Source organism: Heptranchias perlo, chromosome 16 (assembly GCF_035084215.1).
Source record: "Heptranchias perlo isolate sHepPer1 chromosome 16, sHepPer1.hap1, whole genome shotgun sequence".
Lineage (NCBI taxonomy): Eukaryota > Metazoa > Chordata > Chondrichthyes > Hexanchiformes > Hexanchidae > Heptranchias > Heptranchias perlo.
The window spans coordinates 62,167,161-62,311,339 of record NC_090340.1 but is presented as its reverse complement, the minus strand read 5'-3'; the positions used below and the strand labels follow the sequence as shown (position 1 = coordinate 62,311,339).

At 43.2% G+C, this 144,179-nt stretch overlaps 3 protein-coding genes across 3 annotated transcripts in view; 2 read left to right on the top strand and 1 right to left on the bottom strand.

The window, feature by feature from the left end:
* Positions 1–20,896, top strand: part of nae1 (nedd8 activating enzyme E1 subunit 1) — a 29,817-nt gene extending 8,921 nt beyond the window's left edge. Inside the window, exons 7-20 of the mRNA XM_067998180.1 lie at positions 72–181; positions 1,731–1,840; positions 4,266–4,328; positions 5,214–5,277; positions 5,835–5,926; positions 8,330–8,389; positions 9,084–9,217; positions 11,173–11,248; positions 14,205–14,244; positions 15,985–16,071; positions 17,204–17,296; positions 18,322–18,436; positions 19,102–19,151; positions 20,649–20,896. Coding sequence (XP_067854281.1) covers positions 72–181; positions 1,731–1,840; positions 4,266–4,328; positions 5,214–5,277; positions 5,835–5,926; positions 8,330–8,389; positions 9,084–9,217; positions 11,173–11,248; positions 14,205–14,244; positions 15,985–16,071; positions 17,204–17,296; positions 18,322–18,436; positions 19,102–19,151; positions 20,649–20,758 — 1,204 coding nt within the window. The 3' untranslated portion in view covers positions 20,759–20,896. The remainder of the gene's footprint in view (positions 1–71; positions 182–1,730; positions 1,841–4,265; positions 4,329–5,213; positions 5,278–5,834; positions 5,927–8,329; positions 8,390–9,083; positions 9,218–11,172; positions 11,249–14,204; positions 14,245–15,984; positions 16,072–17,203; positions 17,297–18,321; positions 18,437–19,101; positions 19,152–20,648) is intronic.
* Positions 20,897–29,388: 8,492 nt separating this feature from the next.
* On the top strand, positions 29,389–129,317 carry terb1 (telomere repeat binding bouquet formation protein 1). The gene is made up of 20 exons (XM_067997589.1): positions 29,389–29,453; positions 30,742–30,852; positions 33,967–34,095; positions 34,771–34,902; positions 48,209–48,331; positions 53,943–54,095; positions 57,016–57,147; positions 62,388–62,513; positions 65,066–65,226; positions 65,576–65,578; positions 70,369–70,668; positions 71,616–71,979; positions 79,762–79,790; positions 80,591–80,645; positions 82,131–82,232; positions 92,707–92,820; positions 97,120–97,226; positions 117,986–118,081; positions 121,217–121,479; positions 129,191–129,317. Exons 1-20 carry the CDS (start codon positions 29,414–29,416, stop codon positions 129,315–129,317), a joined length of 2,667 nt encoding a protein of 888 aa, XP_067853690.1. The 5' UTR covers positions 29,389–29,413.
* A 3,630-nt stretch (positions 129,318–132,947) lies between these two features.
* Positions 132,948–142,400, bottom strand: si:dkey-56m19.5 (uncharacterized). The gene is made up of 2 exons (XM_067997526.1): positions 142,304–142,400; positions 132,948–135,516 (listed from the first exon to the last, which is right to left on the bottom strand). The coding sequence occupies exons 1-2, from the start codon at positions 142,392–142,394 to the stop codon at positions 133,466–133,468; spliced, it is 2,142 nt and encodes a 713-aa protein (XP_067853627.1). The 5' UTR covers positions 142,395–142,400; the 3' UTR covers positions 132,948–133,465.
* Positions 142,401–144,179: the final 1,779 nt, after the last annotated feature.

The following is a 144,179-nucleotide window of genomic DNA, read 5'->3' as shown; positions in this document are numbered from 1 at the left end:
TTGCTATTTGTTCATTTTTAGATATGACCATATCCTTGTCCATAAAATGACCGACTTTTGTTTGCTGATAGTTCGCTGTTACGTTTGTCCGCTGTCCTTTGGAATGCTGATGTGCCGCTGCTGGTGTGTAGGACGTACGGGCTCGTTGGGTACATGAGGTTGGCCGTAAAGGAGCACCCAGGTACACCGCTCCTATATAATTCTACTTAACTATCACTAGTGAATCTCCTGTGGTGGTGGTGCTGCTGAAGGTGAATCAGACGATGGCACGGTTCTATTACCACAGGAGCGTTGCCATGTATTGTTAAAGGGCATGGCTACATCATGGAGAGGCTAGAGAAGGTAGGAGAGGTGATTAAAATTATGAGGGGTTTATTATGAGAAGTCCCGTTCACCCACCACCCCCTGTGCTCGCTGACCTACATTGGCTCCTGGTTCGGCAACGCCTCGATTTTAGAATTCTCATCCTCATGTTCAGATCCCTCCATGGCCTCGCCTCCTCCCTATCTCTGTAACCTGCTACAACCCTCCGAGATCTCTGCCTCCAATTCTTGCTTCTTGCGCATCCCCGATTTTAATCGCTCCACCATCGGCGGCCCCACCTTCAGCTGCCTAGAGTCTGAGCTCTAGAATTCCCTCCCTAAATCTTTCCACCTCTCCCTCCTCCTTTAAGACGCTCCTTAAAATCTACCTCTTTGACCAGGCGTTTGGTCTCCTGTCCTAATATCTCCTTATGTGGCTCAGTGTCAAATTTTGTCTGATAATCGCTCCTGTGAAGCACCTTGCGACCTTTTGCTACGTTAAAGGTTTAAATAAATGCAAGTTGTTGTTGTTTTGATAGAGTAAATAAGGTGAAACTGTTTCCACTAGCAGGTGGGTCGTTAACCAGAGGACACAGATTTTGGGTTGCTTGATAATGGCGCAAAATGACAGTATAACTGTCGAGTCAGGTCCCTCTCTGACTTCAGAACACAACTGATGCAAAACCCCCCGCTTGGGTTCGACATGTTGAATATAACCCCAGTGTGGTGTCACGCCAGGTTTGAAGAATGGTCAGTCAGTCCATTGAGGGACTTCAGTTATGTGGAGAGACTGGAGAAGCTGGGATTGTTCTCCTTAGAGCAGAGAAGGTTAAGGGGAGATTTAATAGAGGTGTTCAAAATTATCAGGAATTTTGATAGTTATTGAGGAGAAACTGTCTCTGCTGGCAGGAGGGTCAGTAACCAAAGGACACCATTAAGATAAGTGGCAAAACAACCAGAGGGGAGATGAGTTGTTATGATCTGGAATGCGTTGCCTGAAAGGGCAGTGGAAGCAGATTCAATAGTACCTTTTAAAAGGGAATTAGATAAATACTTGAAAAGGAAAAATTTGCCGGGCTATGGGGAAAGAGCGGGAGAGTGGGATTAATTGGATAGCTCTTTCAAAGAGCCAACACAGGCATGAATTCACACACACAGACACACACACACAATCTTGTCCTGTATTTACCCACTAGACCGGTGGGGGAGTTTGCTTAATATCCAGTGTTCAAAATCCTGAATTTGTACCTTAAATTTTTCTTAAACGCTTCCTTTTCCCTTGTGAGCATCATGGATTGGTGAGGATTACTGAGATTGAAATGAACCATTGAGACCAGTAGGGTGCGACATAAATTTAACAATAAAACCACTGATGTGTATTGTGAATTTAAGACTCTGGGCTGGCTGATGCAGGTGCTTTCTTTCCAGTTGTGGAATCCCATCCTGACAATGCGCTGGAAGATCTGAGACTTGACTTGCCTTTCCCACACCTGAGGGATCACATTCAGGCGTACGACTTGGACAATATGGACAAAAAGGTACAGCAGCAAATGCCGGTGGGAACTCCTGCCACAAATGACCAGTGTGAATCGATGTGTTAAAAATGAGCCACTGGGTTTAGAAATTGCTTTCGCAATGAAAGGGGAAATGTGCGGAGTTGGGGAGGGAGGGTGGTGGGATTGGGTGTGGAGTGGAGAGACGAAGAGTCTGGACTGGATTTGATCCCAGCTCCGACCGACGAAAGTGCTGAAACTGCACCACTGAGTGCCCAGACCTCAATTGGATTTTGAAGAAAGGAATATGCTGCTAGATGAGCCCTGAAGTGATCATTAAGATATCGTTGAGCCTGTTGGGTGACTTCAGTAGTTGGTATTTGTACGATGATGTATTTGTGTGTTTGAGGCAGTCGTTTGGTCGACATGGCATTCTTGTTGTGGAGGTTTGTGATCTGTTGCTGAAATGAAGATTCAATCATGGCCTTCAAAAGGGAACTGGATAAGTACTTGAAAGGAAAAAAATTTGCAGGGCAACGGGGATAGGGCGGGGGAGTGGGACCAGCTAGATTGCTCATGCGTAGAGCCAGCGCGGACTTGATGGGCCGAATGGCCTCCTTCCGTGCTGTAGCCTTTCTATGATTCTGTGAAGCCAAGCCATTCTTTTTGAGAGGTGACGATAGATATGGGAGACGGAAGTGGTTCACTTTGAGCATGTTATGTTTCTTTTTGTCTTTATGACAATAGTTATTAATTAATTCTCATCTCTTACTCCCTGAGGGGTCACAGCCTCGCTTCCACTGGGAGCCTTTCCCCGGTGGCAGGACTGAGAATGGGACCATGAAGTATGGGAAGTCCAAATCCCACCACCCTGGCGGAATGCATTGAGACCTTACACTGCGCTGAAGCAGTAGTTTCTCTCTAATATGTTGCACAGGAAGAGAGCACGGAGAGGGAAACCATAGAATAGTTCACTGATTGCAATGATTGATCAACAACTCCATTATTGTTGTATTCTAGAAAGTGAAATCGATGGACCGTGGTCTTTTATCATCTAGAAGTTTCTATGTTCATTCATAAAGCGAAGCACTGGGCATATTTGGTTAGACACTTGCCTTATTCCTCTGGGACTTGCATTTCAATGTAGCCTAGTCTGATTGGCGAAAATCTCCTGTGGCTATAAGGGAGCTACGAGAAATGAGCTTAGATAGCTTAGTGAGTGCGGTAGCAGAGCACAGAACTGCCTGTAATTCAGCATTAGTGAGTGCGGTAGCAGAGCACAGAACTGCCTGTAATTCAGCATTAGTGAGTGCGGTACCACAGCACAGAACTGCCTGTAATTCAGCACTAGTGAGTGGGGTACCAGAGCACAGGACTGCCTGTAATTCAGCATTAGTGAGTGCAGTACCACAGCACAGAACTGCCTGTAATTCAGCATTAGTGAGTGGGATACCAGAGCACAGAACTGCTTGTAATTCAGCACTAGTGAGTGGGGTACCACAGCACAGAACTGCCTGTAATTCAGCATTAGTGAGTGGGGTACCAGAGCACAGAACTGCCTGTAATTCAGCATTAGTGAGCACGGTACCACAGCACAGAACTGCCTGTAATTCAGCATTAGTGAGTGCGGTACCAGAGCACAGGACTGCCTGTAATTCAGCATTAGTGAGTGGGATACCAGAGCACAGAACTGCTTGTAATTCAGCACTAGTGAGTGGGATACCAGAGCACAGAACTGCTTGTAATTCAGCACTAGTGAGTGGGGTACCAGAGCACAGAACTGCCTGTAATTCAGCATTAGTGAGTGGGATACCAGAGCACAGAACTGCTTGTAATTCAGCACTAGTGAGTGGGATACCAGAGCACAGAACTGCTTGTAATTCAGCACTAGTGAGTGGGGTACCAGAGCACAGAACTGCCTGTAATTCAGCATTAGTGAGTGGGATACCAGAGCACAGAACTGCCTGTAATTCAGCACTAGTGAGTGGGGTACCAGAGCACAGAACTGCCTGTAATTCAGCATTAGTGAGTGGGATACCAGAGCACAGAACTGCCTGTAATTCAGCACTAGTGAGTGGGATACCAGAGCACAGAACTGCTTGTAATTCAGCACTAGTGAGTGGGGTACCAGAGCACAGAACTGCCTCTGAATCAGTTAGTTGGCACTAAATTGGCAATTTTAGTGGGGGGAGGGGGGTAGGTGAGTGGAGTGGGAAAATGCTACACAGGTGTGTAGTTGGGTTGAGTAGAGAGAGCTTTAGTTTGTGTGTAACCCAGGCTGTGCCTGGGAGCGCTCGATGCTGGCACTGGGTGCCTCTCTCTCTTTCATTCACTCACTCTCGCTCTCACACAACCCCCCCCCCCCCTCCTTTAAAAAAATAATGTAAAGTGAGATATTGTGGTGTATGTTCACTGGGACAGTTGTATCTGCTGCAGTAACTAATGCAGTTTATTCCCTTAAATGCCGCAGGACCATAGTCACACTCCTTGGATAATTGTGGTGGCTAAATACCTGGAGAAGTGGTGCAAGGAGGTATGTTGTGGCTTTTCTGTTTATATTATCATTATGTAATCCTTACCCTGCTGAGCAACCAGAAACTCCACATGGTGACAAAACAAACAGTTGTATACAAATTAGAAATTATATTACTTCAATCTGAGCAGGATTCACTGTGCTTTCTATACTTATAATGCAACCATTAAATCGGAAGATTAAAATGTTCAAAATCTATGAATAACGTTCCTCTCATTTACAGGTAGAGTTTTTCACCTCCTCCTCTGCCAGTCTTCACCCCTCCCCTTTTCTCCTTAAGATATTGCTGGGATGTAGTTCTGCTGCTTAACTGGTCTTTATTCACATGTGAGCCTTGACAACGACTCTCTCAGGAGGCATCCGTGACAAACGGGTCCCGTCCTGGCCCAGCACCTACAGCAGCATTCACTGGATAGAGATCAGGAGTGGAATTCCCTGGTCCCCTCTCCCCTTCCCAACCCAGAAGCGCTGAGACCAATTCGAGTGCCCTTAATATCTATAACTGCGATCACTTGGGCAAGGCAGCAGAGTGTTGCCTGTGCCCATGGAGCTGTACTTGTATCTGTACCTGAACACCAATCAGTACCTTCAAGAAAAAGGAGGGAGGGAGAAACTGAGAGGAGGGAGGGAAATAATTTTGATGTAATGTACATTATAATTTGTACTTTTTAGAAAAAAATCTTATTTTAGGTTCAGTCAATTACAGTATTGTTGCATTATTGGAAATGTTACTTTTACGGCTACTCCAGGATAAAGTCTCAACGCTGCCCTGTGATCCTTAATACCTGTCATGGCTTATAATCCTATACCTGTGTGGTGTTTGTGAACGGAATCGCCTGTGTGAGCAGGGAGTCTCACATTGCCTCTTTTTTTAAAACCCTGCAGCATGATAGTCGGTTACCGAAGACTTATAAAGAAAAGGAAGCGTTTCGAGAGTTAATACGACAAGGTATGGATTCTTCATTTAATTTTTACAGGTGGTTTTGTCAGTTAGGATTTTGTGCACATAAACATCCAATTTTCTTGTTTTTTGTTTTAGATCTTCCTAACTTATTTGTCCAAGCAATAGGTACAGTAGTGTAATGCTGAAGGACTTGGACCAGCCACCAGAGGTTATGAGTTTAAATCCTCTGCCATGGCAAGTTGTGAAATTGAATTCAAAAAGCCTGGTAAATTTGTGGGTTAGTAGTAGAAAAATGACTGTGCAAGAGGCTGTTTTGTCATTAAAAACTCAACTAGTTCACTGATGCCCTTCAGGGAAGGGAACCTGCCACCTTTACCCATCCTGATGGTAACATTTACTGCCAAATGTGACCCAATGACAACTGCAGATTTTAAAAGTCAGTTCTGTATAAGAAATATGTTTGAACTGTTTTTGTTGGTTAGACTGAATTGTTGATTTTTTTTTAACCAAGAATGAGGTTATTTGGTTGGGCCTGTACTCGGTAAGTTTAATGGCCACCATGCCACTAATTACTTCTCTTTTTGCCTTACGACTTAACTCAGGATTGTTGAAGAATGAGGATGGAGTGCCAGAAGACGAAGAGAACTTTGATGAAGCGATCAAGAACGTCAACACTGCCCTGAATCCTACTAAGGTACAACTGCCGATGTGGGGCCGACTGTTGCTTTCTGACACTTGAGCACGGGCATGGCACGTCAAGTGAGGAGAAGTCTGAAGAAGAGTATCTGAAATTCTAAGGAAGTCTTGAGCTGGAGAAGATGAATAATTGTCTGCTTTAGGTAGAAGTTGGAAATTGCCAACTTCTCCAAGTGAATAATTTTTGATGTTTTGTGAAGTCCAGTGTAGGTTTCTCCACATCTTCCCCCCACCCCCCGCACCTTACATTTATCTGGTCAGCACTTAAGAGCGTGGTGCTAAGTCCCAGTGCTGATAGTTAATGACCGTGCTCCTCATTGCATGATCAATATGGATGAGGAAGGCATTTGAACCATCTTAATTTATCCATCCTTGGGACCTTGGAGTGCATGTCCACAGATCCCAGAAGGTAGCAGGACAGGTAGATAAGGTGGGTAAAAAGGCATAGGGGATACTTTCCTTTTATTAGCCGAGGCATAGAATATAAGAGCAGGGAGGTTATGCTGGAACTGTATAAAACGTTGGTTAGGCCACAGCTTGAGTACTGCGTACAGTTCTGGTCACCACATTACAGGAAAGATGTGATTGCACGAGAGAGGGTACAGAGGAGATTTGCAAGGATGTTACTAGGGCTGGAGAATTTTAGCTACAAGATAAGATTGGATAGGCTGGGGTTGTTTTCTTTGGAAAAAAAAAGAGGCTGAGGGGAGATTTAATTGAGGTGTATAAAATTATGAGGGGACTAGATAGAGTGGATAGGGAGGACCTATTTCCCTTAGTAGAGGAGTCAGTGACCAGGGGGCATAGATTTAAAATAATTGGTAGAAGGATTAGAGGGGAGCTGAGGAGAAATGTTTTCACCCAGAGGGTGGTGGGGGTCTGGAACTCACTGCCTGAAAGGGTGGTAGAGGCCGAAACCCTCAACTCATTTAACAAGTACATGGATGAGCACTTGAAGTGCTGTAACCTACAGGGCTACGGACCAACTGCTGGAAAGTGGAATTAAGCTGGATAGCTCTTTTTCGGCTGGTGCGGACACGATAGTGTGAATGGCCTCCTTCTGTGCCGTAACTTTCTATGATTCTATGATCTACCAGTCTTTTAGAGAAGGTTATGGGGAGATTTTATGAAATTGAGGGGTTTTGATGGTGTAAATAAGAACATAAGAACATAAGAAATTGGAGCAGGAGTAGGCCAATCGGCCCCTCGAGCCTGCTCCGCCATTCAATAAGATCATGGCTGATCTGATCCCAACCACAAATCTAAAGAACACAAGAAGTCGGAGCAGGACCCGGCCACATAGCCCCTGGGCCCTCTCCGCCACCCACAGGGCATTGACCGATCCGAACTCAGCTTCATGTCCAATTTCCTGCCCGCTCCCCATAACCCCTAATTCCCTTTACTTCTAGGAAACTGTCTATTTCTGTTTTAAATTTATCTAATGATGTAGCTTCCACAGCTTCCTGGGGCAGCAAATTCCACAGACCTACCACCCTCTGAGTGAAGAAGTTTCTCCTCATCTCAGTTTTGAAAGAGCAGCCGCTTATTCTAAGATTATGCCCCCTAGTTCTAGTTTCACCCATCTTTGGGAACATCCTTACTGCATCCACCCGATCAAGACCCTTCACAATCTTATATGTTTCAATAAGATCGCCTCTCATTCTTCTGAACTCCAATGAGTAGAGTCCCAATCTACTCAACCTCTCCTCATATGTCCGCCCCCTCATCCCCGGGATTAACCGAGTGAACCTTCTTTGTACTGCCTCGAGAGCAAGTATGTCTTTTCTTAAGTATGGAGACCAAAACTGTATGCAGTATTCCAGGTGCGGTCTCACCAATACCTTATATAACTGCAGCAATACCTCCTTGTTTTTATATTCTATCCCCCTAGCAATAAAAGCCAACATTCCGTTGGCTTTCTTGATCACCTGCTGCACCTGCATACCAACTTTTTGATTTTCTTGCACTAGGACCCCCAGATCCCTTTGTACCCCCAGATCCCTTTCCGCTGGCAGGAGAGTCGGTCACCATAAGGCCAAGTATTTAAGGTAATTGGCAAAAGGACGGTGGGGGGGGGGTGGGGAGATGAGGAGAAATTGTTTTACGCAGCGAGTTGTAATGATCTGGAATGCGCTGCCTGAAAAGGTGGTGGAAACAGATTCAAAAATAACTTTCAAAAGGGAATTGGATAAATACTTGAAAAGGAAAAATTTGCAGGGCTATGGGGAAAGAGCAGGGAAATGGAATTAATTGGCTAGCTCTTTCAAAGAGCTGGCACAGGCATAATGGGCCGAATGGCCGCCTTGTATGCTGTAAGATTTTACGATTTATACTGTAGTTCAAAGTGCACCTCTTATTTCCATGACATTTACAGTCCTTCTTTCTAAATGTACTTTTGCAGATTCCAAGTAACATACAAGAGCTGTTCCAGGATGAGAGATGCACCAACATCAACGTACAGGTTGGAACAACACATAAAAGAGTAAATAAAACTTTCCAACAGGGAGGCTTAAACTGGAGGAAGAGTATTTTCAATGTTACGTACTCATCCCTGTGTCTCCCCCACAGGGTCAGTTGCGATTAAAGATGTTGCGTTGAGCTGCTGGGCAGGCCCCCCACTTCCGTTTATCGATGCACAACATTGAGATCGGGAAGTGTGTCCATGGAGTGGGGTAGATAACACACTGGAATTTGGTATTTTTATTTGATTTACCCCCTTCAATTTTATCCCTTCCCCCACCGAAGTCAGTCTCTCGTTTGGGAGTCCAGTAACTTGCCCTACTGGCCTTTCTCAATGAGTAAGCCTGGATGACCAGTGTTGGTAGACTATCTACTGTGAGAGGACATCACAACCGGGGTTACTTCTACCCTTACTTCAAAAAAGAAAAGAAAGAACTTACATTTATTCCCTGATACAGAATACAAAAAGCAAGCAAAGTTATGCTTATGGTGTTTTACACTTCACATGATTGCACTGTAATGGAAAAGCTTTATTCGTGATTATCACTGAGTTACCAAATGGAATCTGCTTTGCTGGACAGGGCAGGTGAAAAAGACTGAATTGTTCAAATCTTTAAGTTTTATTGGGTGGGCTTTCTTTTTTGAATCTGCGTGTTTGTCTGTACCTGCGCTGATGGCTACATTTTTGTTTTCAGAGCCCTCCATTTTGGATCCTAACCCGAGCAGTAAAGCAGTTTGTGGAAAAAGAAGGCCGGGGGAGCCTTCCTGTACGTGGCACCATCCCGGACATGATAGCAGACTCAACCCGGTTTATTAGACTGCAGAATGTGTATGTAACCCAAGTGATTTAAACAAAGCATTTGCCATTTCCCACAGTGTTAACAGTTTGGTGTATTTTAGTGCCACCATTTCTTCTCGATGGTCCAACAACTGTACCTATAAGTGGCCTTTGTGCTCTACTATCTTTTTGCTTTTCTATACTGTGCCTTTGCAGAGATCTGTCCTGATGGCTAAAGGTTACCCCACTGTTTGCTGGGTTTGATGTGTCAGCTGTGACTCAGTGGGCAGCACTCTCGCCTCTGAGTCAGAAGGTCGTGGGTTCAAGTCCCACTCCAGAGACTTGAGCACAAGATCGAGGCTGACACTCCCAGTGCAGTACTGAGGGAGTGTTGCACTGTTGGAGGTGCTGTCTTTCGGATGAGACGTTAAACCGAGGTTCTGTCTGCCCTCTCAAGTGGATGTAAAAGATCCCATGGCACTGCTTCGAAAAAGAGCTGGGGAGTTCTCCCCGGTGTCCTGGCCAATATTTATCCCTCAACCAACATCACGAAAACTGGTCATTTATCTCATTACTGTTTGTGGGATCTTGGTGTGCGCAAATTGGCTGCCGCGTTTCCTACATTACAACAGAGACTACTCCAAAAATACATCATTGGCTGCAAAGCGCTTTAGGACGTCCTGAGGTCATGAAAGGCGCTATAGAAATGCAAGTGCTTTCTTTCTTTGATGTAATGTCTCACTGTGCTGCCTATCTCTGTTCCACAAGGCGAGTATTGGCACAAAGGCCTACAGATTAAAACCACTAAAACCTATTTACAAACAAATAGCAATATGAAACATAATGGGGCCCTCGAGCTTGCTTCACCATTCGATTAGATCATGGCTGATCTCTACCTCAACTCTGTTTACCCGCCCCTTGACACCCTTACCTAACTAAATTCTATCAACTTCAGTCTTGAAAACTCCAATTGTCTGAGCATCCACAACCTTTTGGGGGAGAGAATTCCAGATTTCTACTACCCTTTGTGTGAAAAAGTGTTTCCTGATTTCCCTCTTGAATGGCTTATCTCTAATTTTAAGATTATGTCTCCTCGTTCTTGATTCCCGCACCAAAGGAAATAGTTTCCCTCTATCTACCCTATCCAATCCTTTCAACATTTCAAACTCCTGAATCTTCTTTACTCAAGGGAATATAAGCCAAGTTTATGCAACCTGTCTTCACAATTTAATCCTCTAAGCCGCGATATTATTCTGGTGAATCTGTGCTGCACCCCCTTCCAAGGCCGATTGATCCTTCCTGAGCTGCGATGCCCAGAACACTGAACGCAACACTCCAGATGGGGTCTGACCAAGGCTCTGTACAACTGAAGCATCACTTCCTCCCCTTTGTATTCCAGCCCCCTTGAGATAAAGGCCAATCACTAAAGGGGGAAAAATCAATTGGGATTAGGTTGTGGTTTTGCTGGTCGGACGTAGCTTTAAATAGGAGGATGAAAGATCTTGTTGCAGCGGCCTTGTTACATGACGAATAAGAATCAATACTAGATTTTGATATAAGCAGAAAATGCCTGAAATACACTGCAGGTCAGTCAGCATCTGAAAGAGAAAAGACAGGCTCGCGTTTCGGTTGGGACCCATCCGCCAGACACCAGCTGGTATTTCACCCGTCCATTGTTTGGAATCCACTCACAATCACAAGATCAGATTAAAGAAGGCCCCTCAACTCTTTAGATTTCATCCTTCCAGAATTCCAACCCTATCGTTATAGATTTTAATATCCACTTGAGCGTTCAGGCAGGATCTCGGTTTAACAGCTTGTTTGAAGGATGGTACCTCTGACAGTGTTGCTCCCTCCTGCACTGCATCCTCAGCCTAGATCTAGGGACCACTGCTGTGGTCCAAACCACCTCCATCGTTCATGCTTTTTTTTTTCTATGTCTAGTTTTATATAACTGACGGTTCTTGTTACGGTGTTCTATTTATGTATTTGCTCCGCTCCCTCAGGTACCGTGAGAAGGCAAAACAGGATGCATCTGTGATAAGTGACTATGTCACTGAAATATTGGAATCGATTGGTAGGGTAAGTCGCATGCCAAATTGTACTCCTTGCTTATCCTTTTTTGCGCTTTGATAAGTCCCTCCATCATAAGGTCAGAAATGGGGATGTTCGCTGATGATTGCACAGTGTTCAGTTCCATTCACAACCCCTCAGATAATGAAGCAGTCCGAGCCCGCATGCAGCAAGACCTGGATAACATCCAGGCTTGGGCTGATAAGTGGCAAGTAACATTCGTGACTGGCAAGTGCCAGGCAATGACCATCTCCAACGAGAGAGAGTTTAACCACCTCCCCTTGATATTCAACGGCATTACCATCGCCGAATCCCCTACCATCAATATCCTGGGGGTCACCATTGACCAGAAACTCAACTGGATCAGCCATATAAATACTGTGGCTACAAGAGCAGGTCAGAGGCTGGGTATTCTGCGGCGAGTGACTCACCTCCTGACTCCCCAAAGCCTTTCCACCATCTACAAGGCACAAGTCAGGAGTGTGATTGAATACTCTCCACTTGCCTGGATGAGTGCAGCTCCAACAACACTCAAGAAGCTCGACACCATCCAGAACAAAGCAGCTGGTTTGATTGGCACCCAATCCACCACCCTAAACATTCACTCCCTTCACCACCGGCACACAGTGGCTGCAGTGTGGACCATCCACAGGATGCACTGCAGCAACTCGCTAAGGCTTTTTTTGACAGCACCTCCCAAACCCACGACCTCTACCACCTAGAAGGACAAGGGCAGCAGGTACATGGAAACAACACCACCTGCACGTTCCCCTCCAAGTCACACACCATCCCGACTTGTAAATATATCGCCGTTCCTTCATTGTCGCTGGGTCAAAATCCTGGAACTCCCTTCCTAACAGCACTGTGGGAGAACCTTCACCACACGGACTGCAGCGGTTCAAGAAGGCGGCTCATCACCACCTTCTCAAGGGCAATTAGGGTCGGCCCACACCCCATGAACATAAGAACATAAGAAATAGGAGCAGGAGTAGGCCAATCGGCCCCTCGAGCCTGCTCCGCCATTCAATAAGATCATGGCTGATCTGATCCTAACCTCAAATCTAAATTCATGTCCAATTTCCTGCCCGCTCCCCGTAACCCCTAATTCCCTTTACTTCTAGGAAACTGTCTATTTCTGTTTTAAATTTATTTAATGATGTAGCTTCCACAGCTTCCTGGGGCAGCAAATTCCACAGACCTACTACCCTCTGAGTGAGTGAATGAACGAATTAAAAAAAAAGTCAGCTGTGCCAGTTTATATTCCATCCGGTTTTCCTTCCGTTGTTCTCTTCTTACCCCTCCTCTTCTGTAAGCAGTGGCTCTTAATTAACAGCTCAGGATGTTGCGAACTGTGTCACAACCAGTGAATTACTTCATGGAATTTACTCTCACGATCCCGTGAACAGTAAATGTGATTAATGAATAATCTGTTTTTGGCGGTGTTGGCTGAGGAAGGAATGTTGGCCAGGACACTAGGAGAACTCTCCCCTGCTCTCCTTCCAATAGAACCGCGGCACCATTTACATCCACCCGAACAAGAAGACGGGGCCTCGGTTTAACGTCTCATCCTAAAGACGGCACCTCCGACGATGTAGCGGTAGATTGTATATCAAGTTCCTGGAGCAGGGCTTTAATCTACAACCTTCTGACTCAGGTGGGAGTGCTACCGCTGAGCCAAGCTGACTCGCTGACTTTACAGGGCTGAAGTTCGATGGGTGGCCATGGCCCTCGTACTTTAACCAAATGGCCATTCTTCCTGTGTGAGCCGGGCAGTGATTTTTGGCAGTCAATCCAACCACAAGGGGAGGTCACATCCGAGTTCGACATTCTATAGCAGTTTCCAGCAGGGGTTGCTGGATGGCGAACAGGAGCAGAAACCTTGGCCGTTGTTTCTTAAAACCCTCCCTGAACCTCGGGTCACTGACGCTACCGATCAGAATCCTTCCCTCTGTTCTATTTACTCCCCTCACCCGCTGCACCTGCCGACTGACGACAGCTAATTAAGCACAGGCCGAGGATTAAACAAAGGCCTTGGTTGTCTGTGTGGCTGAGTATCACACTTCATAGTGCACATTCCCACTGTGCCATGTTTGTTCAGGGTCTCTGCAGCTTTGAAAACATCCCTGGTGGGAATTTAACAGCCAGAAAATAAGAAAAACCAAGGGAAAGAAAAGGCCAGTCAAAGCTGATCCTTCTACTGCCCTCGGCTCCAATCGGAGCCTATCCCCCGTACCCTCAGTCTCCCACCTTATCATCCAACTGAATTTGGAAAGCCCCTAGAAGGAGTAGTAGAAAATGATTCACTTGCTACCGTGTACGTGAGGAATCTGGTGATCATCTGATAACCCGTCACGTGTTAGAGTCTTGTCAGCGCATCCCTGGCCGACCAACTGGGAACGAAATTTAAATGGCTGGCTGAATTGAAAACAAAGATAGTTAGTCGGTTTGAGATAATGGGCACCAGCGGAACTAAATAACTGTTACGTGTCTGTATCAGCAATGAAAGAGACATTCTATTACTATAAAAAGTACGAAGGGGATAATCTCCGAAAGCACCTGACGAAGGGGATAATCACCTGACGAAGGGGATAATCTCCGAAAGCTTGTGATTTTAAAATAAATTTGTTGGACTATAACCTGGTGTTGTAAGATTCCTTACATTTATAAAAAGCACAGTAACACCGGATTAATGTGTACGGTGCCTCTTCAGATTGAAATCCACAGCATTGTCGTTTTCCTACACAAACTGTTTGAGTTCCCTCCTGATTCCACTGGACTCTTCTATTGTTAGATGGCTGTAATTAGAGAAGACCCTCAGAGAGGGCCTAGATCTTCTCAGTTCATGATTCTGAAGCACAGGGCCTGGGTTAGCTTCTGCAATGGCTACAGTTTATTTGCAGCTTCCTTTTTCTATTGTTGCGTGTTGTGATGCCCAAATTAAATTTTGCTTATGTTCCCTCTGCAGCCTCCGGAGACCATCTCTGAAAAAGACATTTGGCATTTCTGTAAGTGTTGCTGTTATAAACCTCTTGTTGCGACTGTTGGTATCTGTTGTTTCTATGGTACTTTAAATCTATAGGCCAATGAGAGAGTCTATTGTTAACAATGGTATGGTGCACATGAAGATGCAAAGTGGGTCCGGTAGTGTGGTGGTTATCTTACTGGACGAGTAATCCAGAGTTCAAATCTCAACATGGTATTTTGTGAATTTAAATTCAGTTTAGAAAATCTGGAAATAAAAAGCTGGTGTCAGTAAAAGTGATCATGAAGCTCCTTAAAATGTCACCTGTCCTAATATCTCCGTTTCTGGCTCGGTGTCAAATTTTGTTAGATAACTCTCCTGTGAAGCACCTTGGGACATTTTACTATGTTAAAGGCACTATATAAATGCAAGTTAATGTTGCTATTAACATAGTAAAACGTACCAAAATGCTTCACAGGGGCATTAATCAGACAGAAAATTTACACCGAGCCACGTAAGGAGACATTAGAACAGGTGACCAAACGCTTGGTCAAAGAGGGACGTTATACGGTGTTATAAGGCAGAAAAATGTGAAGTGATACATTTCAGTAGGAAGAGCGAGGGGAGGCAATATAAACTAGAGGGCACAACTCTAAAAGAACAGAGAGATTGGGGGTATATGTGCACACATCGTTGAAAGTGGCAGGGCAGGTTGAGAAAGCATACGGGATCCTGGGCTTTATAAATAGAGGCATAGAGTACAAAAGCAAGGAAGTCATGATGAACCTTTATAAAACACTGGTTCCACCACAACTGGAGCATTGTGTCCAGTTCTGGGCACCGCACTTTAGGAAAGATGTGAAGGTCTTAGAGAGAGTGCAGAAAAGATTTACTAGAATGATTCCAGGGCTGAGGGACTTTAGTTACGTGGCTAGACTGGAGAAGCTGGGGTTGTTCTCCTTGGAACAGAGAAGGTTGTGAGGAGATTTGATAGAGGTGTTCAAAATCATGAAGGGTCTAGACAGAGTAAATAGAGAGAAACTGTTCCCATTGGTGGAAGGGTCAAGAACCAGAGCACATAGATTTAAGGTGATTGGCAAAAGAACCAAAGATGACATGAGGAAAATCTTTTTTACGCAGTGAGTGGCTAGGATCTGGAATGCACTGCCCGAGGGGGTGGTGGAGGCAGATTCAATCATTGCTTTCACAGGGGAGCTGGATAAGTACTTGAAAGGAAAAAAATTGCAGGGCTACAGGGATAGGGCGGGGGAGTGGGACTAGCTGGATTGCTCTTGCATAGAGCAGGCACAGACTCGATGGGCCGAATGGCCACCTTCCGTGCTGTAACCTTTCTATGATTCCATAAGCAGCTTCTTTAAAGGAAGGGAATTCCAGAGCTTAGGGCCTAGGCAGCTGAAAATTGAAGACGCACAAGAGGCCAGAATTGGAGAAGCGCAGAGATCTCGGAGAGAATTCCAGACTAGGAGCTGCATGAGAGAGCCCCGGTTGACGTCCTTGAGCTGGATCTCCCTCTTGGACCTGTTGAGATCAGAAGCTTATGTGGAGAATTGTAGATGTGAACCCATAGCGCAGTAAATTTGATGCAACAAAGTGCTTGGTTTTCCAACTGTTACTCCATGAGTAGAATGTGTCTCTGGTTTGATGTGATTGGGGAAGAGAAGGAAATGCTTGTATCATTTTGTTAATTGTTTTCCATAATTGTGTTTAGTTCATTTTCATTTTAAATTACATTGCTCCTAATCTCGGCTGTCTCTATCTCTAGGCAGGAATGCTGCTTTTCTACGGCTTGTGCGATGCCGTTCGCTGGCGGAGGAGTTCAACGCAGAGACGACCAATAAGGATCAAATCGGTAAATCTTTTCAATTTGTGGGACCCGCAGACAGTCTTAAAGGGGGCGTCTTTAAAAAGAAAACTTTTCCTAATTCGCACCAAGTCCCGTTCTCCCATCATCCCTGACCTACATTGGCTCCCAGTCCGACAACGCCTCAAATTTAAAAAATTCCCGTCCTCGTGTTCAAATCCCTCCATGGTCTCGCCCCTCCCTTTCTCTGTAACCTCCATCCTTACAACACTCCAAGAACTCTGCACTCCTCCAAATCTGGCCTCTTGTGTATCTCCAGTTTCCTTAGTCCCACCATTGGTGGCAGGGCCTTCAGCTGTCTGGGCCCCAAGCTCTGGAATTAACTCCATACACCTCTGCTCCTCGCTACCTCTCCTCCTTTAAGAGGCTCCTTAAAACCTACTTCTTTGACCAAGTCACCTCTCCTAATATCTCCTCATGTGGCTCGGTGACAAATTTTGTCTGACAATGCTGCTGTGAAGTACTTTGGAACGTTTTACTATGTTAAAGGCGCTATATCCGCGTTTCCTATATTACGACAGTGACTACACGTCAAAAAAGTACTTAATTGGTTGTAAAGCGTATTGGTACGTCCTGAGGTCGTGCAAGGCGCTATATAAATACAAGTCCTGGTGCCTGCAATTCTGGAGATGTCCAGCGTGTGGCAGTCGTCGATTTATTTCCTGATGTCTATTTCCTGTAAAACTCATTATTCCCAAATCAGTTTTAAACTGTATGATAATATATTAAAAAAGAAAGACTGCAGCCTCACAAGTTCACTGATTCCCAGACACCTCGTTGTACGTGTCTCACTGCTCAGGAGCCTGATGCATGATCAATGAGATATGCAGTCTGTCTGTCTTGTCCTTTGCTCAATTTATGTTAAAAAACCATTTGTATGAAGTCTGTGGAAAAAGTCAGGTGTCAGACCCTGACCTTTTGTAGATGACATGAGCTTCTTTATCCCAGCAAGCGCTGACGTTTCTCAACATCTTCACATTGCGGCTGATGGCTGTGAGCCCCATCTTTTACGTTTCACGTCTGCCTGATCGTTCCAGAACCCTTCAGCTGTGTTCAACCTCTCGTTCACCTGGGCTGTAAACTTCTCGCTAACGAGCAGGACTTCTTGTTTGTTTTCCAGCATCTTGTATGGAGAATCTCGACAGTGAAATGGTTTTGTACATAATGCTGCGAGCTGTCGATTGCTTTCACAGGCAGCATGGGCGCTACCCAGGTATGCACCCCCCACGTCAGGTATGCGACTATCTCCTGATATCTCTTTCCTATCTAGTTAGAACATGCCAGGTACAGAATTGACTCCCTGTATTTCTTAGATTGAGATTTACTATACATAAATAGGTGTTAAATCTCTCCATGGCTTCACCCCTCCCTGTCTCTGTAACCTCCTCCAGCCCTATAACCCTCCGAGATCTCTGTGCTTCTCCAGTTCTGGCCTCTTGCGCATCCCTGATTTCCATTGCTGCACCATTGGCGGCCGTGCCTTCAGCTGTCTAGGCCCAAAGCTCTGGAATTCCCTCCCTAAACCTCTCCACCTCCTTTGACCAAGCATTTGGTCACCTGTGCTAATATCTCCTTATGTGGCTCGGTGTCAAATTTTGTTTGATAATCGCTCCTGTGAAACATCTTGGGACGTTTTACTACATTAAAGGCAGCCAATTTGCGCACAGCAAGGTCTCACAAACTGCAATGTGATAATGACCAGATCATCTGTTTTAGTGATGTTGGTTGAGGGATAAATAAATATTGGCCAGGACACTGGGGAAAACCCCCCCTGTTGTACTTCGAAATATTGCCATGGGATCTTTTAGGTCCTCCTGTAAGTGCAGACGGGGTCTTGGTTTAATGTCTCCTCCAAAAGATGGCACCTCCGACAGTGCAAGAGGGAATAGTGCTTTCCTCTGACATGATTTTTGGTCATGCTGTTGTCTGCATTTCCCATTGTAAATTGTTATGTCAACATTTCCCATTCAATTTATTCTGTCACCTGTCACGATGTAGCAATTTACAATGTGACAATTTGCATCAGCAGCCCTTGGTGTGGTGAGGGAAGGGAAGAAACTAGAGTTCCTGCTCCTGATCGGTGGTGGAATCTCTGCCTGCCATGTGTGAATATCAGAAGAGGACAGGAGCACTGTGGAACTGTACCCCAACACAAGTTGAAGCTTTCAGGAGAGGAGAGGGCTCACATTTTTAAAAAGTACTGTGTTTTGGGGAGATAATGAATTCTTCTTTTGACAGGTGTTTATAATAACCAAGTTGAAGAAGACATTGGAAAGCTGAAATCGTGTGTGATCGGCCTCCTGCAGGAGTGGAGCGTGTCTGTATCTGTGAAGGACGACTACATCCACGAATTGTACGTTTGTGTTTAAACTTTCCTGTGTGCATCACTCGCTTCTAGAAACAGTTCAGAAGAAGACAATGTCTAAAAGGGCATACTTGCTGGGAGAGGTTCACATTTAGTACTGTTCAATTCCCCTCCCCCAGCTCCTTCGGAGCCCTGAAATTATATCAGTGAGGGGCTCACAATCCTCTGCACCAACTCTTTCAGAACCCTGGAACTATAATCAGGGGGGTAATCACTAACTCCGGTAGTGCATTCCACAGCCTCTGTGTGAAAGAGTTTCTCCTGCTCCCTGTCCTAAATCCCTTACATTTTAGAAACATAAGAAATAGGAGCAGGAGTAGGCCATCCGGCCCCTCGAGCCTGCTCCGCCATTCAGCAAGATCATTGCTGATCTTCTATCTCAACGCCATTTTCCTGCATTTAATCTTATATCTATGGCATAATGGCCAGTCAATCAACGGTGCCCAATGGTGGAATAACGTAAAATCGGAAACACGGAGCCTATTAAACTTTGATATTTGAAAGCTGTCAGACACAGATTGAGGGTCACAGAAAGGAACCCTGAGATTGCTCCTTGCACTCTACCTTTACAGGGAAATGGTGGCTGTGTTTTATAGAGCGGTTTAAACCTGTATGGATTCAGTTTTCTGAAGATAATGCTTGTTCTCTTTCAGTTGTCGCTATGGTGCTTCTGAACCACATGCTGTTGCCTCGTTTTTGGGAGGTATGTTGCATTTTTCCCCATTTTATAATTGGATTTATTCCTGATTGTAGCTATTTGTCGCTTTAGTTATATTGAAATGTGAGTTGGTCTGTTTTGTTTTCTTTCTCTCCCTTCATCACACCTTCCCAAATTTTCTTTTAAACTATAAATTGTCTCTTTAAGGCACTGACTTTAATGTTCCCCCATTCAATTAGATCATGATTGATCTGTGCCTCAACCCTATTTTCCTGCCTTTGCTCCAAATCCCTTGATATCCTTACCCAACAAAAATCTATCGATCAGTCTTGAAAATTTAAATTGACCCTTGGTACCAACAGCCTTTTGGAGGAAGAGTTTTCCAGATTTTCACTACCCGTTGTGTGAAAAAGTACTCCCTGATTTCACCCCTGAACAGCCTAGCTCTAATTTTAAGATTCTGCCCCTTTTGTTCTGATTCCCCCATCAGAGGAAATAGTTTCTCTCTATCTACCCTATCGAATCCCTTTATCATTTTAAAGACCTCAATTAGATCATCTCTCATCCTTCTAAACTCGAGGAAATACAAGCCAAGTTTATGCAATCTGTCCTCATAATTTAATCCTGATATCATTCTGGTAAATCTACACTGTATCCCCATCAAAGTCAATATATCCTTCCCTGAGGTGAGGTGCCCAGAACTGAACGCAGTCTCCAGGCGGGGGTCTGACCAAGTGTCTGTAAAAGTGAAGCACAGTTTCCTCCCCCTTGAGATAAAGGCCAACATTCCATTAACCTTTTGATTACTTTTTATATCTGTGCACTAGCTTTTAGTAATTTGTGTACCTGGGCAGCTAAATCCCTTTGCTCCTCCATAATTTCTAGTCTCTCACCATTAAGAAAATATTCCGATTTTGCCTTTCTTGGATCCAAAGTGGATGACCTCACATTGAACTCCATCTCTTCTCCTTAATGAGAGTCTTAGAAATTTCAGCACAGAAGGAGGCCATTTGGCTCGTCGTAGCCACGTCAGCGCTGCACTCCAATCCCATTTCCCTGCTCTTTCACCACCCTGTTTACACAAAAAGTCATTTAAAACGGTGTTCAGAGTGAATATTGACACCACTGTGTCAGCCAGTGAGTTGGAGGTGGGGCGGGGCTTATGGCAAACTGAGTCTGTTTAATCAGAATTTCTACCAACTACAGCAAACAGAACTCGTGACCGAAACTCTCCCGATAAAAGCAGGATTATTTCTCCAGCAAAGTGCAGTGAGTGGAGGATGGTTACATGATACAAATTATGTGCATAAAATCACTGCCAGTCATTCACAGCAGCGCGGTCTCCAGGTGCGATTGATGCGGGAATTACCCTATCGTCTCCATTCTGGCCGGGAATAGTGGTGTCACTTATATGCAGCCTTCTTTGTTAGCAAAACCAGTGCCTTCAGAGACTTTGTACATTATTATGGGTTTGGTGGGTTAACAGTAATCTCCATTATCAACTGTTGTGTGATTTGTTTCCCCCCCGCCCCCTACCCCCAGGAGCTGCTGCCCAGGAAGCTATCAAAATCATCACCAGGCAGTTCGTACCTTTCAATAACACCTTTATTTACAATGCAATGCTGCAGACGTCAATGACCGTGCTACTGTAGGGTCCAAGTTCCCCGCAGCCAGAGATCTGTGCGTACGTATAGACAAGGACTGTACTTCTGGACTATTTTGTCATTAACCAATTTATGTAACATAGAATTCGATCAAATGAATAAAATTCTCTAAGTTTGTTTGTTAAAGTGCTCGGTTTCAAAAACCTTCACTCCAAAGGAATGCGGTGGAATTCAGTTGTGAAAACGTGACTGAACTAATAACCTTTTTGAGAGAGCTAGGTGCTGAACCCTGTTGCTGTGATATGTCATGTAAAAATGCCAGCCGTGGCTCAGTGGTTAGCATTCCCTCGCCTCTGAGTCAGTAGGTCATGGGTTCAAGCCCCACTCCAGAGACTTGAGCACAAAAATCTAGGCTGACACCTCTGTGCAGTACTGAGGGAATGCTGCACTGTCAGAGGTGCCATCTTTCGAATGAGACGTTAAACCGAGATCCTGTCTGCCCTCAGGTGGATGTAAAAGATCCCATGGCACCATTTTGAAGAATATCAGGGCGTTTCTTCCTGGTGTCCTGGCCAATATTTATCCTTCAACCAACGTCACTAAAATGGATTATCTGCTCGTTGTCTTCGCTGTTTGTGGGATCTTGCTGTGCGCAACTTGGCTGCCGCGTTTCCACACATTACAACGGTGACTACGTTTAATAAAGTTCTTCATTGCCTGTAAAGTGCTTTGGGGCGTCCTGAGGTCATGAAAGGCGCTATATAAATGCAAGTGCTTTCTTGAATGATTTAACAGAAGCTATTGCCCACCCTATACCTTGCGTGGAGGAGATCGCGGAGAAGCCGGGAGATGCGAAATATCTTACAGTTCTTGATCAAAGTCTCTTGACAGGTACTGCCAAGTGCCAGACCCCGAGCGTGCTCCACATTTTGCCCCTCCCTTGTACCAATTCACGGTTATGTCCTTTGCGGTGAAGAATATGTGCGACACAGTCCAGCAGCTGATGGATTCCACCCTGCTGTTAACTTTCGGGCGTGCGCAGATGACTGCTATTTTCAGTTGGATGTGGGTCGAACACCTTGCCGCGTCACAGATGGACTTGCCCAGATGAGCAAGACGATGTTAACAGTCAAAGCTGAGAAGTGTAACTTTAGGGTTGCTGAACTGGTGTAACTGGGTCACTGAGTGGATGGGGAAGGAGGTAAAATATCTGATCAGGTGGCAGTAGATGCCGTCGAAAAATTTGCATCCCTCGCAACAAAGCAACGGTTACAAGCATTCCTAGGGTTGGCAGGTTATTATTGACGGTCATCCTGAACTATAGTAGCACAGCCACTCGTTAATGGATCTGATCCGGAAGATAAAATCAAACCAGGTAGTCTGATCCACTACTTGCAAGGAACCACTTGAGGTTTAAAGATGTTCTTTGTGTGTAGAGCTGTTTTAGCTAGACCAGGTTACCTAAGAATTCATTGTTCACACAAGCACATCTAGCAAGGATATTGGGACTGTGCTGAATCAGATGAACAAACTAGAGGAGGAACCCCCACTTGTCCATTTGAGCAATAAGCTACTAGGAACATGGGAACAGGAGGAGGCCATTCAGCTCCTCGGACCTGTTTCGCCATTCAATTACATCATGGCTGATCTGTATCTTAACTCCGTATACCCGCCTTGGTTCCGTAACCGTTAATACCCTTGCCTAATAAAAATCTATCAATCTCAGTTTTGAAATTTTTAATTGACTCCCAGTCTCAACAGCCTTTTGTGGGGGTTAGAGGTCCAGATTTCCACTCCCCTTTGTGTGAAGAAGTGCTTCCTGACATCACCCCTGAATGGCCTAGCTCTAATTTTAAGATTATTCCCCCTTGTTCTGGACTCTCCCCACCAGAGGAAATAGTTTCTCTCTATCTACCCTATCAAATCCTTTAATCATCTTAAACACCTCAATTAGATCACCCCTTAATCATCTTTACTCAGGGGAATACAAACCTAGCCTATGCAACCTGTCCTCGTAATTTAACCCTTTTAGCCCCACTACAACAGGCAATAGGATACCCAGCAATCAAAAAGGAATGTGCTAGCGTCGTTTGGGCTTTGCTGAAGCTGCAGCTTTATTGCACTCGGTTTACCGTGTTCTTGGTTCCTCGCTTTAGTTAAACTCCACACGTGACAAAAACTCAGTCTTGTTAAGAGCCAGCAATGCCCTGAGGTGTCACCGATGCCGCAGGTCACGACAAAAACCAGGGTCAGTAGAGGTGCTTGTGGCTAATGCACTCCACACGCCATATCTCTTCTGCCATATCTCTTCTCGACAGACTATGAAAGAGAAAACCCCAACTATTTCATCCAAAGGAGCTGTGAGGAGTAACTTTCTGGGGTGCATCTGAAAGGGGAGAGGTTGACAGAATTTCCCCGTCGTGTCTAGATTTGGAATCGCAATGCTTTGGTGGCAATTGTGAGGGGGTGACAGTAATTTGGCAAAAAACGAGTTTTTTTTTCTCTAGTTAAGAATTGGTGAGGTCAAAATAGAAGCTTAATATTTCTTTTCAAATGCTCAAAAATCAGAGAACTGAGCTAGTCTGTCAGTAATGAGCCATTGTCTTATGCTCAGAAACCAGATGAAATAACATTACTTTGATGGCTTGAACAGATTGTTTGAAATGTTAATGTTTGCTCTTTGACAGCAAAGTTGTGAATTTTAGTTATCATCAGGTGTGAAGCCCAGTGTATGGGGGCGGGGAATATGCAAAGGAAATTATTCTCTTGCTTATTCAGACTGTTGACATCGCTACCTCAAAATAAATGGCTTTTCACAGAAAAAGAGCCATTGTATTAAACGAGAGGTCCTGGTCTTCAATTCTGGGTCAGTAGAGGCGCTTGTGACTCATCTACTCCACGTGCAATATCTCTTCTTGACAGACAATGAAAGAGAAAACCCCAACTATTTCATCCAAAGGACCTACGAGGAGTAACTTTCTGGGGTGTGTCTGAAAAGAGAGAGGCTGTGCATAATGGGTTTTTGCAGTGGTTTGATTTGGGCACTTTTTTTTAAGGAATCATCCATTATAATGGGATTTATTTTTTCTTGCTCTACTCCTCAGCTTGCTATACCTTTCCCTATCTTCAAAAGCCTGTGCAAAATCTAACTCTCCCATCAGTCCCTAACTCTTTTAATTCCTGTTTCGTGTCCCTTCCTCCCCTTTCTGAAGCAGTGTTTTTGCTACACTAAACGAGCTAGAGAAGTGCAAGGTGTTGTTAAACACTTGTAAACAATTTTACAACACCAAGTTATAGTCCAGCAATTTTATTTTAAATTCACAAGCTTTCGGAGGCTTCCTCCTTCCTCAGGTGACGAAGGAGGAAGCCTCCGAAAGCTTGTGAATTTAAAATAAAATTGCTGGACTATAACTTGGTGTTGTAAAATTGTTTACAAGTGATGAAGTTCACTTTTTTTTAAAAAAAGACAAAGTTCTATGTTGGAGATTAAGATTGAGAAATAGTTAAGAAATCCATTTTACACAAAATAATTATTTAATATAAAATGGAATTTAATATAAGTTCTTAGTTGCTTTTGCAGTCTTTAATTCTAACAGTACACTATCTGTCCCAACGGTTACTACAGCATTCCCAAAGGCCAAGCTTGCCCGTGTTTACATTTAGATTCCCTCGATCACTCTAAACTGGAGTCTCAATACCGTCATTTTGGTAGCATGGCCCCTTCTTTGTCACCCTGACCCTAAAACACCAATGTTTCTCTACAACTGGAGGAACCATGAGATGTCCGAATGGAGATTGACCGTGGGTAAAGGGTTCTGGAATGTAGATGCCTATGGAGTAATGCAGCTAGAAACCGTATAAATGGGGTAAAATCTTAGCCATGGGTTGGGAGATATCTGGAGGGTGGATATCTGGAGAGCTGTAATGTGTGTATCTTCTGCGGTAGTGAATCCTTTGTGACCTCAATGTTGATCATGCGTATATATGTAACATTTAACTTTTAATAAAACTTCAAGCGTTTCACTGCGTTTTAAATTTATTCTTTGTACATAGGCACAGGACTGCAACTTTTGTCTCTATTATTACAAAATTCACATTCCTAACATATAAATCAAAGTGTTTGTAATGTCAGGCGTAGCTCAGTGCGTCAAGTGTGACTCTTGCCTCTGAGTCAGCGGTTGTGGGTACAAGCCCCACTTCAGAGACTAAAGCACAATATCTAAGTCGACACTCCCAGTGCACTACTGAGGGAGTGCTGCACTGTCGGAGGTGCCGTCTTTCAGATGATGATGTTGAACCAAGCTGCCCTCTCGGGTGGACGTAATCCCTCGGCACTATTTCAAAGAAGAGCAGGAGTGTTCTCCCTGGTGTTCCCTTTCTTTAATGCCACCGTGCCTGACCATAAATGTCACCAAGCAGGACTGACACAGAACAAACTCCAACTCAACCTGGGCATTGCTCAGAAGAGCCAGACGCGCAGGCGTCATAACGCGTGACGTGTGTTGGGAGGTGACGTCAGTGCGTCACCGCGTGCTCTGGGCGGTTGGAACAGCTTCTTTTGGCGGGAGGCGTTAGTGCGTCTTGGAGCGGCGGGCGGAGCGAAGCCTGAGGACCGAGGCCGTAAGAGTCTGAGGTGAGAATCCGCCCAAAAAAAACAGATGGGTGGGGGTGGGCAGCAATGCCAATCCGGAGAAAAATGAGAAACCTTTTGTGATTCAATGGGAAATTAATGCTCGGTGGGTGGAGAAAGGCACCTTAGAAAGCATCGAGGCCCCCCGCTCCCCCAGGCCATGTTTGCTCTGAATGTGTTTTAAAATGAAAGGGAGGGCGGCCGAAACTCTAGGGTTACAGCGAAACGGGAGGGGAGAAGGTAAAGAATGGGGGGGGGAAGGGGGTAAAGAATGGGGGGGGTAAAGAGTGGGAGGGGGGGTAAAGAGTGGGAGGGGGGGGGTAAAGAGTGGGAGGGGGGGGGTAAAGAATGGGATGGAAGGGAGAGGGTAAGGGAGGGAGTAAATATTGGGAGTTGAGGGGAGAGGGTAATGAATGGGAGGGAGTAAAGAATGGGAGGGGAGAGCAGGTGTATTAAATGGGGGGAGGTTAGAAAAGGCGAGAGCAGGGGAAGGAGGTAGAAACATGGTTCCTGCCATGTTATTTCTTCCCCCCCTCCCCCCCCATATCCAACACTTTATTTATTTCACCCCTCCCACTCCATTATCTATTTATTGCACCCTATTTATTTTTTTCTTCTGAACCTGTTTTTCTCCATTTTTATTTATCCTATTTAATTTATTTATTCCCCATTGCATTACTTACATATTTCCAACCACTACCTTAATTATTTTTTCCCAACAGATCTATCATTTCAACCCATACAACTGTCATCAATGACAGACTCCTATTATTACAAAACACTATCATCCAACTTACGGAGAGCAATGCTATGGGAGATCTACCAGTGCAGAAAACAACTCGTAAAGTTGCATTTTGAAGCACAAAAATAAATCATTTGAGAATAGCAAGAAAAGTCAGTATAATTAGAGGTATTTTTAATGATATCACGAGAACAATCCACAACTGCCACATACTTGTTTTTAGTACAGATATAGGAGATGACACAGCATTTTTGAAGATGTTTTAGTTTCACAGATGTTATAAAAATATAGCTTTGTTGTAAGTGAAAGAACAGAAGTGACCCAGTTTTCCTTGATGCAATATTTTATACTCCATTACCCACATCGTAATGCAGCCCTCAGGAGCCAAACATGCTCGTTAGCCTTGGTGGTCACAGAAGTGAAATTTTCCTAGGTCATGTGTGAAACAGACTGCAAATCACTGAAATGTATAGAGCTGGGATTTTTTAAAGGAAAAATGTAAAGGGAAATTTTTTCCCTCCTTTTGAGTCCTCCGTTCCATGGACTAAGGTGGATAAAAAAGCTTGTCATTACTTTAAATTTATTTAAAACCTTATTCAAAAGGCTCCTTCTCAGGCTTGTTTGCCACCTTATTTACTAACTATGGGGACGTGGGTTTGTGTACCCCTACAATGTCATCAGACCATTGATTAGGCTCTGGATCTTCACCCAAGACTGGCGCAGTGAAAGTCCGGGTAACAGTATTGTGGACTTTTAATTTTTCTCTCTTTTTCCTTAATTCTTTTGCAACACTTGGCACGTCTAACGGAGGATCCTTTACATATTTCCATTACAGCCTTTGTCTGCTATCTTATGGGCTGCCTTTAACTCCTTATTCTCCTTCTGCACAGTTTCCTTTAATTTTTGAGCTAGCTGCTTGATCAAGACATGAGAAGTTACATATAACCCTTTGACCATTAAGTCCTACTTCCTTTTAAATTCCTCTCTAATCTGCTCTTCCATTTCTGACTTTTCTTTAGTTAACTGCTGATTGGCTAATTTCTTAGTTACTGCCATAACACTAATTAATAATCCTATACTATTAATTAGACCTTTAGATTTCTTAATTGCTAGCTTTCTTTGTATTTTTTCTTTATTTTATAAAATATTTTTTTCAGTTTTCAGCTTTCACCATCTTTTAGGTGTAAAGTGTTCATTCCCATCTGGGGTACCAAAATGTTAGATAATATAGTACTACTAGAGAGACAAACTTGGAGCTTTTGTCTCTAGGCCAGGAATGAGAGTTCTAGATGCAGAGCCTTTCACTTTTAGATTTATTGGAGGAAATGATACAGACAAGACACACAATGATGCAGAGGCTGCGTGAGATCTCTCGTTACAGTTGCTGAGCTCAGTACCAGCCCTCAGTACTCAGTTCCTGGGTCTTCCTAAAGTTGAGTTACAGTAACCTCATTTGATCCCTCAGCTAAAAGGACGTTAGCCTTTTGCTTGACCGTTACCCTTGGTTTACATCAATCTCCATCAGCTCAACATTCCAAAGAGTGGATGAAATTTCCTTAGTCTCGGCATAACATAAGCTGTCTTGTCTCCTTACATGTACTGACAGGGTAAACATATAGTTGTCAAACAGATAGATTTTTCTACCTGAAGATCAAAACTACACAAAAAACAAAACAACTATCTTTATAATTACAACTTGTATCACCATGAAGGCCATGAATGTCTGAGCTGATATTTTTTGGACATTTTCCAGAATGCTGTTGCCAGCAAATTCTGGAAAAGCTATCTGCTTGTTACAAAATGAAATCTTTAACATAAAATGGATTCTTTAATACCACCTTTCCTGGTAGCGCTCCTAACGGATTCATTGTCAAAATTCATGGACCTGAAAATCTGCAGGCTGCATTCCTGGTACATAAACTAGGATCATGCCCTCCAGTGCTGGCTCTGCATCTCAGACGTTCACCTGCCCTATGCTGCTGGAAACTTTAGTGCCTGGCCACCATTGGGGAGGGAACTGAGTCCTAGCTCAACCCCCTCTGACATGGCTGGCCTTGTAAGGATTGGGCAGAAACTCCATCCCTTACCAGGCCAAGGACGATTTCCCAGCTATAGTTGGGACCCAGCGTATCCAAGCTCCGACCTTTTCCAAGTGGTTCCACCAGAGTTACAACTGAAGTCTGATGGAAATTACCCCCCCGAGTGTTCACTGAAATCTTGTTATACCTTGTCCTTCCACTGAATCAAACTGTTTAATGGAAGAAATGTGGCTTAGAATGATTTGCTATTCAGCTTGATTATATAGCACAATAAATCAATAAATTCAAATTCTTGTATCCTTATTGCAAAGCCACAACTACAGGATTTTACTTGCTAAATCTATTAAAATATTAAAGGCAACATACAGATGTGTACTTATCAAATCATTATACGCTGCAAAGCAAATGCCCTTAATGGTACAGAAATTGAGCTTTATATAGACAAATTTAATTAAGTTTTAAAACAGGAATGTCACATGAAAGTTGCAGAAATATATTTCCTGAAACAACTTCATTGACAACTTATCACTAACTAAACCCACCTGCTTCCAAATATTTCGCTCATAACCCACTGAGTCATCGGGGAAAGTGTGATGAGGTGCTGTTCAGGAGGGTACTGAGCAGGAAAGTCCAAGGTTTGATCCCTGGCCCTTCCTGATTTAGTAGATCTCAACTGGAGGGGAGACCCCTGTGAAATTGGCCTCAGCATCCCTGTGCTAGAGAGAGGAGAAATCAGCTAGGGTTCTCCTCTCCTGACTGCTATGACCTCTGCTGGAGAGTGCACGTTTAGATGTCAAGTGATAACAGGATTGAACGCTGCTGTGTTGCCTCCAGTGATGGAATAGCTTGCTGACAATATCTAATCTCATGTGAATGGCTACTTCAGTGAGATACTGGAAGGCTGCTAGTACCAATGGAACCATTACAACTAGCTGACAAGAACATCATATATTTTTGTTTTGTAACTTGGCAATTTTGCATCAATTTGCTGACGTTGCACTTTCTAGGAAGCCAAATCCTTGCCAAAGGAATTATTTTGTGGATAAATTAAGTTAGCAATGATCAAAATCTAGTGGTAAATTCTAAAATGGAGTAAGTCATACTGGACAGATTTTATGGTAGGTAGGTGTGAGTCCCTTGCCAGAAAATACACCAAATTTCTACTCATCAAGCTGTGTATTTTTGCAAATTACTTAGAGGAAATCAGTGTTACATTTTAAATTACAGGATCCACAGTTTCTTGTGTTCAGTAAAAACCCTGGAAATCTTTATACAAGGATTATGTGGTAAAGATGGAGAACCCAGAAAGAACAGATGGCAACATACTTTGCGGTAAGAAGTTTCTGCACTGAGTGAATTTAGTGTCAGCGAGTGTTTTGTGTATATGTTGTTTAGTACTGATGATTTCTCTTACCTAAGATATATGGTGCTGGATAATGTTTTGGTAAAGTTGTGTTGGTTTTGCTTTCTAAAGTAAATATATGCAGCTCTACATGTAAAAGACTCAATTCTTAGGTGTCTGCTTTCCCCTTGTTAAAATGTCAGGGATTTGAGGTTAAAACCAAGAGTCCTGGGTCCTTGGATCTAATTAGGTTTCAGAAACTCTGTCAAAGCAAAACTTTAACTTTAAAAAAGAAATGAAAGAAGGAACTTCCGTGTATAAAACACCTCAGGATCTCAAGATGTCCCAAAGCACTTCATTGTAAATTAATTAATTTGGTGGTGCTGATTTGTAGGCAAATACGGCAGTCAGTTTGTATACAGCAAAGTTCCACAAATATCGGTGAGATGAACGATAAGTTAATCTGCTTTTTGGTAGTTAGTTGAGGGATGAATGTTGGACTGAACACTTCCTAGCACTTCTCCAAGAGTGTCATGGGATCTTTTATGGTCACCTGAACAGGCCGACAGTGCCTTGATTTAACATCTCATCTGAAAGGCAGCACCTCCAACAATTCATCACTCCTTCAGTACTGAGAAACACAAACACCCAGTGCAACAAATAGGCATTGTAGTACCAGCTTAAACATTTCCTTCCCTGATTCAGTGCTGCAGGCATGATAATAAATACAGAATATTTTGTATCTCTGTAACCTCCTCCAATCCTATAACCCTCCGAGATCTCTGTGCTCCTCCAGTTCTTGCTTCTTGAGCATCCCCAATTTTAATTGCTCCACCATTGGCGGCCGTGCCTTCAGCTGCCTAGGCCCTAAGCTCTGGAATTCCCTCCCTAAACCTCTCCGCCTCTCTACCTCTCCTCCTTTAAGATTCTCTTTAAAACCTACCTCTCACCTGTCCTAATATCTCCTTATGTGGCTCGGTGTCAAAATTGCTCCAGTGAAGTGCCTTGGGACATTTTACTACGTTAAAGGCGCTATATAAATGCAGGTTGTTGTTGTTATTATTATTACTACACAAAGATCCAGAGCTACTTTTACACTGATGAAAACATGTTTTTCCTGAAATGCAGAACTATAAAATGGGAGATGTGACCTGATTTTGCTGCCTGTTGTAGTTCATCAGCTCTTTGAGGTTTTACTGGATTTTCCTTTTTGCGTTTGAGTAAACTTATCACCTTGTGTGCAGATACTATGTTGTTATATTTCATTTTAATTTACAGGGTTAAAAACGGACCTGAATTTACTGCTCGAATGTCTGAAGTATCAGATGGACAGCCCTGTGACTCAGAAACAAGCCTTGATCACTATTTATTCAATATGTCAACAGAACAGTAAGATGGATTATGTATATGTTAACATTTCATTCAATTTATATTTTTAGGAATTAATGTATAGATTTATTATATTACAATATACTTTCCATATACCATTGAACTGATTAAAACTGCACACAAAAACAGCTGCAGTGCTCAGTATTGAGCATTTTTACTCCAAATAGAAATTGCCCTGAGAGTGCTGGGATTGTCAATTGGTTGTTCACCCTCTGTGTTGAAGAAGTCAATATGTTGATGTCAGTGGCTAGCTAGGATTCACTGGATTAAAAAAAAACATTAGCTAGGCTCCCCAGATGTCTCAGAGGTAGGATCTCTATCTGCAAACTGAACAGGCCAGGTATGTCTCAAATCCGATCCCTAGTCTCTGCTGAGTTACCTGATTTCGGCCGAGGCCCCGGGTTAGAGCAGAGGCAATCAGACTGGATATTCGTCCCTTATTGCTGTCCAGTGACTCCTGCTGAAAGTAAACGTGTGTAAACATCACGTAGGGACTAGATCGGGTGAGGACAGAATAGGGTTAGCTGTGATGGCTTCCACAGTCAGACATCTAGCAGGCATTGGCTGTTAAGGTTTGTTTTTAGGTTCTGAGTAAAGAAATTAAAGAAATGCTTGTCACTCTCTCAATATCGACGCCTCTAAAATTGGATCTCCAGCCTCTCTGATCCCAAACCCCTCAGCTCTAGCTCAGTGTCATTGCTTTGTGAGTATGGTATATATATTGTAACTCACTGGGAGAACATACTCTTCTGGTCTGGGCTCCTCAGCAGTGATCTCCCATTTCCTATCACTGGCTCACATTATCAGTCTCACATTGAGTGTTTGCACACTGCTACCAACGTGCACAAAGACACTCAGTGATGTAAGACTAGGAGCTGGAGAGACCAGTGCTGTTGAGTCCAGACAGACAGAAGAGCAGGACCAGGCTAGAATCAGTGGAATACACTCCTTCAGACCATCCCCCTCAATCACAGAGTGCAGGGCACCAAACTAGAGCTGAAGGGATTAGGATCAGAGAGGCTGTTATCTGGCTTGAAGCAGGGAGACCCATTCCGTGTGGGATTGGAATAAGTAGACTTGCAGAGAAGTGACCGCTCACTTTTGGGATGCTGTGCGAACAGTTCTGTTGAAAACGGGTCTTTCTCGAGAACAGTTAATTATAAAACATTTGTAATCACTGCTGAAAAGAGGTTACTTTGTGCAAGGACTCAGTACTGCCTGGATATGGTGAATTAAATCAGCCATGAAAATGTCGTATTTCACAGTAATTTCCCGTTTATTATCTGGAAATTATTTCTCGCTGAATCTACAGTAGTGATGTTAAAATCGTTGATCCTTCAGTGCAAATATAACTACGTGCTGGTGACATGCAACGTGCTGTAACCAACACATCTGTGTCTACACTGGCAGCCCCAATCAACACAAGAAAACACCCACAATTGAATGAAGTCATCCCATCAAATCAGCTGTATGTTATAAAATATAACCCACTGTTGACTCTAATTATTGTAGTCTTATGGTTTTGGACACCAGAGAATCAAGCTCACAACAACAGATTGTCTTTTAAGATTTCATTAACAGCACTGCAAAATACAGAAAGGGTACATTTACCTCATTCTGGAGAACAGAAGTACAGTGGATTCAGTGTGCTATCTTCTCAAGTCTATTCTAACAAGCTATGGTTATGCTATCCATATTTATACCCAAGTTTGTTTACATCTCAGGAAATGTAGTTGTCTTGCCCTGTCTATAGACCTCTTTCTGAACTGCTGCTTATTCAGGAGAATGTTTGTACATCTGTGACCTAACCTTGCTCTATCTACAACCGTAAGGCCATCTGGTTATCACACCGACATACCATTTCCTTGTTTTCTACACAGTTGCTACAGACATGAGCACTAACATGAGATTATTATCTGATACACGTCCAGACATTGCGGTTTAATGAGTCCGGCAGTTACATTTCATAACACTCATACAGATGCTCAATAATTTTTCATTTATAGGAAAAATACATATAGTGCACCAACATCCTGGCCAGTCTACCAGAGTCTTATTGCTTACATAAAGGTAATCGTCGACACAATAGTCTGAAAGAATACATAGCAGTACAAGGTTTGTGATACATATATACATCCATTTATCTTGGAGTTAGATTATCATTAAATAAAAGGTTACTGGTCTCCCGAATAGGGGTATCATCCACACTGCATTTCCAATGATACATGATAACATGATGGGTTTTCATCTAGTCTTGGATCCCAGCAAACATGGCTGCTCTGGTTGGGAGGCTAACCTCCTACTGGTAAGTTGAGTATATTTTTTTTAAAGTTTGAAATCATTTTATTATTCTAAGTAAAATAATTTATTACTTATCTTTTAAGGCAAGTGTGAGGCCATTATAAAGCCTTAACCTGGAATTTTCCTCTCATCTGGATTCAGTTCTCCCCTTTGCCTTGAATTAAGGCTAGGATTTTAATAAATATTTAGGGGGATTCACCCACGGTGGTGCTCGTGGTCCCGATATCAAGAGCAGGGTGCAGGAAGGAACTTTTTGAACCAAGGTCTGTCAGCTGGGAAGTGATAATGGGGAAAGTGACAGCTGCAGCAGATACCTTTTGGGTCAGGGGTTCGGAGATGTCAGAAAGGGTTGGTTTTAGGCTGGGAAGAGAAGCTGTCAGAGGGGAGGAGAGATGAGATCTGGTCATGCAAGGGGAAAAAAGATGGTGAAGAATCATAAAAATAATTTAAAAATAGAAAACCAGAAAATAAAAAAATGGCTGCCTTGTGTATTTTTATGGGACCCTGATTGGTCTAGAGTGTCATGTGGGTAACATGACCAATCTTGGGATCTGATTGGTCTATAGAGTCACATGGTTAGACTGAACTAAATATTACAGGATCATTGCAGTATTAAACAAACTGACAAACAGTCAAAGCAAATTGGCATAAGATTTTTGTTGGTTATAATATGGAAAGGATAGATAATAATATTTAGGGTTTTAATAAATATATGTAAAATAGCAGATAAATAGAATTTAAGTCTCAAATTTAAACCCTAAACTCTATGTAAGTCTTACTCAAAGTGAGCTTTTAATTGTTTTTTATCATTAGGTGAAGCAAGTGATTACTTTCGTGAGATTGGAGGTTTGCAGTTTGTTAATGGACTTGTAAAACTGAGTGATGCTTCTATCCTTCGGGAGGCTGCCCTGTTCACTTTAGGAGCTTTAGCTGAAAGCAGTGGTAGGAAAAACTTTTGTGCAACTCTACTTATCTTTTTATAAATTCCCCAATTTCCATTTTTGTAACCTTTTATTTCCTCATCCCCTTTAGATTGCCCCCGATGGCCTATTGAGTAAAAGCATTACCTGATGCAGTACCACACCATACAGACCAAAAAGTCTGAGGCTTGATTTCTCATCTGTGCTGAGTTGGCTAGTCCCAGGAAAGGTGATAGTTGGTGTGATACAATTAGTCTCGGCACCTCTGGGCGGTTGAGGAATGTGGTAAAAAAAGCAGCCAAGCTTCCCACTCCTGATCAGTATCCAGTGACTCCTGCTGGAAGGTGTACACATATGGATATTAGGTGAGGACTGGATCAGGCTTGCCTGTGATACCCTGCACAACTAAATAACCATCTGCACTTCCTGCCTCAGCTCCCATGTAAAGAATGCTCATTTGGCTGAGGTTCTGGAAGGTGACCAGTAGAAGCGAGGAGAAAATTGAGAGTGGGTATATGGGATTGGTTTCAGCAGAACTCTCAACTCATTCAGTTGATGCTTATAAACCGTTCGAGCTGCTCCCATCAAGCCCTTTGAAATCAGCTTGCTGTGCATGCTGCTGAAGTGAATTATTGTTCATTTTCCTTTGATGTGGCAAAGTATAAATCATGGCACTTCTCCTTTTGTGTGTTTCCAGTGTACTGCCAGGAGAGTTTGTGCACTGCAGAGCTGCTTTCTGATGTCGCCTCATCACTTGCTCAGAAGGATACTTCATTGATTCTGAAGAGGATGCATGTCTATGTGATCCTGGTGTTGGTGTCACACAACAGTATGGGAGTCATGTTTATGTATTGAAACCGTGTTAACCTTCTCCTCTCCCTGAGGGATAAACAGGAACACCATACTATTACACAAGTGTGTAAAAATAATCCTTATGCATCAAATAAACAAAAACATCATATAATTACCTAGCCCATACCCTGCTGAACAATAAGCAATTCCTTGCAGTACAGTTAATAAAACTCACCCTACAACTAAACAGGAGCAGAGTACATTTATATACTGAGTAACCATTGCACTACTGAATAAACAGCAACTCAATACAAGTAATCCTACTGTGCTGAATAAATAACAACTCCACACAACAGAGAAAATAGAAGCAGGAATAGGCTATTTGGCCCTTTGAGCCTGTTCCGCCATTCAATATGATCATGGCTGATCCTCTATCTCAATACCATATTCCCGCTCTCTCCCCATACCCCTTGATGCCTTCTGTGTCTAGAAATCAATCTATCTCCTCAAATGTATTCAGTGATTGGCCTCCACAGCCTTCTGTGGTAGAGAAATCCACAGGTTCACCACCCTCTGAGTGAAGAAATTTCTCCTCATCTCAGTCCTCAATGTATCCTGAGACTGTGACCCCTCGTTCTGGACCCCCCCAGCCAGGGGAAACATCCTCCCTGCATCCAGTCTGTCTAGCCCTGTCAGAATTTTATACTTCTCAATGAGATCCCCTCTCATTCTTCTAAACTCTAGTGAATACAGGCCTAGTCGACCCAATCTCTCCTCATACGACAGTCCTGCCATCCCAAGAATCAGTCTGGAGAACCTTTGCTGCACTCCCTCTGTGGCAAGTATATCCTTTCTTAGCTAAGGAGACCAAAACCGCATACAATACTCCAGGTGTGGTCTCGCCAAGGCCCTGTTTAACTGCAGTAAGCCATCCTTGCTCTTGTACTCAAATCTTCTTGCAATGAAGGCCAATGTACCATTTGCCTTCCTAAGTGCTTGCTGCACCTGCATCTTTGCTTTCAATGACTGGTGTACAAGGACATCCAGGTCACCATTTAAATGATACTCTGCCTTTCTGTTTTCCCTTCCAAAGTGGATAACATCACATTTATCCATGTTATACTGCATCAGCCATGTATTTGCCCATTCACTCAACTTGTCTAAATCACCTTGAAGCCTCTTTGCATCCTCCTCACAACTCACGATCTCACCTACTTTTGTGTCATCAACAAACTTGGAAATATTACATTTGGTTTCCTCATCCAAATCATTGATATATATATTGTGAATAGCTGGGGCCCAAGCACTGATCCCCATGGTACCCCACTAGTCACCGCCTGCCACCCCGAAAAAGACCCATTTATTCCTGCTCTCTGTTTCTTGTCAGTTAACCAATTTTCAATCCACGCCGGTATTTTACCCCCAATCTCATGTACTTTAATTTTGCACACTAATCTCTTTATGTGGGACTTTATCAAAGGCCTTCTGTTACATCCTCAAAAAACTCCAGTAGGTTTGTCAAACACAATTTCCCTTTCATATCCATGTTGACTTTGTCTAATCCCGTTGATATTTTCTAAGTGCCCTGTTATCACATCTTTTATAATAGACTCTAACATTTTCCCTACTATTGATGTTAGGCTAACCAGTCTGTAGTTCCCTGTTTTCTCTCTCCCTCCCTTTTTGAATAGCGGGGTTATATTTGCCACCCTCCAATCTGCAGGAACTGTTCCATAATCTATAGAATTTTGGAAGATGACAGCCAATACATCCACTATTTCCATGGCTACCTCTTTTAGTACTCCGGAATGGAGATCATCAGGCCCTGGGGATTTATCGGCTTTCAGTCCCATTAATTTCTCCAGCACTATTTTTTTACTAATACTAATTTCCTTCAGTTCCTCCTTCTCACTAGACCCTTGGCTCCCTAGCATTTCTGGGAAGTTATTTGCGTCCTCTTCCGTGAAGACAGAACCAAAGTATTTGTTTCATTGCTCTGCCATTTCCTTGTTCCCCATTATAAATTCTCTCGTTTCTGACTGTAAGGGACCTGCATTTGTCTTCACTAATCTTTTTCTTTTTACATACTTGTAGAAGCTTTTACAGTCCGCTTTTATATTCCTTGCAAGTTTACTCTCATACTCTATTTTTCCCCTCTTAATCAACCTCTTGGTCCTTTTTTGCTGAATTCTAAACTGCTCCCAATCCTTAGGTTTGCTGCTTTTTTTAGCAACTTTGTATGACTCCTCTTTGGATCTAATACTATCCTTAATTTCTTTTGTTAGCCATGGTTGGGCAGTTTTTCCTTTTATGTTTTTGTGCCAGAAAGGAATGTATAACTGTTGCAATTCATGCATTCGTTCCTTAAATGTTAACCATTGCCTATCCACCGTCATGCCTTTTAATGAAGCTCCTCAATCTATCATAGCCAACTCACTCCTCATACCTTCATTGTTTCCTTTGTTTAGATTTAGGACCCTAGTTTCGGATTGGACTATTTTCCATCTTAATAAAGAATTCTATCATGTTATGGTCACTGTTCCCTAAAGGTCCCCGCACAACAAGATTATTAATTAACACCTTCTCATTGCACAATACCCAATCTAGGATAGCCTGTTCCCTGGTTGGCTCCTCAATGTACTGGTTTTAAAAAACATCTCATACACACTCCAGGAATTCTTCCTCCTCAGTATTATTGCTAATTTGGTTTGGCCAGTCTATATGTAGATTAAAGTCACCCATGATTACTGTAGTACCCTTGATGCATGCATCTCTAATTTCCTGTTTGATCCCATCCCCTACATATCCACTACTGTTTGGAGGCCTATAGACAACTCTCTCCATTGTTCTCTGCCCCTTGGTGCTTCTTAACTCCACCCAGACTGATTCTACATCTTGATTTTCTGAGCCAATATCCTTTCTCACTATTGCCCTGATTTCATCCTTTATTATCAATGCCACCCCACCTCCTTTTTCTTTTTGCCTGTCCTTCCTAAATATCGAATACCCTTGGATATTCAGCACCTAGCCTTGGTCACCCTGCAGCCATGTCTCCATAATTGCAATCATATCTTACCTGTTTACATCTATTTGCGCTGTTAATTCGTCTACCCTATTACGAATGCTTTGTGCATTCAGATACAGTGCCTTTAGATTTGTCTTTTTAACATTTTTAGACATCTTAACATTTTTTTGTACTATGGCCCTATTTGTCTTATTACCATTTTTTCCTACCCGGACCCTATTTGTTAGTGCACTCTTTTGTATATGCTCTGTCCCTTCCTGACACAACCTGGTTATCCTTACCCCAATCACTTTCCTGCACTGCTTCCTTAGCATTCTAGATTTCTCTCCACCAGGACCCTCCCCCCTTATTTAGTTTAAAGCCGTATCCAACTCCCTAGTTATTTGATTCACTAGAACTCTGGTCCCAGCATGGTTCAGGTGTAGTCCATCCCAACGGAACAGCTCTCTTTCCCCAGTACTGGTGCCAGTGCCCCACGAATCAAAACCCACTTCTCCCACATCAATCTGAACCACGCATTCATCTCCCTGATCCTGTTGACCCTATGCCAATTTGCTTGTGGCTTAGGTAATAATCCAGAGATTATTACCTTTGTGGCTCTGCTTTTTAATTTAGTCCCCAGCTGCTCAAACTCTCTCAGCAGAACCTTTTTCTTGGTCTTACCTTTGTCGTTGGTACCACGACAACGACAACTGGATCCTCCCCTTCCCAGGTTCTTCTCCAGCCCGGAGGAGATATCCTTAACCCTGGCACCGGGTAGGCAACAGAGCCTTCGGGACTCATGCTCCTGGCTGCAGAGAACAGTGTCTATCCCCCTAACTATACTGTTGCCTACTACAACCACCTTCCTTTTTACTCCCCCCACTTGAACGGCTTCCTGTACCGCGGTGCCATGGTCAGTTTACTTGTCCTCCCCGCAGTCCCCGCGCTTGTCCACAAGGGTTGCAAGAACCTCGAATCTATTGGACAAGGGCAGGGACTGAGGCTCCTGCAGTACTACCTCCTGGATCCCCATACCTGCCTCACTCGCAGTCACACCCTCCTGTCCCTGACCACGTGTCAATTCTAAAGTATTTAATCTAAGGGGTGTGGCTGATTCCTGGAGCAAAAGGTCCGGGTAGCTTTCTCCCTCGCAATGTCCGCAGCTTGGACTCCAGCTCCCCAACTCGGAGCCGAAGTTCCTCGAGCCAAAGACACTTACCGCAGATGTAGTCCCCTGGACAAAAATGTCCACATGCTCCCACATATTGCAGCAGCAACACATCTCCTGTTCTCCCATTATTTTATTTATTTAATTAATTTAGTGTTAATCAAATTAATTTACCTTGTTTAATTTATTAGATTAATTAAATTGAGTTTAGTTTTTAAAATTTAGTTATATGCTCTATGTTAACACAGTGAGTAACCCTTACCTTACTGAACAAACAGGAGCTCTACACAATTATGCTGAGTGAAAGTTGCCCTATTGAATAAACTGCATACAGTTCCACCAGAAATGCTATGAAACCAGCATTTTAACAATCAAGAGTAATTCTTTAGTAGCTCAGTAAAAGTCAAAAGAAAACCTGTGAGTGTTGAAAATCTGAAATTAAAAACAAAGTGCTGGAAAACACACACCTGGCCCATCATCGTCTGAAAAGAGAAAAGATCAGTTAACATTTTGGGTGGAGACTCTTCATCAACACTGACAGACTTGCTGAACATTTGCAGCAGTTTCTGCCTTTAGTATCTCAGTGTTTAGTATCACAACCTAAAAAGAAAAAGAATTTGGCAATAGTGAAACAAGAAACCTGAATGGGTTTCAGGAAGGCTCCAGACAGGTTGTTGTCAATTCAGGTTATTTGAAATGGACCATGGGAATACTGTGAATATGCAGGTTAGATGAACCAACGATGTTCTGCCTGAAACTGTTACCATGTATTTCAGTGTGGTAACTGGCTACCAAAAGAATAGTTGAAAGTAGTCAAAATGGCAACTGTATCCAGTTTCTGTCAAACTGTTTAATAAGTAGCAACTAACATGACTGCATCTTCAGGCAGAAGATATTTTGGCCTTATCTCATGGAAGTTTGTGTGATTAATCTAACTATTTAGTGGGATTAATCCAGGTAGTCATGGGGATTGGTCAGCTGCATCCTGAGTCCAAACCATTTTTATTAAAAATTATATTTTACTCTTCATCTTTTAGGCATCCTGCACCATGCATCAATCCCAAACTAGTCAAATGTGAGGAGTTCATGGATTTTTTTATCTTGAAGATTGAGACTATTCATTTTTGCTGTCTTAGCCTTCTCCTTTATCTCCTCCTCTGCCCCCAACCCCTGCCATCGCCGTACCGCAGCCTAGCCGCCTAGCTTCTCAGGCTCATCTGCTCTTCGAGAGCCAGCTCCAGCACCCTTGACCCTCTCCCGATCAGCTTTCTCAACACACAACTTGGCCCAGTGCTCTCCATTATTGACATCATCAATGGCTTCCTTTCCTCGGGCATCATCATTGTGCCCTTCAAAACCACCACAATCACCCTTCCTCAAAAAGCCCACCACTGAGCTTCTCAGTCCTCTCCAATCATGGCTTCCCACCTCTAACCTCCCTTGCCTCTCCAGGGTTGTTGAACATGTTGTCGTACCCCAGATCCATGCTACCTCTTCCATGCTCCCTATTAAAGCCTTTAAAACGTTTCTGCCCTGCCTCCAGCACTGAGATCACTATGGTTATACTCGACCTGTCTGCAGACACAATCAGTCACTGTCTTCCTGCACCACCTCTCCTCTGTTACTGCCCTTGCTTAATTTCACTCCTACCTGTCCTAACATAGCCAACACATTAAATGCAAAGGCTTCTTGTCCCGTGCCTTGCACTGTCACCTCAGGCATACCTACGGTTCCATTCTTATCCCCCTCTTTCTGCTCACCTGCCCTCTGGAACACCATCCATAGGGAGGAGATCCACTTCCATATGTATGGTAACAACATCCAATTCTAGTTCGCCACCACCACTATTCTGTCCAAATGCTTGTCTGACATCAAGTTGTAGATGAGCAAGAATTTCCTCCAGCTCAACATCAGCACAATTGAAGCCATCCTGTTCGACTCCTACCAACAACTCCACATTCTAGGTTCCAATTCTATCCATCTCCGTAACTGCTCACTCTGGCTGTGTGTATGACCACAGACTCCTCTTTAACCCTGAACTGAGCTTCAAACACATTAACCTACCCATCACCAGTACCATCTATTTCCACCTCTGTAACTGCCCACCTCCACTCTTACCTCACCCGCACTGCCACTAAAACGCTCAACCATGCCTTCGTCATCTCCAGGCTTGACTCCCTCTGGCCACCAGAGTTCTATCCTCAATAAACTCCAACTCGTCCATTGACATTCAATCCTGCCCCAGAGTTCCCACTCCCCAATCACTCCTGTCTCTGCTAAAATTAATTGGCTTCTGTCCCGAACACATTGAATTCAAAATCCTCCATGGAACTGGCTAGTGCATGGGGTTAGCCCAAGTCCTTTTACATCTGGGAGCTGGGTTTGTATAAAGTTTTCCCCCTTTGCTGGCTGAAAGGGTCTTACATTCATAGAAATTTATTGAAGGCCATTCGGCCCATTGAATGTTTTTGGAGAGTCAGAACCTTTTGCCTAGTGCAGTTCAACAACACTAACTGTCCACAGATTGTCGTTCTTAATACAGAGGCCATAAAGATTTCTGCTGTGGAGAAGCCATATGAGCACACTGGTGGCTGCTTTTCTGACATTGAAGTTAAGGAACCTGACAGGAGCAGAGTAGAAGGAGCTTTTACTCTGTTTGGCCATGCCAGAAGCATTTGATGCTGACACGGGCTAAACAAAGTACAGAAATGTTCATCTCTCCAGCACTGACGAGACTCAATTAAAATGAAAACCAAACACAAGTAATGCTTTTTGGGCATTTTCACAGAGATTGGACAAGCATTGGTGAGAACAACTGGATGTATCGATGTTCTTCTGAATTTGTTCAGGTAATTGACAAATTCTGCACTTGACATTTTTCTCATGTTATTCACATAAGTAATAGTCTGAAACATATTACATAAGAAATAGGAGCAGGAGTAGGCCATACGGCCCCTCAAGCCTGCTCCGCCATTCAATCAGATCATGGCTGATCTTCGACCTCAACTCCACTTTCCTGCCCGATCTCCATATCCCTTGAAATTATTGGAATTTATACCTTGAAAATGAACCTTTGGTCCATTCAAGATTATGATGGGGATTGACAAAATTGATGCAGGCAATTTGTTCAAACACCAAGGAAGTTAAGTTAAAAATTCAGAAGAGTAAGAAAGGAAGTCAGGAAGATCCTTTTCGTGCAAAGAGTAAGAGTTATGGAATAACATACTAGGGAAGGCCATTGAGGCAGACAGTAAAAATGGGTTCAGGAGGCAACTAGAGAATGTGTTTTTGGAGAATGAAGGGAATGAGAGCTACGAGTTTGGAAATTACACTGTGCAACATTATGGTATGCAGGCATAAAGTGTTCATAACAATTTCCTTTGACTGCTAGTTTAACCAAAAAGTTAACCCACTTAAAATCAACAGGTAAAATAGCAGATACAGGTAGGCGCAATATCGGGCAGCCCAGAAGCTGACCCGGCCGGCCTCAAGGTAGGCTTGTGGATGGGGATTTAACCTGATGGGCCAGCAGCCCACATTATTTTTGTGGAGTTAATTTTCTCCCTTCCTCTTTTCCTGAAAGCACTGAAACAGTCTGGGATACAGGGGTACAGTACCACAGACAACAGTCGTTCTTTAGTATCGCACATAAATGCTTGAGTACAGACAGTGAGTGTTGGTAGGCCACCATAGAAGCACCGTATCCTTCCTCACACAATGTCCACCTATTCAGATAGTGATCAGAAGTGGGAAACCCTGGATGATTTCCCCTTTCTAGCCCAAAGACACTGATGCCAATTGTAGCACCTCTTCTGCTGCCCTGGTTGAGGTCAGCTAATTTAGCACAGACTAGGAATCAAACCTGCGGCCTTCTGGTTAACTGGTTCAGTACCACACAGGCCGGGGCATTTACCAAAAAGTTATTTGAATAACTTTATTTGTTTTTTTATAACTTTTAAATTTCAAGGAACTGCCTACTGAAGATGTTCAGAAATAACGAAAGGGAGCAATAGGTTCCTGAAGTTCTGATTTCACTTGAATTAAACATATTCGCATGTACCACTTAACTCAGACTGAACTGATAACTTATATTTAAAACAAAAGCAGAAAATGCTGGAAGCACTCAGCAAGCCAGGCAGCATCCGTGGAGAGAAAAAACTAGTTAATGCTTTGGGTATGGACCCATTGTCAAATTTGATTGTTGAAAGTTTGTTTTTATATCTACGATCAACTTCATTCTTGGCCATTTATAACTTGCCACCTGATCTTTAGGATTGAGCAACTGGTCTGTAACTCAGTCCTTTCCACCTATTTGTTTCTAATTATACCCTAATTAGATTTTTTTTTGTTAAAGACATCAGTCAAGTATTCAATTATCCATTTACTTGTTTGATTGTACAATGCCTTTGTGACATAAATAAGTGCAAACTATTAGTCACTTATTCATAGAAGGATATTATGTAACGGGATTGCTCTTAAGTGAAATCTGAGGTACTAATTCAGTCTCTGGAGTGTTCAGATACTGCATACCATGAAAGTGAAGCTTGAAAGTGGGCTAGCAGCATAAATTTAGTGAGAGATTGCTTCCCCGATTGCTTTGTTTTTTTTAAAGCACCATGTAACCGAGACATGTACACCTCAAGTCCCAAATTCAATCCCAGGCCGGTGCTGTTATCTGGTCCCAGCCGAGTGGCAGTAGGATCGTCATGTTTGGCATTCGGGTTAGGCAGGGGAAAAATCAGCCTGGAAAGGGGTAAATATCACCGTTCAGTGACGCCCTACTAGTAGATTTGTATATATAGATGCTGGATGAGAACAGGGTCAGGCTTAGCTATGGTGTTCTTCGTGGTTGAATATCCCGCCAACACTCACTGAAAGGTTTTCCAAGTCCTCACACATGCATCAAAAATTGTGTGTCCACTGCCTGCAATTTTCTGCCCATTGAGAAACGGAATGCTTCAGCTTTGTTCTTTCAATCTTGAGTTTCTTATGATATTGCAGCCATGGTGTGAAAATTTGGCACTTGGGTAGCAATTCAGGTACAAAAGGTTGCACATAGCTTAAAGGGTTTTTTTCTTCAATTATCTTCCCATCTCTCCTAAAAGTGTTGACTCCTTTATGGAGTTTGGCTTAACAAGTACTGATCACTCTCTGGTATCTGGCCCAAATGTCTACATCGAGTCAACAACACAGAAACATGCCATTCGGCCCAACTGGTCTATGCTGGCCTTTATGCTCTACACGAGCCTCATCCCACCCCTCTTCATCTAACCCTGTCAGGATACCCTTCTATTCCTTTCTCCCTCATGTATTTATCCAGCTTCCCCTTAAATGCATCTATGCTATTTGCCTCAACTATTCCTTGTGGTAGTGAGTTCCACATTCTCACCACTCTTTGAATGAAGAAATTTCTCCTGACTTCCCTATTGGATTTATTAGTGACTACCTTATATTTATGACCTAATATTCATATGTGAGCCCTGATAGAAAGTATCAGCGGGCTGATCAGCCGCAAGGGCCATTATAGCAGAGCTATATCCTGTACTCGCCTGTTATCCACATGCACACATCCACATGGATCGTTGGATAAGGATCAAGAGCAGGAGCCCTGGCCAATTTTCCCTTTCCGTAAATAAGGGGTGTTAAGGTCAATTGTAGTGCCCCTGCCAATTTGCAGCTGAGATCAACTAACATAGGACAGACCATGGACTAAACTTGGCAACTCCCTAGTCTTCATGGCTCAGCTACTCACTAGATAAACTCATTGTAACCTTAATGATATATATCAAGTAATGAATACTATGGCAACACATTGAGAAAGTACCCATGGAACAATTATATAATGCTTATTTTGCATTTAGCATTTATATGCTTTCAGATTGTCTTATAATATTAATTTATACAAGACTTGAATTTCTCCATATTAAATGCAAGGCCACTTATTTCATAAGAATATTAGAAAGCATGAAAAAGGCCAATCAGCCCATCAAGCCTGCACTCCTTTCAATATGCATTGTTTGCCCCATCAAGGACAGGTACCTCACCTATCCAAACTCTTGAGGGAAAGTTCTGTATAAATACTCCCTGATCCTCAAAAGTAATGAAGCAAAAATTCCAGAATATTTAACCTTCCCCACATCACCATTATTAAGCCTTGGGGCTACTACCCTCTGCAGACAACAGCATTTCCCTTCTCCCACCTTTGACAGCATACATTTTTACTTTGAATAATAGATAGTTAGGATTACTTTTCACTGACTCAGCTTGGCTGGAATAGATAAACTGTTCAAAATTCTATCTGTAAGCACTTTTATGTTCATGATGTGCCATTGGCAGCAGGTGCATGATACTCCTGCCACCGACAGAACCCGATGATATAAAGGAGGCAAACACCTCAACTCTGGCAGCATCTAGGACCTTACTTCTCACAAAGCCCAAAAGATGCCATTGAAGACAGCAGAAAACGCAGCTTCCCTTCCATTTGGCCCTCCAATGGGCTTACTAGGGCTAGAAGTAAACTGCAAGTTTAAAATAGGAAGAGCAGCACTTGTAGGTCATGGGTCTCTGTTTGGGTGTCACTCTCCCAGCACCCCAGCATCAACTTAAAATAATAAAACATCTCTTTCTCCAGATCATCTGTTACTCTGTATGTGAAACATGGGCTAATGTAAAAGGAAGAGCCATCTGCATTGAGGCTATTTGTGGTTGTTACCCAGATGATGCCTAATAGGACATTTGTTCTTAAACCCACTCCATTTAGTTCAATAAAATTAACACTAGGTTCAAATATTAAATCAACAGCTGCCCTGATGGCTTAGCACAAGGTTGTCCAATCATTTGTCTTCACGAGCTATATCGTGGAACCTCGGGGCCATATATAAAATTAAATTCATCTTCCCATTAATTTGCATATATCTCAGGTCATTGATACTAATAGACCTTGGTGTTCTGGTTTAGGATTTATTGATCAGTGCTAAATACCATATGCAATACTAAAAACAGCTCTTTCCAATCCTCTAGGCCCACAAACTAACGGTTAGGAAATAAAAATGCAAATAGGACTGAATTGCCTGGGCTTTGAGGGCCAGTTTGCCAGGATTCGGGGGCCACATGTGCGCCATAGGCTGCATTTGAGAAACCCTTGTTTATCAGTTAATTAGTGAACCATATCGACATGGAAGGTCCTAGCTTTGATCCCTGGTCTGTGCTGGGTTAGTTGAATTTAGCAGGGGCAATGGTAAGGGTACTGCAACTGGTTCTGGGCTAGGGAAGGAAAATCGTCCACAGCTTCTGTTGCTGGCTACTATCCAGTGACCCCTAATGCGTGGATGTTAGCTGAAGACAGGATTGGTCATGCTGTTATGCCCCCACTATCGGCAGCCTGCTGACAATTACTGTTAAGACTCATATGAATAGTGGCCTCTAGGGTGATATGCTGGTGGGCAGCTGGCACCTATCAAGTTGTACCCCAACAAGGAGCCGATGCCACAAGGGGATGGGGAGAGAAAATTGGTGAGGGAATATTCCTAGCCAGTGAAATTAGTTTATTCACAACAATCTCATATAAATAGCGATGGCTGTATGTTTAGGAAACAGAAAACATGCATTTGGATGTGATGTATACAGAGGATCTGGACAGTTTTTAGCAACTAGTTGGAAAAACCTTCAATTGAGGAAGTGGCAGTGTTTCCAGCACTTGACCCGATGAGGGTCATTTTGACCATCACCACTTGGCAGAGCAAATTGCTCACCCGTTGTAGAACCGGCCTGCCACTCTGTCAGTTTACCACCCAATCGGAGAAGATGAAAATTATCCTCAGTATCTCTTAAAGAGACAGGAAAAGCCTTAGCAATTTCTTCACTGTAGGTTTACATTTTGATTTTCTTTTGACTTTTCATCAGAACTAGTTTTCCAATGTCGGACAAGCAATCCATTCATGAAAATATTGGTCAGTACTACGAGTTGTGGTCATCCATTGGGAGTACTCTCTGCGCCTGTGTCAACAATCCACAGAGTGGTATTTAATTTTTGCCTCTTTCAGATGTGCTTGTGGCTTTTTTTGTATTGAAGCATTTACTATAGAATACTTGTATAATAATTAAACAGGAAACTATGTTTATTTTAATTGCTGCATTACTATCTTTTCGTGAAGACTGTTGTGTCATTCGTAATTCTTCACACATTTCTGGTTCCAAATTCACCAGCCCTGCTCTCAGGTATGAATGTGGTCACTCTTCATGTGTGTGTCCAGCCAGTGATTATCATCAGGTTATTTGACTGTGAGGGAAATCACAGCCAAGTCTAAGCTGACAAAATGTGCATTTCCAGTTGGCAATCATTGGATAAAGATCAGCAGCAATAACCCTGGTTTATTTTTTCCCCTCTCTCCAGCTCAGGGATGTTAAGGACAGTGGTAGCAGCCTGGCTGTGATCAGCAAACTCAGCACAGACCAGGTTTCAAACTTAAGGCTTTGTTTGTCTGCACAGTAGTTACACCTCGTGGTGCATTTACCCACTGAGTCGTGCGGCAGCATGGTTTACTGAAACAGCTAGAATGATTTGCTTTTTAATTAGGAGGTGCTCATTGCAGTTAACTATTTAATGTTTTTACTTTATGTAGGAAGAATTTTTTCCACCGAGGCTTTTGAGAAAAGCACTGACAATTGTACTTACAGATAAATCTGCAAAGCGATTGCCTGCTGCTTGTTTGAGCAAGCCATGGTCGGAAGGATTAAAATAAGAAACCATTTCAGTTAGTTGCTCTGACTTGGGATAGCAGTAAAGTGCTGTTATTAGCCTCATTGCCCCTCAGCTAGGGAGAGAGAAAAAAAATCAATCAGGTTTTCCACTGCCAATTGTTATCCAGTAAATCCTTCTAGAAAAATTGTGTGTCTGTTCATTGGTTGAGGACAGAATCAGCTCAGCTAAGATGTCCGTTACAGTTGAATAGCCTGCCATCACTCAATATCTAGGCTGACAAAGAATAGCTACATAGAAAAGGCACCAGAGGGCACTCAGTGCCAGTGAAACTGTACCATAGCATGAGTCATCATCCACAGGAGAGGGGATGGGGAGAAAAATGGCCACATAAAAGGAATTTGAATACTGTTGAATTGACTCGTCTTTCTATGGTGTCATGTGCACTGATCTGTGTGTAACTGTTACAGAAGAGAACCAGAGATTGTGTATAGCAGCCCTTCCATTTGCAAAAGACTGCCTGCAGAAATGCATCAGGCAAGAAGTAATCCGGCCCATTTGTGCATTTATTGGACTCACAGTTGCTAACAACTGTAAGTATCTGGCTGTATGAGATGGTTATCTGCATATGTATAATGTGATATAATATGTAATGAGTTGGAGGGGACAATTTGCCTTCCCCCCCCCCCCCCCCCCACCCACTCAATTGGAATTCAGCTGAACCTAGATATATTTCTGAGTTCAGCTCATCTGCGTGGCCAGGTCTTCACCTGAAAATGCCCCATGAATGGCTGGGCCGCCCATATTGGCAGTTGAAACTTAGGTGCTGCTGCCTGAAAAGCCTACAACAGTGCAAATTCTCACCAGGTACTGAGCCTTATGACTGCTGTCAAAACCCTTGCTTCAGGCCTGAAGTGGTTGCTGGCAACCCCTTTTCAAATCATCCAATCTGAAATAGCTGGCCACAAGCTCTAAGGCCCACTGTCCCTGTGTGATTTTGTTTTTTGGGTTGCCTGTGAGGCAGAATTTCAAGAAAATAACACGGGAGGCGTTTAGATGTCACTCTTGTCTGATGGATACCTCAGAAAAAGCATGCCAAGCGCAAAGCGGGTGGAGACCTGGCATTATGTCAGCCTTTATAACTAGAAGGCTAGAATATAATGGGGAGGAAGTTTTGCTCCAGCTATACAAAGCCCTGATTAGACCTCATCTGGAGTACTGTGTACAGTCCTGTGCACCACACCTTAGAAAGGATATATTGGCCTTGGAAGGAGTGCAGCGCATATTCACCAGAATGTTTTTTTTATTCGTTCATGGGATGTGGGTGTCGCTGGCAAGGCCAGCATTTATTGCCCATCCCTAATGTTACATGGGCTCCAAGGGTTGGATTATGAGGAGAGATTAAATAAACTAGGCTTGTATTCTCTGGACTATAGTAAATTAAGGGGTGATTTTATTGAGGTTTTTAGGATTTTGAAAGGAATTGATTGGTTAGATGGAGAGAAACTTTTTCTGCTGGTGGGGGAGTCCGGGACAAGGGAACATAACCTTAAAATCTGAGCCAGGCTATTCAGGAGAGAAGTTAGGAAATACTTCTTCACGCAAAGGGTAGTAGAAGTGTGAAACTCTCTGCCACAAAATCTGAGATCAATAGATTTTTGCTAGCCAAGGGTATTAAGGGATATAGAGCCAAGGCAGGTGGATGAAGTTAATATACAGATCAGCCATAATCTGATTGAATGGCGGAACAGGCTAAAGGGGCTGAATGGCCTACTCCTGTTCCTATGTTCCCAATGGGTCTTTACTCCAATTTCCTCTGCCTAACACCCCAGAACCAGGTGCACGCAGAGTGGTAACAAAGATAATTTCTCAAAGAGGCCATTCGAAATTGGTCTGTTGTAACCCTGATCAGGAAGCACAACCTTAGTGCAATCCGAATACCAATATACTTCAACCTACCTTCCCCTTAAATTACAGTCACCATAAACACATCCCTGTGGCAGTGGGCACGTGGTTTGATCCAGGACCTGTTATAATTGGGCTGTAGAGTGTTAACAATTTGAAATCTCACGGACGAGGTGGCTGAAGTGAGTTTGGGCCACCTTGAGTCAACAGTACAAACTTGCTCATAGTTCAGGACTGTTTGTCAGCCTCACTCAGACAGCTTATAAAGATAACTGGAATTGAAATATTATGCTGGTGCTGCTAAGGCTGCACTTTTGAGGGTGAATTTAAAGGGGGGCCTCACAGAGACACTTTGTTGCCTTATTGAGCAGACATTTCTAATAGAACTTTTTCTCCAGTCACGTCATGCGATCCTGCCCAGAGACCTCATGAGTGGGCTCAATGCAATGTGGACAAATCTTTGGCAATAATTTTTTTTTTTTTATTCGTTCACGGGATGTGGGCGTCGCTGGCAAGGCCGGCATTTATTGCCCATCCCTAATTGCCCTTGAGAAGGTGGTGGTGAGCCGCCTTCTTGAACCGCTGCAGTCCGTGTGGTGACGGTTCTCCCACAGTGCTGTTAGGAAGGGAGTTCCAGGATTTTGACCCAGCGACAATGAAGGAACGGCGATATATTTCCAAGTCGGGATGGTGTGTGACTTGGAGGGGAACGTGCAGGTGGTGTTGTTCCCATGCGCCTGCTGCCCTTGTCCTTCTAGGTGGTAGAGGTCGCGGGTTTGGGAGGTGCTGTCGAAGAAGCCTTGGCGAGTTGCTGCAGTGCATCCTGTGGATGGTGCACACTGCAGCCACAGTGCGCCGGTGGTGAAGGGAGTGAATGTTTAGGGTGGTGGATGGGGTGCCAATCAAGCGGGCTGCTTTATCTTGGATGGTGTCGAGCTTCTTGAGTGTTGTTGGAGCTGCACTCATCCAGGCAAGTGGAGAGTATTCTATCACACTCCTGACTTGTGCCTTGTAGATGGTGGAAAGGCTTTGGGGAGTCAGGAGGTGAGTCACTCGCCGCAGAATACCCAGCCTCTGACCTGCTCTTGTAGCCACAGTATTTATATGGCTGGTCCAGTTAAGTTTCTGGTCAATGGTGACCCCCAGGATGTTGATGGTGGGGGATTCGGCGATGGTAATGCCGTTGAATGTCAAGGGGAGGTGGTTAGACTCTCTCTTGTTGGAGATGGTCATTGCCTGGCACTTATCTGGCGGGAATGTTACTTGCCACTTATCAGCCCAAGCCTGGATGTTGTCCAGGTCTTGCTGCATGCGGGCTCGGACTGCTTCATTATCTGAGGGGTTGCGAATGGAACTGAACACTGTGCAGTCATCAGCGAACATCCCCATTTCTGACCTTATGATGGAGGGAAGGTCATTGATGAAGCAGCTGAAGATAGTTGGGCCTAGGACACTGCCCTGAGGAACTCCTGCAGCAATGCCCTGGGGCTGAGATGATTGGCCTCCAACAACCACTACCATCTTCCTTTGTGCTAGGTATGACTCCAGCCACTGGAGAGTTTTCCCCTTGATTCCCATGGACTTCAATTTTACTAGGGCTCCTTGGTGCCACGCTCGGTCAAATGCTGCCTTGATGTCAAGGGCAGTCACTCTCACCTCACCTCTGGAATTCAGCTCTTTTGTCCATGTTTGGACCAAGGCTGTAATGAGGTCTGGAGCCGAGTGGTCCTGGCGGAACCCAAACTGAGCATCGGTGAGCAGGTTATTGGTGAGTAAGTGCCGCTTGATAGCACATTCGACGACACCTTCCATCACTTTGCTGATGATTGAGAGTAGACTGATGGGGCGGTAATTGGCCGGATTGGATTTGTCCTGCTTTTTGTGGACAGGACATACCTGGGCAATTTTCCACATTGTCGGGTAGATGCCAGTGTTGTAGCTGTACTGGAACAGCTTGGCTAGAGGCGCAGCTAGTTCTGGAGCACAAGTCTTCAGCACTACAGCTGGGATGTTGTCGGGGCCCATAGCCTTTGCTGTATCCAGTGCACTCAGCCGTTTCTTGATATCACGTGGAGTGAATCGAATTGGCCGAAGACTGGCTTCCGTGATGGTGGGGATATCGGGAGGAGGCTGAGATGGATCATCCACTCGGCACTTCTGGCTGAAGATGGTTGCAAACGCTTCAGCCTTGTCTTTTGCACTCACGTGCTGGACTCCGCCATCATTGAGAATGGGGATGTTTACAGAGCCTCCTCCTCCCGTTAGTTGTTTAATTGTCCACCACCATTCACGACTGGATGTGGCAGGACTGCAGAGCTTTGATCTGATCCGTTGGTTGTGGAATCGCTTAGCTCTGTCGATAGCATGTTGCTTCCGCTGTTTAGCATGCATGTAGTCCTGAGTTGTAGCTTCACCAGGTTGGTACCTCATTTTTAGGTACGCCTGGTGCTGCTCCTGGCATGCTCTTCTACACTCCTCATTGAACCAGGGTTGATCCCCTGGCTTGTTGGTAATGGTAGAGTGAGGAATATGCCGGGCCATGAGGTTACAGATTGTGGTGGAATACAATTCTGCTGCTGCTGATGGCCCACAGCGCCTCATGGATGCCCAATTTTGAGCTGCTAGATCCGTTCTGAGTCTATCCCATTTAGCACGGTGGTAGTGCCACACAACACGTTGGATGGTGTCCTCAGTGCGAAGACGGGACTTCATCTCCACGAGGACTGTGCGGTGGTCACTCCTACCAATACTGTCATGGACAGATGCATTTGCGACAGGGAGATTGGTGAGGACAAGGTCAAGTAAGTTTTTCCCTCGTGTTGGTTCGCTCACCACCTGCCGCAGGCCCAGTCTAGCAGCTATGTCCTTCAGGACTCGGCCAGCTCGGTCAGTAGTGGTGCTACCGAGCCACTCTTGGTGATGGACATTGAAGTCCCCCACCCAGAGAACATTTTGTGCCCTTGCTACCCTCAGTGCTTCCTCCAAGTGGTGCTCAACATGGAGGAGGACTGATTCATCAGCTGATGGAGGACGGTAGGTGGTAATCAGCAGGAGGTTTCCTTGCCCATGTTTGACCTGATGCCATGAGATTTCATGGGGTCCAGAGTCAATGTTGAGGACTCCCAGGGCCACTCCCTCCTGACTGTATATCACTGTACCGCCACCTCTGGTGGGTCTGTCCTGCCGGTGGGACAGGACATACCCAGGGATGGTGATGGAAGAGTCTGGGACGTTGGCTGAAAGATATGATTCTGTGAGTATGGCTATGTCAGGCTGTTGCTTGACTAGTCTGTGGGACAGCTCTCCCAATTTTGGCACAAGTCCCCAGATGTTAGTAAGGAGGACCTTGCAGGGTCGACTGAGCTTGGTGTTTTGCCGTTGTCGTGTCCGGTGCCTAGTGGTCCGTCCGGTTTTATTCTTATTATGACTTTTCGTAGCGAGATTTTACAACTGAGTGGCTTGCTAGGCCATTTCAGAGGGCAATTAAGAATCAACCACATTGCTGTGGGTCTGGAGTCACATATAGGCCAGACCGGGTAAGGGCGGCAGGCTTCCTTCCCTAAAGGACATTAGTGAACCAGATGGGTTTTTACGACAATCCGGTAGTTTCATGGCCATCATTACTGATACTAGTATTTTAATTCCAGATTTTTATTTAATTAATTGAATTAAATTAATTAATTAATTGAATTTAAATTCACCAGCTGCCGTAGCGGGATTTGAACTCATGACTCTGGATTTTAGTCCAGGCCTCTGGATTACTAGCCCAGTAACATAACCACTATGCTACCGTACCCTGAAACTGAGTAGATTTTTGTGAAGTCACAAGAAGAGAAGAGACATCTGCTTCCATACTGTCTCCATCCATAAGCTCAAATGCAGAAAACAGCAAGACATGACTGAGAGATGCAGCTTATTACATTAGGATCGTGGCACAATTCCCATAGATTGTATTTCCTCTAAAGAAACGTTGTTGGGGCAGAATAGAAGGGTCTTTCTTTGTGACTAACCAATACCGTACCTGAACTGGGAGTGCTTGATGGGATGACTTACAGGGAGCTTTGCTCTGCATTTAATCCATCCTGAGAGAGCTTCCTGGATAAAGTAAACTGTTTTGAATTGCATCAGACACGTACCATAGCTGACCTGAGACTGCTTTGATCCTGAGATGGGGTATGAAAAGTAGAAAATGTTCTTTTCCCCAACACTGACATCATTCACCTTGATGAGTTCTAATATTACCCCCCAGAAGCCAAATTACTGAAACTGCACTTACTGTTTCATTTACTTTCCCTTAAGCATATGTACAGGACTACTTTTGTAAAGTTGGTGGCCTGGATGCTCTTGCTCAGGCTCTTGTGAGGTTGGTAGACGAATCTGTAAGATATCATTCAAGCACGGAGCTGGCAGTAGCTGTGACAAAGACACTGGATTCCTGCATTTCAGAAAATTGTAAGTAAATCAGTAGTTTGAACAACTAAGGTTGTTAAGAGGCATTCAGTTCAAACATAGGAAAATGTAGCTCACCAATGGCTCTGTTGGTAAAGGAAGGGAGTGACTGAGCCATGCAGAACAAAAGGTCTCAGTTTGGATTCTTGGTCTATTCTGAGTTAGCTGATCTCAGCCTGTTTGGCGGGGTGAGGGGGAGGCGGGGTAGCAGGTATCCACTGACTCCTGCTGGAATATCTGTGTGAGAGAGAGAGAGAAAGAACAGGATCGGGCTTAGCCTTGATGCCCTCCATAATGAAATACATAGAAGTTACAAAACGGAAACAGGCCATTCAGCCCAACCAGTCCATGTCAGCGTTTATCCACCAAGCGAGCAAATAGACCCAATCACACTTACTCACCCTGTTCCCATATCCATTCAACCCTTTTTCCTTCATCCACCTATCCAATCGAATCTTGAATTAGTTTCTGCCTCAACCACTAGCCCTGGAAGTAAATTCCACAGCCTCACAACTCTCTGTATGAAGAAGTTTCTCTTGTTCTCTGTTCTAAATCTCTTACATTTAATCTTGTATCTATGGCGCCTTGTTCCAGATCCCTTAGCTGCTGGAAACAGTCTGCTTCTATCTACCCTGTTCCATCCTTTCATAATATTAAACACTTCTATCATTCCGCCCCAATAATGACATTGTCCTAATAAAAAAGCTCCAATTTTTCAAGTTTTGTTCATATTTGTATTTCCTCATACCTGGCAGCATCCAAATGAAGCTTTGTTGTACCCTCTTTAAAGTCTCAATATCCTTCCTATAGTATGGGGCCCAATACTGCACACACAACTCTACCTGAAGTATTATGGTTTTATAAACATCATCATTACTCTGTGCTAAAACCTAGAATTCCTTTAGCTTTTTTCACAGCCTGATCACCCTGAGGTGCTGCTTTCACTGTCCTGTGAACCTGTACTCCCACCTCCCCCAAATCCCTCTGCTCTTCCACAGCCCTCAGCCAACTTCCACTCAGAGTATAATTATTGCTATTACTTGTTTTACCAAAATGCATCACCTCACACTTGCTGACATGAAGTCCATCTGCATTTATTAGCCCATTCCCCCTTTTTTTAATATCCATTTTCAGCTTCCTTTAGTCTTCTAAAGAGATAACTATACTTTCTATTTTGGTATCATCTGCAAATTTTGATACCACTCCCTCTAGCCCTAGATCCAAATCATTGATGTACACAGTGAACAGAAGTGACCCCAGAACTGAACCCTGTGGGTAACCACTCTGAAAAGCTGCCCTTAATTCCTACTCTCTATTTTCTTCCTTCTAACCAATTTTTGATCCAAAATAGCCTGGTCTGGGGTCACACATGAATAATGTCCACTGTGACAAGGTACTGAAGGGCCTCCAGTGTCATTGGACTCGTATCCCAATGTAACTCAGCACCGTCAGAGGATGGGAAAATTTGAGGGGGAAAAGTATATATATATATCTATATATATATTCACCAATAAAACAGAAAATGGTTGAAATCTTAAAATAGAAAGAATTTGCATTTTTGTAACACCTTACCAAGTCCCAAAGCACCTCACAACAAGCCAATTACTTTTGAAATGCAGCCAATTTGCATGTAGTATGGCTTCACAAACAACAAATGAAACGAATGACTAATTAATCTGCATATAAATCATATCTGGGTGTTGGCCAGGACAGCTTCTTCCTCTTCTTTGAATAGTGCCATGGGATCTTTCACATCCACCTGAACGGGCAAACATCAGTTGTCAGGCATCTCTGACAATACAGAACACTCTGAGTACTGCATTGAAGTGTCAGTCTCACTTATGTGCTCAAATCCTGCAGTGGGGCTTGAACCCACAACCTTTTGAATTTAAGGCGATTACTACCAACTGAGCCAAACTGACACTTAAAAAGGCCGGTTAATTATTTTGTTTTTTGATAGATTACTGTGTATTTCCACATTCTCTGTTTTATTTCTGATTTCCAGCATTTGGAGTTTTTTTCATCCCTATATGTTTTCAGTTTTTTTCTTAAAGGGCTATTTAAGCTTTGTTATCTACTTTCAAACCTGCATGCATGCAACATTAATTTGCTCATAAATTTTTGTTTTCTAATTAATTGATGTTTGTACCTGCCAATATTGTGTAGCACAGGTCAAATCCCTTTTGTAAGGTTGGAAAGGGTTTTTACCTCTGCTAAATAGAATGTGTTAGTGTCCCATCATTTTGACCAGCATACCCTGAAAATTGAAGCCTTCCATGTCACAACATGCAAAAGTTTTGCTTAATGGTGAGCAGGAGATGCTATGGTTGGTTGGGAAACAGAAACTATATTATGTGAATTATTTTCCTACCCTTGAATTCAGATGGGAGCCTAGTCCGTGAGTGTTGGCAGCTTTTGAACTGTATGACCATTACATGCGAGCCCCATCCTGTCCTGACACAACATCCATACGCACCCACCATCCAGCAGGGCTATTGAAAAGCAATCAGGAGTGTGAAATGTGGCTGGTTTTGTTTTCCCTAACCTAGGAACATAGACCGGGAATCAAACTGGGACATTATGCTCTGTATGGTTTATTAACATTCTCGGAACTGCATTCCATTTAACCATTGTTTGAAGTGTTTGGTCATCTCAGTCTACAGCCAAGATTAGGATTTTGCTGAGTGAAGAATCATGGACCCCGCTGCTAAACAGCACAGTGCACTGGTATAAAATCTCCTATAATGTTGGACGTTCTCCATTTTATTTTTAAAGCTTTTTTCCATTTATAGAAAAACACAACCACAATTTTTATTGCACCGTTTAGTTATGATTCCATACTCAAATTGCACCCTTATTATTAATACCATACAGAAATGTTTTTAAAAGGGAAAAAATGTCTGACATTGTTATTTTTTGACAGCTACTGTGGCTTCACGCTTGTCAGAATACTTAATCGTACCCAAGCTCGTGGCGCTGTTATCACAGAATGGTCTTGACATGAGCAGTAAATTGGGCATTATTCTTGCTATTGGGCACTGCACTGACGCATGTGGTAAGTGGCAGAGATTGTGCTGGAAAAGCATTAACATCTCAATATTTGGAAACTTCTTTCATCTAGTAATGAGCTCTGCAATATTTCAGCAGCAAGGCTTTAACTATAATCAAGCTAACAGTTGATAATTCTCCATGCTTGTCACAGGATTTGGAGTAATGATCTGCAAGTTAACCAGTATTACAAAGATTGTGAGTTTGTAAGTTTCTGAGAAGTAAATGTTTCCTGCCAAGAATTTTCTTCTATTTTTTTTTGTTGCTGGTTTTCCCCCCATCTCTTCTGAAGCAGCTGACTTTTTCTGGAGTAAGGCTCCTGGGGCAGTGATAGCCCTTTGGGATCTCACCCAAGTGGCTATTCTTCACTTCTGAGCTTAGGCAATGCCTGACAGCATGCTATTTCACCACTATTTCACTTCTTTTCAAATTCCCCTCAGACATCTCCGGGCTATTAGAGCAGGAAGCTATATGATATTAAGTCCCCACTGAAACACACGTACTCCATTCTAAAACTGTTTCCCCATCCATAGCAATTTCCAGCTGTCTAGAGGTATTATTTTCAGATTTGTGCTTTACGAGTCCATAAAAGGACTGAAAATGGGGAGTTTTCCCAGATCTCCCTCTGATCTCCAGGTTTCATAGGCTCCTTGTAATCTTGTAAATCAGCATTGAAATCCTCTCACAACAATGCATATCCGCAGTGACCAATTATGATTATGTGTCTCTTTATTTAAAATCAATTTTAAACCAGTCCTGATAGTATCTCTGATCTCCTTGTTAACATTTAGAGAGTCGGATCGTCAATCACTGAGTGGATAAATACTTTGGGTCAGAATTTGCTGTAAAAGTAACGGTGAGGCAATTGGCGCTCGCTATTATTTATACGCAAATACTACGGCAACTTCAGACGAGGGGCAGATGTGCGGTTAAATGCGGAAATCCTAAAGTTGCTGTCCAAGATGTGCTGCTCCGCCGTTAGCTTCATGGAAATGACATCTCGCTGTCTGCCTCATCATTGCAATGCATTGAACAGCCTGATTGCTGTATTTGTGCGGTAGATATGAACTAAACTCGCCACAAAAAGTTAAGTCTTGTCCATTTCAGTCTAAGTACCCTTTTAACGAAGTCAACCTCTCTGGCACTGAAAATTAACTATTACAAGTGTGGAGACTCATTCCTTCAGGTTTTAATTGATGTTGGAGATTTTAAAAATGTAAAATTTTAAATTAAAACAACTTTTTTTTACTTTTCCTTTCTGTCTTTTTTTTCTCTCAATCCAATTTTTCTATCCCTCCTTATTTCTCTGTCTGTACCTGATTTGACATTGAATTCACTCACTCTAATTCACACTTCCTTCTCAGTCCTTGGCCTGTTAATTTCACAATCCTTCAATCTGACTGGTTAAGGAGATACCCAGTTGCTTGCCCTGTTCACTCAGGCCCCAGATGCCTTGTTTCCCTCACTGCGACGTTATCACTTCGCACTTTCAGTAACTTGCCATGCAAAAATTTTAAAAACTAAATGTGCAAGGGCAAGTCTAACTAACGGCAGATGCCATTAGATGCCCCGCCACAGCAAATTGTGGCCCATTATCTGCCTCCTCCAATAGCTCAGTTGGTAAAGGCAGTGTGTAACTGGGCCAATAAGACCAATAGGTACCGATCTGTTCCGAGTTAGCCGATCTCGGCCAGGGCAGCAATTAGAATGCTATGGTTGGACTCAGTAACCCCTGCTGCAAAATGAAAAGGGAGAAAAAATAAGTACAGGAGGAAAAATGGTCAAGATTCCAAGTTGGGATGGAAGAATGCTGAATCTTGAATTAGCAGAAACTAAATGGCCTTGAGTTAATGCTGTGTGAATTTTGGCATGCAAATGCTTAATATGAAATTCCTTTGCTATTTTAACAAACTATTAGCCAATTTAAAATGAGTGGATTAACACTTCCATTAAAATAGCGGACAATTGTTGACACATCAGTATTCACACAGCATAATTTCAAAGTCTGCATGTATTATTATGCAATGCTACAAACCAGAAAATGCATTATAGACTGCAGATTTAATTTGCTGGTGAAAGAGTGAATATATTACCTGGAACTTAAGTGGAAATGATTACGGAAATTGTATTATGGGTAATGTTCCCTGCTGTCGAAAATTGATGAGTTCCAATTGCCAAGAAATGCTGTTTATGCACAAAATAAAACAGTGTGAATCTGAACATATCAATCACTTATCTGAAAAAAGCATGGCCGAGTAGATTTCACATCCATGACGTGGACCGTGAGTAATTTTAATTTAGGAAATTATTTAAATGGGTCTCATTATGTTATAAGATGTGATGCCGAGGAATTACATTTTCCCCCCCATTTTTCATACTGGAGTATGGCAAGAGGCAAGGACACTTCCACTCGTTCCCCTAGTATCTCATCCAAGTGGCCATTCTTCATGTGTGAGCCTAGATAGCGAGTGTTGGCAGACTATTCCACCACAAAGGCATCACAGCCGAACCAAATCTTGTACTCATCCAGTGTCCGTATGTGCGCACTGTCCAGCATTTTGTCACTCGGTAGCAAACATGGCTGATTTTTCCCCCCTCTTTCTAACTCACCCAGAGGCTTTCAAGCCCACTGCAACCTCAGCTGAGAGCAGCTGACATGGCAAAGATTTGGAATTGAACCTGGGATATTCTGCTCTGTGCGACCTAGTTTTACATTAGGAAGTACTTTTACCCACGAGGTACTAGGGCATCAGCTATTACATTTTATTGTCTTTTCTGCCAGAAGCACAAGTTGACCAATAGTGATCTGACACATCTGGTTTTTGCTCCCTTTTTTTGTTGTCTTCTGCTCTCTCAACTGCCCTTTTCTCCATGTTGCACATTTTCCTTGACCCAGAGGACAGGCAGGTGACTTGCTTCCACGCATCTGCCAATATTTTGTGTACCTCTTCACTAGGTGGTGTATTAGTGTGGCCAGGATAACTGACTAGCCTCTTACTAGGTGTCTTCTTCAAATCACCAATTGAGATTGAACATCACAGTTGAAAACACTTGACCAACCACTTAATGGCATTGAAAGCTGCTGCACCAGTGTGCTTTATCATTGAACAAGCAGTACGTTACTTTTTTAAACTTATGAATTAGATTGGGAACAGTAGTAAAACAAAGTGGTCAACATTCATTGTAGCCATTTGGATACCAAAATGTTATTCTAGCTGGTGCTACTACATTTAGCAGCTGCAAGTCTAACAAGCTTTCTGTTTGTACAGAGTTCTTCAGTCTCAACATGCAACAAGGCATCAGCCTTGGCTCAGTGGTAGCAATCTTACCTCTGAGTCAAAATGATTGTGGGTTCAAGCCCCACTCCAGAGACTTGAGCACATAATGTTAGCTGGCACTTCAGCGCAGTACTGAGCGGAATGCTGCACTGTCGAGGTGCCGTCTTTCACATGAGACGTTAAACCAAGGCTCCATCTGCCCTTTCAGGTGAAAGATACCACGGCACTATTTCGAAGAAGAGCAGGGGAGTTCTCCCTGGTATCCTGACCAATATTTATCCCTCCACCAACATCTAAAACAGATGGTCTGTTCATTTATTTCATTGCTGTTTGTGGGAGCTTGCTGTGCGCAAATTGGCTGCTGCCTTTCCGACATTACAACAGTGACTGCACTTCAAAAGTATTTCATTGACTATAAAGTGCTTTGGGATGTCCTGAGATGGTGAAAGGCGCTATATAAATTCAAGTCTGTCTTTTCTTTTAACGTGGTAGAAAGATTAGAACATAAGAAAGCTTGGAATGAAAAAAAAAAGCCATTCAGCCCATCAGGACCTGTTGTTCCACAGTCCCTACAGGTAACCTCTCGCTCCACTGTGCCACAGTGCCTTACTTGGTTATCACCAGCGATACCGTCCTTGCCCATAACATGGTTCTGAGCACTGCATGCCGATTGCACAGGTCCAGTCTCAGGAGTTTCCTGTCCCTAATTTACTCCTCCGCACGTCGGCCTGATCTTTCATGTCTGCTCCATTATCTGACCACCCCCCGCCCCCCCCTCTGTGTGGTGACTACCTTTCGTCCAATTGTATGTTGCAGAGTGTAGTCAGTTGGAGCTCAAGCTAGCATCCTTCTGCTCAAGCAACATGACCCTCTAACACTTAATGCACATTACTAAACTGGTCTGTTCTGCAATTGCAGGATCGCCCAAATCATGCACGGCACATACACATGTATTGAACTGAATCAGGGAAAAGCAAATGTGCTGATCACATTAATTGTAAACATATGGTGAAATCAAGCAGCAATATGTTATTTTCGGGAAAGTTTCTTTAATGCGCTATGTAACAAAATCATAAACCAATTCTTCATAGGCAAGCTTACAGTTTTGCCATATTGTATATAGTGCAGAGAAAATCTTCCTCAAACAAAACCAGGAATTTTTGGAAGTACTCAACAGATGGGTCATCCTCTGTGAAGAGAACAAATAAGTTAACATTTCGAGTGTAACCCATCATCAGAATTGAAAAAACGAAGAAGTATTTAAATAGAATCAGTACAAAAGGAGAGGGAGGCAAAAAAACTCAAAGAGAAGACATACACTGGAGGTGAACGGGATAAAAGAGACAAACAGAAATTATGATGAGAGGAACAGCACTTCTTCAAGGCTGGCATTCCTGGAAGAGAAGTAGCAGTGAATTAAACAATACAAATAAAAGCATTTTCTGTTATTGTTTCAGATTTCCAGCATTTGCAAATTTTCTTTGTTTATTTTTTCTTTTAGTTGTGTGAAAATTATTACTCAATTCGGAAGTGCAGTGAGATAGAGTAGAGAGGCTGAATGGATTTGTGCTTTGGGCTCCTGAAAATTTTGCTGGGCAACCAAATCTACCAGTGAGATAAGTTCAAACAAGATTGTGTGACAAAGAGGAATGATTTGCTTCTAATCAGATCTGTGATTGCTACATAGAACCAAGACGAAGAAGGCCCCAGGCCCCAGCCAGGGTGACAGTAGGAGCACTATATTAACATTAATGTCCCAGGCTCATTGCAACACCAGGCAACGTAATTACTCCGTTGAACCGTGGGGCAAAATATAATAATGAAAATATGCAGCAAATAAACTTTTCCTATTGATTGAAGTTTGGGAAATGCCCATTTTCAATTTTGTTGCATGGCAATTTGTTTTTGGCAACTTGTATTTGTCATTAGTCAATCAACATAAACAGTAAAACCAAATGTTTGTTTTCAGAGGAGCATCAGCATCAGCTACTGCAGAGCAATGGGCTTCCACTTATGATTCAAATAGTGGCTGAATCCCAGGATGAGGAGCAAAGGAAAGCAGCCACTTTTGTTCTCCAGAGTTGCCAGCTAATAAGTAAGTACACAAACAGGTTTCTGCTCTCTTTAGTCTTTACTAAAGGCCTTATTGGGATGTTGCACATAAAGTCATCAGCATTTTGTTCAGTGACTTTTTACTGATATAACCAGAAACCACGCTATGTGGTTGACTCTTAATGCCCTCTGAAATGACTTGCCTTGTGTAGAGTGCCCAGGTTGGCAAGAACCAAGACTTCGAAACTCCCCATATGTGTGTAGGAGTATGAGCTAAAACCAGGCTGCTTACTTACCACCACTGAGCGCTAAGCTTCCCAGTGCTTATCAAACAAGGACTACCCTTCCCAATCGGGCATTGGCTTTCAGGATTATCTGGAGCCGAATGGGAACAACCCCAACCCCTAGTAATTGGCCTATACCTTGAAGTCCTATCAAAGAACAAGGTTGACTTGTCAACCATTCTGGAGTACTGTGGATCTTCCTGGCTCAGATTATCAGATTACTGAGTGCTGTGGAGGATTGACTCAGTTTCAGGTTCCTCTTCCAAATATATCAGCTTGAAGTCAACTTGGCCCTAGTTGTTAATTTATGTTTCCCCATTCCCCCTAGGCCTCCAAGTGTTGTGAACCATTTGCCAGGAAAGAGGGTGAGACAGGCAGGCATCTGTTGCTCTTCATCCACTTGCTAGATGTGCCTGAGAGCAGCTCAGCATGACTCACACAACAATTTCTCCCTTCCTCTCTGTGGGAAAAGTACTTCACCTTTTATTGAATGCCTGCCCCAGCAGTACAGCTGAGATCAGAAATTGGTTGTGTGGGAATTTGTAGCCAACGACCTATGGTTTATCGTACTGTTGCTTAATTCAGTCAGAGCGGCTGCCCTCCCGGATGTTGATGGTGGGAGATTCAGCGATGGTGATGCCACTGAAGGTTATGGGAGGTAGTTGGACCTTGTTGGAGATCATCATTGCCTGGCACCAATGTGCTGTGTCACTATGCTACCCAATGCAGTAATTTTATTCCAAATTTCTCCTTCCTCTCACTGAATCATGCTGCAGAAGGGATCTACAGGCATCAGTAGCCCTCCAGCACCTCGCCCAACTACTGCCTGAAGCGAGATGAACTAACTCAACACAGACTGGGGATCAAACACCAGATTTTCTGGTGTTGTGCTTGAATACAGGTGGCACTTTTATCTACTGAGCTATCAGGAAGCTCCATGTAACAATTGAGTACAGTTGGCCTCAACACCCACAGTCCAGCGAGAGTTCCAGTTCCTAGTCATCATTTGTCGACCCCTGCAGGAAATTGCATGTGTGTGGATGTCAGGTGAGAACAGGACCTTGCACAGCTTTGATACCCTTTGCAGCTGAATGTTCTGCTGACCCTCACTATTGAGCCATACATATGAGCAGTGGGTACTTGGGTGAGCTGCCATAAGGTCAGGAGTCAGGATGCTTGCTGATGATTTGACTGTGTTCAGTTCCATTCACAACTCCTCCGATAGTAAAGCAGCCCCTGCCAGACTACAGCAGACCTGGACAACTTCCAGGCTACGGCTGACAATTGGGAGGTAATATTTGCACCGTATAAGTGTCAGGTAATGATGATCTCCAACCAGAAACGGTCCAACCACTTCCCCTGACCTTTAGTGTCACCACCATCGCTGAGTATCCGCTATCAACATCCTGGGTGGGAGAGGGGTGGGGGGGGGGTCACCATTAACCAGAAGCTTAACTGGGCCAGCCATATTAACACTGTGGTTGCAAGAGCAGATCAGAGGCTGGGTACTATACAAGAAGCGGCTCACCTCCTGACCCTTAATGCCTCTCCACAGAGTTTGCCTAGCGGGGGCCCCATGCAAAGCTTTGGTTTGCGGCTCTTACATTTTACTGGTTCCGCTTGGAACCCCTGACTCGCTCAGGGCCGGTCCTAACACTGCCTACCAGGTTCAAGTCAGGCGTCTTGACGGAGTGCTCACCACTCACTTGGATGGGTGCAGCCGCAACAACACTCAAACGGCTCAGCACCATCCGAGACCAAGAAGTCCGCTTGATTGGTGCCCCTTCCACTGAACACAGTATTTACCTCTTCCACCACCAGCATCCTGTGGCTGCTATCTACACGATGCACTGCAGTAACTCGTCAAGCTTACTTTGACAGAGGATCCTAGCCCCAAAATCTCTACTACTGAAAAGGACAAGAGCAGTAACGCCATCACCTTCAAGTTCCCCTCCAAGTCGCACACAATCCTGACTTGGACATATATCGCCGGTCCTTTATTGTCGCTAGGTCATAATCCTGGAATTATCTACCTATCACCATCGTGGGAGCACCATCGCCACAAGGACTGCAGTAATTCAAGGAGAAGACCCACCACCACATTCTCAGGGCAACAAGGGATGGGCGATAAATGCTGCCTTGCCAGCATCAACTACATCCAGACACCAAAATAAAAAAACTACTGGTGCCTGTGAAACTGTCCACTAGCTTTAGGATAATGCAGGTTTGTTGGTATCTATATCTTTATATTTGAGGTTTCTTGTGCTTATGCTTTTGCTCATTTTTATATTTGCTGTTGTCTCTTTCTAAGCTAAGAGACTATCGAATGGTCTAGTAGAAAATTTTCAGCCAGGAGGAGACACAGTTACTTCATATGGCAATGATTATCCAAAGGACAACAGCCTGAGAAAATACTGGAAGTTTGCAGAAGAATTTCTACATAGGATAGAGACATTAGAAAAACAGCAAGAGGTTAAATGTTTATGTTCTCCTTCAAATAATTTGTTTTTTTCTTCTCTTAAAAATAATAACAGCTTGCATTTATATAGCGCCTTTAATGTAGTAAAATGTCCCAAGAACAGGAATGTTATCAGACAAGATTTGACACAAAGTCACATAGGAAGATAATAGATGTGGCACGTTTTAAGGAGTGTCTTAAAGGAGGAGAGAGAGAGGCGGAGAGGTTTAGGGAAGGAATTCCAGATCTTAGGGCCTAGACTGCTAATAGCATATCTGCCAATGGTGGGGTGAAGGAAATCAGAGATGCACAAGAGACCAGAATTGGAGGAACGCAGTGATCTTGGAGGGTTATGGGCTGAAGGAGGTTACAGTGGTAGGGAGGGGTGAGGCCCTCAAATGGAGGGATTTGAACACAAGGATGAGCATTTTAAATTCAAGGCATTGCTGGACTGGAAGCCAATATAGGTTGGTGAGCACAGGGGTGATGGGAGAACGGGACTTGGTGCGAGTTAGGATACAGGCAGCAGAGTTTTGGATGAGCTCAAATTTACAGAGGGTGGAAGATGGGAGGCTGGCCAGACGAGCACTGGAATAGTCGAGTTTGGAGGTAACAAAAGCATGGATGAGGGTTTCAGTAGCAGATGGGCTGAGGCAGGGTCAGAGAAGGGCGATAATAAAAATTAAAAGCGGATTCTGCTTGGGTCAGTACATGATTCTTTGACCTCTAGAGTTTGGGATGATGTTCCCTCTCCAACATGATTAAGGATCCCACAGGAGACGAGTTAGGCAGTCCCAACCCAGTTCTTCAGGCATGGGTCTACAAATCTGCCTTTATTATCATTCTCACTCAGAGCCCACATAGATGATAACTGAGTAAAATGAAAATGTCAGTGTTGGAGAAGGGATGCTCTTCTGAAATTAGGAAAGAGTAGAGAGAGCTTTAGTCTGCAACTGACTGGTGTATACCTGAGCTGGGTATGTTTTGTGCTGGTTCCCAAAATGAAAAAGTGTTCCGTTCTCCAGCACTGACATCCCTTGCACTGATAAGCTAAGGCAAGGGGTTAGGGAGGGGACAGTCAGCTAGGGTTCCTGTTCCTCATTGCTATCCAGCAATCCCTACTAGAAATGTGTGTGTGTATGCACATCAGGTGAAGGGAAAACTAAGAGAGGCTGGAATGCCCCTGTGATAAAATAGTCTGTTGACACTCACTGTCAAGACTCATATATTGAATGAGATAGTGGAGGACAACTGGTGCCCATGGCACTGTACCCCATCAGGGAGTCAATGCATTCAGGAGAGGAGCAGAGAAAATTGGCAGGAAATTTAATAAAAGGAAAGGCAACATTTACTTTTTAGTTTTACATCTTAATTGCAGTTGTGGACAGTACTGTTAGCACTTTGATCTATCACAACTGCCAAATAAGAATAAGTAATGAAAAGAACTTTAAAAATAATTTTAAAACAAAAGTATTTCAAGGAGAGCAGTGCTGCTGCTGACTCATCGAGGTTGCCATTTTGCAAGCTAGCGGGTTGAGCAGAACACAGCTGCACGCTCCAGCCCACTTACTGTGTGACTCCACCATCCCTGCAAACCACGTTATAGAGTGATGGGTGCAATAGCTACATTATGTTATGCTAAACCTTTATTAAACACTGGTTAGACCTCAGCTGGAGTATTGTGTTCAATTCTGGGCACCACACTTTAGGAAGGATGTCAAGTCCTTAGAGAGGGTGCAGAAGAGATTTACTAGAATGGTACCAGGGATGAGGATCTTCAGTTATGTGGACAGACTGGAGAAGCTGGGGTTGTTCTTCTTAGAACAGAGAAGGTTAAGGGGAGATTTGATAGAGATGTTCAAAATCACAAACAGTTTTGATAGAGTAAATAAGGAGAAACTGTTTTCAGTGGCAGATGGGTCAGTAACCAGAAGACACAGATTTAAGGTGATCGGCAAAAGAGCCAAAGGCAACATGAGGAAATGTTTTTTTACGCAGCGAGTTGTAATGCTCTGGAATGCACTGCCTGAAAGGGTGGTGGAAGCAGATTCAGTAATAACTTCCAAAAGAGAATTGGATAAATTGAAGGGGAAAAGATTACAGGGCTATGGGGAAACAGCAGAGGAATGGGACAAATTGGATAGCTCTTTCAAAGACCCGGCACAGGCACAATGGGCCGAATAGCCTCCTCCTGTACTATGATACTATTATCGTGCCCAGTGCTTCAGCTGATGGGTAATTGCACCATGCAGTGTATCACCGAGCCATACAGATAAGCTCAGTGATTAGTTAACTGACCTCATCTGAGGTGGCATTGGTGACAGTACTACCAATTTCAGCAACTCGTGCTACGGGCAAGAAAAATCAACCATGATCCCCAATTGTGATCACTACCCAGTGTCCCGACTGGAAAGCGTGTGTGTATGTATATGAACATTTCTTAAGAACAGGATTAGCTGTGGTGTCTACCCGTTGTGCCTCATTGTCTAGGCTCACATGTGAATTGTCATCTGTGTGAGGTACCAGAGGGCAGCCAGTCTGTAAAACTATCCCAACATGAGTCAATGCTTCAGGATTGAAGGGGAGAAAAGAAAAGAGATAGAACTTCCAAAAAGAAGAGTATCATCCTCTTGTTTTGAGCTTGAATGAAGATTTTTTCCCCTGCAGATCATTAAAATGAAATGTCCTGAAAATTATGTATTGCCTTAAGTAATGTTATGTCCATGAGACAATTATACCACCCACATGGTCTTTAAAGATGGTCTCTCATCAATTCATACCACTTTTAAAAATCAAAGTGCTACCAGTTATTAATTGTGACATCTGATTTTGTTTCCTTTAAATGTGTGTGTTTATTTTTTTGAAAAATTTGGCTTACTGAACTTGACAGCAAGAAAGAGATGAACAGATACAGTCATTAACTCTGGGTGCTTGTCCTTTCAACTATCAGAGTTAATTCATCTTGTACTGTTGGGTTTAGTAACAGAAGGAGTATGGAAGACCTTCAAGGTATACTCAAAAAATGTTCTCGAGCCTTTCCCCAGTTACTGTAAGTTCTTTATTTTTTCCTCCCTCACCCAGCCTTCCTTGGCCACTCATGTCGTGCAGTTGAGCGAGTGAGAGGCCAAACTTCTCCGAGAACTCCTGTGTCTATATGAACTGGTCACTAGGAGGCAATCCTGGACAGCTCTTCTGGTTTATCCTCCCTCAATGTGTGGATGTCTAGTTTCTGCTCAACACATGCCCAAAGCACCACAGTTCCCCACTGTGATGATGCTATGTGCAGGGTTCCAAACATACGAAGTCTCAAGTTCCTTTGTTTAAAAAAATAATCTTGGGGGTGAATTCTCCCCTTTTCTCCTGAAGGTGCTGGCAAATGGATTATGGTTCCACAAATACTGGCAGCCACCTTGACCAAGTGGCTGCTCTTCATATGTGAACTTATGATGTGGAGATGCCGGTGATGGACTGGGGTGGACAAATGTAAGGAATCTTACAACACCAGGTTATAGTCCAACAATTTTATTTTAAAATCACAAGCTTTCGGAGATTATCCCCTTCGTCAGGTGAATGAGTGAAAGGTTCTCAAATCACATATCTTATATTAGGCTGGGACACCATCACACCAATCAAAAGGTGTCGTTGGTGTTCAAACAGGCCAGCCACAGAGAACAGTACGTCCCAGTACACTGAATATACATTGTGTCAATTACACAGACAGAGAGAAAGAGACCCAAATGGCAGAGAGAGAGAGAGTATTAAAAACAGATAACTTCTTTTCCCTTTTGCTGGTGGGGTTACGTGTAGCGTGACATGAACCCAAGATCCCGGTTGAGGCCGTCCTCATGGGTGCGGAACTTGGTTAACTTGGGTGCGGAAGTTGATAACCAAGTTCCGCACCCATGAGGACGGCCTCAACCGGGATCTTGGGTTCATGTCACGCTACACGTAACCCCACCAGCAAAAGGGAAAAAAAAGTTATCTGTTTTTAATACTCTCTCTCTGCCATTTGGGTCTCTTTCTCTCTGTCTGTGTAATTGACACAATGTATATTCAGTGTACTGGGACGTACTGTTCTCCGTGACTGGCCTGTTTGAACACCGACGACACCTTTTGATTGGTGTGATGGTGTCCCAGCCTAATATAAGATATGCGATTTGAGAACCTTTCACTCATTCACCTGACGAAGGGGATAATCTCCGAAAGCTTGTGATTTTAAAATAAAATTGTTGGACTATAACCTGGTGTTGTAAGATTCCTTACATATGTGAACTTAGGTAGTGTGTGTCAACAGACTAATCAGTTGAGGGAATGGGAGAGGAGGAAGCATCACAGCTAACCCACTCCCATCTTGTCCAACCTCTACCACATAAGCACTTCCAGTACTAGATAATAACCAGGAATGGGAACCATAGTTAATTTTTGCCCCTTTCCTAATCCAGAGATGCTGAGGTCAATTGTAGAACCCTAGCTGCTGTACTGGCTGAGATCAGGTAACTCAACACTAATAGAGATTGAACCTGGGAACTTTTAGTCTGTAGACCGTAGTAGCACGCCAAGCACTGCATTTATCTACTAGACCGATGAGCAGTGATTCCTACAGGGCTCAACAGAGTAGATGCAAGGAGGATGTTTTCCCCTGGCTGGGGAGTCTAGAACCAGGGGTCACAGTCTTAGAATAAGGGGTAGGCCATTTAGGACTGAGATGAGGAGAAATTTCTTCACTCAGAGGGTGGTGAATCTTTGGAATTCTCTACCCCAGGGGGCTGTGGAGGCTCAGTCATTGAGTATATTCAAAACAGAGATCGATAGATTTCTAGATATTAAAGGCATCAAGGGATATGGGGATGGTGCAGGAAAATGGCGTTGAAGTAGAAGATCAGCCATAATCTGATTGAATGGCAGAGCAGGCTCAAGGGGCCGGATGGCCTACTCCTGCTCCTATTTCTTATGTTCTTATGTGATGTGTTGTCCCTGGCGAAGGCTCTGTATTAATGAAACAGTTGAAAAAATGATTTCTCTTTTTATATTAATTAATTTTATTTTTTATTAAATCCTGCCAATAGCAGATTACGAGCAGCATTATGAACACTAGAGACACAGATGCACACCAAACAGCTACAGGACCAAATTCACATGTGAACCTGAAATTTCAGTCATGTGATTCATTGCTCACAGGAACAGACCAGATGGCTAAACAAAAGGAAGATGTGCCCATAAAACATTACGGAGAACAGCATTCCTTGGATAAATCTTGCATGGATAATACAAAAATGGATAAATGGACTGGTGGAACAAGACAGGCAAAAATTCAGGATTTTACCCCAGTGAAAAGAAAATTAGATTTCAGTCATGCAGTAAATGGACAGAGGGAGGAGGATTCTGTTATTCCTGCAATAAATTCATCCCCAAGAGCTGAAGAAAATAGAAGTCAGCACAGAGATCAGCGTCTAATGGTGTGGCACGTATTTAGTTGATCTTTATTCTTATGACAACATCAGATCCTTTACTGTTTACTAAGCAGTGTTTTGTTTTCATGTACTGTATTATATATATTGGTAAGATGCTCCCTATTTTCTTCCCTTATCTGCTCACTCTAAAGCCAAGCTGCTGGGCAACCACCTTCACTCTCAATTCTGTTTTGACTCGGCATATAGAATTTACAAAAGAGTGATTTGGGTGTAGTGCTCCCTCTGAATTTTCTGTTTTCTTATTCTCCCTTTCCCTGTGTGGAGGGTCTATCCTCCAGCAATATCCCACTACATTGAGATGGTAAAGATCTGAGATAGATGCTATGGGGAATGATGGGTGCAAAACCATTTCCCACCAGTCTGTGCTGTTATTCCATTGTCCAACAATACTGAATTTCCTTTTCCCCCACCCCAATTTTCTCCCCTGCTCTTCCTAATGGCACAGACTGCTGCTGATATACAGTGCCATAGCTGCTGACCACTCTCCAATAGCTAATAGAATGGTCATTCTTCAATTATGAACCAGGGCAGTGGATGTTTGCAGTACTATTTTGCCATTTGGCTATCGAAATCAACCCAAAACAGTTCCTTCCCTCGCCTGATGTTCATGCAGGCGCATTTTCCAACTGAACCCACTGGATAGCGATCAGGAGTGAAAACCATGGCTACTTTTTGCTGCCTCGCCCAGGAGCACTTAGGTCAGGAGTAGTGGGTCCACCAATGGCCCAGCTCAGTCAGCACAGAATAGGGAACTAAGTGATGCATTTACTCACTGAGCTGTGGGGTTGGGAGACTATTTACATAATGTAGTCATATCAAAATGTTATATACCTGTTCTCAAACTATCCTAAGCTTTAGTTATTGGAAACAAACAAAAATGAATAGTAGAGGAATGAGAAGCAAATTATTTTTGTCCTTTTATTTTCCCTTAGGAAAAGGTGAGGCGACAGATATTTGTGGAAGATGATGTTCCACAGGAGGTAATTAGAGAAAATACAAATGCCGTTCAGTTTGGTAATGTCGTCATTAACAAACTGAATTCCAATGCCCAAGCAAGGGATGCAAACAGCCAGCAACATGATGTGCCCAGTGCTCCAGCTGGCAGCGTTGGCCCTAGGGAATCCTCTGATAATCAGAACAAAGACAGGGTTCCAGAAACCGATCAGCAACATGGTGCAAGATTTTGTTTTATGGAATGTAAAAAGCTCACTAACCGTCCAGTAACTGTATCTGAGGCTGGAGTTACAAGACCAAGTGCATCAAGGAAAGAGCAGAAATCCAGCGACATGCAAGATTGTGAAAAGAGATATGGCACCTCTTCTGAATGGTAAGTAGGAAAAATGGCAAAGCTGTTTTAAAAAAGAAAAAGAACAATTGCAAATGCTGGAAGTTTGAAATTAAAAGAAAAAAGTGCTGGAAATGCACAGCAAGTCGGTCAGCATCTGAAAGAGAAAGATGGGTTAATGTTTTTGCAAGAGATCCTTAATCAGTACTAATGGACCAACACTACCAAAAATAGTTGAATTGATCATTCATCTTATTGCTGTTTGTGGGATCTTGCTCGTTACAAAATGGCTGCCACACTTGCCTACGGAACAACAGTCACTGCACTTCATTGGCTGTCTTTGGGATGTCCTGATGGCATGAAAGATGCTATATATTTTTTTCTTTAGCAGCTTTCAATAACTTGCCACTAGCTGGTGTATGAGAGATTTCACTTACCTTCTGATTATCCCTTCGCTGTGAGGTTTTGAACCACTTGATCCAGATTTTGAATGGGCTGTGCAGAAATTTCTAAAATGTAAGCTGGACATCCAAAGTTTTTTTAAGTCCATTATTTCTACTTTGAAAGGTAAAGAATTTGCAAAAACCTGAACGAACTACAATCCTACCCTAAAATTATGGTACAAAGTACTCCAAACTGCTGCTCCAATGGATGCGAACTGTAAATCTGCTCCCCCAATGGCATTGTTGTTAAGGACACTGTCTGGTCTAGCACTAGTCATATAAACCAAAAGGGTGCCCTATCCAATTACCAGTTTGTTTTTATCTTAGCTGGAACAGCAGTTCACAAGATAATCACTGATGAGGAAGGCCCAACATTTGACCCATCTTAGTTCATGCATCCGGAAAGATCCTACAATCTTACAACACCCAGTTGTTTCTTCAATGATTCCAGAGTTTTCACCTCCACTACTCAGGATTCAATTCCATGTATTAATCAGTCTTTGTGTGAAGAACTGCCTGATATTGGTCCTAAATTTGCCTTTTACTAGTTTGAACTTGTCATACGTTAACAATTAAGTTTGATGGAATTTTCTGGATTTACCTTTATTATACCCTATTTTATCTTAAAGGCCTGGTTTCATTCATGGCAAGAAGGCAAACGTATGAATGTGCAGTGTTGCATAAACAGTACCATATCAAGGGTTTCTAGATTTAGTTTTTTTTCAAAAACACTAAAAATTTTAACTTTAGTTTTTGTTGAGACTCTCACTACGATATTTTTCATCTTAGTTTATATGATTTCAACTTTACTGGTGATTGGCTTTATTTCTCTGGTTTTATCTCTATTAATCTTCCCTCCTCTGCTGAAGGCATTGACACCCTCAAGGGATAATATTAAACAGGACTCTCTAGTCCCTCACCCAAGTGGCCATTATTTATGTGCAAGCCTTGACAGTGAGTACCAACAGGCTATCCAATTATGGAGGATATCACAGCCAAACCCAATCCTTTACTCACCTAGCATGTACAATGGGCCACAGTGCTCCTGGACTAGGCAGTGAAATATCGGGCAGGATTCCTGCTCATCACAATACTGCAAGATTATAATCTTGATGATAGCCATGGATAAGCCATGGAGAAGAGGAACTCAGTCAGCCAGCTAGGTGCCATATTTGGCAACTTTGTAGGTAAGGTTTTAACGATGTGATTGGAGGGAGTTGGTGCATGGATGCTGCTCTCCTGCAATCAGAATTACAAAAGTGTCAAAGTGAAAGCATTCTCCTGAGCAATGGTGATGGCTTTACTGTTGATTGGTTAACCTCATCTCAGTTGTTACACTATTATGGTCTTATTTTAAATTCTTCATTGTTGCAGTATTCCTGTTCTGCATATAGGGTGATGTTGGCCTTTTATTTTTTTCCAGTATGCTGTAGCTGTTCCAAATTTTTTTGGAAGAAAACACTGAAAATAAGTACAAAAAATTACCAACCACATATTTACCTGGTACCTACATTTTGCATGTTAAATTTGTGATTATAATGTAGCCTACAATACATTTAACTATACTTCAAAATAATTCATTGGCTATAAATCACTTTGGGACATGAAAGGTTCTATGTAAAGGCAACTTTTTTCTTTCTAATAGTATGAGCATCATTCTATGTCTCAAATAAGACTGAAACTGCCTGATCTAGAATGAAACAAAAATGCTTTTGCTTTGGTTTTGTGCACTAATTTTACTAGAATTTCACTGCTGATGATTGAGAGTAGACTGATAGGACTCTAATTGGCCTGGTTGGATTTGTCTTGCTTTTTGAGCACAGGACATAGCTGGGCAATTTTCTACATTATTGGGCAGACGCCAGTGTTGTAGCTGTTCTGGAACAGCTTGACTAGAGGCGCGGCTAGTTCTGGAGCACGGGTCTTCAGCACTACAGTCAGGATATTGTTGGGATCCGTAGCCTTTGCGATGTCCAGTGGACTCAGCCATTTCCTGATATCATGTAGAGTGAATTGAATTGGCTGAAGACTGACATCTGTGATGGTTAGGACCTCAGGAGGAGGCTGAGAAGGACCATCCACTCGGAACTTCTGGCTGACGGTGGTTGCAAACGCTTCAGCCTTGACTTGCACTTGGGTGCTGGGCTCCGCCTTCATTGAGGATGGAGATGTTCATGGAGCCTCCCTCTCCTATTAGTTGCTTAATTGTCCACCGCCATCTATGACTGGATGTGGCAGGACTGCAGAGCTTTGTCCATAGAATGCTGCTTCCACTCTTTAGCATGCATTTAGTCCTGTGTTGCAGCTTCATCAGGTTGGCATCTCATTTTCGGGTGCGGCTGGTACTGCTCCTGGCATGCTCTTCAACGCTCTTCATTGAATTAGGGTTGGTCCTTTGGCTTGTTGGTGATGGAGGAGTGAGGGATATGCCAGGCCATGAGGTTACAGATTGTGGTGGAATACAGTTCTGCTGCTGCTGTTGGCCCACAGCGCCTCATGGATGCCCAGTTTTGATCTGCTAGATCTGTTCTAAATCTATCCCACTTAACACGATGGTAGTGCCACACAATACGATGGACAGTGTTCTCAGTGTAAAGATGGGACTTGGTCTCCACAAGGACTATGCGGTGGTCACTCCTACCAATACTGTCAAAAAAAACACTCAAATAAAAATTTTACCGAATAAAAATTTTGAAATTTGTTAAATAGCTTTAGTTCAAATCATTTTGAAAACCTTTGAGCAAAAACTCATAGAAGATAAAGAAAAGTACACCATCAGTACCGCTGACTGATCAATGATGGTGCATCTTGGAAAATTAGGTGCATGGCTCATGCTCAGGCTGCACAATCTAAATTCAATTCAGAGTTACAGCTCTGGACAAAAATATCAAATCCAAGCCCAGGCTTTTGGGAGAGGCTGAGGCCTTCAAATAAAAACTTGAATGAAGGCATTAAAAGACACAAAAGACAATTCTATAGGTCAGTTTAATCATGCTGGTGTGAATTCTGTGATTTTTTTTGAATAATTTTATTTTGTTTAAACCTAGAAATAAATGTTAGATGGAAATAAATTTCAGAAAGCAATTGCATTGATTTGTGGGAACTCAGATCAGAGTGACGAGTTTACATAGACAAAACCCATTATGTATGTGGGCATAAGAATTTATAATGGGAAAAAGTTGACACAAAAAGTGTGACAAAAATGTGACAACATGCGCTAGTGAGTATAGAAATAGGAGGAGAGAGCAGATGAATGCGTGGCTGGAGAGATGGTGCAGAAGGGAAGGCGTTAGATTCCTGGGGCATTGGGACCAGTTCTGTGGGAAGTGGGACCTGTACAGGCTGGACAGGTTGCACCTCATCAAAGCTGGGACCAATGTCCTTGCGGGGAGATTCGCTAGTTCTGTGGGGGAGGGTTTAAACTAATTTGGCAGGGGGTTGGGCACCAGGATGTAGCATTGGAAAGGAGAAACAAGGTGCACAATGGATTGGGAGAGACAATTAGTGCTAGAGTAAGAAATAGTACGGTATTAGGTGGGATCAGAGTAAGAGAATACAAGAAGGGCTAAGATAGGTTTACAGTGCATGTATGTAAACGCACAAAGCACAGTAAACAGGTTTGGTGAGCTACATGGTAATATGATTTTGTGGCGATAACGGAGACCTGGCTCAAAAAATAGCAGGATTAGGTACTAAATATTCCTGGATACAAGGTGTTCAGGAAAGAAAGGGAAGGAAAGAAAGGAGGGGGGGTGGCAGTATTGATTAAGGAGAATATTGCAGTGCTAGAGAGAGAGGATGTCCTGGAGGGGTCAAGGACAGAATCTATTTGGTTAGAGTTAAGAAATAATTGAGGTGCCATTACACTATTGGGGATATTCTATAGGCCACCAACTAGTGGGAAGGATATAGAGGAGCAAATTTGCAGGGAAATTACAGAGATGTGCAAGAACCATAGAGTAGTGATGATGGGGAACTTTAACTATCCTAATATAGACTGGGATAGTAATAGTGTAGAGGGCAAAGAGAGAGAGGAATTTTTGAAGTATGTTCAGGAGAACTTTCTTGACCAGTACGTTTCTGGCCCAATGAGGAAGGAGGCATTACTGGATCTAGTTCTGGGAAATGAAGTGGTGCAAGTGTCAGTGGGAAACATTTAGGGAACAGCGATCATAGTATCATAAGGTTTAGATTAGGTATGGAAAAGGACAAAGACCACTCTAATGTAAAAATACTCAATTGGAGAAGGGCCAATTTCAATGCGATGAGAACGGATCTGTCCCAGGTAAATTGGAATCAAAGATTGGCAGGCAAAATTGTAGTTGAACAATGGGCAGCCTTTAAAGAGGAGATGGCAAATGTAACTCCACTATTTAAAAAAAGGAGGGAGAGAAAAAACAGGGAATTACAGACAGTTAGCCTAACATCAGTAGTGGGGAAAATGCTAGAGTCCATTATAAAAGATGTGATAACAGAACGCTTGGAGGGCATTAACGGGATTGGACAAAGTCAGCATGGGTTTATGAAAGGGAAATCATGCTTAACAAATCTACTGGAGTTTTTTGAGGATGTGACTAGTAGAATAGATAGGGGAGAACCAGTGGATCTGGTGTATTTGGATTTTCAGAAGGCTTTTGATAAGGTCCCACACAAGAGGTTAGTGTGCAAAATTAAAGCACATGGGATTGGGGGGAATATACTGTCATGGATTGAGAATTGGTTGACAGACAGGAAACAGAGAGTAGGAATAAACGGGCCTTTTCTGGGTGGCAGGCAGTGACTAGTGGGGTACCGCAGGGATCAGTGCTTGGGCCCCAGCTATTCACAATATATATCAATGATTTGGATGAGGGAACTAAATGTAACATTTCCAAGTTTGCAGATGACATAAAGCTGGGGTGGAATGTGAGCTGTGAGGAGGATGCAAAGAGGCTCCAATGTGATTTAGATAAGTTGGATGAGTGGGCAAGAACATGGCAGATGCAGTATAACGTGGATAAATGTGAGGTTATTCACTTTGGTTGTAAAAACAGAAAGGCAAATTATTATCTGAATGGTGATAAATTGGGAAAAGGGGATGTGCAACGAGCCCTGGGTGTCCTTGTACACAAAGCGAGCATTCAGGTGCAGCAAGCAGTTAGGAAGGCGAATGGTATGTTGGCCTTCATTGCAAGAGGATTTGAGTACAGGAGCAGGGATGTCTTACTGCAGTTATACAGGGCCTTGGTGAGAGCACATCTGGAGTATTGTGTGGAGTTTTGGTCTCCTTATCTGAGGAAGGATGTCCTTGCCATGGAGGGAGTGCAACAAAGATTTACCAGACTGATTCCTGGGATGGCAGGACTGACGTATGAGGAGAGATTGGGTCGACTAGGCCTATATTCACTAGAGTTTAGAAGAATGAGAGGTGATCTCATCGAAACATATAAAATTCTAACAGAACTAGACAGACTAGACACAGGGAGGATGTTCCCGATGGCTGGGGAGTCCAGAACCAGGGGTCACAGTCTCAGGATACAGGGTATGCCATTTAGAACCGAGATGAGGAGAAATTTCTTCACTCGGGGTGGTTAACCTGTGGAATTCTCTACCACACAAGGCAGTGGAGGCCAAATTATTAGATGTATTCAAGAAGGAGATAGATATATTTCTTAATGCTAAAGGGATCAAGGGATATGGAGAAAAACCGGGAACAGGGTGCTGAGTTAGACAATCAGCCATGATCATTTTGAATGGTGGAGCAGGCCCGAAGGGCCGAATGACCTACTTTTGCTCCTATTTTCTATGTTTCTATGGTCCGGGTACAGTCTAGATACATTCCCACAAGGGAGAAAGATGGAGCAACTAAAACCAGAGCTCCCTGGATGACGAAAGAGATAGTGAGTAAGATGAAGCAGAAAAAAGGGGCTTATGACAGATGTTAGGTTGATAATACAAGTGAGAACCAGGCAGAATATAGAAAGTTCAGAGGGAAAGCGAAAAAGGAAATAAAAGGGGCTTAGAGAGAGTATGAGAATAGACTGGCTGCTAACATAATAGGGAATCCAAAAGTCTTCTATAGGCACATAAACACTAAACGGATAGTAAGAGGAGGAGTGGGACCAATTAGGGACCATAAAGGAGATCTACGCACGAAACATAGAAAATAGGAGCAGGAGTAGACCATTCGGCCCTTCGAGCCTGCTCCGCCATTCAATATGATCATGGCTGATCATCTATCTCAATACCATATTCCCGCTCTCTCCCCATACCATGGAGGCAGAGGGCATGGCTAAGGTACTAAAAGTACTTTGCATCTGTCTTTACCAAGGAAGAAGATGCTGCCAAAATCACAGTAAATCATAGAATCATAGAAGTTACAACATGGAAACAGGCCCTTCGGCCCAACATGTCCATGTCGCCCAGTTTATACCACTAAGCTAGTCCCAATTGCCTGCAATAGAATCATAGAATAGGATACGACTTGGACTTGGGTGTACAGGGTAGAAATGAAGAGGTAGTTGAGAAAATGGATGGGTTAAAAATTGATAAAGGGGAATTACTAGAAAGGCTGGCTGTACTTCAAGTAGATAAGTCACCGGGTCCGGATGGGATGCGTCCTAGGTTGCTGAGGGAAGTAATGATGGAAATTGCGGAAGTACTGGCCATAATCTTCCATCATCCTTCAATATGGGGCTGGTGCCAGAGGACTTGAGAATTGCAAATGTTACACCCTTGTTCAAAAAAGGGTGTAAAGATAAACTCAGCAACTACAGGCCAGTCAGTTTAACATTGGTAGTGGGGAAATTTTTAGAAACAATAATCCGGGACAAAGTTAACAGTCACTTGGACAAGTGTGGATTAATTAAGGATTTGTTAAAAGCAAATTGTGTTTAACCAACTTAATTGAGTTTTTTGATGAGGTAACAGAGAGGGTCGATCAGGGCAATGCGGTTGAGGTGGTGTATATGGACTTCCAAAAGGCGTTTGATAAAGTGCCGCACAACAGGCTTGTCATCAAAGTTGAAGTCCATGGAATAAAAGGGGCAGTGGCAGCATGGATACGACTTGGACTTGGGTGTACAGGGTACAATTTCAAAATTTGCAGATGACACAAAACTTGGAAGGGTAGTGAACAGTGAGGAGGATAGTGATAGACTTCAAGAGGACATAGACAGGCTGGTGAAATGTGCGGACACTTGACAGATGAAATTAATGCAGAAAAGTGTGAAGTGATACATTTTGGTAGGAAGAACGAGGAGAGGCAATATGAACTAAAGGGTACAATTCTAAAAGGGGTGCAGGAACAGAGAGATCTGGAGGTATATTTGCACAAATCGCTGAAGGTGACAGGGCAGGTTGAGAAAGCAGTTAAGAAAGCATACAGGATCCTGGGCTTTATAAATAGAGGCTTAGAGTACAAAAGCAAGGAGGTTATGATGAACCTTTATAAAACACTGGTTCAGCCACAACTGGAGTATTATGTCCAGTTCTGGGCACCGCACATTAGGATGTGAAGGCCTTAGAGAGGGTGCAGAAGAGATTTACCAGAATGATTCCAGGGATGAGGGACTTCAGTTACGTGGATAGACTGGAGAAGCTGGGGTTGTTCTCCTTAGAGCAGAGAATGTTGAGAGGAGATTTGATAGAGGTATTCAAAATCATGAAGGGTCTAGACAGAGTAGATAGAACAAAACTGTTCCCATTGGCGGAAGGGTCAAGACTCAGAGGACATAGATTTAAAGTGATTGGCAAAAGAACCAAAGGTGACATGGGAAAAAACTTTTTTACACAGCGAGTGGTTATGATCTGGAATGCACTGCCTGAGGGGGTGGTGGAGGCAGATTCAATCGTGGCTTTCAAAAGGGAACTGGATAAATACTTGAAGGGAAAAAATTTCTAGGGCTACGAGGATAGGGCGGAGGCGTGGGACTAGCTGGATTGCTTTAGCAGAGAGCTGGCATGGACTCAACAGGCCGAATGGCCTCCTCACATGCACTAACCATTCTCTGATTCTAACAGGAAGTCAAGTGATGCAGGCAGTAAATGTGTGCAGAAGTAAGATTTTTAATAGATATGATCCAATAAAATTTCTAGTGCAGTGATTCTTTTTAGATCTATGAATATTACCGTTTTGTTTTTTAAGTCCAAGTTAAGTATCGCTGTTTTTCATGATTGTTTTTCCTTTTATAGCCAGGACTCATTCAAAATACCTGCTCCAGTTAAGAGAAAGAGAAGCAAACAGAACTACATAGGTATGGAGCATTTTTAGATCTAAAACAGAATGATGATAGCTCATTGAAAACTTCCAAGTTGAATGGAAAGCAACGTGAATAATCCTAAGTGGTTAATAAAAGCTAACATTAAGAGGAGGCCACATACACATAGCTACCTGGTGTGGGTCCTACCATTGTGATAGCAATCCATGTGTATATAGTAATTACCTGGACCATTCCAAAGCAGTAGATACAGGTAGATTTCTCTGTAAAATCATATTTAAGCCTATTTGTAAATGCACCACATAGTGTGGCATTGAGCCAATGAGATCAGATCCCAGGTGTGACTGCTGGTCTGAGTTAGCCAATCTTAGCAAGGGAACAAAAGATGCTTAAGTTCGCTTTGGTATCCCTGAGATGTGGAAGGGGAAAATTGGCTGAGGTTCATGCTCCTGATTAGGTGATGACAATGGTGTGACTCTGGGTGATTTTGCTCTCTGTAACCTCAGGGCACTTCAACCAGCTGTTAGCACTTCTATCACACCTTGGCTGAGATCAACTAACCAAGCAGAGACTGGGAACAATCTGGTCTGTATGGTTTAGCTACTTATTATTTTAACTAGCTGAGCTTCTGAATTACTAATCTCAGGCTGTACCACTGGGGATGGGGTGGTGGGGTTCTTGGACCAGAGGGAGGGAGATAAGATGGACCCAGAAAATACTTATGTTCCTGCTAGCCTCCGGATACAGAGTGGTATTGGCAGAGAACCTGGCAACGAGTTGTGAACTCTTTCAGTCATGTGGCATGAGGGGCTAAAAAAGAAAAAAACTTTTTTTTAAAATGAGGAATAAAATATAAAATAACCATTTTCAATACCTTATTGGCTTCCTTTTTATAGATCCACTGATTCTGTGTTCAGATCTAATTGATAATGAAATCGGTAGTATGTACATGTCATTATTTCTTTTATTATATATTAACACTGTATCCTCTAGTTTTTGAAGATTATTTTATTCTATTTTGAGGCTGTGTTTTCTTTTCTCAGTCCTGTGTGCTTTGTGTAGTAGGTATGAGTTCAAAGGCTGTGATCTCAACTCAAACCTCTTATGATGATTTGTGACTTCTTGATTAATGATCTAGTAATGACTATTAGTTTTCAGTTATATAGTTTAGCATTAAGTGTTGATAACATCACCAAGATAACTGATTTGGAGCAGTTAATAAGCTTGAAGGACTTGGTTGTGCCCTTGATTTCCTCCAACCAATTTCCTAATCTCAGGTTGTACCACTGGAAAGGGGGTGTGCTTGGTCCAGAGGGAGGGAGAGAAGATGGACCCAAGAAATTCTTATGCTCCTGCTGGCTTCCGGATCCAGAGTGGTACTGACAAGAACTTCACAACGTGTTGTGAACCCTTTCAGTCAGATGGTACGAGGGACTAAAAAAGAAAACAACTTTTTTTTTAATGAGGAGTAAAATATAAAAATAAGTGTTTTCAATATCTTATTGTCTTCCTTTTTTATAGATCCATTGATTCTGTGTTCAGATCTAATTGATAATGAAATCAGTAGTGTTATTACTAGTCCTGCACCTTCACTTAATGCGAGCCTAGATTTTCGATGTTCAGGTATGTACTTTCAAACTATTAAGTTTTACTTTTACCTTCCCTAACATGTGCCATGTCTTAAATTATTGCAACATTTTTCTTGGGTCTCTTATTCCCCTGTACTTTGTAATCTGGTTAATAGAAATTGAGTTATCTGACAGGATGGCTTAGATTTGCCTATCCACTAAGGAATATTGGGGCTAATTTTCCTGGGTTAGCACTTGGGGAATGTCTACACCCCAGGCGCAAAGGTCAGGAAAAAGAGGGTAGCGATCCATGATCCTGGGTCTCCATCACCGCCCCCCCCCCCCAAATTAAGCAACCCTAGTTGCCAGACAGCTTATTTGACTGTATTGCCACACATGCACACTCTCAACCACCAAGAAGATTGCAGTTCTGCCACCCCCAGACTGATAGGGAACATACAATGGATCCAAACTGGAAAGTTGCCTCCTGGTAGACAGTGCAAGAAAGGCAGCGAATGCTGGAAATATAAAATAAAAATAAATGGCTCAGTTGGCGATACAACATGTAGCGAAATCATATAGAATAACCAATCTTCACCTATATTTCCGATCAATTGCATCCACTTTACATCCATTTGCTAACAGGTTAAAAAATCCACCCTGCCGCTTTCAACTCCTGGTATTTGCTGAGTTAGCCGATTATAGCCAGAATGACAATTAGGATGCTACAATTAGCCGTAACATCCCTGGTCTAGGGAGGCAAAATGAACTAGGGTTCCAACTCCTTATTGCAAAGTAGTAATCCCTTCTAGAAATGTGTGTGTGGTCATTGGGTGAAAAGACAGGATTAGGCACAGTTGTGATACTGCCATGGTTGGATAACCTCCTGACACTCATCGCCTAGGCACACATATAAAGAATAGTGCTTCAGAGAGGTACCAGTGAGTGGCTGTTACCCATAGAACCGTACTCTAGCAAAAGTCTGTGCGTTCAGGAAAGGAGGGGAGAAAATTGGAACCGAAAACAGTGAATGCTAGAAATGCAGATCAGGTTAGTCAGCATCTGAAAGAGAAAAGAGTGATATGTTAATATCTCTGGTAGAGCCCTTCAATAGCATATTTCATCAGCAGTTGTCCCTTTCCCCATCTGTGACACAGTTTTTTTCTTGTCCCCTCATGAAGGCAATGGAGTATGGGTCCACGGGCATCAGGCACACTGACACCTCACCCAATTGACCATTCTTCATGAGTAAGGCGAGTCCATTCTTACCTTTCTTACCAACATTCACACACGCACACATTCACGTATTCTAGCAGGGGTCACTAAATGGCAGTTGACAGCGGGAACCCTGTCCTGATTTATCCCCCCTCTAACCTAGGGACTCAGAGGCCAATTGTAGCACCCCTCCAACCCAGCTGCCATTCCTGCCAACGTCAGCTAACTGAACACAGAGTGAGAATCGGATCTGCACCTTCTGATCTGTATGATGCAATTGATTCTGCTTTTACCAGTTGAGCTGTCAAGGAAGCTGGGCCATAATTATTTCAGCTTTCAGTGGCCGTAGTCCAATAAAATAAAAAATTCTAAACTCTAATTAGTAAAAGATGCCTGGTGCATACATTGCCTTGAAGAAAATTCTCATCTATCTTGTTTAATCTTTAATAGGTTGTTCAACTGTAGCAGCATCTCTGAATAGTAGGAATTTCAGCAAAATTCTTCAGTCTTGCCCCTACAAATGTGATCGACACAAAGTGATTCAAGAATGTGAGGATAGATACAAAAAGGAACTTAAGAAGTTACTAACCTGTTACAGAGACAGTACTATAACTGACAAAAGTAAGCAATCAGTTTATCATCCGTAAGAATAGCGATAGACTATATTCATACAAATATTTGTGCACCCAAACTGTCAGATTGAGGTGTGTATTAGTAATGCATGCAACACAATACCGGGGAGAAACCTGGAAAGAAAATACGACTTTTTAGGTTGCACACTAGCATTGATGCCTACATTGCCCCTGCACAAACTTCGCAATACCAACAACAAAAATAGAGTTTGGATCAGTTTTACCAGTATACATTAGGTGCAGTTTAAGTCACCCACCTACTTATTTTAATATCTTGTGGGCATTGCTAACAATACAGATGGACCAGTGTTCCCAGCCTTGATTGTCATCCTGTGACCTCTGATGGAAATTGCACATGCCGAATTGAGCTGAGGACACAATGTAGCTTGGCCACAGCCATGACCTGAGGAGGACCCCTTTTGTGCTCAAGACAGTCACTCAGAAGTACTGACTTAACAGCTCCTGAGTCAGGTTTAGAGAGAACTGATCCACTGAGGTCGAATTTTTGGAAGCTCCATGGTTCCTCTTCCCCATCTTGTCCAAGGTGTTTGATTATTTATTTATTTTTGGGCCATGCATCATCCCCAACCAAAATAGTAGGTAAATGACATTCTCCCATTTCTGTTCTTTAATCCATGGACACATGGAACAGCAACTTGAGGTAACTTCTTCTGATGTTTCTGTCCCTGCTGTGTGGAAATCTCTGGCCTCTGCACTGTACTTTCCCTTTGCCAGCTTAGCTGAGAATATAATCTCTTCGTATGGGAAAATATGGATGTGAACTTCCATCCTACTCCACAGAGAGTAGGGACAATGGGCAGGTACTCAAATTGGCAGGATGTGACTAGTGGAGTCCCATAGGGATCATTGTTGGGGCCTCAACTATTCACTGTATTTATTAACAACTTAGATGACAGGCTAGAGAGCCACATATCCAAGCTTGGCAGCATTGTAAGCACAAAATTACAGAGAGATATCAATAGATTAAGTGAATGGGCAAAACTGTGGCAAATGGATTTCATTGTAGGCAAGTGTGAGGTCATCCACTTTGGACCTAAAAAGGATAGATCAGAGTACTTTCTAAATGGTGAAAAGCTTGAAACAGTGGAGGTCCAAAGAGACTTAGGGGTCCATGTATATAGATCATTAAAATGTCATGGACAGATACAGAAAATAATCAAAAAGGCTAATGGAATGCTGGCCTTTATATCTGGAGGACTAGAATATAAGGGAGTGGAAGTTATGCTACAGTTATACAAAGCCCTGGTTAGACCTGGAGTACTGTGTTCAGTTCTGGGCACCGCACCTTAGGAAGGATATATTGGCCTTGGAGGAAGTGCAGCGTAGATTTACTTGAGTGATACCTGGACTCCAGGGGTTAAATTACGAGGAGTGATTGAACAAACTAGAGTTGTATTCCCTGGAATTTAGAAGATTAAGAGATGATTTGATGGAAATTTTCAAGATATTAAGGGGAACTGATGGGGTAGATAGAAAGAAACTAGTTGAGGAGTCTAGGACGAGGGGACATGGTCTAAAAATTAGAGCCAGGACTTTCAGAAGTGAAGTTAGGAAACACATCTACAAGCAAAGGGTGGTAGAAGTTTGGAACTCTCTTCTGCAAATAGCAGTTGATGCTAACTCAATTGTTCATTTTACAGCTGAGATTGATAGATTTTTGTTAATCAAAGGTATTAAGGGATATGGGGCTAAGGCGGGTATATGGAGATAGATCACAGATCAGCCATGATCTTATTGAATGGCGGAACAGACTCGAGGGGCTAAATGGCCTCCTCCTGTTCCTATGATGCTTGTTGCCCTAGTGCACTGTACCACCACAATAATAGTTTATTACCAAAGTCCAACTCACTACCTTAAAATTGAATTTCCAAGCTTCCAGGGACCTGAGAAGTTTTTTTTTTATTCGTTCACGGGATGTGGGCGTCGCTGGCAAGGCCGGCATTTATTGCCCATCCCTAATTGCCCTCGAGAAGGTGGTGGTGAGCCGCCTTCTTGAACCGCTGCAGTCCGTGTGGTGACGGTTCTCCCACAGTGCTGTTAGGAAGGGAGTTCCAGGATTTTGACCCAGCGACAATGAAGGAACGGCGATATATTTCCAAGTCGGGATGGTGTGTGACTTGGAGGGGAACGTGCAGGTGGTGTTGTTCCCATGCGCCTGCTGCCCTTGTCCTTCTAGGTGATAGAGGTCGCGGGTTTGGGAGGTGCTGTCGAAGAAGCCTTGGCGAGTTGCTGCAGTGCATCCTGTGGATGGTGCACACTGCAGCCACAGTGCGCCGGTGGTGAAGGGAGTGAATGTTTAGGGTGGTGGATGGGGTGCCAATCAAGCGGGCTGCTTTATCTTGGATGGTGTCAAGCTTCTTGAGTGTTGTTGGAGCTGCACTCATCCAGGCAAGTGGAGAGTATTCCATTACACTCCTGACTTGTGCCTTGTAGATGGTGGAAAGGCTTTGGGGAGTCAGGAGGTGAGTCACTCGCCGCAGAATACCCAGCCTCTGACCTGCTCTCGTAGCCACAGTATTTATATGGCTGCTCCAGTTAAGTTTCTGGTCAATGGTGACCCCCAGGATGTTGATGGTGGGGGATTCGGCGATGGTAATGCCGTTGAATGTCAAGGGGAGGTGGTTAGACTCTCTCTTGTTGGAGATGGTCATTGCCTGGCACTTATCTGGCGCGAATGTTACTTGCCACTTATCAGCCCAAGCCTGGATGTTGTCCAGGTCTTGCTGCATGCAGGCTCGGACTGCTTCATTATCTGAGGGGTTGCGAATGGAACTGAACACTGTGCAGTCATCAGCGAACATCCCCATTTCTGACCTTATGATGGAGGGAAGGTCATTGATGAAGCAGCTGAAGATGGTTGGGCCTAGGACACTGCCCTGAGGAACTCCTGCAGCAATGCCCTGGGGCTGAGATGATTGGTCTCCACCAACCACTACCATCTTCCTTTGTGCTAGGTATGACTCCAGCCACTGGAGAGTTTTCCCCCTGATTCCCATTGACTTCAATTTTACTAGGGCTCCTTGGTGCCACACTCGGTCAAATGCTGCCTTGATGTCAAGGGCAGTCACTCTCACCTCACCTCTGGAATTCAGCTCTTTTGTCCATGTTTCGACCAAGGCTGTAATAAGGTCTGGAGCCGAGTGGTCCTGGCGGAACCCAAACTGAGCATCGGTGAGCAGGTTATTGGTGAGTAAGTGCCGCTTGATAGCACTGTCGACGACACCTTCCATCACTTTGCTGATGATTGAGAGTAGACTGATGGGGCGGTAATTGGCCGGATTGGATTTGTCCTGCTTTTTGTGGACAGGACATACCTGGGCAATTTTCCACATTGTCGGGTGGATGCCAGTGTTGTAGCTGTACTGGAACAGCTTGGCTAGAGGCGCAGCTAGTTCTGGAGCACAAGTCTTCAGCACTACAGCTGGGATGTTGTCGGGGCCCATAGCCTTTGCTGTATCCAGTGCACTCAGCCGTTTCTTGATATCACGTGGAGTGAATCGAATTGGCCGAAGACTGGCTTCTGTGATGGTGGGGATATCGGGAGGAGGCTGAGATGGATTATCCACTCGGCACTTCTGGCTGAAGATGGTTGCAAACGCTTCAGCCTTGTCTTTTGCACTCACGTGCTGGACTCCGCCATCATTGAGAATGGGGATGTTTGCAGAGCCTCCTCCTCCCGTTAGTTGTTGAATTGTCCACCACCATTTACGACTGGATGTGGCAGGACTGCAGAGCTTTGATCTGATCCGTTGGTTGTGGAATCGCTTAGCTCTGGCCATAGCATGTTGCTTCCGCTGTTTAGCATGCATGTAGTCCTGAGTTGTAGCTTCACCAGGTTGGCACCTCATTTTTAGGTACGCCTGGTGCTGCTCCTGGCATGCTCTTCTACACTCCTCATTGAACCAGGGTTGATCCCCTGGCTTGTTGGTAATGGTAGAGTGAGGAATATGCCGGGCCATGAGGTTACAGATTGTGCTGGAATACAATTCTGCTGCTGCTGATGGCCCACAATGCCTCTTGGATGCCCAGTTTTGAGCTGCTAGATCTGTTCTGAATCTATCCCATTTAGCACGGTGGTAGTGCCACACAACACGTTGGATGGTGTCCTCAGTGCGAAGACAGGATTTCATCTCCACGAGGACTGTGCGGTGGTCACTCCTACCAATACTGTCATGGACAGATGTATTTGCGACAGGTAGATTGGTGAGGACGAGGTCAAGTAAGTTTTTCCCTCGTGTTGGTTCGCTCACCACCTGCCGCAGGCCCAGTCTAGCAGCTATGTCCTTCAGGACTCGGCCAGCTCGGTCAGTAGTGGTGCTACCGAGCCACTCTTGGTGATGGACATTGAAGTCCCCCACCCAGAGTACATTTTGTGCCCTTGCTGCCCTCAGTGCTTCCTCCAAGTGGTGTTCAACATGGAGGAGGACTGATTCATCAGCTGAGGGAGGACGGTAGGTGGTAATCAGCAGGAGGTTTCCTTGCCCATGTTTGACCTGATGCCATGAGATTTCATGGGGTCCAGAGTCAATGTTGAGGACTCCCAGGGCCACTCCCTCCTGACTGTATATCACTGTACCGCCACCTCTGGTGGGTCTGTCCTGCCGGTGGGACAGGACATACCCAGGGATGGTGATGGAAGAGTCTGGGACGTTGGCTGAAAGATATGATTCTGTGAGTATGGCTATGTCAGGCTGTTGCTTGACTAGTCTGTGGGACAGCTCTCCCAATTTTGGCACAAGTCCCCAGATGTTAGTAAGGAGGACCTTGCAGGGTCGACTGGGCTTGGTGTTTTGCCGTTGTCGTGTCCGGTGCCTAGTGGTCCGATGCCGGGTGGTCCGTCCGGTTTTATTCTTATTATGACTTTTCGTAGCGAGATTTTACAACTGAGTGGCTTGCTGGGCCATTTCAGAGGGCAATTAAGAATCAACCACATTGCTGTGGGTCTGGAGTCACATATAGGCCAGACCGGGTAAGGGCGGCAGGCTTCCTTCCCTAAAGGACATTAGTGAACCAGATGGGTTTTTACGACAATCCGGTAGTTTCATGGCCATCATTACTGATACTAGTATTTTAATTCCAGATTTTTATTTAATTGAATTTAATTAATTAATTGAATTTAAATTCGCCAGCTGCCGTGGCGGGATTTGAACTCATGACTCTGGATTTTAGTCCAGGCCTCTGGATTACTAGCCCAGTAACATAACCACTATGCTACCGTACCCGGTAGCATAAAGACGGTGACTTTCAGGAGCACTGTTAACTCCCACAGGTGACGAAGGAGGAAGCCTCCGAAAGCTTGTGAATTTAAAATAAAATTGCTGGACTATAACTTGGTGTTGTAAAATTGTTTACAATTGTCAACCCCAGTCCATCACCGGCATCTCCACATCTTTGTAAACTGGCTCTGGTCAGTTTGTTGAGATTACTGAAGCTCTCAGTTTAATTGCTGTTGAATGGCAAATTGAGTTATGCTTGTTTAATCACAACTATTATAAAGATTCCCCAAATTATGAGACTTTAGCCTTCGAACAATTTATGATTTCTTTACCGAAGTGAATAAAATGATAATAGGACGATTTTGCTCGCTTTATTTAGCTTGTTCAGAGAATAAGGGTCTGTAAATTAACAGGCGAAGGAATTTGATACAGTGCTCATACAGTATCACAGCATCATTTCCAGGTTCATGTAAATTCAAAAATATTCTGCCATATTGGCAGTGAAACCTGTCAAATTTTGTTTTAGAATATCAAAAGTGTACTTAAAATAATTTCTGCATATAAAATTTTGCTTATTTTGAAAATTACAAACTGTTCAGTACGCAGAAGGGTTAATGCATAAACACATGGATACACAGATACAGAAATTTACAATCGAGTCTGATACAGTCAGTTTGCCTGATGGAACATTTTGAGCCATTTTGCACTGTCTGGTAACCACTTACTAGCCATGATGTTTTTCCCCCTTTAAAAAGCCAAGAAATGTTCTGTTTTTCCTTGTGCAGTCAGTCAGCTTAGCCACTAAAAGTAGGTCTGTCATTTTTGTTTGACATTCTACAAATGTAAAGCTTTACATGAAGCAACAGCCCAAAGCCAAAGCTCTTTACTGCTTGTGAAGTTTCAGCATCCTTGATGCGATTACTTCTGCTCTATAAAACAGGAGTTGTAATTAATAATAAAGAAGGAATATTTTTGTCAGCAGTTGTAATTTATTTTAAAAATGAATGCATTTGATATTATTTGGTATGAAGAGCATGGATTATGTGCTAAAGCAGAATTAGTATGCTCAGAAGTCATGCATTTGATTGTGATCCAGGATCTTTCAGCAGTGTGCTTAGTAGATGACTAGACTTCAAATAGCCAACTGTAAAAAAAACATCAGAACATCTTGTGCGTTACAGCTGTGTATCAAAGCACCCGTCAAGGGACAAATGCTGTATACTTACTGAATGTAGTATTAAATAATTCTTACAAGTAGAAATGTGTTTGTGGGCATACTGGAGCAAGATCTGACAGTATCAAAAATTAAAGTCTGTCTAATAATGTAACACTACTGTAGATGGTTAATGCTGTCAAAGGCCCTAAGTAATCTGTGGGAATAAGTTGTCCCTAGGTGTGGTAAAAGGATACTGCAGCATTGCAGCTTATTTCACAGATCGCCTATGGTTTTTTTTTCAGTTCCTCCACCCACCTCTTTTGTCCCGCTCCTCCATTGAAGGTGCTTACTGATCCAAGGGTACAGTTCCACAGGCGTCAACCAGCCTGCAGTACCACCCAAAAATGGCAATTCCTCTTGTGTGAACTGAGTCAGTGAGTGTTGTCAGGCTATTTAATCACAGGAAACAGCACAGCTGAGGCCGCCATATATTCACACTTGTCAGCAGCGGTTACTTGATAGTGATTAGGAGTTGGAATGCTAGACAGTTTTTTTCATTCTCTTTAGTCTTGGGGTCCTGAGAATGATTGCAGCATGCCTACTGATTGAGAGTAGGAATCAAGTATAGGACCTTCTGGTGTCTGTGGCTTCATTCTACACTGACTGTACAAAAAAAGCTAGTTGGATAGTAATCAGAAGCCAAAACCTCAGCCGTTTTTATTTAATTTGCCACCCTTCCTTATTTGGGGATCCCAAGGTCAGTTGTAGCACCCTAACACCACTGGTTGAGATTAGCACAGGAACTGGGAGATATTTTTCACCTTTAAATTGTATTCTCTCTTCATTTTTATGTTATTTTTTCTATTATCTAGGGTACCAAATACCACTTCCTTACTGAACTGTTGGCTGATCCAAGTATAGTTTTACTTCCTGAGTGTAACAGGGAACAAATCTTGCATAGTACCCATAATTGCACTCATCTTTAGACATGTTTGTTTTGATTTAGTATCAGCAGCTTTACTTTGCTTTATGTAATGATGATTTATCTGCTTTTGACTCTTTCATGTAATCTTCTGATGGCCTAGTGCTAAAGATAATGTGTGGTTTTGCATTACGTCATACAGACAGAAAGTCCCTTAATTTGATTCCTTGGCTGTGCTGAGTTACCAGATCTCACCCAGGACGCCGGTTGAGTTTTTTAGCTAGTCTCCATTCCCATAGAATAGGGAGGGGAAAATCAGCCACGGTTCCCACTCCTGACTGCTATCCAGTGACTCCTGCTGGAAAGTATGGGGGTGAATTTCATCATGACTTCTCCAGCTCTGCTGCTGTAACTTCGGTGGAAGTTCAGCTGAAACACTGTGAGAAGCTCTGAGGAAATTCCCAGCGTCTGAGTGTGTGGACATCTGCTTCGATGCCTCCTTAAGGAGGATTCGCCTGCCAGCACTCTCTGGCTGGGCTTACACATGAAGAATATCCAGTTAGGCACATTACTAAGGGCTGTCAGCGACATGGGACAGCACTCCAGCAAAAGTGAGTACCTTCAGAAGAGATGAGAACATTTAAAAATAAATGAAAAATTTGAAATAAACTCTCAGTATCGCCTATATTTTACAGATCCGTGTTTAACACCCAAGAAAATAGAAAGGAATTTTGTGCATTATCCTAAGACCATGCAGTCCGAAGTTTTAGTGTCTTGTGATTTGACAAAGAGCAAGTTACTCTTTTCTTATATAGTATATATAAAATATATATAATAATTATTTTACCATGGTTGAAAGTCGAGCAGTAGTTCATATTTCCACTGATATAAGCTTTTCAGAAAGCAGTCCTGTTCTCGTTACACCTCAGAAACGGTGATCTCAGCATAGGGATGTCCCAGGTGAGGCATTCCAGAATCCAGAGTAGATCTGATGTTGTTGTATGACTTCTGATTAGTAGAGGTTAAGAATCTTCATTAACCTTCTGAAAAATTTGGACATTTGGGTGATATACAGTGCTTTTGAGTGACCATCTTCAGGAGAGGAAGGGAAAAAGGGGACAATTTTTTTTAAAATTGTTTTACCACACTGAAGTATTATAAAATCCAGCTTGAGCTACTGCATTGTAACACAAAATAAAAACAGAAAATGCTGGAACACTCTGCAGGCCAACCTTGTTTCCAGCAATTTTCTGTTTTTATTTCAGATTGCCAACATCCACAGTATTTTGTTTTTGCACCATAAGACAACTTGTGTTAAAGGTAATTGCACTGTAACATTATAAGGTTTATAATGTTTTATTTTGCAGAGATTCTTTTGACTCCAATCAAAAAAACTGCATCTAGCATTACGAATTTCCACAGAAAACAAACAGATGTCATAGCTTGGCCTAAACCATCCACAGAAGATGTTCACGTAAAGAGTGAGTATAGTTCTTGGCACTGGGTTCTGGATTACACCTTTGAGTCCTGGGCTCAAATTCAGTTCAAATGTGATTTAGAAGTGATCATATGTTAAGCAAACCATGATGTAAACATAACTTATAGTGGAACAAAAGTCTAAGGGGAAATTACAACTTGTTCAATATAATGCCTATGCAAAATAAATATACATATTTATAAAATAATCTTTGATAGTTTCAGAAGACTTCATGGGGACAACTTTCAAGTGCTTTATGCCAGGGCAATGCTCATTTCTCAAGAACAAAGCTGAGGAAAAAGAGGCAGAAACAGTTATGATGGGTCTTTGCCCTTTTGCATTGCCCTCATGCTTCTGTGGTTTCCCCCAAAGGCAGGTTGAACCAGACCATTCGCAACCTTGGTGTACTATTTGACCCTGAGATGAGCTTCCGACCACATATCCACTCCATCACCAAGACCGCCTACTTCCACCTCCTTAATATCGCCCGTCTCCGCCCCGCCTCAGCTCATTTGCTGCTGTAACCCTCATCCATGCCTTTGTTACCTCTAGACTTGACTATTTCAATGCTTTCCTGGCTGGCCTCCCATCTCCCACCTCCATAAACTTGAGCTCATCCAAAACTCTGCTGCCCGTATCCTAACCCGCACCAAGTCTCGTTCACCCATCACCCCTGTGTTCACTGACCTACATTGGCTCCCGGTCCAGGAATGCCTCGATTTTAAAATTCTCATCCTTGTTTTCAAATCCCTCCACTGCCTCACCCACCCCTATCCCCTCCAGTCCTACAACCCTCCAAGATCTTTGCACTCCTCCAATTTTCGCCTCTTGCGCATCCCCCATTTTATTCACTCCACCATTGGCAGCCATGCCTTTACCTGTGGAATTCCCTTCCTAGATCTCTCTGTCTGCTACCTCTCTCTTCTCCTTAAGATGCTCCTTAAAACCTGCCTCTTTGACCAACATTTTGGTCACCTGTCCTAATACCTCCTTCCGTGGCTCGGTGTCAAATTTTGTTTGATAACGCTCCTGTGAAGTGCCTTAGACGTTTTACTATGTTAAAAGCGCTCTATAAATGCAAGTTGTTGTTGTTGTGCTGGGAGAAGGCGCAGGCATTCAAAAGCAGTGCAAGTGAAGTGGGAACAATAGAAACATAGAAAATAGGAGCAAGAGTAGGCCATTCGGCCCTTCGGGCCTGCTCCGCCATTCAAAATGATCATGGCTGATCGTCTAACTGTTCCTGCTTTTTCCCCATACCCCTTGATCCCTTTAACATTAAGAAATATATCTATCTCCTTCTTGAATGCATCTAATGACTTGGCCTCCACTGTCTTCTGTGGTAGAGAATTCCACAGGTTCACCACCCTCTGAGTGAAGAAATTTCTCCTCATCTCGGTTCTAAATGGCATACCCCGTATCCTGAGACTGTGACCCCTGGTTCTGCACTCCTCAGCCATCGGTTACATCCTCCCTGCGTCTAGTCTGTCTAATCCTGTTATAATTTTATATGTTTCGATGAGATCACCTCTTATTCTTCTAAACTCTAGTGAATATAGGCCTAGTCGACCCAATCTCTCCTCATACGTCAGTCCTGCCATTCCAGGAATCAGTCTGGTAAACCTTCGTTGCACTCCCTCCATGGCAAGGACATCCTTCCTCAGATAAGGAGATAAGGATTAATGGGCCTCAATCATTGCAGCCAGGCCCCCTCAGACAGGTAGCATGGAAATGGAGGGCCCTAAAAGAGAAATGCCCTTTTTTTCATGGGTATAGCAAAGGCTTTTCATGCCTGGACACGAGGCATTCCAGAGGGGAATCTCATTGGGATCTGTAAGGTCAGCATGACTGGAATCCTCCTCTTTGGAGCGGAGTTCCAGTGGAAATCCCTGTCAGAGCAAGGTGGTGGTAGGCCTCCCCACCTGAATTTTCCCTTATTCTCCTCTGCAATCCCACCCAATTTTGGGCGGGATCACAGAGGAGAATCCCAGTGTCTGTTTGCCAGGTTTCTGTATCTGTTGATTTACTAGCACAATATTTTTGTTGCTGAATACTAATTAAAAAAATTCTGCAACAGTAGACTGTGTTCTTTTACATATTGGCACTGCTTATCAGGGGTGTCAATATTTCCCAAAAAAAAAGAAAAACTATTGCTTTAGAAGAAGGGGGATTGGGGGAACAAGTGTCATGATTCAGGTCTTCAAAATGCTAAGACAGAGATGATGTAGATAAAAACAGGCTATTCAACATGGCCTGCGAGCATGCAATCGGAAAACACTGGGGCTTGTTGGCCCTTAAGGCCTTTTCTCAATCCGTGCCTCATGTATTTGTGACTATTAATCTAATCAATGGTTTCTGCAATGTCACTAATATAGAAGGTAATTCTGCCTGCATCTCCTTAGAGAAAAGTTGCCAGGGATAATTCACAGACGTTCAGGTTCAGTGCAGTTGGACATTGATTTTGCAATCCCACTCAGAAAGGTTAAGAATAGGCAGTAATGGAAATGGAATAATAACATTGCTGCAGTAGGCATAAAGTTGGAGAGAGCTGTTCATGGATTAAAATGTTCAGATGTGGGCTTTCAAATTTCAGTTCTCTTGACTTAGAAGAATATTTCCACTCTCCCTCTCTCCCCACTGAAAGCATTTTTAAATTAATAACTAGTCAATTTCCCATGGTGTTTTACATGGAAAACCAAAATCAAGTGCACTTTATAGGCCACCCTGTGGCAAATATCAGGAATTAAAGTGAAAGTTCAAATAAGCAGAAGAGATTGACAAGTCACATAGCATTAGTTGGCATACCATTGTTTTTAATGTGTCACATAATGTAATGTTTACATCTACTGGTGCATTACCTTTGGAATATTGAGACCACTCACTGTTTTTAATATATAATAGAATTTTTTTTAATTCCCATCCTGTGTTGAGTTAACTGATCTCAGTCAAGATGGCAATAGAGTTGCTCCATTGAGCCCTGAACAAAATGGGCGTTAGCACGCTCCCCTCTGAGTCAAAAGGTTGTGGTTTCAAACCCCACTCCAGGACCTGAGCACCTAGTCTTGGCTGACACTTCAGTGCTGCACTGTTGGAATGCTATCCTTTGGATGAGGTGTTAAACAGCAACCCAATATGCCTGTTCTGATGATTTGGCTAGAAGTGAAAGCTTCCATAGCACTTATTGAAGAAGCCATGATGTGGAGATGCCGGTGATGGACTGGGGTTGACAATTGTAAACAATTTTACAACACCAAGTTATAGTCCAACAATTTTATTTTTAATCCCACAAGCTTTCGGAGGCTTCCCCCTTCCTCAGGTGGTGTGGAAATCACCACCTGAGGAAGGGGGAAGCCTCCGAAAACTTATGGGATTAAAAATAAAATTGTTGGACTATAACTTGGTGTTGTAAAATTGTTTACAATTATTGAAGAAGAACAGAGAGATCTTGACCAATACTCCTCCCTTGGCCAATACCATCATGTCTGCACACTGATTGCCTTGGCAACGGGCAGTTGAAAAAACTGTCTGTACTCACCAAGCATTGTTCTGTGAATTATAAATGCGATTTCATTTCGAGGATTTCATTTTCACATCGTTCACCTGACGAAGGGGGAAGCCTCCGAAAGCTTGTGAATTTAAAATAAAATTGCTGGACTATAACTTGGTGTTGTAAAATTGTTTACAATCATAAAAATAGATCAATTGGCCATTCATCTGAATGCTGTCTATTGGACATCACTGTGTGCTGAATGGCTGGTACATTTGTCTGCATAAGTGACTGCACTGCAAGAAATTCGTTGAATGTGAAACACTTTAGGACATTTCTGAGAGATGCAATAAAGTGCTATATTTAAATGCAAGTTCTTTCTTTCCAGGAAAGGTCAGTAAGGGGAATGGTCCTGTAATGGTTCTGTTACAGAACTAGTAATCCACAGACATGGTCTAATAATCTAGAGAATGTGAGTTCAAATCCCCCCATGGCAGTTTGAGAATTTGAATTCAATTTAAAAAATCTGGAAATAAAAAGCTTTCAGATTGTTGTAAAAACCTAACTGATTATTCACTAATGTCCTTTAGAGAAGGGAACCTGCCATCCTTATCCGGTCTGGCCTATATATGACTCCAGTCCCACACCAACATGGTTGATCCTTATCTGCCCTCTGAATTAGCCTAGCTTTAGTATCAATAGGGATAGGCAGTGGACTTAACAAACTGAGCTGTCGATGGCGCTCTTTCTTGCTCTCTCTTCACAATACTTAGCCTGCTGCATCATTGTTAATGTTTTTAAAAATTACATTGCTTGCAGGCTTTCTTTTGACACCAGTGAAGAAATCTGCATCTGGTGCTACCGCTTTCCACAGACAGCGAAGAGACGGTACAACTCCATTTAAACCAACTGTGGGACAAGGTTATGTAAATAGTGAGAACAATCAGTGAAATGACTCAAATCAGTAAAGCTATGTTTGGTGGGATCTTTTCTTAATCAAATTGTGATTAAAAATATATTATATATTCGGAACTACTTTCCAAATGCACACTTCTGGTGGAGAGCTTTGTTTACTGGGATTGAATTTTGAGAATTCACGGGCATTCCCCAAGATTTCCCAACATGCATTCCTAGCACGGAGCTTTTGGAAAATGCTCAAATGTGATAAAAAGTTCACAATTTTTCCTGTACTACTGGATTTTATTGATTGTTTTGTAATTTTAATAATCATTAAAGATAGGAATTTTAAGTGCTGTGTGACTCACTATAGGTAATCAATAGACTATGAAACAGAGAATGGAGAGCTGAGTGGCAATTACCATCAGAGCAGCCCATACCAACGCTGCATAGTTTGGACCATTCATCTTGAAAAGGGTGTAGAATAAATATTTTGGGAGTGAATTTCCTGACTGTTTTATGATAATAAGGGCCAGTGGCACTGCAGCTCAGAGTTTTCTGCTTCGACACCTGCAATCCACTGAGGGTAACAGACTGAGAATTATAAGGCGCAGCTGTTGCCAGGATCAGCGGAGACTGGTGGAAGTGAGGAGTTTCTGAACCGTAAGACTCTGGAGAGTTTCATTAACAATTTCTGCAGCTGGGAAACAATTTTTGTTGCTGTTTTTGATAACTCCAGGCTTCTTTTCTCTCCTACTAACCATTTCCTAAACCCCCTCTGCCCTGCCCCCTCCACCCTCACCTCCAAAAGGAAGTGCGAGGAGCTCAAGGATTACTTTAACACTAAGATTGAGACCATCTGTTCAGCTGCCCCTGCCGCATCCCCCCCTTCCCCTTTCCCATCACTCCACACTTTCCCCCTAGGTCCTTCCCGCCTTATCCCTAAACCCACATCATTCTCTCGTTTCTCTCCTATCTCCCCTCATGCTCCCTGAGCTCATCTTGTCTATAAGACACAATTTCCTGACCCCAATCTCACTAAATTGCTGACCACCCAACTTCCCTCTTGGTGCCCGTGCTAGTTAACATTGTAAGTAGGAACATAGGAACAGGAGTAGGCCATTCAGCCCCACGTGCCTGCTCCGCCATTTGATAAGATCATGGCTGATCTGTGATCTAACTCCCTCTCCTTAGATACTGTCTCCCCCTCCCTTTCATAACCGTTACCATCACCCATCCTCAAAAAACGCACCCTTGAACTTTCTGTCCTTGCAAACAACCACCCCATCTCCAGCCTCATTTTCCTCTCCACAGTCTTTGAACATGTTGTCACTTCCCAAATCTGTACCCATCTTTCTCGCAACTCCATGTTTGGATCTCTCTAATCGGGTTTCTGCCCCTGCCACAGCAAGCTATCCACCACCTCTCTCACTCACTCCACTGCCTCTGTGTTGTCAGACTGCTTGTTTGACTTCCAGTCCTGGATGAGCCACAATTTTGTTCAGTTAAACATTGGAAAGACCAAAGTCATCGCCTTCGGCCCCTTCTGCAAATTCTTTACCCTCGCCACCAATTCCATCCCCCTCCCCTGCAAATGTCTCCGGTTGAACCAGACTGTTCACAACCTTGGTGTATTATTTGACCTCGAGTTCAGCTTCCAACCCCATATTCTATCCATCACAAAGACTGTCTACCTCCACCTCCGTAATATTGCCTGTCTCAGCCCCTGCCTCAGCCGTCTGCTGCTGAAACTCTCATCCATGATTTTGTCACTTCCAGGCTTGACTATTCCAATGCTCTCTTGGCTGGCCTCACATCCTCCACCCTCCATAAACTTCAGCTCACCCAAAATTCTGCTGCTCGAATCCTATCCTGCATCAAATCCCGCTCACCCATCTCCCCTGTGCGAGCTGACTGACAAGCTAGCTGCCATTCCCCTAGTGTCTGAAATTTAAAATTCTCATCTTTGTGTTTAAATCCCTTCATGGCCATATCTCTGTCTCCAGCCCTGTAACCCTCTGAGAACTCTGTGTTCCTCCAACTCTGGCCTTGTGCAAACCCCACTCCTTTTGCCCCACATTGGCAGCCGCGCTTTCAGCCATCTAGGCCCTAAGCTCTGGAATTTCCTCTTAAATTTTCTTGAAACCCATCTCTTTGACCAGGCTTTTAGTCACCCATCCTAATATATTCTTCTTTGGCTTGACGTCGATTTTTTAGATGCCTGATTACACTTCTGTAAAGCGCCTTGGGATATTTTTCTACATTAAAGGCACTTTGTTAGTGAAAGTTGTTGTTGTTATGTCCCTATGAGGGTGTGTCAGTTACAATCCTTTTGCTCATCCCTGGTTATGTATTAATGTTCTGTTTATGTACTAATGATCTTTTTTTTTAAGTTGAGAGGCTCTGGTTTTATCAGATTGACAGCTCTCTAGAGACTAATGCATTATTTAGACCGATTTTGAATGGACTGTAATGAACCTCTGAAATTTCAGTGAAGGAACAGCAGTTTTGTCAGTGCTTTTCTCGTTCAAAGCTTTGCTCATGTTGGCTATGCTTTTGCATCACCACTAATCTAACTTCTGTCTTGAACAGTCTGATGGCCCATTTATATTACTGGGCTGCCTTGTGGGGTGGATTTTTTCCCTGTGCTTGGGGGTTAAACACCACTACAGGCAAATGTAAATGGCTGTCAGCACTCGCCATTGGGCTGCCATTTTAATCTCTTTCTTTTCCCCTCCTTTCCTAAGGTCCTTGTGTGGCTCCAAACGTGCCTGCAACCCTCTGGTTTTTATACAAATGAATTTATTCCTCCCTACCCCAAGGTATCGAAGCCAATTGTGGTGTCCCAGCTACAGTCCTGGCTCCTGACTCAGATCAGTTAAATTAGCACAGACTTTGAATCGAAATTTAAACCTTCTGATCTGTGTCAATTAGTGTTATAACTGATGTGGTGCCTTTACCCACAGAGAAAACCTATTCCCGTCTGTTTTTTAAATTATTTCTCTCAGCCCCCTTCACCTTTTTCTGTCTTTTCCATGTCACTTCCTAACTGAGAGAGGCACTGAATACCTGTTTCCAAGCTTTTCCAGTACTGCTCAGTAACCTGTTTTTTTTGGCCTACTATCATGGAAGGAGCTAAGAAAGCACAGAGGAGATCCTCTACACATTTTTTTGCCTACATACCAAAGTCACTGCACTTCAAAGTAATTAATGTAGGAAAGGAAGTTTGGGATGTCTTTGAGAGATGTGAGCAGAAGTTATGGAGTAAGTTGGATAAAACATGAAGGTGGGCAGACGAATCGCAAATAATATTTAATGCAGACAAATGTAAAGTTCTGCACATAGGATGGAAAAATAAGCAACACATGTACGTCATGCAAGGTGCTGAAATAGCCTGGAGACCTAGGTGTCTTAGACTCAACACTAAATATGTCCAACCAATGCAGAGCAGCAATCAACAAAGCCAATAGAATGTTGAACTGCAGAGCCAGAACAGTAGAATACAAGTCAGAGGAGGCAGTGCTCAAATGGTATATTGGTGTGATCAGACTGCAGTTTGAGTACTGCGTAGAGTTCTGGTCACCGAGACAAGAGACATTCAAGCGCTGGAGGCAGTGCAGGAAAGAACCATAACGCTGATCCCTAGTGTCCAAGGCCTGCATTATGATGAAAGACTGAAGAAACTTAGGGAGGTGAACTTATAGAGGTTTATAAGATAGTTAAGGGAAAGGAAAAGGTATATCCGGAATATTACATTGTTACATAATGAGAGTAGGACAAAGGGACACAGGTTGAAACCAGTAAAAGGTAAATTTGGAACTTATATCAGGAACTTCTTGACAAAGAACTAAATGCAAGTCTTTCTTCTTTCAAAGAGTGATCAATGTATGAAATAGACTTCCAAGAAGAATAGTGGAGGCAAAAACCCTGGAAAGAAAGACTTGCATTTATATAGCACCTTTCACAACCTCAGGACATCCCAAAGCGCTTTATAGCCAATGAAGTACTTTTGAAGTATATTCACTGTTATAATGTAGGAAACGTCAATTCACACACAGCGAGGTCCCACAAACAGCAATGATTCTTAGTGATATTAATTGAGAGATAAGTATTGGCCAAGACACTGGGAGAACTCCCCTGCTTTTCTCCGAAATAGTGCCATGGGATCTTTTACGTCCACCTGAAAGGGCAGACAGGGCCTCAATTTAATGTCTCATCCGAAAGACAACACTTCCAACAGTGCAGCAGTATTGCACTGGAGTGTCAGCTTAGATTATGTATTCAAGTCTCTGGAGTGGGACTTGAACCCACGACCTTCTGACTCAGAGGCAATAGTGGCAGCAACTGAGCCACAGCTGGCACCAACATTTAGAAACAATTGGATCCTGAATTGGGGAAGCTTTAGAATCATTCTGAGTGGGTGAACTTAGATGGGCCGAGGAGCCTTCCTGACCTGTAACTATCTTGTATTCTTTCTTTCTCTCTGAATGTGTACAAGATGAACTAGAAGTTCTGAACAGCCTCTTTTAGTCCAACATAATTTTTCCTGGATTTAGAACAGTATAGCATTGTTGCTAGAGGTTTGGTCCCTCTTTCCCCCAAATTCTTAGTCAAAGTTCTACCTTTGGAGTATTATTATTGACACTTGAAAAAATTGTACCCAAATTTCAAACCTGTTATTTTTCACCATGGACATTTTTTATATGAAGCTACTTAGTGATTGAGCATTACATGGAATTTACAGCACAAAAACAGGCCAGTCAGCCCAACTGGTCTATGCGGCTGTTTATGCTCCACTTAAGCCTCCTCTCACCCTACTTCATCTAACCCTATCTGCATATCCTTCTATTCCTTTCTCCCTTATGTACTTATCTAACTTCCCCCTAAAGGCATAAATGCTATGCGCCTCAACTACTCCATGTGGTAGTGAGTCCCACATAAAGAAGTTTCTCCTGAATTCCTTATTGGATTTATTAGTGACGATCTTATATTTATGACCCCTAGTTTTGGACTCCCCCGCAAGTGGAACCATCTTCTCTATGTCTACCCTATCGAACCCCTTCATAATTTTAAAGACCTGTCAGGTCACCCCTTGGCCTTCTCTTTTCGAGAGAATTGGGGTAATTTTTTGAATTCACAGTATGGAGTTTCAGCACACCCACCCCTCCCCAGATCGCACATTGGGAATCTAGGCACTCCCCATGATTTTCCGTCCATAAAATGAATGGATGAAAAATGATGGGGACATGCGTTTGAATTCCTGATATGCGCTCCCAGCAGACGAAGCTCTGTGCCAGAAGCACAAACTCCTAAAATTACCCTTTGTGTTATTCTGATTGTTCATGTTCCTGTAGACAGTTTGCCTGCATCGTGTTATGTTTCATTGACTGAGCTGGGGGAGGGGAAGGAACAACTGAGGAGAGGGCAGTCTGTCAGGATGAGGTTATCTCTTAAATGGATCTTGAAAAACAATACCCTTGAATTCTCACATACTGTAGGCTAGCCTTAAATGCATTATATAAAATGTCCTATAATAGTCAAGAAACAAAGGTAGGGAGTATACCCGCAAAAGTGTGATGTTTAAACTTGTTTATTTACAGGACAATATAAGCGTAGTGTAACTATAAAGAAGAGCATTTTACTAGCAGGAGAAATGGTCCTGTAAAATGAGACCCTGGAGAATTGCAGTGAAATAGCAGGGCAGCAGGTGGTGATTCAGCCTCAGCTGGCTGGCTGAAGAAAACAAAATGAAATGCTTCCAGCAAAAAGGCAAACTATAAATAACGCTGATGGACTACAGGGTTTTTAACTTTTTTTAGCTGACTATATTGCTGCTGCATAGTTACAGTGTTTGGTACTGTTTTTAAATGACTTTTTGCTTCCTATGCACCTGTACATTATCACAGAGATTGTAACCAAGAAGTCATTGCTTCAACAACTTGCATTTATACAGCACCATTATAATAAATGTCACTTCACAAATGGAAATAGACTAGGAAACAGAAACCAAGCCATGATGGGGAGGAAGGGTTACCTCCTGGTCAAAAAGATGGATTTTGAAAAGACTTTTAAAGGAGGAGAGAGAAGTAGATCATCAAGTTATGATGCTTTGGGTGTGTACCTTTCATCAAACTAAAGGCTCAGAGACAAACAGGCATTTTAGTAAGGTTGGAAAAATTAGAAAAGGGAGGAGAGGGTGAGAGAACCAACAGATGCACCAGTTAGAGAGGGAGTTAATGTGTTAAATGACCTGCAAAATGCTTAATAGAAAATCTTCAAGTGATATAAAAGATTATCGACGAGATAACGTAGAGATATAGAAAAGACAAAAGGATGTGCAAATTGTTGGGGGGTAAAAAAAACACAGGAGAGGTCCAGGTTAAGGGGAGATTTAATAGAGGTATTCAAAATTATGAAGGGGTTTTGATAGAGTAAATAAGGAGAAACTGTCAGGAGGGTTGATAATCAGAGGACACAGATTTAAGGTAATTGGCAAAAGAACCAAAGGAGAAATTTTTTAATGCAACGAGTTGTTATGATCTGGAATGCACCGCTTGAAAGGGTGGTGGAAGCAGATTCAATAGTAATTTTCAAATGGTAATTGGATATATACTTGAAAAGGAAAAAATTGCAGGGCTATGGGGAAAGAGCAGTGGAGTGGGATTAATTTTATAGCTCTTTCAAAGATCAAGCATGATGGCCGAATAGCCTCCTTCTGTGCTGTATAATTCAATGCACCCAAAAACATGAGAGAGAAATAAATAAATGATAAGGGAAGAGAGAAAAGCTGGGAATGTAGCAGATGTACTTATACCTGTATTTTTAAAAGGAAGCAGACCCTGACTAGAACCACTGCCCCTCACTCACTGACTCTAGCAGTGATCCTACCTTGTTGGATTCTTTACTAAATGTGCTCTTCAGGAGACATTTACATCTGCAGTGCTTGCTTTTCAGCAAATAGCATTTAAGGGAAAGCTAGATAAGCACATGAGGGAGAAAGGAATAGAAGGGTATGCTGATACAGTTCGATGAAGAGGGGTGAGAGGAGGCTCGTGTGGAGCATAAACGCCGGCATAGACCAGTTGGGCCGAATGACCTGTTTCTGTACTGTAGACTCAATGTGACTACCATCACAGGCTGAACACAAACACTGGCCTGGCATTCCGCGATGATCGGATGAAGACTTAATGGGCAATGTAATGCAATGTGACTTCAAAACCCCTTTAGGACTGAGTAAGACTTATAGCCATTCTGATAGTCTGCCTGTGAGAGCACTGAATTGGCATTGTTTCATCTGGACCATCAGAGATTTGACTGCAACCCTGCCCAGGGACATCTAAAAAATAATACAGATGTAAATTGGAGGGAATTGGATATATACTTGAAAAGGAAAAATTTGCAGGGTATGGGGAAAGAGCAGGTGAGTGCAACTAATTGAATAGCTCTTCCAAAGAGCTGGCACAGGCACGATGGGCCGAATGGGCTGTATGATTCTATTAAACAGCAACAACTTGCAATTATAGAATTACTTTAATGTAGAAAAACACCCCAAAGCAATTTACAGAGGTGTAAGGGATTAAAATGGATGCCGAGCCAAAGGAGATATTAGGAAGGTGACCAACAGCTTAGACAAAGAGGTGGGTTTTAAGAAGGATCTTAAAGGAGGAGAGGGAAATGGAGAGGCGGAGGAGTTTATAGAGGGAATTCCAGAGCTCAGGGCCTAGGAAGCTGAAAGTAACACTGCCAGTGTTGGGGCAAAGGGAGAGGGGATGCACAACAGGCCAGAGTGAGAGGAATGGAAAGTTTGGGCAGGGTTGTAAGGCTGGAGGAGGTTCCAGAAATAGGGAGAGGCGAGGCCATGAAGGGATTTAAATACAAGGATGAAGGTGGGAGGACAGGTAGATGAGGTGGTTAAGAAGGCATACGGGATATTTTCCTTTATTAGCCAAGGCATAGAATATAAGAGCAGGGAAGTTACGCTAGAACTGTATAAAACACTAGTTAGGCCACAGCTAGAGTACTGCATAAAGTCCTGGTCACCACATTACAGGAAAGATGTGATTGCACTAGAGAGGGTACAAGAGGAGATTTACGAGGATATTGTCAGGGCTGGAGATTTTTAGATATGAGGAAAGATTAGATAGGCTGGGGTTGTTTTCTTTGGAACAGAGGAGGCTGAGGGGAGATTTAATTGAGGTGTATAAAATCATGAGGGGCCTAGAAAGAGTGGATAGGAAGGACCTATTTCCCTTACCAGAGAGGTCAATAACTAGGGGGCATAAATTTAAAGTAATTGGTAGAAGGGGAGCTGAGGAGAAATTTTTTCATCCAAAGGATAATGGGGGTCTGGAACTCACTGCCTGAAAGGATGGTAGAGGCAGAAACCCTCATCGCATTTAAAAGGTACTTGGATGTGCACTTGAAGTGCCATAACCTACAAGGCTTCAGACCAAGAGCTGGAAAATATGATTAAATGGATAGCTTTTTCAGCTGGCACAGAAACGATGGGCTGAAAAGCCTCCTTCTGTGCTGTAAATTTCTATGATTCTATGAAAATTTTTAATTGGAGGCATTGGATTGGGACAGGAATCCAATGTAGGTCGCGAGGACAAAGGTAATAGGTGAGCAGGACTTGGTGAGTTAAAGTTTACAGCGTGTGGAGGAAGGGAGGTTGGCTAGGAGAGCATTGAAATAGTCGAGTCTGGAGGTAGAGGCAGAAGTGGGTGTTGTTACAGAGGTGGTCTTTGTGATGGAGAGGATGTGGGCTCAGAAACTCAACTTGGGCTTAAATAGGATGCCACGGTTGCTAACAATCTAGTTCAGCCTAAGACAGTGGTTGGGGAGAGGGATGAAGGACAGTGGTGAGGTAATGGATTTTGTGGTGTGGGCCAAAGGCAATTGCTCCCATCTTCATATGTTTAATTGAATGAAATTGCGGCTCATCGAAGATTGGATGTCAGACAGACAGTTTGACATTCACAGAGACAGTAAAGGAGTCGAGAGAGGTGGTGGAGAAGTAGAGCTGAGTGTAATCTGCATCTGGAATTAGAATTCTGAAGCCCTTTGTTCCTGAAACATTAATTTGTCTTTTTTCCTTCAGATGCTAACTTACCTGCTGTGTATTTCCAACTTTTTCTGTTTTAAACTAAAACTATTTTTTACCTTAACACAGCAGAAGTGATGCCATTTACTCTTATTTGAGCATTTGGTGTTGTTTTCTAATGGCTTCTCTTAGTGCACTGTGAAATAGTGTACTATACAACAGTGGCTCCGGGGTTTCTATATGCAGAGGACACTGGGTCATATTTACCCAGCAGCATCAGAGGATGCTGGCATTTTCAAATTGTAGGGGAATTCAGGTCAACCAGAAGTACCACACATTTTTATTTTCGATATAGGCTTTGATTCAGAGGATTAGGATTAATAAAATGTGATTCAGATGTGTTTTTAAAGAAATAATGTGCATTTATATGGCACCTTTCATGTCCTCAGGATGTACCAAAGCATTTCACCACCGATTAATTACTTTGTGAAGTGTAGTCACAGTTATGTAGGCAGCTGCAGCAGTTAATTTGTGCACAGCACCATCCCACAAACAGCAGACATAATGACCAGATAATCTGTTTTTGGTGGTGTTGGGTTGAGTTACAAATGTTGTGCAGGACATCGGGGCCAACTCTCCTGCTCTTCCTCAAATAGTGCCATGGGATCTTTAAGGTTCACTTGAGTAGGCGGTCAGGGCCTCGGTTGGATCTCTTGTGCAAAAGTCAGCACCTCCTGAGTTACAGCACTTAGCTTACATTAGGTGCCTGGTTGTGGGGCGGGGTGGGGGGGTTGTTGAAACCACTACCAGCTAACTCAGGCAGGTGTGCTACTAGTGAGTCAAGCTGACACCACAAAACTTCATATCACCCCAGATTAGGGTTGCCGATTTTGGTTGCATGTATTCCTGGAGGTTTCATCAACAACAACTTGCATTTATATAGCGCCTTTAACATAGTAAAACGTCCCAAGGCGCATCACAGGAGCGATTATCAAACAAAATTTGATACCGAGCCACATAAGGCGATATTAGGACAGGTGACCAAAAGCTTGGAATCAAGGGATATGGGGATCAGGCAGGAAAGTGGAGTTGAGGTCGAAGATCAGCCATGATCTTATTGAATGGCGGAGCAGGCTCAAGGGGCCATATGGCCTACTCCTGTTCCTATTTCTTATGTTTCTTATGGTCAAAGAGGTAGGTTTTAAGGAGCATCTTAAAGAGGGAAAGTGAGGTGGAGAAGTTTAGGGAGGGAATTCCAGAGCTTAGGGCCTTGGCAGCTGGAGGCATTGCCGCCAATGATGGGGCGATCAAAGACAAGAATTGGAGGAGCACTGAGATCTCGGAGGATTGTAGGGCTGGAGGAGGTTACAGAGATAGGGAGGGGCGAGGCCATGGAGTGATTTGAAAACAAGGATGAGAATTTTAAAATCGAGGCGTTCCCGGACCAGGAGCCAATGTAGGTCAGCGAGCACAGGAGTGATGGGCGAGCGGGACATAGCGCAAGTTAGGATATGACCTTCTACCTTTAACTGCCCCTTTCCCACACTCCTGCCACTGGCCACCCAACACGTGCATCCTCACAGCGCATCACCTTCCCTTGCCAATTGTAAAGCCGTTTGGATGCCAGTCAAAACAACCTTTTTCCCATCTTCAATATTTTTATAACTAAAAAGTTTTATAACTAATAAATGAAAGTGTTAAAAAGAAAATGAAAAAAAAAAGTTGTTTTAATAACCCTAAGATTTTTCTCCTGGGTTGCTCTGCAGGGCATTCTGGAGGGGGAGGGTGAACAGCCAATAGTCGTGGTCCATATCGGTACCAACGACATAGGTAAAAAAAGGGATGAGGTCCTGCAAGGTGAATTGAAGGAGTTGGGAGATAAATTAAAAGGCAGGACCTCAAAGGTAGTGATCTCAGGATTACTACCAGTGCCACGTGCTAGTGAGTATAGGAACAGGAGAATAGACCAGATGAATGCGTGGCTGCAGGGATGGTATAGTCGGGAGGGATTTAGATTCCTGGGACATTGGGACCGGTTCTGGGGAAGGTGGGACCTGTACAAGCGGGACGGATTACACCCAAGCAGGACCGGGACCGATGTCCTCGCGGGGGTGTTTGCTAGTGCTGTTGGGGAAGGTTTAAACTAGATTGGCAGGGGGATGGAAACCTGAGCAGGGAGACAGAGGAGGGGGAAACAAGGATAGAAACAAAAGACAGAAAGGGAAGAAGCAATAGTGGAAGGCAGAGAAAACAAGGGCGAAAAACAAATAGGGCCATAGTGCAAAATAAAACTAAAATGACTAGCAATCTTAAAAGACAAGTTCAAAGGCATTGTGTCTTAATACACAGAGCATTTGCAATAAGCTAGATAAATTAATAGCACAGATAGATATTAACAGTTATGATATAGTTGCGATTACGGAGACATGGCTACAGGGTGACCAAGGATGGGAACTGAACATCCAGGGGTATTCAATATTTAGGAAGGACAGGCAAAAAGGGAAAGGAGGTGGGGTAACGTTGTTAGTAAAGGAAGAAATCAATGCAATAGTGAGGAAGGATATTGGCTCGGAAAATCACGATATGCAATCTGTATGGGTGGAGCTAAGAAACACCAAGGGGCAGAAAACGTTGGTGGGAGTTGTCTATAGGCCCCCAAACAGTAGTGGAGATGTAGGGGAGGGCATTAAACAGGAAATTAGAGACACATGCAAAAAGGGTATAACTGTAATCATGGGTGACTTTAATCTACATATAGATTGGTCAAACCAAATTAGCAATAATACTGTGGGGGAGGAATTCTGGAGTGTGTACATGATAGTTTTCTAGACCAATATGTTGAGGAACCAACTAGAGAACAGGCGATCCTAGACTGGGTATTGTGCAATGAAAAAGGATTAATTAACAATCTTCTTGTGCCTTAGGGAAGAGCGACCATAACATGATAGAATTCCTCATTAAGATGGAGAGTGAAGTAGTTGAATCCGAAACTAGGGTCCTGAACCTAAATAAAGGAAATTACGAAAGTATGAGGTGCGAGTTGGCTATGATAGATTGGGGAACTTTACTAAAAGGGATGACGGTGGATAGGCAATGGCTAATATTTAAAGAACGTGTGCAGGAATTACAACAATTATTCATTCCTGTCTGGCGCAAAAATAAAACAGGAAAGGTGGCTCAACCTTGGCTTACAAAAGAAATTAGGGATAGTATTAGATCCAAAGAGGAGACATATAAAATTGCCAGAATAAGCGGCAAACCTGAGGATTGGAAGCAGTTCAGAATTCAGCAAAAGAGGACAAAGAGATTGATTAAGAGGGGGGAAAATAGAGTATGAGAGCAAACTAGCACATAAAAACTGACTGTAAAAGCTTCTATAAATATGTCAAGAGAAAAAGATTAGTGAAGACAAATGTAGGTCCCTTACAGTCAGAAATGGGGGAAATTATAATGGGGAACAAAGAAATGGCAGAACAATTAAACACATACTTTGGTTCTGTCTTCACAAAGGAGGACACAAATAACCTGCCAGAAATGTTAGGGAACCAAGGGTCTAGTGAGAGGGAGGAACTGAAGGAAACCAGTATTAGTAAGAAAATAGTGCTAGGGAAATTAATGGGACTAAAAGCTGACAAATCCCCAGGGCCTGAAAATCTACATCCCAGAGTACTAAAGGAAGTGGCCCTGGAAATAATGGATGCATTGGTGGTCATCTTCCAAAATTCTATAGACTCTGGAACTGTACCTACAAATTGGAGGGTGGCAAATGTAACCCCACTATTTAAAAAAGGAAGGAGAGAAAAAACAGGGAATTACAGACCAGTTAGCCTAACATCAGTAGTGGGGAAAATGCTAGAGTCCATTATAAAAGATGTGATAACAGAACGCTTGGAGGGCATTAACGGGATTGGACAAAGTCAGCATGGGTTTATGAAAGGGAAATCATGCTTAACAAATCTACTGGAGTTCTTTGAGGATGTAATTCGTAGAATAGATAGGGGAGAACCAGTGGATTTTCAGAAGGCTTTTGATAAGGTCCCACACAAGAGGTTAGTGTGCAAAATTAAAGCACATGGGATTGGGGGGAATATACTGGCATGGATTGAGAATTAGTTGACAGACAGGAAACAGAGAGTAGGAATAAACGGGTCTTTTTCTGGGTGGCAGGCAGTGACTAGTGGGGTACCGCAGGGATCAGTGCTTGGGCCCCAGCTATTCACAATATATATCAATAATTTAGATGAGGGAACTAAATGTAACATTTCCAAGTTTGCAGATGACACAAAGCTGGGGTGGAATGTGAGCTGTGAGGAGGATGCAAAGAGGCTCCAATGTGATTTAGATAAGTTGGATGAGTGGGCAAGAACATGGCAGATGCAGTATATTGTGGATAAATGTGAGGTTATCCACTTTGGTTGTAAAAACAGAAAGGCAGATTATTATCTGAATGGTGATAGATTGGGAAAAGAGGATGTGCAACAAGACCTGGGTATCCTTGTACACCAGTCGCTGAAAGCGAGCATTCAGGTGCAGCAAGCAGTTAGGAAGGCGAGTGGTACGTTGGCCTTCATTGCAAGAGGATTTGAGTACAGGAGCAGGGATGTCTTACTGCAGTTATACAGGGCCTTGGTGAGACCACATCTGGAGTATTGTGTGCAGTTTTGGTCTCCTTATCTGAGGAAGGATGTCCTTGCCATGGAGGGAATGCAACGAAGGTTTACCAGACTGATTCCTCGGATGGCAGGACTGACGTATGAGGAGAGATTGGGTCGACTGGGCCTATATTCACTTGAGTTTGGAAGAATGAGAGGTGATCTCATCAAAACATATAAAATTCTAACAGGACTAGACAGACTGGATGCAGTAAGGATGTTCCCGATGGCTGGGGAGTCCAGAACCAGGGGTCACAGTCTCATGATACGGGGTATGCCATTTAGAACCGAAATGAGGAGAAATTTCTTCAATCAGAGGGTGGTGAACCTGTGGAATTCTCTACCACAGAAGGCAGTGGAGGCCAAATTATTAGATGTATTCAAGAAGGAGATAGATATATTTCTTAATGCTAAAGGGATCAAGGGATATGGGGAAAAAGTGGGAACAGGGTACTGAGTTAGACGATCAGCCATGATCATTTTGAATGGTGGAGCAGGCCCTAAGGGCCGAACGGCTTATTCTTGCTCCTATTTTCTATGTTTCTATGCTCACAGCAGTGTCCTGGAGATTAATCTTCAATCCCTGGAGGCTCCAGGACAATCCTGGAGGATTGGCAACCCCATCCCAGATGGGGCACAATCCCTGGCTGAGAAAGCCAATGCTTAATCCATTTTACATTAATGATCTGAAAGAAAACCAGACAGCTCAACTGTGGAAACATCAGCGTTAACATCTTCACCCGACATCCACAAGATGCACGCTTTTCTGCCGTTGTACAATAGCATTCCGAACAGGAATCCTGGCTAGTTTTCTCCTCCGACGGTGCTGAGACCAATTGTGGAATACCTAACTTACGACAGCGTAAAGATTGAACCTGTGACCTATCTGGCTTGGTACCATGCTACGTGGTGTACTTGGCACTGAGCCTTCACAGGAGCCCACAATACAATATTTTGAGCAAAACTATTCATTCTGACTACATTTTATTGCAGCTACACATTCTGCTCATCACATAGGTTCATATTTTATATTTTTATACACTGCCTGCCTTTGTAAAACCGCACAGAATTGTTCACAAATAATGAATTAGAATTTCCACAATGACTTGATATATTTTTCTCCCCCACTCTAAAGGCACTGGGGTAGAGCTCTGTGGAAGCAAGCAGCTTCCAAGTGTTGACAGGATATTTAATCACAGGAGGACCAAGACCAATCCTGTCCTCATCTAATGTCCACAGGTTCACACATTTCAGCAGGTGTCACGCCCAGGGGCGGGATGGAATCCTGACCGATTTTACCCTCTACCATCTAGGGGTACATGGAGGCCAATTCGAGCTCCTTGGCTGAGATCAGCTAACAGCACAGAACAGATTTGATTGAATACAGCCTATTGAATTTCTTTCTACTGCACCACTGAATCATGATAAACCAAAACTGATTTGTGCAGCTGGATTGTCACAGCTCTGCTGCTTTTAAACCGAGAACAATTAAATTAATGTCCCTGCTTTGATATTCTACTATGACCTCAGTAGCAGCAACAAAACACAATTACTGTCTTAAGGCAATGGCTTTCAGACTTTTCTGTGTGGGGGTTCCGCTGTAAATATTGACAGACTTGGACACCCTACTGTCTTAACTTTTGAAAGACAGCGTCACCTACCCAAAGGCAATGCAGAAAATGTTTTAATGACACTTCAGTGCAGTACTGAGGGAGTACTGCACTGTCGGAGGTGCCGTCTTTTGGATGAGACGTTAACCCGAGGCCCTGTCTGCCCTCTCGGATGGACGTAAGAGATCTTATGGCTCTATTTTGAAGAAGATCAGGGGCGTTCTTCCCGGTGTCCTGGCCAATATTTATCCCTCAACCAACATCACTATAAGACCATAAGAGTTAGGAGCAGGAGTAGGCCATTTGGCCCTTCGAGCCTGCTCCACCATTTAATGAGATCATGGCTGATCTGATTTTTACCTCAACTCCACTTTCCCGCCTTTTCCCCATATTCTTTGACTCCCTGACTGATCAAAAATTTGTCTAACTCAGCCTTGAATGTATTCAATGACTCAGCCTGCACAGCTTTTTGGGGTAAAGAATTCCAAAGAATCACGACCCTCTGGGAGAAGAAATTCCTCCTCATTTCCATCTTAAATGGGCGACCCCTTATTCTGGGACTATGCCCCCTAGTTTTAGATTCCCCCATGAAGGATAAAATCCTCTCAGCATCTACCCTATCGAGTCCCTCAGAATTTTATATGTTTCAATAAGATCTCCTCTCATTCTTCTAAACTCCAATGAGCGTAGACCCAACCTGTTCAATCTTTCCTCATAAGACAACCCTTCCATACCCAGAATCGACTTAGTGAACCTTCTCTGAACTGCCTCCAATGCAAGTATATCCTCCCTTAAATAAGGGTACCAGAACTGTACGCAGTACTCCAGGTGTGGTCTCACCAGCACCCTGTACAGTTGTAGCACGACTTCTCTGCTTTTATATTCCATCCCCCTAGAAATAAAGGCCAATATTCCATTTGCCTTTCGGATTACCTTCTGCACCTGTATGTTGACTTTTTATGTTTCATGTACGAGGACACCCAGATCCCTCTGTACCACAGCATTTTGTAGTATTTCTCCATTCAAATAATATTTTGCTTTGTTATTTTTCCCCCAAAAGTGGATGATATCACATTTTCCACATTATATTCCATCTGCCAAATTTTTGCCCATTCATTTAACCTGTCAATATCCCTTTGCAGACACTTTGTGTCCTCTTCGCAACTTGCTTTTCCACCTATCTTTGTATCATCAGCAAATTTAGTTACCATGCACTGTGTTCCTTCATCCAAGTCATTGATATATATTGTAAATAGTTGAGGCCTCAGCACTGGTCCCTGTGGCACCCCACTAGTTACAGATTGCCATTTTGAAAATGACCCTTTTATCCCGACTCTTTGTTTTCTGTTAGTTATCCAATCCTCTATCCATGCCAGTATATTACCCCAACACCATGAGCTCTTATCTTGTGCGGTAACCTTTTATGTGGCACCTTATCGAATGCCCTTTGGAAATCCAAATATACTGCATTCATTGGTTCCCTTTTATCCACCCTGCCCATTACTTCCTCAAAGAACTCTAATAAATTTAATTGTAAACAATTTTACAACACCAAGTTATAGTCCAGCAATTTTATTTTAAATTCACAAGCTTTCGGAGGCTTCCTCCTTCCTCAGGTAAATGTGTCAGACACGATTTCCCCTTCTAATAAATTTGTCAGACACGATTTCCCCTTCATAAAACCATGTTGACTCTCCTTGATTGTATTATGAGTCTCTCAATGTCCTGTTGCTACTTCCTTAATAATGGATTCTAGCATTTTCCCAATGACAGATGTTAGGCTAACTGGTCTATAGTTACCTGCTTTCTGTCTCACTCCCTTCTTGAATAGGGGTGTTACGTTTGAGGTTTTCCATTCCGCTGGGACCTTTCCAGAATCTAGTGAATTCTGGAAGATTACGACCAATGCATCCACTATCTCTGTAGCAACTTCCTTTAAGACCGTGGATGCAAGCCATCAGGTCCAGGGGATTTGTCAGCCTTTAGACCCATTAATTTACCTAGAACTTTTTCTCTAGTGATAGTGATTGTTTTTAGTTCCTCTCTCGCCTTTGCCCCTTGATTTTCCACTATTATTGGTATTTTATTATTTCTACTGTGAAGACAGATACAAAATATCTGTTCAATTCCTCTGCCGTTTCCTTGTTTTCCATTATTTCCCCAGTCTCATCCTCTAAGGGACCAATGTTTACTTTAGCTACCCTCTTCCTTTTTATATACTTGTAGAAGCTTTTACTGTCAGTTTTTATATTTCTTGCTAGTTTACTCTCATAATTTATTTTCTCCCTCTTTATTATTCTTTTAGTCATCCTTTGCTGAATTTTAAAGTTTTCCCAATCTTTGGGCTTACCAGTAATCTTTTCCACGTTGTATGCTTTTTCCTTTAACCTGATACCATCCTTGACTTCCATAGTTAGCCATGGTTGGTTCACCGTTTTTGTGAAGTCTTCTCACAGGGATATATTTTGTTGCGAGTCATAAAATATCTTTTTAAATGTTTGCCACTGCTTATCCACCATCATACCATCTAATCTGTTTACCCAGTCCACTTTAGCCAATTCCGCCCTCATTCCTTTGTAATTGCCCTAATTTAAGTTTAATACAGTAGTTTCAGACCCAAGATCCTCGCTCTCAAACTGGATGTGAAATTCTATCGTGTTATGATCACTGCTTCCCAAAGGATCCTTTACTTTGAGATCATTAATTAATCCTGTTTCCTTACCCATTCCCAGATCCAAAATGGCCTGTTCCCTGGTTGGTTCCCCAACGTATTGGTCTAAGAAACAATCCCGAATACACTCTGTGAGCTCCTCCTCAGGGCTACTTTTGCCAATTTGATTTGTCCAATCTATCTGAAAGTTAAAATCACCCATGATTATTGCATTACCTTTTTTTACAAGCCCCCCTTATTTCCTGATTTATATTTTGCCCTACAGTGTAGCTACTGTTAGGGAGCCTATATACTACGCCCACCAGTGATTTCTTTCCCTTGCTATTTCTTATCGCCACCCAAATTGATTCAACATCTTGATCTTCTGAGCCAAGATCATTTCTCACTATTATACCAATTTCATCCTTTATTAACAGAGCTACCCACCACCTTTATCTTTTTTCCTATCCTTCCAAAATGTTAAATAACCCTGAATATTTAGCTCCCTACTTAAAAACAGATTAGCTGGTCATTTATTGGCTGCTGTGTTTCCTACACTACAACAGGGAGTACACCTAAAAAGTATTTAATTGGCTGTATAGTGCTTTGGGACGGTGAAAGGTGCTGTACAAATAGAGTCCTTTCTGTCTTTGTTATAGCAAAAACAGTAACATGCTAGTAAGTCAACAAATAGAAAAAAATATAGAATACAGAACTCTCAAGACACTGTGCTCATGGCAAGCATTATACCCAAACGGACAAATACGATGGTTCCGCAGTTTGCAAACCTATAGTTTAAGGCATTCAATGGAAGAAAGCACAGTGTGATCCTGTCTTGTATTCAATATGACAATTTTTTCCCTCTAATTTTATTTCCTGAAGGTATGGAACCATGCTGAGTAATGGCTGCCTCTTACTCAGCATGGGTGGTAACAGGCAGGCATCAGGGAAAAAGCCCAATCCCGTTCTCAACTGACACCACCAGATGAGCACTTTCCAGCAGGGCTCATCTGATGTGACCAGGACTGGGAGTCCTGACTGATTTTGGAGTGGGGGGGGGGGGGGGGGGGCGGTGGGATAGGGCTAGGGGGAATTCCCCATCCATAGCCCAGATTAAACTGAAGCCAGTTGTTGCTCCTTACTCCCATCCAGGCTGAGATCGCCTACTTCCGAACAGCGAGACAGTATTAAAAACTAGTTTTCCCAATAATCCATTAGGTGGGCAATCTGTTTCTGGCCTCTGCCAGTTTTGCTCTGATGTTGAGGCCTAGAGAAACCACCCCGATTGACTTGCCACTCATTTCCCCCTTCCCTCCTCCTCCCTAATGGGAGCATCTCATCTCCGATCAGGATTTCCCTTTAGGCCTCTACACGCCCTGCATCATTCGTTGCCTGCATGAGAGACGAGGCAGAAAGAATCTGCTGAGGCTACTATTGAGTGGGCTACTAAGTGTCAGCATAACTTAGTTGGTAGCATGCTTGTCTCTGAGCCAAAAAGTTGTGGGTTCAAATTCCACTCTAGACCTTGCACACATAATATCTCCGACAGTGTAGTCTCTCTGCTCGCACACTTTAGAGTACTGAGTTCAGTTCTGGGCACCACACTTCAGGAAGGATTTGCCTTGGAGGGGGTGCTGTGCAGATTCACCAGAATGATACCTGGGCTAAAAGGGTTCAATTATGAGGACGGGTTGCATAAACTAAGCTTGTATTCCCTTGAATATAGAAGATTAGGGGGGAATCTAATTGAAATGTTTATGGCGAATAAAGGATTTGATAGGGTAGATAGAGAGATGAACCAAACAAGATTTAATTGGCTGTATAGTGCTTTGGGATGTCCTGAGATCGTGAAAGGCGCTGTACAAATAGAGTCCTTTCATTCTTTACTATAGCAATAACAGTAACACGCTAGTAAATCAACAAATAGAAAAAAATATAGGGTACAGAACTCTCAAGGCACCCTGCTCATGGCAAGCATTATGCCTGGCCTCAGACGAACTGAAATACGATGGATCCGCAGTTTGCAAACCTTTAGTTTAAGGCATTCAATGGAAGAAAGCATAGCTTGATAATGTCTTGTATCCATATTAAACTATTTCCTTTGGTGGGGGAGTCCAGAACAAGAGGGCATAACCTTAAAATTAGAGCTAGGCCATTCAGGGGTGATGTCAGGAAGCACTAATTCACACAAAGGGTAGTGGAAATCTGGAACTCTCTCCCTCAAAAAGCTGTTGAGGCTGGGGGTCAATTGAAAATTTCAAAACTGAGATTGATAGACTTTTGTTGGGTAAGGGTATTAAGGGTTACGGAACCAAAGCAGGTAAATGGAGTTAGGATACAGATCTGCCATGATCTAATTGAATGGCGGAACAGGCTCGAGGGGCTGAATGGCCTCCTCCTGTTCCTCTGTACATTTTGCCCTAACAAAGCGGCCCTCCAAGGCCCCTGCCAGTGTTGATGCTGATGCAGCCTTGACAGGAGCTTATGATTCCACTCCACCACTCCCCCTCCCGTGCCTCTAAGTGAATGCTGCGATACTGTTCCAGACATTTGCCGGTCATACCTGGTTCCCTGACCCAAGTGGCCATTCTTTAGATAATCTGGACATTGAGTGTTGGTTGTCCTTGTGTTCATCACAGCCCAGCCCGAGCCCTTACCCAATGTCCACTTACACTGACAAGCACTTTCCAGTAGGTGTAACGATTCTCTAACTCACTCTTTAAATTTATATCAAATGGTGTTGGAAGCTGCATATTAACACATTACTGTTGTAAACTGTTTCATTTCAAATGTAGACGAACAGTAACATGGACAAGTTTTCTTTACAGATCAGGAATACCAGCCAGACCACAGAAAAGACTTGTGTACTCCACAGGTCTGCAACAAAACCACAATTCAGGATCATATCTACTCCTTCGATGATGACAAGGTTTGTATGCTGTTGTATTTTTATTATGAAGTGCAAGGGAATTCCTGTTTGCAGATTTTGGTGCCTTTAATCATGTGTACTTTGAAGCATTGAGCACCATTAATTTTGAGAGTAACAGCAACAACAACTTGCGTATATATATATACATATAGCACCTTTAACGTAGTAAAACATCCCAAGGCGCTTCACAGGAGCAATTATCAGACAAAATTTGACACCGCATGTGGAGATATTAGGACAGTTTACCAAAAGCTTGGTCAAAGAGGTAGGTTTTAAGGAGCGCCTTAAAGGAGGCGAGAGAGACGGTGAGGTTTAGGGAGGGAATTGCAGACTTAGGACCTAGACAGCTGATGGCACAGCTGCGAATGGTGGGCCGACGGAAATCAGGGATGCACAAGAGGCCAGAGTTGGAGGAACACAGAGTTCTCAGAGGATTGTAAGGCTCGAAGAGGTTAGAAGCTGGAGTGTAGAGCAAGGCTCGCAAGCGGTGAGTCCCGCAGACAATCAGCTCTTCCGTTTATTTCTACTCCTCCCCTGAAAATTCCGATTCGCACTGGAGTATAGTTACAAAGGAGCCAACAGCCATCTGGTACCCTCTCTCCGGGGGGAAGTAGGGGGCCGATGAATGGCAGATGGAGTTTAATTTAGATAAATGTGAGGTGATGCATTTTGGTAGATCGAATCGGGCCAGGACCTACTCTGTTAATGGTAGGGCGTTGGGGAGAATTATAGAACAAAGAGATCTAGGAGTACAGGTTCATAGCTCCTTGAAAGTGGAGTCACAGGTGGATAGGGTGGTGAAGAAGGCATTCGGCATGCTTGGTTTCATTGGTCAGAACATTGAATACAGGAGTTGGGATGTCTTGTTGAAGTTGCACAAGACATTAGTAAGGCCACACTTGGAGTACTGTGTACAGTTCTGGTCACCCTATTATAGAAAGGATATTATTAAACTAGAAAGAGTGCAGAAAAGATTTACTAGGTTGCTACCGGGACTTGATGGTTTGACTTATAGGGAGAGGTTGGATAGACTGAGACTTTTTTCCCTGGAGAGTAGGAGGTTTAGGGGTGATCTTATAGAAGTCTATAAAATAATGAGGGGCATAGATAAGGTAGATAGTCAAAATCTTTTCCCAAAGGTAGGGGAGTCTATAACGAGGGGACATAGATTTAAGGTGAGAGGGCAGAGATACAAAAGGGTCCAGAGGGGCAATTTTTTCACTCAAAGGGTGGTGAGTGTCTGGAACGAGCTGCCAGAGGCAGTAGTAGAGGCGGGTACAATTTTGTCTTTAAAAAGTATTTGGACGGTTACATGGGTAAGATGGGTATAGAGGGATATGGGCCAAGTGCAGGCAATTGGGACTAGCTTAGTGGTATAAACTGGGCGACATGGACATGTTGGGCCGAAGGGCCTGTTTCCATGTTGTAAACGTCTATGTGTGAGCCCTGACACTGAGTGTTAGGCTGTTTGACCGTAGAGGCATCACAGTCGACCCTGACCCTGTGCTCACCCAATGTTCCCAAACTCACATTTTCCAGGAGGGGCCAATAGATAGTAATCAGAAGCAAAAACCCTAAGGCACTGCTCAAACTGCTGCCGAAATGAGATGAGCTAACTCAGTAGCGGCCAGGGATTGAGCACAAAGCTCCTGTGTTGATATTTCAGAGTAAATTGTGCTCTCACAAGCTCTGCTACTATACATTATGCTTTGAACCATCATGTGAAAGTGAAATGCATTATTCGTGTGCGTAATAGGTGAGGTATACTTATAATCATTGGAGGATGAATTTGAAGTTCTGGCTCATTTAAGCGCGTTTGTTTTTTATTGCTGTCCATCACATTTTCAAGCCAGTCTTAACAAGTGACTACAACCCAAAGGTAAACCTGCCACGATTTGCTGTGGTAAGCCACAGGAAGACCTAGTAAAATATTGACTATCCCGGCCACTGATCTTAGCAAATCGTTCAGGTTGGAGACTCACAGGTTAGTGAACAGCAGTGCTAGCATGGTACTTGCATCTCTGATCCAGACTAAGCATGCAACTCCACACTGAGTAAAGCTGCCCTGTTTCATCAGCTGCTTTACCACATAGTAGTTAGGAACAAGAATCCTGGTTGATTTACTTTACTTCCCCTCTTCCACCCCAGAAACCAAGTGTAGTGGCCCCTACCAGCACCTAAACTGAGATTAGCTAATTCAGCACATTCCATGGTTCAAACCTAAAGAAAGAACTTACCTTTAAATAGTACTTTATCGCATCCTCAGGATGTCCCAAAGTGCTTCACAACCAATGAATTACCCTTGAAGTGCAGTCACTAATATGTTGGTAAACATGGCAACCAATGCGCGCACAAGAAGTCTCACAAACACCAAATGAGATGAAAGACCAATTACTCTGTATTTGGTGGTGTTGGATGAGGGAACATAAGAAATAGGAGCAGGAGTAGGCCATACAGCCCCTCGAGCCTGCTCCGCCATTTAATAAGATCATGGCTGATCTTCGACCTCAACTCCACTTTCCCACCTGATCCCCATATCCCTTGATTCCCTTAGAGTCCAAAAATCTATCGATCTCAGTCTTGAATATACTCAATGACTGAGCATCCACAGCCCTCTGGGGTAGAGAATTCTAAAGATTCACAACCCTCTGAGTGAAAAAATTCCTCCTTATCCCAGTCCTAAATCGCCCACCCCTTATCCTGAGACTATGCCCCAATGGAAAGAGAACTTGCTGCTCTTCGTCGAATTGTGCTCTGGGTTCTTCAACATCCACCTTAGTACAGGCAGATAGGGCCTCCTTTTAATGGCGATGTCCACACGTACACACTTTCTAGCAGAGATTACTGGATACCAATCAGGGAAGGGAGCCCTGAGTACTAGAGGCAATTGCAACACCCAGGCAGAGTTTCATAGACAGCACTTCCAACAATGCAACATTCCCTCAGAACAATGAAGTATCAACGTAGATTATGTGCTCAAGTTCTAGAGTAGAACTTTAATTTAGAAGCTTAAGTCCTTCCTGGTCTGTCAGACAGTGTGTATTAACCTACTGACTTATCCTAAGGTCTAAATTCAGATTCCAAGTGAGTGTGGGTTGGTGCAGTAAATCATGTGATGTCCCTTTGTTGTTTTAGCATTCAGACATATGTGAATACTCCTTGGGAATGAAACAAAAGAGGAAAAGAAGAAGGCGTAAGGATTTCACGGAGAAGGAAGTTAGCTACCTGCTAGATGGAGTGAAGAAAATGGGATACCACTGGAATTCTATTCTTTGGTCATACCCCTTCCAGAAAGGACGGACCAACGTAGATCTAGCACACAAGTACCGGAACTTGCAGGTGAGGAAGAAGCTGAATTTTGCACTGAATGTAGAATTTGAAGTTCTCCTGATGTCTTGGTGGGGGAACATTCCACACAGTGTCCTCCTGAACATTTAGACCAGGCGGTCATTGGTTCAATTCATGGTTCATGCTATCTCTGCTTGGGTGTTGCAATTGCCTCTAGTACTCAGGGCTCCCATTCCTGATTGGTATCCAGTAATCTCTATTAGAAAGTGTGTACCTGTGGAGATCGGGTAAGTACAAGATTGGGCTCGTCTGTGATGAAGTCTGTTGATGCTCACACTCTGATTTTGCTCCACCAATTTTCTCCACTCTTCTCAAGATGTCAACTCTTTACCGAGGTTTGATTCACAGACGCCCGCTCACCAAGTTACATAGAATTACATCAAGTCTACAGCACAGAAACAGGCCATTCGGCCCAACTGGTCTACGCTGGCATTTATGCTCCGCACGAGCCTCCTCCCACCCCAAATAGGCATTATTATTCCTGTGTGTGCCCAAACAGAGAGTGTCAGCAGGCTATTTAACTTTAAAAAAAATAATTCTCAGGATGTGAGCAACACTGGGAAGGCCGGCATTTATTACCCATCCCTAGTTACAACTGAATTGCTTGCTAGGCCACTTCAGAGGGCAGTCATGAGTCAACCACGTTGGTGTGGGGACTGGGGTCACATATAGGCCCAGACCGGGTAAGGACAGCAGATTTCCTTCCCTAAAGGACATTAGTGAATCGGTTGGGTTTTTACGACAATCTGACAGCTTCGCGGTCACTTTTACTGTTACCAGCTTCTTATTTCCAGATTTTTTTTTAAAAACAGAATTCAAATTCTCAAACTGCCCGGGGTGGGATTTGAACCCCTGTTCTCGGGATTATTAGTCCAGTAGCATAACCGTTGCATTATTGTGCCCCAATATTGTGCTGGGGATGGGGGGGTGGGGGTGGTGGAAGATCATCAACATGCACTTTTCAGCAGGGTCAATGGAGGGTGATGGTGACTGTGAATTTGGGCTATTTTTCCCCTCTGTAGTCCAGGAGTACTGAGGCCCGTTGTGATATTCCTACTGCCAGCCTGAGCACAGATTGCAAATCAAACCTCAGACCTTCTGCTCTGTACGGCTCAGTTACACAATGACCTGATCAACTGCACCACCAAGTGAACTTCCCACGCAATTTGTTAACAATTATGTCCATTGATGTTATCATTAAGCGGAATTGAAATCAATGGAATGAAAATTAGGCAGGTGATCCACTCCGTGAAATTACCACCTACGTGATGACGAAAATTTACCCCACTATCTTTCAGGATTGATTTGCTGAAGGAATTAATGCAAGTTCCACCCTATCCCACTATTTCTCCTTAAATGGATACTGATGGGATTTCCTACTTTGCCCCAGTTGCACAGGGGGCCTAATTCCAATGTGCGTTGAGCATAAATTATCTTTCAAGAATGAGTAAGAGCATACGCTGGAGAAAGATTGAACCACGCGGTTACTGAGAGGAAACAGGGGGTTGGGGGGGGGAACTCTGAGCGTTCCTGCTCATGATCATTATTCATCGAACCCCTACCGGGTGGATGTTGGGCAAGTATTGGCCAGCTATCGTAGCTGGCCCACACTCACTGTCCAGGATCGCACATGAAGAAGAGCCACTGCTGCAAAGCTTTGGAGGTTACACGTGTCTAGAACTCTGTTCCCAGCACGTCAGCACCTTTAGGAGAGGATTGGATGGGAGAAAAATTAAGGAAAAGAAACTTTCTTGTAAGTAGGCCGATGAAGCTGCATTATCCCAATGTATCTGTCCACTACCTCTTAAGGGATGTTTACTAAGAATGAAGACAGAGAAGGAGCAGAGAGAGAAAATTGAAACTAAAAGGCAGGTGCATTCTTTTCTTATAGAATCATAGAATGATACAGCACAGAAGGCGGCCATTCAGCCCATTTTGCCTGTGCCGGCTCTTTGAAAGAGCTATCCAATTAGTCCCACTCCCCTGCTCTTTCCCCATAGCCTTGCAAATTTTTCCCCTTCAAGTATTTATCCAACTCCCTTTTGAAAGTTATTATTGAATCTGCTTCCACCGCCCTTGGAATAACATTGGTGCATGTGTAACTGGATTCTATTTTTCAGAAAAGAAACTCCACAGAATAAAGACCTAGAAGACACAGCTCAACTTGATGGAATTGCAGTGACCTCAAAAGCACCCCTGTAATTTTAGGTTACAAAGGAAACTGATGAATGTTCTCAGTTGGTACGTTATTGTATATAACCGCAACAAACCAAGCTCTATGGTGAGATTCAGCTGCTGTATATATTGTAAGAGGCTAAAGAAACCTCACTGTCTAAATGGAGTCCTGATTGCAATAGGGATATTACAGTTGGCACCGAGGTCCCTGGCTAAAATGATTCAGGTTCCCCTCCTGATTGCTATTCAGTGACTTACGCTGGATAATGCATTGGCCGCCTGGCAAGAACAGGATCAGGCTTGCTTAGGATGCCCTCAGCACTCATTGTCTAGACTCGCACCGCAAGAATAACACTTCAGGCGAGGTACCAAAGTACTGCTGGGGGAGCACATCCCCAGGAAGAGTTAAGCCTTTGGAGGTTAATTGGCATGGTACAATGGAAGGGGATGCAGCACATGTTTATTATAAATCTGTTCAGGTTGAAATTTCCAAGCACTATTTTTAGTACACTGATTAATGTGCTTGTGTACTTCTCCTATGTTATTTTATCATAGTTCTCAACTGTTTAAAATGACATTGAGTAATGTTACAAGTATGTTAACCACAATGCTAACCATAGTGTTCAGAGGAATGTTAACTGCTTGGAGATTGGGTGCCATGCTTAATAAACATTGCTGCTTTAGACCAGTGGCATGGAGTTTGCTGAGGTCTCGCGCCACTAGCGGGGTCTCTCATGCAGCAAGTTGCTTATTAGAAAATCCTCACCTGGTGATGTCCACATCCAGCCTATGGGCCATATGTATCCCGAAGCCCTGCCAATCCAACCTTTGAAGCCCAGGCAACTCAGTGCTATTTGCATGTTCTGTACGTTTCTTATTTGCTGGTTTGTCCGGTTTGAATGTTGTGAGCCTGGAGGGTTGTTCTTAGTATTGTTGCCTCAAGAGCACCAAGATCTGTTGATATTAGCAACTCAAACATTGACTTAAATTTTATTGGTGGCCCCCTCCCACGACCCCATTATATGCACCTGTGCAGTCCAAAAAGTTAGAAAACTTGGCTACTGCTGCTTTAAAGTGTCATCTGAATCTCTCAATTAGGTTACTCAAGAATCTCTATCTCCATTTATTATTTCTACTTCTTTATACATTTCTGTTTGTCAATCTGTGCTATTTGCATTGTATTGAATTTAGGTGGAAACCTCCAAAGAATGCTCCATTCTATCAGCAAGACAATTGAAAAGTGGAAGGAATGGACCATTAGCAAATGCCAGTGAACCACTGTTAATTTTGCATTTGCTGCCCACTATCTCCTTGCCTTCTAATTAATTCCCTCTTGGGGAAGCCAGTTGAAAATGCACAGAATTGTCACAGTTTAACCACACTTTCCCTCGCTGTGTGCCACTAACCTGGGCGAGATTAAAAAATCACCACCTGAGGAACTGTCAAAACATTGTAACACAATCCCACTAATTCTTGATTACTATAAACATGACAAAGTGTAAAAACAAGAATAAACCCAGTCCAAAACTCATTACCTGACATTTCTCAAGTGAAAGTATCATTTTAGCATTGAGCACTGAATGTCTGGTGGACCTTTTAAAATTCAGTTAAACTGCAAAAAAAATATTTTCTGTAAATCTCAAATGACTACTAATGTAATTAGTCCTCCTGCTTTATTGAGTTATAACTAGTCAACTGTCAGCCATGGCTCAGTGGGCAGCACTCTTGCCTCCGAGTCAACAAGTTGTGTTCAAGTTCCACTCCAGACACCTGAGCACAAAATCTAGGCTGAGGGAGTACTGCATTGTCGGAGGTGCCGTCTTTCGGACGAGACTATAAACCAATGCCATCTTCCCTCTCAGGTGGATATAAAAGATCCCACGGCATTATTTCAAAAAAGAGCTGCGGAGTTCTTCCCGGTGCCCTGGCCAATATTTATCGCTAAACCAACATCACTAAAACAGATGATCTGATCATTATCACATTGCTGTTTGTGGGAGCTTGCTGTGAGCAAATTGGCTGCCATGTTTCCTACATTACAACAATGTCTACACTTCAAAAGTACTTCGTTGGCTGTAAAGTGCTTTGGAACATCCTGATGATGTGAAAGACGCTATATAAATGCAAGTCTTACATTGTTACTGCAAATGGTTTGTAAGGAAATTTGATTAGGGAAGTACTACAAGATTGATGTTAATATGGAGTTACAATAGAATACAGGAGCAGGAAGGAATGACAACTTTTTTTTTGTGACTTTTTTCCTGATCAGTGTGGATATTGTGACACAGACTGTCCATTTTTGCTTATGCCACCTAATTAGGCTAGATGTGACATTGGGACTCCTGTTGATGGCTAATACCAAAGCATATAGCAAACTGTCAGCTTGAACTCAGTAACTAGTACTCTTGCCTCTGGGTACAGATAATTGTGGATTCGAGCCCCACTGCAGGGCTAGAGCACATAATTTAGGCAGCCACGGGTGTAGTACTAAAAGTGCCACGTTATCAGGAGTTGGTATGCTTCAAATAAGACATCAGACTTTCATCCCTCAACCAACACTATCACAACATTAAGTGAGGAATGCTGTATATGGGATTTTACTGTGTGCAAAATGGCTGATGTATATCATCACAGCAAGTACAGCTCAAAGTAATTCATTGCATAGAAAGCACTTGAGCCATTTCTGTGAGCAGTGAGAAGGTGCTATAGAAATTAGCCTTAAACTGGGGCCCCTCATTTATCTGTTCTGTGGCCATTAAATATTTAACAGCTTTAAGGTGGAAAATGGGCACATAAGCGAACAGAGAGGCTGATACCGGAACTGAGAGATTATACCTATCAGGAAAGTGAGCAGGCTGGGGCTCTTTTCTCTAGAAAAGAGAGGGGTGACCTGATAGAGGTCTTTAAGATTATGAAAGCGTAGAGATGGAGAAGAGGTTTCCACTTGCAGGGGAGAATAGAACTAGGGGCCATAAATATAAGTCACTAATAAATCCAATAGGGAATTCAGGAGAAACTTCTTTATCCAGAGAATGGTTAGAACTTGCTACCATAAGGAGTAGTTGAGGCAACTAGCATAGCATTTAAGGGGAAGCTAGACAAACACATGAGGAAGAAAGGAATAGAAGGATATGCTGAGAATGTACAGCCTACCCCCACCCTATGTAATGACACTTCAAAGAGCCTGGAATTTTCCCATCGTCTTACCCAACATTCCTCCCTCACCTAATATAAAAATACTAATGAGATTACTCATTCCATTGCCATTTGTGAGATGCTGCTGCTTAACTGGCACTGTGCTCCAAATGTAATTACATGGAATTTACAGCACAAACAGGCCATTCAGACCAACAGGTCTATGCCAGTGTTTAGGCTCCACACAAGCCTCTTCCCACTTTACTTCACCTAACCCATCCTTCTATTCCTTTCTCCCTGATATACTTATCTAGCTTCCCCCTAAATGCATCTATCCTATTCGCCTCAATTACTCCTTGCAGTAGCAAGTTCCACATTCTAACCGCACTGCGGGTAAATAAGTTTCTCCCAAATTCTCTATTGGATTGATTAGTGACTACCTTAGTGATGGACCTTAATTTTGGACTCCCCAACAGATGAAAACATCTTCTCTGTCTACCCTATCAAAGCCCTTCATAATTTTAAATGACCTCTATCAGGCCACCTCTCCATTTTCTCTTTTCTGGAGAAAAAGAACCTCAGCATGTTCAGTCTTATCAGAACTGAGGGTACAACTATCAGGAATCATCCAACAATTAGTTTTACAAAGAGCTTTCAGAATTAAATGCTATATAAAAATTTCTTGGGGATGCAAAATATTGCTGACATTCTATTGAGGAAAAAAAAAGTTAGATGGGAATAGCATGCATAATTTGGCAGTGGAGGGGGTTGGGGGGGGTGGCAGGTGGGTGGTAAAAGTCATCTCGCCCACCATAGTTCTTATAAAATGTATATTTCTCAATTAACCACTGTCCAAGCCAATTTGCAAATCCTTTTATAATGAAAGCACATGGGTGGTTTCCCCAGAATCTGGTAATGGAGTTTGCTATGCATCTGCCACAACTGCACTTAGCATGCTCATTATGGTTTATAATGCAGATAGGGAATGAGTTATAATAAAATCAGTAACACCCCACTTCTTGGCAGATAGTGTAAAACCAACAATTCAAATAGTTCTAACCTTCACAAACCACTGCAGCTGTGCTCTTGCAGTTTGACAGATCCATACAATTCAATTAGGGTCTTGGCAATTTCCTACTAGTCAATTATGATATTTAAATACACTGTACTCTAGTGACCATGTTTATTTTCCCCCACTTATGTAGACCCTACAGAGTTAGCTTTGATGTTCTGTATAACCACCATTTGGCTAAGATCAATCAACACCACAGGATGTACCAGCTGTGGTCACATTTAGTTTATCAAAGTGAAGATTATACGCTGCATAGTTTCTGCAAACCTTAAGTAGAAATTCATGTTTGATACCTTTCCATTTAAAATGTATTGGCAACAAAGTATGGCTTTTTATAATTTTACAATAATTTGAAAAGGTTGGTGGCTTCTGCTGAGAGCACACTCCTAGTTAGTTGGAGGATCAAGTTCGACCAACTGGAACGGACACTGCAATTCAGGGACTGAGTGAAGAGAATTACTGATTCTATCCAAACTATGCTCCAAAGACCCAACCACTGGTAATTCAGCCATTAACACCCAGACAACCCATCTCAATAGGTACTCCTATCAATGCACTGGTTAATGCTGTTTAAATGTTGTCGCTTGCTAGTGCATGAAGGGCTGTTCTCACTGCTGTTGCCTCCCATCAGGATCAGCAAATTTAGCTATATGCAAGTTAATAGAAACAAGAATTTAAATCCCAGGCTCTACAATTTGCACATAATGGTCCACAAAGGAAAGATCTTAGTCCTTGGTTAGGCTCTATGTAATAAATCCATTGAGAAACATTCCTAATGGACAAGATATTTCAACTATTCACTTTATTGGTTCTTTCCACAACCCCCCCCACAAAAAATAAATTGATCACGAGTAATAGTTGTTGCTTTTCCTCCATACTAAGCATCAAGGCCAAACCAAGCATTAAGTCAGTAAACTAAAGCTCCCTGTATTCTGCCGTAACAGTAGCAAAGCTTTTATCTGTGCTCTGTCAAACAGATTTACAGTAGTAGAGGAAATTCACCCAATATGTCTTACGGTTTAAGAGCAGCCATTCTGCGACGTGACATGGATCTTATCCCATTCTAATTCCGCAGTCTCTTAAAAAGCAACAGATCAGTCCTCAATTATACATGCAAGTGCTTTGTATGGTTCAAATATACACTAATGTCCCCTCTGCTGCTTCAGTTCCCAGTTTTGGCTGTAGGATGGTGGCGGGGGGGGGTACTAGTTTTATACTTCAACAGTTTTTGCACAGGTGAATTTTGGCCTGGGGAGTTTCTACTTCCAAAACAAAGTTAAATTTTAGCATTACCGCCATCACCAGTAGCAGGAAGAGGAAAAAAAGTCTCAATTTGATGCCATTTATCCACAGCTACATTTCATTTCTTATTGATCTAGCAAGCACCAACTTCTGCTGAGGCACAGTTCCAGACACCAGCAACCATCTAGCACTCAAGACAAGTGGCAATTCTTCCTGCAAGAGATGAGTCAGCAAGCCCACTTAATAGTTGGGACCCCAAAGTGAGACCCTCCCATCCTTCCCATGGCTTTCATCAGGGTCACTGAATAGGACCAAGAACCCTGGCCTAAAGTTGCATTTCTCTTTCCTCCCCCCCAACCAATTAGAATCATAGAAAGGTTACAGCATGGAAGGAGGCAATTCAACCCATGGAGTCCGTGCCAGCTCTATGTAAGAGCAGTCCAACTAGTCCTACACCCCCACCCTATTCCTGTAGCCCTGCAAATTTTTTCCTTTCAAGTACTTATCCAGTTCCCTTTTGAAGGCCATGATTGAATCTGCCTCCACCACCCCCTCGGGCAGCGCATTCCAGATCCTAACCACTCGCTGCATAAAAAAGTTTTTCCTCATGTCACCTTTGGCAAAAGAACCAATCACCTTAAATCTATGTCCTCTGGTCCTTAACCCTTCCACCATTGGGAACAGTTTCGTTTCTCTAGCTAGACCCTTCATGATTTTGAATACCTCTATCAAATCTCCTTGCAACCTTCTTTGTTCCAAGGAGAATAACCCCAGCTGCTCCAGTCTATCTACATACCTAAACTCCGCATCCCTGGAATCATTCTAGTAACTTCTGCACCCTTTCAAAGGCCTTCACATCTTTCCTGAATTGCGGTGCCCAGAACTGGACAATCCTCCAGTTGTGGCCGAACCAGTATTTTATAAAGGTTCATCATGACTTCTATGCTTTTGTACTCTGCCTGTTTATAAAACCCAGGATCCCATTTTTTTTTTTTAAAAACACTCAACCTGCCCCCTTCAACAATTTGTGCACATGTGCCCCCAGATCTCACTTCCTGTACCCTCTAATTTATATTGCCTCTCCTCATTCTTCCTACCAAAATATATCACTTCACATTTTTCTGCATTAAATTTCATCTGCCACATGTCCACCTATGCCATCAGCCTGTCTACGTCCTCTTGAAGTCTATCACTATCCTCCTCACTGTTTATTACCCTTCCAAGTTTTGTGTCACCTGCAAATTTTGAAGCTGTGCCCTGTATACCCAAGTCATTAATATCAAGAAAAGCAGTGGTTGTAGCACTAACCCTGGGGAACACCACTGTACACCTCCCTCCGGTCCAAAAAAATAACCATTCAACACTGTTTCCTGTCCCTTAGCCAATTCTGTATCCATGTTACTACTACCCACTTGATGCCATGGTTGTGCAATCTTGATAAGCCTATCACGCAGCACGTCAAACGCCTTTTGAAAATCCATGTACACCACATCAACTGAATTGCCTTCATCTACCCTCCATTACCTCATCAAAAGACAATCAAGTTAGTTAAACTTGATTTGCCTTTAACAAATCTGTGCTGGCTTTCCCTAATCAATCCACCCTCATCCAAGTGACTTAATTCTGACCTGGATTATCATTTCCAAAAGTTTCCCCACCACTGAGGTTAAACTGACTGGCCTATAGTTGCTGGGTTTATCCTTACACCTTTTTTGAACATTTGCAATTGTCCAGTCCTCTGGCACCATCCCAGTTTCTACTGATGTGGGAGATTATGGCCAGTACCTCAGCAACTTCCACCCTCACTTCCATCAGCAGCCTGGGATGCATCCCATCTGGACCAGGTGACATATGTACAGCTAGCATTTTCAGCACCTCCAATTTTTAAGCCCATCCAGTATCTCAACTATATTTTCCTTTGAGACTGTGGCAGCAGTATCTTCCTTGGTAAGGCCAGATGCAAGATACTCATTTAGTACCTCAGCCATCCCCTCTGCCTCAGATCTCCTTTATGGTTCCTAATCAGCACCCCCCCTTCCTCTTACTACCCATTCATATGCTAGAAGACTTTAATTCCTTTTATGTTGGCTGCCAGTGTGTTCTCCCTCTGCCATTCTTGTTCTCCACTTCCCCTTTGAAATTTCTATATTCTGCCTGGTCCTCACTTGTGTTATCAACCTGACATACCTTTTTCATCTTACTATATCCTGTGTCATCCAGGGAGCTCAGGCTTTAGTTGCCCTACCCTTATGCCTCACTGGAATGGGCCTAGACTGTACCCAAACCATCCTTAAAGGCTGCCCAATTAGTTTTGCCTGCCACTTTGATTCCAAATTACCTGGACCTATTCTCATGCCATTGAAATTGGCCCACCAATTGAGTATTTCTACTGAAGAGTGGTCCATGTCCTTTTCCATAGTATAAGGACTAGAATAGCTATGATTGCTCCTCCCTAAATGCTCTGCCACTTTCTCAACCTCATTCTAGAGGTAAGTCCAGCAATTCCTCATTGGGCTGGAAGGATACTGGTTAAGAAAGTTATCTTGAACACTTCAAACATTCCTCCCCCTCCATGCCCCTTATATTGTTAGCCCAGTCTATATTAGGATGGTTGAAGTCAATTTCTGCTACCCTATAGTTTTGCACCTCTAATTTCCCTGCAAATTTGCTCCTCTATCTCCTTCCCACTAGTTGGTGGCCCATAGAATACCCCTAGTGTAATAGCACATTGTTTAACCCAAATAGATTGGGTGCCACCCTCCCATACTGCAATATTCTCCTTAATATTGCCACCCCCTAAACTTGTATCCAGGAATATTTAGTACCCAGTCCTGTCCTTTTGAGCCAGCTCTTATTGCTGGATTGTATTCCCATGTGGCTTTGCACCTGCAGCTCACCAACCTTGCTTCTCCTTTCCATTGCTACATCCTGGGGCCCAACCCCTACCAAATTAATTAGTTTAAACCCTCCCCCACAGCACTAGCAAACCTCCGTGAGGACATTAGTCCCAGCTCTGTTGAGGTGCAACCCATCTGACCTGTACAGGTTCCACCTGCCCCAGGAATCTCCAGCCACACATTCATCTGCTCTATCCTCACTAACATGGCACCAGGAGTAATCTAGAGATCACCACCTTGGAGGTCCTGCTTAATCTCTTCCCCAACTCCTTAAAATCTGCCTGCATGACCTCATCCCTCTTTCTGCCTGTTGGTACCAATATGGACCACCACCTCTATCTGTTCTCCCCCTCCTTAGAATGTTCTACAACTGCTCAGTACATCCTTGACCCTGGCACCAGGGAGGCAATATACCATCCTGGAATCATGTCTGCTCCACTAACTATGGAGTCCCCTATCACTCTTGATATCTTTCTCTTCCCTCCTCCTCTCCCTCCCCCCCCCCCCCCCCCCCCCAATACAGCTGAGCCATCCATGGTGCTGTGGACTTGGCTCTAGCTGCACTCTGCAGAGGAAACCTCTCCTTCACTAGTATACTGGTTGGAGGGCGAGATGCACTCAGGGGACTCCTGCACTATCTGCCCAGTCCTCCTTGTCTGTCAGGCAGTCACCCAGTCCCCTTCTGCCTGCACTCAAGTTGCACAGCGACCACCTCCTGAAAACACACTATCCATATAGCTCTCAGCCTTGCAGTTATAGGACCTACTCCCAAAACCTGAGATCAGCTAATTCAGTACAGGCTAAGGCCCTTTGTCCATATGGTGTAGTTTCACACTAGACATGCATTTCAAGGTGAAATTGTCATCCTTACCTTTGGTTTGAAGCAACTATTACCCAGTTGCTTGTAGGCAAATGTGACACTATTTTGTACAACTCAGTCTGTAGCCAAGCTTCACTTAATAAACAATAAAGAAACAATGATGTTTATGATTGATTTTATTAAGTTGTCAAAGCATCCAAATATTGTTTAAAAACCCTCATTATCCAATTAGTTACTCAAATCAAAGCAGGTTGTGAATTGGAAACTACTAGTTATCTTGACTACTTCAAAATTGCAATTTAGCTACCTTTAAATTATTGTAGATTGTGTTCTGAACAAGCTTTTCTAGATTTACATGCCTTAAAAATGTATCTAATATTTGACATCTTGCATACCAAAAACCATTGGCATAAGGCTGGGTCTTGATTTTATCTTCCAATGGAATTTTTGGTATCTGTATCAAGTAAAAAGAAAAAATCAAATGGAAGATTGTGGAACCAGTCAAGTCCATTCATATACTGCAAGGAGAGTCATTGTCTTACTTGCAGCAGTTAAGCTTAGTCTTACTCAAGTCAAACCTAGGTGCTAGCTGGTTTGAATAAAATCCAAATTCCATCAAATCTTCCACTTTCTGCACATGCTGTTTTGGTTCATCCTTAAACTCGCAGTCAGGGGCTTTTCGGCTTTGGACTGACTCATTCAGCATTCACATCTACCAGTAGTCCTGAATTTAGAGTTTGGTTATCCAGTTTGAGACACCCAGATTCCTCAAGAGGTTGATTTGCATTCCCTTGTTCAGTGGTTTTACATTCTATTGGATCACTCTTCAGTTCATCAGAACTAGCAGCTTGAAGATGCTCTTCAGCTTTTGCAGTTTCAATTTGGTCATACACTTCAGCTTTGCTTGTGGATTCACTTTGGCCTCTCACTTCATCTACAGATGTCCCATTTGCTACTGGAATCTCTGAAAGGCTGTCCTCTTCAGTTTTACTGGTGGATTCATTCTGGCTTGTTTCACCATCTACAAATACCCCATTTGTAGAACTAGTTTTCCTAGTCTTTATCACTTCTGTGGGACTGGGTGCCCCAACATTTGGAGAACTTATAGATTCAGGTACAGGATCCTCCACAGTTTCATCCAGTTTTACCATTTCTTGATCTGAAGACACTTTTGTTTCCAACACCATTTCAACAGAACTTACTTCTTCCAGCTCACTTGAAGTCAACTGTTTCTCAGCAAGCACTTCCTTCAGTGGAAGTGGATCAGCAGTAGTGTCAGGAACACTTTTGGGAAGGGTTTCATCTGTAGATCCTTTAGAGGGTAGCTCTGCTGTCATCTCTATTTTCTCATCCTGTAAAGCTTCAGTATACACAGTTAGTTTAATATCTGGTATTAGTTCAGAACTGGTCTTGAGTAGGGATATTTCTTCTATGCTCTCTTGGTGGCTAATCAGTTCCACAGTTTGTTCATACTTAGTTTCAGTCACTTCCTTTTCTGCCTTTGGATGACAAACATTCTCTGGAATAGATTCTGCTTGGACTACATCTGTCACACCTTTTGGTGCACTGCAAGAGTCTTCACTTGAAGTGTCTACAGATATATTTCCAGAACTCTCCAGCAACTGGTTGTGAGCCTCAAATACTTTAACATTACCATTCTCTTGAATAGAGCTATCTTGCATATGGTCAGCTTTTTCTATTGAATACTCTGCAGATTGTTCAGTTTTTACATCAGCCACTATTTGGACAGTGGGATGAAGAGGTTCACTCACTTTCTGACCTTCATCCTGAGTGTCTGGTCCAACTATATCTTTCTCTAGAAGATCTGCACATTTTGCCATTTCATTCTTCAATACAACATCAATAGGTGTTTCTTCAGCTATCTCAGCCAATTTGGGTATTGCTCCAGATTTCATTGCCTGGGTGGGGTCTTCAATTTCTTTCAAATTAGATTCTAGAGAAACTTTTTCCTGGCTTACAATTGACTCTTGCTCAGACATTACATCATGGAATTTCTCTGCAGAGGTTTTCACAAGAACTTTGTCAGATTCTACTTTAATGTCTTCTAGGCTCACACAATTGTTTTCTTCCAATTGTTCATCTTCCACAAGTTGTGTGGCAGCATGGTCACCCAAACTGGATTTCTCAGTTGAAGGATCTTTGGGGGCTTCAGTCACACTTCCTTTGTCTAAAGCTGATTTATCTTCGGTTTCTCCATTGGAGCCACTGTCTGGAATCACACTGCTTTGCACTTCACTCAGCACTGGCACATCTATAACTTCAGCTCTCGAGCCAGTATCTGGAGTAGAGCTTGATTGCACTTCAGGTGGAACATCATCTATTACCAGAAGCTGATCAGGTACTGCTTTTGTTGCTTCTACCAAACTTGTAGAGGTTACACTCTCTTGTACATCAGAACTGCGATCAAGATTGTCTGAATCAGTGGAGCCACTCAATGTTGGTACATCAGCAGTTGGTTTTGCTTCAGTTTTCACATCAGCTGTCACCAAGTCGGTTTGTTTTTCTGCAGGAGTTTCATCAGCTATTTTGGGGGCCTCAGTTTCTGGTTTCTCCTCAGAGAGCTCCCCTGTTGTCTTCAACTGTTCCTTTGAAGCATCTTGATTTTCAGGCTCCTCTTCTTTCACCTCAGGATTTTCAGTGGACTCCACAGTAGTTTTACTCTCCTTTGGATCATTTACATTATAGCCTCTCTTCTTCCTGCTCAGTCTGCCACCCATGCTGTTAACTGCAAGTTGAAAGATTTGAAATTAAAATCAAGTGGCAATGAATAGACAAGGTTAAGACAAAAAGATACAAACTATTACACAAGGCACTGTCATCCATGGTGAACTTAAGGTGGATTAAAAGTGTTTACCAAACACTTCAAACAAAATTGACCCATCAACCCTTCAAAACTTGTAACCAGTTTTGGTGGTGAGAATAACTGCAGTACTTTACAAGTTATTAGTAATTTGCTGTATGCAAGTTACCTGCAGCAGAATTGTGGGTGGTAAGACAGGCTGCACCCAGAGATGGGATAATTTGACTGGGAAAACATGGCAAGGATACTTTCTCCTCCCTCTCTCCACCACCCCCCCCCAGCAATCAGTTAGGTGGAGGGAGGAATAAAAGTGAAATATATTGCTGAGGTATCCCAGCACCATCACCCCATCTGTGCCCTAGCAGCCACTAGAATGAAATTCACACTTGTTTTTTCATGTCAGAACATGTTTGCAAAATATGCAATTCTGTATGTTCACTATACACACCCCACAAGTGGGCATCAGATCACATTCACCATGGAGGGGGTCTAAGGAAATGTCAGCATAACCAGAGTGCATTAAACACTATTGCTTTAAGAGCAATACTGCAGTTACTCCAAACAAGACAATGCTAACAGCACTACAGTCTGTTCTAGTGTGCCTTCAAGCAAGGTCACTGGGTTGTGGTCTGGAGCATTAGTTCCTACCTAGCCATCTGACATTAAGGTTAGGATGACTTGATATTGCTTAAAGTTCCTGTTTCACAGAGCATGGCTGGCTTCATTCAATTTGCCAATTCGCTCCCTTCAAAAAAGGCATTTACCCCTTCCCAGGTTTATGGTTCCACAGGTGAAAAGCACCCTCATACCTCATCACATGCATTCACAAACTTCAACAGCTAGCTTATTTTGCTCAAGGACAGGGGAAAAGAAAGTAATTTTAAAAAAGACCCAAGCCCAATTGTCATCCAAAACCATTTTCAGTAAGATTGCAATTGAGGAATACAAAGTCATACTTTACAGACATGGTGCTAAACTAGAGATCAAGGCTAGGACATTCTGGTCCATATCTCAACTACTCATTGAGAAACCAATTGAACCATGAGGGAGTGGCTAGAATAAAAACACAAGATACTTAATGCAAGAGTCATAATTTGACCTACTAGACAAGTTTCAGACAAATTCATTTTAAAATATGTATATGGTCTAAGAGGAGACTAGGAACCAAGTTAATGGAAATCTGATGGAGGAAGTGAATTAGTTGAAGATCTTGACAAAAGGATTGATGTAATCTAGTTAAAGCAAACAGCTTCCAAAAACATGCAGCTGTATCCAAGTGGCTTTTAGCAATTGATTACTTCAGTCTGCTGAGCATCAAGTTCCCCCTCCCCCAGGGAGGAGAGCACTTTAATCTCAAGAGCCCCAGCTGGCAATGAGCTTTTAACTGTCACCAGAATCTACCTCCAGGAAGAGATAGGATCTTAAACCCTGCATAAAGCAACAGATGGAACTTGAATAAAATCATCTAGTCTGATCTTTTCCAGCATATCCTAAACAGCAAGTTAGGAGAATTCAGTTGGAGCATAAAGAGAGGAAGATAACAGGTTGGAGCAGAGGAGCACTTCTTTCCTAAAAATAGTGACGCAGTACTCATCTCCCTCCCCCAGTCTTCATTGATTTTAAGCTGGGTTGGATTGTACTGAATCAATATATAATTTATTGATTGCCTTTAGGTTTATCTGGACTGTCATCTTCAAATAGTCCCTTATATTTTTACATTATATGCTAACTGGGCTCAGCAATGACCACTCCTGTTAAAGTGGACCTCATTCCCATGACCTAGGGAGTGTTTGTTCAACATTTAGACCCAAGGACCAGAGAACCATTGCCAAAGTATTTCAGTAAACTGGTATGATCACATCTAAGCTGACTGAATATGCACCAAACAAGCAAACAGCTGAATTAGTGAACAGCATATTCAGTTAGCATTTATTTTCAATAAAAAATAAACTTCTCCTGCAGTACCTCAATGAAACATGTTGCATCACTTTATGGATGTCAATGTTACCATAGAGCCAGACTACTACCTGTTGGCTTCAGACTGGTGAGCTGAGTAGCAGGCAGCCAAATACAAGCCCACAATTGAAAGCTCCTGGGCACATCTGTCCAAAGGGATTACAAAGAACCCTTTCAGTCCTGACCCATGTCTTTGAGACAGCAGTGTCAATCAGTACTGTGTCAGAATTAATCAAGATGGCTGGATTCATTTGGCTTCAAGTTCCCTACATCACAAACTATGCCAGGATTTGCAAGACTGTACATGCTTCTACACTGAAGTAGAAATGTTAACCAGACTAATGTAAATTCTACTCAGCTTGAAAACTCCTCAGTACCAACTATAGCTATGTATTGTAGCTTGCAACAACTTGCACTTCAAACATCCTACAGTTTTTATGCCTCTGAAGCACTAAGTCTGTGCTTACTTATGGTAAACATGCTTTGTCACCTGTTTATGGTTACACAATTACATTTTTCATTTAATCAGTGAAATAACCCCTCACCATTCTCTAGGGTTGGGAGTACCCTGCAGAGCTTCCTATTTGTATCCAACATAGTTGTGTTGGCAAGTAGCCAGTCAATTAATCTCAGATGGTTGGCTTATTTAGGAGTCTATAGTGGCCATTTTTCTCTGCATTCAATGCAGGATCATATAATGCAATCTTAATAACTCAATCACATCACACCCTTTAAGCAAGTCAATCATGCCCATTCTCCTGTACTTCAGGAGGAATGGGGTAACCTCAAAAAAGGTTTAATTGTTTAGTAAACAAGCCAATCATGGCTCAATTGGTGAGCATTTTTTCAAGCCATACAGACAAGGTCCCAGATCCTATTACTGGCCACAAAAATCTGTGCTATTTTGGGCATTGCACTGGTCAGACCTCCCATGCCAACCCCCCCCCCCCCCAAAAAAAAAGCTGGCAGAGAAGAGTTTGCTAATCACTATTCAGTGACTCCTGTTCAAATACATGCACAGGTGTGAGCATTTGTGATGCCATCCAGATAAATATCCACACCATCCAGAGACCTGTGAACATTTGATCACTTAGGAAAGGGTCTTTAACAGTGAAGGGGCATTTTTCCCAGAAGATGGATTTCAGGATTGCTTGACCCTTTCTACAGAAAGATTCTTCTAAAATGTATTTCAAGTTAAAGCTCACTTCAAAGGATTAGATTCTCAGACAGCCCCAAGGGATTTAGATAAAAGGATGGTTAATATGCTAATCAGAAGTAGTTTCTCCCTCAAATAAGCAATTTGCTGGTTTATTTGGTCAATTGGAAGACACCTCATCCCATTAGATCTGTCTGGACAGGGTGGGAGGAGGAACCACGGAGGTTCTACCCTGGACTGTGCCCTAAATGCAAAGGGGTTATTCTAACTAAAAACAGAACTTTCTGGGGCTGAAATAATTTCTCGTGATCAGAAGTTAGATTTATCCAAGCAAATCTGAACTATTGTACATTCATCTTGATGAATAAAGCAATTTAATGACGCCAGTCTTGCCTCCATGACTGACTTGGGCCATCTTTGCAGAGATTGAAGGAGTACATGTTAATGGCACGAAGATTCGGTCCAGATCACAGGGATTCATTGCTCCAGCCCCAGGTATCACAAATTCCCAGGAGACTCGGGCAATTCCTAGGAGCGACTGACATAAAAGTATCTACAGACCCGAATGTAGCTCAGTGGCCGAGGCGCCACTTAAATATTGTAAACAATTTTACAACACCAAGTTATAGTCCAGCAATTTTATTTTAAATTCACAAGCTTTCGGAGGCTTCCTCCTTCCTCAGGTGAACGATGTGGAACGTGAGGAAGGTGGTAGCCTGCGAAAGCTTGTGAATTTAAAATAAAATTGCTGGACTATAACTTGGTGTTGTAAAATTGTTTACAATTGTCAACCCCAGTCCATCACCGGCATCTCCACATCATGACTACCACTTAAATATGGAAGTGGTAGCTTTCGGCATAACCAACGCTTCATTACACACATGGAGCATTTAACGTTCCCTCAGCAACCAACCAAGATATCAAACAAAAAGTAGCTTTGGAACACAAGCAGCCGATACCTGCTGGATCTCAGTTTGGCACAAACCCCCTTCAGCCTTAAAAATTGAGCCAGCAGAATGATGAGAACACGAATTCTGTTCGGTTTCACTCAGACTCGAACATTAGATGCAGTTTCTCGCCTCCAACACCAACCCGTCCGTCTCCACGTCAGGGTTAGCATCGACTTCAGCCACTTGGCACCGGCACCTCGGTGAGTTTAGATCGGATATGAAGCACCATCCGGAGTTGGGGGGGGGGGGGGGGGAAAGGAAAGCACATGAAGGACTCCGAATTACAGGGAATACCTTAGACACCGCGCTTTCAACTCATGGTTAAACAGGATTTTAAAATCCCACATTGTTGTCGATGGGACAAACACCCATTTACTGTGCGAGCCGCAGGAAGCGGGAGGAGCTGTCCAGGGTATCGACTGAAGGAAAAAAATAAATCACCGCCCGGGACAGGGGAAAGTGACTGACTGCACCTGGGGGCGGCACTCCCCCGGATCCCCCACAAAGAGGGGTGGGAGCGGCCAGCACTCCCCCGGACCCCCCCCCAAACACAAAAGAGGGGGCGTCACTCTTCTCTTCCTTCCCCCCCCCCCCCCCGGTCTAACAAGCAAGGCAGCCGCCACACCCAATGCAGTACCATGCCGGGTCCATCCGCTCTCAATCTTATCCGAAAAAAAATCCCATGAAATTGCAATAAAAAGTATTAACATTCCCCCCCCAAAAAAAACAGCCTAGCCTCAAATCTCTGCGGTCCCTTCACTCCTTTCCCACTCATGGACTGGCGGGAGAGGTTCAGCGAGTCCGGGAATATTCCCATCAATGGTTCGGGTTTTTTTTTTGGGGGGGGCCAATTCCCTTCTCCCAATCGTGGGCAATTAACAGGCGGAGAGAGAGAGAAAGCGCCGTCTCGTCGTCGGAGATTGGAGGCAAAACAGTTCTAAAATAATTTATTCCCAGTAGGCACTAAACCAAGCGAGTCTGTTTTAATTAAAAAGATCCTTCAGGAAAGAAACAGTTTTATTTCAGCCGTTTTACTGAGTTAATCCTGCCCTTCTCCTCTCTCCCCCCCCCCCCCCCAGTTTTTAGTCTGCTGGGTGACCAGATGGAATGTCTAAATGTGACCGTCTCCACAAGGAATTCAAAGGTTTTTTTTTTAAATTTACACAGTGTTGAGAGTTAGATTACAGGGTGGAGACTGCTCACTCTCCCATCTGGAGCAGTCATTTCTGAGTCGGGGTGAATATTCACCGAGTAATTAAAAAGCCTCCCCCCACCCCGTTCCCAAGTTTAAGTTGATATGGGAGTTGGGCTCACGTTTCCTAAACGCAAGTCAATGACTGTTCAGCATAGAAGAGCTGATGGGCTCCTTTTTAAAAATTATGTCACGGATTGCAATACAAATCGAGCGTGTTACTGCATGAAAAGCGGCCCCAGCATTTCCCAGCTACTTATGTAGGGCACAAGGAGTGATTAGTTTAAGTGGCTCATTGTCAAATCTACTCCCCTTCCAATTACTGTCTGATCGCACAGTCCCTCAAAGGGGACAAAACCCAGAGACTAGCAACTGGGTCACAGGATTAAAAAAAGGAACTTGTTTAAATATTAAACACAAGACTTAAAGCAAATTGTGCTCCAGAATCTCAGTAATTTTGCGCTCTGTTAACAGCCAAATTTAAAAAAAAACTATCCCGGGTATTTTCTAAATCATTCCCAGTGGGTGGTTTTAACGGGAAAGTAACATTTGTAGAAGGGGGGGAGGGGGGGTCAGGTTCTGGAAGGTTCGGTACAGTAAATGAGTAAAAACAGTCATTGGGGGGGCTATTGACTCAGGAGAGACTTCCCGGATCAGCTCGGAAATCACCGGCTGGTTCAGCTCGAAAAACCACACCATGGTTCAAAGGCGCAGGGACCGGGGAGGGGGGGGGGGGAAATACGAGCAACAGCTCCTTATAAACGGGACACAGAGGCGGAAAGGGGGGTCAGCAGCAGCTCCTTATAAACGGGACGGAGGGTCAACAGCTCCTTATAAAGGGGACGGAGGGAGAGGTCAGCAGCAACTCCTCCTTATAAAGGAGACAGAGGCGGAAAGAGGAGGGGGGGGGTAAGTAGCAGCTCCTTATAAACGGGACGGAGGGTCAACAGCTCCCTATAAAGGGGACGGAGGGAGAGGTCAGCAGCAACTCCTCCTTATAAAGGAGACAGAGGCGGAAAGAGGAGGGGGGGGTAAGTAGCAGCTCCTTATAAACGGGACGGAGGGTCAGCAGCTCCTGATAAACGGGACGGAGGGTCCTATAAATGCCGCCACCCCCCAAATCTACAGGGAAACAGCAACTTCGGCGAGGAGTGGGGTCGGTCGGTCGGTCAATGAATTACACCGGACTCAGACTGAATGTTAAACCCTCCGTCCCGGTTAACAGGGAGCGAGCACATGGAGAACAAAGAGGCAAAAATATATATTAAAAAAAAAATCACACCATGAAAAAAAAAAGGTCCAGCCCCAAACCCCGGGCTCAATAAACAAAAACTCATCGCATTGCACGCCCGGGATTCCAGCCCAGGATTAAACTAAACCCACCAGAAACAGACAAGAAAATCACAGCACAATTTGAAAATGATAAACCCGCTCCAAAGACCCGAGCCCCGGACCTACCGCTCTGCGCTTCTCCTCCTCGGCAGCAGCACAAGGACCGAGTCCACCCGCCGAGCCGGCTCTGCACCGAGTGAGAGGTGGGGCAGGACATCTGGAGGATCGTGAACCGGAGACACGGCTCTCCTCTCCGCCCCTCCCCTTATTTATTCAATTTTAATTCGTTCACTTTTAATTTTTAATTTTCTATCTCCCAGTTTGTAGTTTCTCTCCCCTCCCCCCCCACACACACCCTCTCACTCAGTTTTATTTTAAATTAAACAGTTGATTTCTTTTTAAAATTATGATGAACCTGTCCCTTCTCCTAATGGTTTTTCCCCCCCCATTATCAGGGAGGCCCGCCCACTTTCCACTCCAATCCATCCCATCCCTTTCTGTCTTTTGGATGAGACGTTAATCCAATGCCCCGTCTGCCCTCTCAGGTGGGTGTAAAAGATCCATTATTTCGAAGAAGAGCAGGGGGGAGTTCTCCCCGGTGTCCTGGGGGCCAATATTTATCCCTCAACCAACATCACTAAAATACAGGTTATCTGGTCATTATCACATTGTTGTTTGTGGGATCTTGCTGTGCACAATTTGGCTGCCGCGTTTCCTACATTACAACCAAGGCCGCCTACTTTCCCCTCCACCCGCCAGTCTGCCTCCTTCCGCCCGTCTCCGCCCCTGCCTCAGCTCACCTGCTGCTGAAACCCACGTCCATGCCTTTGTTACCAAGAGACTCGACTATTAAAAACTTCTCCTGGCCGGCCTCCCATCTTCCACCCTCCGTAAACTTGAGCCCATCCAAAACTCTGCTGTCGCGTATCCTGTGCTCACTGACCTACATCGGCTCCCAGTCCGGCAACACCTCGATTTTAAAATTCTCATACTTGTTTTCAAATCCCTCCATGGCCCTCGCCCCCCTCCCTATCTCTGTGACCTCCTCCAGCCCTACAACCCTTTGAGATCTCTGCGCTCCTCCAATTCTGGCCTCTTGCACATCCCTGATTTTCATCGCTCCACCATTGGCGGCCGTGCCTTCAGCTGCCGAGGTCCTAAGTTCTGGAATTCCCTCCCTAAACCTCTCCGCCTCTCTCTCCTCCTTTAAGACGCTCCTTAAAACCTACCTCTTTCTGCACTTCAGTCCCACGCTCCTGATCTTTGGCCGCCCGGTGAGGAGGGGGGCGGGCAGGTCGGTGGACGTCCTCGTGGGCCTGCTCCTGGGCCTGTCCAAGGTGGCCATCCACAGGTCCAGGTTGCTCGCGGCCCGTGGGGGCGGTCGCTCGGACTGTCTGCCTCTCTTCCGCGGAATGCTCCGCGCCCGGGTGGCCCTGGAGATTGGGCACGCGGTGTCTGCCGGTGCACTCGAGGCTTTCCGCGACCGGTGGGCACCGCAGGGGCTGGAGTGCATCCTGAACGGGGAAAATAAAATTTTAATTTGATACCTGGTTTCGTTTTATTTGGTTTTTAGTATTTAAGCACACCCTACACCCCCCCCTTCTTATAAAAGGGGGGCCTAAAAACAAAAAAAAACACACCAAAAAAAAAACCCAAAATAAGTGTCAAATAATAATTTGAAAAGAAAAAGACAAAAAAAGAAAAAAGAAAAAGAAAAAAAAAACAAAAAACAAAAAAAAAATAAACCCAAATAAGTGTCAAATAATAATTTGAAAAGAAAAAGACAAAAAAAGAAAAAAGAAAAAGAAAAACAAAACAAAAAACAAAAAAAAAATAAACCCAAATAAGTGTCAAATAATAATTTTATTACGTCGATAAAAAAAACTACCTCTATGGCCAAGCTTTTGGTCACCTGTCCTAATATCTCCTTATGTGGCTCGATGTCAAATTTTGTTTGATAATCGCTCCCGTGAAGCGCCTTGGGACATTTTACTACGTTAAA

Bases quoted from the DNA above. Each gene is read 5' to 3' on its own strand.
- terb1 (XM_067997589.1), top strand. From the start codon at position 29,414: ATGGAGAACCCAGAAAGAACAGATGGCAACATACTTTGCG. The intron at 57,148-62,387 runs GTAAGTGGCAGA...GTTTGTTTTCAG, and splicing joins GCACTGCACTGACGCATGTG to AGGAGCATCAGCATCAGCTA. The intron at 70,669-71,615 runs GTGTGGCACGTA...ATTTTCCCTTAG, and splicing joins ACAGAGATCAGCGTCTAATG to GAAAAGGTGAGGCGACAGAT.
- si:dkey-56m19.5 (XM_067997526.1), bottom strand. From the start codon at position 142,394: ATGTCCTGCCCCACCTCTCACTCGGTGCAGAGCCGGCTCGGCGGGTGG. The intron at 135,517-142,303 runs GTAGGTCCGGGG...TTCAACTTGCAG, and splicing joins AGGAGGAGAAGCGCAGAGCG to TTAACAGCATGGGTGGCAGA.